This window comes from Tamandua tetradactyla, chromosome 2 (genome assembly GCF_023851605.1).
Source record: "Tamandua tetradactyla isolate mTamTet1 chromosome 2, mTamTet1.pri, whole genome shotgun sequence".
Lineage (NCBI taxonomy): Eukaryota > Metazoa > Chordata > Mammalia > Pilosa > Myrmecophagidae > Tamandua > Tamandua tetradactyla.
Window position 1 is genome coordinate 113,591,417 of NC_135328.1, and position 144,179 is coordinate 113,735,595.

Below are 144,179 nucleotides of genomic sequence, written 5' to 3' on the forward strand. Positions count from 1 at the left end.
CCTTATCCTGGCCTTTCACGCGGCATCCTGGAACTTCTACCCCAATTCAAGCCTAAACCACAGGGCCAATTTCAAAATAAAAAATAAGACAAAACCAAACAAAAGTATTCCATGTGGAAAACAGCTTTTGAATAAAGGCTCTGCCTTATTTATATGCATTGGTTTATAAAACGTCTGCATTTAGAATGCAATGTGCGAACTCTTCAGGTATTCATTTTTCCACCTAGCCAGCTTTAGTGCCATTGACTGTGGGTGAACGATGAGGTGGAAGGACACCATAAATGCAGCGACAGGTCTGGGTCCGCTGGCTTGGTGATAGCAAGGACAAGTGCTTTTGGTGCCAGCCCTGTTGAAATGTACCCAATTTTGGAAAGACAATTTAATATAAGCGGCCAAACATGGACTTAGTCCAACCTCAAATGTCCTACTAAAACTGTGTGATGGTTCATAAAGATAGCTCTGTCTTTAGGAAACTTATGGACTAAAGCAGCGTGTTGAAGTGATAGATAGCCGCCCCAGTGTCGACATTAACAGCTGTGTCTGTGTTGCTTTGGACCACCATGCGGCAAGGAGAAATGTTCCAGCAAAGTGAAATTAAGTAAGATGTTTACATTCTCCTTCTCCTTCTAATTCTATGCGTATGACTCCATTTTTCTTCAAAATGAGAAAAAAAAAGTGTTCTACAAATAACCAACTGAAAGACTATTTTGGAGCTCATGGTCTTGAGAAGTGGTCTTAATGTGCCATTAATGTCCCTTCTATAAAAATCCATGATCCCTGACATGTTTTCAGAATTTACTACTATGAACACATGCTTCCCCAAAACCAGGTATATATAATATTTTCCAATTTATATAATGAGAATTGTATGGCACATTGGGTTTCCTTTTGTGTTAGTTACCAGGGAGCTCAGAGCTATAGTCAGGGCTGATTTCCTTATTCCAAGCTTCAGGTAAAACGATCTCCTGCCTTCTCTATCTACCTTTGCCGCCTCTTTTAGAAACCTTTATTTTAAGTCCATTTTGGCAAGTTTTTAAGTCTCTCAGTATTTGGGGAGCAGTTAGATGAGGCATAAAATTAAATAAAAGCAAGAAATATGATCAGCTTTTTATTACCTATGCTTCATAGGTCCGTGATGACGTGAGCTGTGTGTCCCACCACAGTTTGGCTTCACTGACTAGGTAAAAGGAACGCACTACTGAGGTTATTACAGGATCATGCTCCCATTTATTACATGCAGAACTACCAGAGCGGGGGGTTCAATTTAAGAGAAGCGAATTGAGAAGGTGAAATGATGGAGGAGCAAGGAGAAGGGTACACAGTTCCATTAACAAGTGAGTTAGAACAATAATATGTTTGAATAACTTTTATCAAATATTTGAAATTCTTTTTCCCTTTGTAGTAATGGGACAGTGCTTTATGGGTTTACAAAAGGAAAGAGTGCATATAAAACTCTGAGCATATGGAAGAACCAATGAGGCAAAGGCCAAAATTATCCTGAAATGTATTTGTGGTTTTGGAGCCAATATAATATGTTTGGGGCTGTTTGACATTATCATCAACTTTGAAATTTAACTGCTAATGAAATCTTAGGATACCTCACAAATGAACTTCTGGACTTTGGGTTTTAACTGACGATCTAGGCTAGAAATTTCTCAGAGAAATTATGACTGAATTGATTCAATGAGAAAACAAATCACCAAGTGTGCTGATTGCTCCAGATGCCCCAGGACTAAAATCTTATTCATATCCTCAAATGGGTAGAAGTACTTGCATTCTTCATTTGCTGAATTGAAAAATAGAAGTTGTAGATATATTAAAATTGTTTAGTGAGTTCTCTTACATGGAAGGAAAGAAGTAATGATTAATAACGTAATTTTTCATTTTGAAATATTTGTATAGTAAGGAATAACAAGGCACCCAAATGTTCAACATAAGAACAATTTCCATTTTTATAAGAGTGAGAGGAGAAATCCAATAAGAAAGGGCTGATAGGACTTGACGTTTATATCAACAGTTGCATTTCTTCTTCATGAAAAGTTTCTTAATCTTTCCACTGTAATTCTCATGGAAACCTAACAGACTGAGTCTGCAGGGAACTGTAAGTTCTCTTCAATCTGATTGAATTAAACCATCACACTCACCAAATAAATAGGTCTAGTTTCTTTTAATTGGACATTTTATTGACTAAACTGACTGATTCAAAGCATTTGTTTCAGATTCGCTTAAAAATGCACATCTCGCAATGCCCATGATCTCAGTGGTTTCCACAGGCCTTCACTGAAATCTAAGGCTTAAGAACAAAAATGTCCACCTGTAGGGAGCACAGGAAACTGATACAAAGCCAATTCATTTCTTCATCTGTGATTTTAGTCATTCACGCTACAGCTGTTTTTTGAACACTCACTGAGCTCTGTTGGGAACAACAATGAAGCAGTTGGGCCTGTTGTCTCTTCTGTCCTAGTGTTTATGGTTAGGGGCACCCACCAGGTGCCTACCATATTACAGTGTTGTCTTAATTTTCCAGATCTGCTATAACAAATACCACACAATGGTATGGTTTAAAGAACAGGAATTTATTATCTCATGGTTTTAGTGGCCAGACGTCCCAAATGAAGGCATTGGCAAGGCGTCAGCAATCAACACTTTTCCTGGAGTGAGTAGTGTTCTGGTGCTAGCAATCCCCTGTCACATGCTAGAGGAGTTATGATTTGGGGAATTGAGTGAACACAAATTCCACCTCGCAGCTCCAATTTGGGAAAATGAGCAGCTTCTCCTAGAGAAGGTATCAGCATAGTCCTCAGAAGAGAGCCTCTGGGAAGAAATGTGAAAAGTAAGGATTACGACACAGAGAGATGCTATGACTTACTCAAAATCGCCAAACAAGACACTGTCAGGGCTCTGTCCATCTCCCCTTCCAGCACTTGCCAAAGGCTTCCTACTGCAAGTACCAGCAACTGTCTGCCAAGTGCTCTCTATGACTGCAGGAAGGTACCCCTCTCATATGAAGAATGAGCAGAGCGGGAGGAGTGTATGTTCTACATAGTTTCTCCATGCCCACAGTGGCAATCTGTTCATCAATGCACCCTTGTTGGTCTCCTTTCTTTTCCTATCTCATGGTTCCACTCCCTTAGCTTCCCAGGATTGGGATTGCCAGATAAAATGCAGGATGCCCAACTAAATTTGAATGTCAGATTAACAACAGATATTTTATTTTTAGTATCATATGTCCTGAATATTGCACAGGACATACTGATACTAAATATCTTAATGTATATCTGAAATTCAAATTTAGTTGGGCTCCTGCATTTTTATTTGCTAAATCTGACAGCCTTATGGGGGATTTCCTTCCAAATAGTCCACTTGTATTCCTATCCTTGCTTCAGGGTCTTCTTCTGATGGAGCCCAAACAGATAGTCCACAACTATCCTGGAGAGAGAAACACTGAGGAAGAAAAGGCCCTGAAAACTAGCTTTGGAAGCAACACCTGACTGCAACATACAAATCAGACTGAAATTAAAAAGGGCTGTTGCTCTATTACTAAATATAAACTAAAATTACCAGGAAGGGGCTACGAACCCAGCCTCAGCATATTCTGCCTGATTTGTGAAGCTATCACCTCATCAGGAAAGCACCTGTTATCCAGTCACCTTTATTAAACTCAATGCCAAGTACCATTTGCATAGCTATCCTGTGATAACGCTCTATTCTGTCCATCACCAATTTTCCTAAACATCTGTCACTGGAGCAAAGCCTTTGTTTTAATAAGGTAACATCATTGGATATGAAAGCAGGAGGCTGCACTCCCCAGAATTCTCTCTGACCTACTGTTTTCTAGCAATGAATTGGGCTTGATTGCATCAACTCTTGGGATCCCACATGTGTTATTATTGATGAACTTTCAAACTGAAGCTTGTTTGTTAATAATTAAATTAAAATCCCAAGTGTTTGCTTGTTGTTGTTCCTCTTGAGAGATTCCTGTGCAAATTCCAAACAGGAACTCTTCTCTCATCCACCCAACAACACTGCCAACACGTTCCCAGCTGACATTTGCTAAGCCTCTATTCCTTATTTCCACAAAAGCCTTCAAACCTTGATGGAGGTGTGGTTTCATTTCTCATCAATGTAAAAATAAGCTTTTCAGAGAATCTGTATCTCCCTAACATATCTGATGATTCTTTTGTCTTGAATTTCAATAACAGAAGTTCAGTTGGTTTTATTACTTTTGTTGGTGTGTGGTGAATACCAATTATAGGTACTAATGGGAGGTTGTATTCAATTCAGGTATAAAACTTATTGGAGGCTTGAACAAAACTTAGGGTTTATGAATGGGTGCTAAGTTCTCAGAATGTTTAAAAGGATGCCCCACCAGCGCTATCTAATTTGGGCCTCACACTATCACTATTTTAATGCAATATTGGGCTCTCTCATCTAAGCAATAGACAGTGCCAATCTGTGGAAGTGTTAGCAAGCCTGAGGACTGCCACCAGTGCTTGACTCATTGGTGAATCCTAGGGAAATTCATTTTAAAGAAAATGATTCTTACTTTACCATGCATTCCACAGGCTTCCTTTTGCTTTCCATAGTTAGCCAACTGACTTCAAAATGTCCTTTCAGAATCCCTTAAAGGCCATAGATTCATCTGTGTCCCATTTCCTTGACTTTGCTCCATATTCAAACTTGTTTGTAAACTGTGCAGGGCTGACTAGAAGCTCAATAGGGGACAGAGAACACCAAGTTTCTGGTAGAGACTGGGGAATTTAGCATCACCTTGCCAATGAGTCATCTTCCAAAAATGAGTGCCAGCATAGCCGGAGAATGGCTACAAAGGGAAATACTTTGTGCACAGTGCTTACGTCTTTCTCCCCTGCCAGTGCAAATTTCACCATTTTAAAGTCTCAGAAAATTGAATCTATACCAGAGTTTGAAGGAAAATAATCTCCCAAATTGCAATTTTTTAAATTGCTTGCATATAAATGAGGGATCAAAGCGGATGAGGCTATCTCTCTTCATTTGCTTTCATCTCACGTTGCCTGATGGCGATTCAGAATTTTCCCGATGGATTGATTGAATAGCAGAAACTCCACCCAGAAGAATGCTCAGTTTCCAGAAGGATGCACATAGTTATACTGGGATTTCTCCCATCTGCCTCAATCCAAAGCCATCATTGTTCCAATAATGAGGACAAGATGGTTTTGTTTACGCTGTATAACTCAGGCCATTTCTTTGTGAGGCCAATCTGAAGAACCATAGTCCTGCTGCCCCTTCTTTGGTCCATGTGATTCATGTTATGCTATATTTGCCCATGATACAATAACACAGGCTGATCACATGGGGGGCCTCAATGATGAGGATTCCCAGGCTTTGCCTCACACTCCCAGGAGAGTGCTCATTGCACAGTTGGCTGTCTCCAATGCAGTTTTGCAATTAATTTTACTCAACTATTAAACAAATTCCAAGCAATTTTTGCATCCTTTGAGTTTAGACTATGCTTAGATGGCATCAGATCATATGGTTGAAATGTGCAAAAATTCAGACAAAGCAAGAATTTATCATTCTGTAAGATGAGCGACTATGTTGTTTTATGGAATTCAATAGTCCAGGTTTTTAAATATTTTTTTATTTTCACAAATGGGCTGTATTGGGTTAACTTAGTTGGGTGTGCTAATGTTTGCCAAAGTGAAAGTTTTTTCACCAAGGCTGAGGTATTCACACCACACATTTATATTCTTCGTGCTGCCTCACCTTAGTAGGGCTTTGGAAGGACCTCATTTGAAAATAAGGATTCCTAGGCATCTACCCCAAAAGCTTTCTGGACTCCCATGCAAACCACCTGCCATGGTTTGTGGTGCCTTCCTCGGAGTATGCTGAGAGCCTCCTGTTGACGCACAGTGTTTCCAAAGACCCAGGGCAAAGGGCTACGTCATTTTAATCTGGGGAATGACTCTTTTGAGCAAGTCCCAGATAAAGTTAGTGATTTACAAAAGCTTTTATCAGCCTCCTGATGGCTTTTACAGAGTCTAACACTACATGACCCATGCGATTTGTTTTCATTTACAAAGGTACAGAGGCTTTGAATTTAAAAATGGAACGTTTTCTTCTTGTGCCAAATGTAAACAATTTAACATCCATTTCCCATCCAGCTATTTTACCAGTTCAAAAGAGTTTATATGAATCTTATCTGTATTATATTTCCTGCTGATTGGCAGTGCCTCCTTCTTCAGCTGGGAAGCCAAAAATGTGCTGGCTCGGATTTGAACAGGAAAGGAATAACAAAGAAAACTGGGAAATAAATGTAATGAATGGTTACGGGGTGCTGAAAACTATACTTACCATTTCTTATTCTCGTGGAGTTGGTGCTGCCATATTGATTTATGCCTGGGAAGTCTTTTATGGAAAAACTCAACAAAAGCTTCAGATTATTTTGTCAACAAGAAAGCACAGTTTTACCTACTCTTCAAAGCCCCCATCTATTTCTGATTTGAGTGGTTCCATATTCCTTGCTGTTGAGATGTTTCTGAGCCCTGGAGGAGGTTTGCATTGGATGCAGTATTTCACCATAAAAGATAAAAGCCCTTGGAATGTCACTGAGCTGGTTTTCAAGGCCAGTGGAATAATTCTGTAGGGACCACAAGGAGTCCAGAGAATGAAAAGCCTCTTCCAGCCAGACTTAGAGTCAGTTTACTGAGCCCCTGAGACCCATTTTTTTCCCCTTCCAGTATGTGAAAGGCATTTATTTGGCCTATTGTTTGAAGGTATTAAGTCTCGTTCTCACATTCAAGGCCTGGACTATTGGAAAGTAGAAGAGGAAAAGATCAAAAACAGCAGTCTAGTTATTTCCTCATGGAGTATCATGTTTATAAACTGTTTTCCTTGCCTTGTTCTAACAATACATTAGGAACTGAAGACAAAAGCTAGATCATAAACTCAAACTATGTTGTAAGGAGGACAGGTGAGACTTATGGTTTTCCTAAAAAAAAAAAATCACCCTTTAATTGAATTTCTGCTTCAAGGTCACATGACCACCAATTTCTATGAAAGGCACTCACTCCTCTAGCCACCCTTTCCAGAAATGTTCTCATTTGTCCTCAACTTCTTCACCCCCACACTCCCTTATGCAAATTCCACTCCACTTGTGAGCCTCAGTTTAATTGGACTTATCAAGTCTGTGGGGTGTATGTTATTTTTCAGTTAATAATCCTGACTTTCTTGCCAAGCACGATCATGACTATCACCGCCATTTAATTGTTGGATGCTGATATTAAAGAGGCGACGTAAGTTAGTTCATTTTGGTGACACTGAAATGGGACCGTATGTAGATGGCTGCTTGTTTCAGATGGCTGCGCTTTCTGAAGCTCTCTAGGCAAGATGTAATAGGAAGTGCATTATAGGAGGCTCAGGCCCAGTCCTTGGGTGAAGCATGTAATGTCTCTGAGCCTGTATTTAGTCATCAATAAAATGAGGGCATGGATCTGATAACCTGGAAAGTTCCTAATTATTTAAAGGCTTTTAAGCTTTTAAGCAGATCGTTGCATTTCCAGGAAACTGACCACTTCCCTGAAAGTTGTATAACTACTCCTGGCCTTAGATGCCCTGACTATAAGGAGCACAAACAGTTTTACTAAAACACACATCTACTGACCTTCGCACAAATATCTTCCATTTGTCTTGCGCTGTTGGTTCACCAAGCATTCGCCCACCAGCTAACTTCTCACCAACCAGCTAAATGTCTCTGATGGCTGTGTCTGTAGCATAGTGATGCTCTGATGAGCAAATGGGATGATGCATATGATGTGCAAATGTGTGGCACACTAAAGACCACCAACCAGAAGTTGCAATTTCCGTGTAACAAGAGATTCCTAGCTTCCTGCTCTTTTCTTTCTACCAACTTCTTGCTTTCTTTTTTTCCTTCTTACAAATAAACATACTGATTTCCTGTCCTTATATTTACACATGGTTTCCATTTGAAAGGTCCTCAATTATTTGGACAATGATAACAAGATATTTCATTGAAAAGTAATCTTCAAATATTGAGCAACTCCAGAGATAGAATACTCTCATTAAGTTCATTTGATAATATGCAGTGTATGAAATTAAAATCAAAGGAAGATGGCGGGCCATGGTGGCTCAGCAGGCAGAGTTCTCGCCTGCCATGCCGGAGACCTGGGTTCGATTCCCAGTGACTGCCCATGCAAAAAAAAAAAAAAAAGAAATTGAAGGAAGTGGCACACCCTTCCCAGGCTCAAAAATTCAGCCTCAAGTAGACAACTTGAGTTAAAATTATTTTTAGGAAGGCTCAAGTTTATTTAAATGTTATATCTAAATGTGTAAATTTTATTTTTTATCAAAATACTGGGCCTAAAGCAATAATGACTGTCTTAAATTATATGTTCAAATAGTATATGTTAAAGCAATGGATGGATGGATGAATAGTTGCCTTTGTATTAATGTATATTGCTCTGGGAGCTGACTAATGAATGGCTATGTAGGTTACTCTTGGGGATTGAATCATATCCCTCACAAAAGACATGTTCAAGTCCATCTGTATTCCTAAAGACATGTCCTCATTTGCAAACTGGATCCTCAAAGATCCTATTTACATTTGCTCAGACTGAATGAGAGAGTGGGTCTTAATCCATATGACTGGAGTCCATATAAGGCAGAAGACATTTAGACCAGGTCAGTTAGTAGAAGCCAAAAGTCAGCTGTAATCAGAGGAGCCGACACAAGAAGAGAGAGAGTGAGAGAACCATGTGACAGGATTCTAGGACAGACTCCTGTACAAAGCCAGCCTGGCAATACGTTAATGTCAGACCTTTAGCCTCTAAAACCACGAGAAAATAAATGCGTGCTGTCTAAGCCAACCCATTGTATGGTATTTATCATAGCAGCCCTGGCCAACTAAGACACCCAACTCCTCAATGATGGAGAAACAATATTAGCATGCCTCACCAATAAATTTCTTTGCCCATTTCTTTTCTTCCTCAAGAGCAAATCATCAGGCTTTTTAGATATATACACTATTTAGGTTTCTTTGAGATTTGAAACTATAGAGCTCTGTCCTAAAGTGTTATCCCTTTGGATAGATAATCTGAGGCCTCAATCACCAACTGATGAAGAGAGGAGTAGACACACCTATTAGGCTCATTTATGGCAGGGACCTTCCTATACGTGTGCCCTGGAGAGTTTATGACTCAGTTTCCCTCTATGTAAATGAGGGAGCGGGGTCTACTTGATCTTCAGGTCCCTCCTGGCTGTAATTCCATGAAAGTGGCAATCATGCTCAAGAATGGGTTTGTTCACTCTCACACACAATAGGTAAAAATTATAGCACTTATCAGTGGTTATCAGTGTTTTTCTTTAAACTTTTCCCTATCAGAACGTTTTTACAATGAACATATTTCATAACCATATAAAACAGTAAGTCCATTTCATTTTAAGAAAAAAAAATGCCTAACTCTAGAAAGAAAAATAAAAGTCAAAGACCACAAAGGTTAGTTTCTATTTCTATATCTACAGCAGTGTTTTCCAGACTTTAGCCCACAGACTATTGGCCCCCATCCCTAGAGATTCTGTTTCAGTGACTCAGGTTGGGGTCTGAATATGTGCATGTTTAACAAGCCCCAGGGCCCCACTTTAAAAGCGTGGGTCTAGCAGTGAAATTGGGGTTGGGGAGAAATGAGCAGCATTGTAAAGAAGCAGGACTTGCCCTTCTATTTGGAACTGAGTCAATCTTCCCCAAAGTATTCCCTGTCTGTGCCTATTAAAGTTATAGGGAAGCTTTCTGCATCAAAATCAATTTAACCCAAGAGTCTCACAATCACACTTGATGTGTTGTTTCTAGTTCCCTGAAAAGTGAAGTATCTGGGGTAAAGGATTGTCAAAAGTCTTAGCTCCACTGGAAAAGATGTGGTTCTACCCCAGAAGGGACTTGAGCCCAGGATGTACAGCTCAGGACCCCAGAGTTTCATCCGTTTGGGCCCTGGGTCCTCAGAACTTTGCTAAATCTGGGCCCTGAGAAAATATGGACTGACCCATAAGTCATGTATGAGTCAGTGGGGGTGGAGGCTCAGAGCAGTGTCTTTATCTGGAACTTTGGTATTAGCACATGTTCTGAGTAACAAAGTGATGGCACCATCCCTAGGCAATGAATTAACCCATCAGTGAACTGAACTGACTTTGTTCCATCACAAGGTTTGATATGAAATGTCAAGGAAGAAAATGTCACAGAATAAGAGAGAAAGAAAAAGAAAAATAACCCTGAGTGCTCCCATTATTAACGTATTAATGGTTAAATCCTATGTAAATGATCTGCAATACAATTAGAAGAACAACAACTGGAAATGAATGCTGAATCAATTAGTTTTTTATTTGACCACATCACTAAAGTCTAAATGACAGAAGAAAAGTGAAATGCATCGTCCAACTGCCTTCATTTGAGATCTCACTCCAGAAGCAGCAATAATATTAATATTTATTGAGTACTTACTAAGTGCCCCAACTGCAACACCTGATTTAGTTATCTCACATGCTTGCTTTAAAAGGATGACTCAAAAGCACCAATTCTTTGAATGTTTTTGAGGTCAGTGCCTTTTAGGCAAAAGTGTCCTTTAGGTTTTTGATGCAGGTTGACAGGGAAGCTTCCTTCATATTTTGTATGTGTGCATGTGTGCACACCTCTGCATGGTTATAGATGTTATGTAGGAATGTGTTTGTATATGCACGTACCTGGGGCAGTAGACCTAGTTTATTTAGGGAACTAATGCCCTTCCTTTTTCCTTTAAGGGGTTCTCTGTCTTCATCAAAAGAGAAAGAAGGAAGGATGAAAGAAGGAAATAAAGATGGCGAAAAATGTAAAGAGAGAGGTAAGAGGGGAGAAAATGATGTAAAAGAACAAATAAGGGTAAAGGATTTAGAAAAGAGGGAATGGAGGAGTGACTTGGAGAAGCCCCGCTTTCCCCTGCTCTTGTCTTTCCCTTCTTTCCCCAAACTCCCAGGCTGCTGCCAGACCTTTCCCTCATGCCTTTTCCATCCATCTCCAACCCTGCGCAGGCCAAAACCATCCCCTCATTCTCCAGCTAGAATCAGAAATTTAAAAAAAAAAAAAAAAAAAAATCCTGTTATCACCATTAGGGCTGTACCAAGAGATTAATTAAAGAAAACACAGAAATCCACAAGGAATTTCTGACACTTCCTTGTTGCCTGCAGCCGTGGGTGACGAGTGCGGGGCTCCTTCCAGCTCCTCATGAGGCAGCCCACCACTTCTTTGCCCCCAGCTCTGGAGACCTATTTCAATTTATGCCCAGTGGTATACCATCAAGCTGCCCTTCAAAATGCATTCAAAATTGCCCATTACATGTCACCACATTATGCATTACATTCTTTGCAGGGCTTTATTTTAAGGATGTACATTGCTGGGGAAAGAGAGGCCTTTAGGGTACAGTATATTTCAAAACACAATTAAAATAAACTCTCCAAGTGGAAATGTAAAATGCATTCGTGTTCCATTAAGGCCTTTGGCCTTATCAACTGCAGAGTGCCCCTTAACAAGGGCGTTAGTAACCATTCTCACACAATGGGCTACGGGCCTCAGCTGCACAAAAACAAACAGGGGCCCCAAACACCACAATAACTTCCTGTACCTGTTCTTGTTTGCTTGCTGAGCCCTCGAACATTGGGAGTTGCTGAAATACATAAAAGCATAGCAGCTTGAGTCAATATTTGCCAGCCTAAGCGAGTGATTTTATTTAGCAAGATGACAGAACCATTCTGAATGAATACATCTCCTCGTAGGCAGGAGAACAATCCCAGGCAGGCAGTGAGGGGAGGGTAAAGAGCAGAACTAGCTCTGCCCTTTTTGGAGGTGGGGGCTGGGTGCCTGAGACTTTAGAGGGCCCTGCTCTGACTGTGGTTCCTTTTTGACAATTCTCTGCATCCAAAGTCCGGTCTCTGTGGACTGTGGTTCAGTCCCGACCAAGGGAAAATACCCACAACCAGGTTGCACCTTCTTTCCTCTAGAAGAGTGGCTCTCCTCACATCACCTGGAGGGTTTGTTAAAACACTGATGGCTGGGCCCCACTTCCAGAGGGGCTGATGCAGTAGGTTTGGTATGGAGCCCGAGAATCAGCCTTTCTAACAAATTCCCAGGGGATTCTGACACTGCTGGTCCTGGGAACACACTTTGAGAAGTACTGGTCTAGACCAGCTCTGTCCAATAGAGATGTAACACAAGCTGCATGTGTCATTTTAAAGTTTCTAGTAGCCACATTATAAAAAGCAAAAAGAAACAGATGAAATTAAGCTCAGTAATATTCCAAAATACTATTTCAAAATATAAGCGATATTAAAATCATTGAGCTATTTTACATTCTTTGTTGTACCAAGTCTTCAAATTCCAGGGTATATCTTACATTTGCAGCACATCTCAATGCAGACTAGCCACCTTTCTAGGGCCTAATAGCCACACGTGGCTGGTGGCTACTGTTTTTCACAGCCCAGTTCTAGACCAAGAACTGGGTAACCAGAACCCAGGAATTCCCAGCCCCACAGCTGTGAGCCCGCATCTTGCTGATGGAGCACCCATCCCCAGAACTAAAGGGACTCTGGTGGCAGCACTTTATGCGGCATTAGCTGAGAAGCTAGAGGATATTGCAATGAACTTGGACTAACAGACTGGAGCATCCATACATATGAATGCAAGGCCCCTTGAAGTGTGGGACTGAGTCAGATGGGAAGAGAAGTGGGGCAGGCTGGCATATATGTGTGTGTGTGTGTAAGAGAGAGCATGAGTGAACTCAGTATACACCCAAGTGAGACATGCAAGGTGAATTTGTCCCAGATTCCCTTCATTTTACAGAACAATCCATTTTCTGTGGTACACCCTCAATGGATTTTCCAGCATGCTCTGCTTTGCTGTAGCATTTACCACTGTCTCACCTTGTCTTCAGGTTTTTAGCTTTTTGGGTTTAGAGCTGTCCTAGGGCAATCGCTCATAAAAGGAGATACTTCAATATGCCTTCCTGCTGCAGGTCTCTGCTTCCCAGCTTTTTTTTCCTCTCTCTCTATTTTACTAGTAGCTTGGGGTCTGACTTGAAGGACTGATCATAAAGAGAATGATTACTTTTATGCTGGCTGCAAGGAGGAGAGGATTCTGTGAAGAGGAATTTATACATGGAAATCAATACCAGCATTGAAAAGCATCCCCTTTTGCCCATATAAGTACTGCCCACAGGGTCAATAGCTGGAATTAATCTGGATCCTTTTTTTATTATTGTTATTTTTAATAAAGCTGCTTTACTATAGACTCTGATGTGAACTCCCACACTGCAGCCTCACCAAAATGAAGGGAAAGAACACATGGTTTCACTTGAGAATTATCTTTTGTCCTAGTCAGTACCAGCTCCCCTCTCCCATCTTCCTCATCCTGCCGGTTTCCAGAGGGTCAGAGAGGGGAAAGTGCAATTAAGCTTTATATGAACATAAACTGCTACCAACATAAAAGAGAATGAACTCATTGCTCTGATTTTATGGGTTGTTTAATTTGTGATGTGCAGTAGTAGAAATTAGCTTTGGTAGATGCAGCTGAACTGAGTGGTTACCATATGCCAGACTCTATGCTTGGTGCTTTACTTACCTCATTTAATTCCTACAGCAGTCCTATAAGATGAAGTAATGGAGACCCGGGACGGGTACACATCTTAAGCAAGGTAATAAGTAGTTGAGTAGTTGAGAACCTGCATCCTACCAAAGTCTTTTTGACTCCCAAACGTGCATCAGAAAGGTTGAACTCCATGCGCCTTACTTGCTGGAATATGTTTTGAATGTCGCAGGTGTTTGTGTATCTTACTCCAGCAAATTTCTACCATTCCTTCTGTTAATATACAAGAAGATCGGGCAGTAAGAAACTGTTTTCATGACAATCCAGAATCCTCTCTTTCTCACACCTCACATTCAATTCATAAGTAAATCCTCTCAGCTCTACCATTATAATATATCCAGATTTGGATCACCTTTGTTACCTCCACCAGTTGTCCCATTTCTACTCTCACTCCAGTACAAAGTCTTCTCCACACAGCCGCAAGAGTGAAACTTCTAATAAGTAAGTGACGTCATGCCATTTCTATGTTAAAGATATTCCAATGGGTTTCCATCTTGTGCGGAGTAAAAGCCAATTCTTGCCAATGGCTTATAAGGTCTCCTGTGTTCTTCCCTGACACACACACACGCACACACACACACACGCACACACGCACACACACAATACACCCTCTGATTTCATCTTCTTCCACTTTCCTCCTTGCTCACTCCTCTCCGGTTACACTGCCTCACTGAAGGTCTTCAAATTCGTCAAGGACCCTTCGGGACCCAGGCTTTTCTTCCCTCTGCTTGGAACACTTTTCCATCAGTTAGTAACGTGACTCATTTCCTTCTTCTGTTTACCCAGATGTTTTCTTAGCAAAGAGATGCCTTGCCTGCCTACCTTATAAAAAGTAGCAACCCCTACTCCTTATTATCCTCACTGCATTGCTTTTCTCTCCAGCAATTTCCATTTCTACCATATTAAATATTAATTCACCTGCTTGATGTTTTTCTTCTCTGTCCTCATCCCAATCCCTCATCCATATAAGTGTGTTTGATTCACTGCTAGAATATTTCCTGGAATTGTTTCTGACAAGTAGTAAGTGCTCTGTAAATATTTGTCGAATGAATGTATGATAATCATTCAACTATCACCAGATATAGGAAGAAAGTCAAAATAATTACTTTTACAACAACCTTGGATACCCAGACTTGGATATTCTTCCCATTTGGAGCCACTCCTGACAGAATCCCTCAAATTCAAACCCAGGAAAGCGTTTTGGCACCATTTCTGAACTGAAGGTTGACATGTACACAAACTGATATCACTTTGTCAGCCGCTTTGTCCCTGGTATCCATGGCCTTTGAATAAAATCAAGAGCAATGCAGCTAACCCAGCTTGTTTGCCATGCACCTTTACATTGCTCAGAATTTAGAGAAGGACAAGTTGGCATCAGTATGGGGCTTTGGACACGGGGAATTGTTGAGTTGTTTGTCAGCATCAATGGAGGGATTCTAAAGCCTTCACTTTTTCTGCTTGGTTGTGTTGCCTCACCTGTCTGACTACTTGAGGGTAAACATATAAAGAACAAATGGCAGTTTGTAGATCTAATCAAGTATTCATGCCACATGGATCCTTCAAGATGACTTTCCGTATCTTGAGGTGGGTGGGCTCACAGGTTGGGCATTGCAGCATAAAGCAAAGTTGGAGAAAGTTGATCTGCTACCCAGGGGATACCAGATCAAGAATTCAACTTAAAATTGAGTTCCCATCTGCAATTTTAGATGATCTGAACTCTGCAGCCCTAGGGATGATAATTTTGGGAAAAGCCCTTCAGAACAGAGCACTGGCCAATCCAAATTGATTGCCTGCCAGCTGGTGAATTAAACCGAATGCTTACCTGCACAGACCCAATCCCAGGCACTGTGGTAATTCCCATCTTTCCCTCTCACCTTCTGTGAGCTTGGGGATCTTGCCATACATGCTGCACTTTTACTGGTTCTATTAGGTGGTACATTTCTATATCTCCATGTTACTTTGTTTGGTGCAAACAGAGACCCAGTGTATATGTGTGCCTGAGAAACACGACACAGCAGCCTACATCAGAAAAGCCTGGGAGGAAAGCTCCAGCTCCTCTGCAGTATTTTAGAGTGTCTTTGGTTGCCATATCAGGAGAATAGTTCACCAGGGTAACATATTCTTGGAGTCTGCTGGAATGCTTAACCGACAAGAGCTTTGCTGAGATGCTGCTCCTTCCCCTGGGAGCCTTTCTGTTTATATGTGCCTTTACTCATCTTTCAGCTGAATCAAGATGCAGAATGGAAACTTCAGTGTTTGAGAACACAAAATAGATTTTGACACTCAAAAGGACTTCATACAGAGAAGCCCACAGTTAACAACCTTCGCATGTTGGCTAGTTCTACCACCCTAGAATTTGGGAGTTGGATGGGACCATAGAGATTGCTTCCTGTGCAGCCATGAGTGACCACCTAAATTAAAATTGTAAATAACTTAAATCAAGCAAAATTAAAAATTCAGTTCCTCATTAATACTTGCTGTATTTCCAGGGCTCATAGGCCACATGTGGCTTGTGGCTACCATATTGAAGAGTGTGCACACAGAATACATCCATCATCACAGAAAGTTCCACTGGATAACACTGTCTTGATTATTCCCCTCATTTTGTAGAAAAGAAAACAGAGGCCCATACAGGTCAAGTGCCCTGCCTTCTTATCTTATAGATAGAAGTTGGTTGTAATTAGAAAAGACCCAGTCTTTACATAATATCAGACCATCTCCCATCTCTGATGGTACTGTCAAATGTTACTCTAATAATACCCAGCACAAATAAAAATGGGGGAAAGTATGCTGGTGACACAAATTAGCCAAAAAAAGTACAAATATGAACAGTTATAAAATAAAATTAAAAGAGAGCCAGGAAAATGTGTCTTCTCCATGAAGCCACCCAGGAGAGGAGATGGTATTCCCTAAAAGCACTGTGTTCACTCCTGCTTACAGGAGTGTCTTAGTTACTAGGGGACTGCATTACTTAGAAACCTAATGAATGCCTTTTCAAATGTTTTCTTTGGTTTGTAGAATGAATGTCATAGGGATTTTAACTGTCTAAGCAGACCCAAGAAAGTTTCCCTCATACTGTTTATAAAAAGCATGGTTAGGAATATTTTGACCTAGCAACCAAGGCAATAGTGGCCAATATTAGCTTGCATATGGGAGAAACTATTTTCAATTCTGCAACTTGACACTTGCACTTTAGCCTAAATTATCAGTGTTGAGGAGTCGATGGCTTTATGGTTAACAGCTCTCCACACAAAGAAAGCTGAAAAAGCCAGGAAAATATTTTTATACAGAAATGTCTTTCCAGTCATTTTCTCAACTTTGTTGACACTACAAGAGTCTCAAGTTTAGGTCACACTACCTTTTTCAGGCTTGTTCAGGAAACTTCCGGAGTTCCTAAGAGTCAGGGACAGCATCCTTAGTCACCTGTATCCCTATTACTCAGCACTGTGCCTGGACAGTAGGTGCTCAACCAGTGTCTATGAAAGAAAAGAGGAGGGGAGTGAAGGAAAGAAGAAGGGGGAGAGGAGAAAAGGAAAGAATAGAGGGATGTCTTTAAAACTTCATCTAGCCTTTCAAGTGGAAGAGGATCAGTAGATCCTGGAGGACCCATTATCCTAATCTGGTCTCCTCTCTTCATATGGCCAAAGGATATCACACCTCTCATGTACATAACTCTTTTTTTTTTTTTTTACCTGCTTAGAAGTCTTCATACAAAGGGAGCCTACACCTTTTCCTTTGGGCCACTGAACTGAATTAAATATACATTTTGCTCCAAGGGTGGACATTAGACCTGGGCCTGGCCAAAGAGCTACACTGAAGTATAAACACACTGCTCCAGCACATCTAATTAGAATAGTCTCCAGAATATGTGTTGCAGAAGTCAAGAAGGAGGGATCTTTTTTTCTTCTGGTGTCTTTAAACTGGAGGAAAGTAATCCTGGAACTGTTAGTGACCATCTTTACCACCTTATTGGTCAACTTAGAGGGGAAAGCACAGCAGGAGGTGGAGAGGGACAGAGGCCTCACAGCATCATTTGGGTTGCTAGATCAAGCCTTGAACTTTTCAATTACCAGAACCAATACACTAGCCTTTCTTTTTTTGTTTTTTTTTTTGCATGGGTAGACACCAGAAATCGAACCCGGGTCTCCGGCATGGCAGGCGAGCACTCTGTCTGCTGAGCCACCATGGCCCGCCCTAGTCTTCCTTTTTTATTGTTTAATGCCTGTTTTAGTTTGGTTTCTCTTACTTGGAACAGAAGGCGTGATCATAAATATAAACACCAATCCCCAAAATCGCTTTTGAAAGATTACTTTCATCCAAATATAATGCTATATATATATATATATATAATATAATGCATGCTTGCTTTCTGCACTTGCCGTTTTGCAGCCTTTAGTTTTTCAAACCTATCTCACAAGTAGGCTCAGTCCAGAGGAGAGCAATGAAAACAAAGATTTATTTATATGGCATGGTATATGTTATACTTAATAACTATCTCTCCTGGTATTTATCTGCATAAAAAGTTGGAGAATTCACAAGTGGCGGGACAGCTGTGGCCTGTGGCCTACAGTGCATTATGTTCCCTGTTCTGCCTCTTGAAGATGGATCGTTTGATAGATACTGGCTCTCATTATTCAGAAATCTCACAATATATTCCTGTGTTTCTTCTGTGAAAAAGTGAAAAGTAGCCTTACCAGGAACCAGCCTTCTACAGATTCACTGTATGGCCAGAAGAGACATGGCTAGCAGGCACCTACAGCAGTTCAGTGAGCTTCACAGCTCTTTTCATACAATAGCTTTTGAAGTCTGCATGATTCTGTGAAGTACAATTTAGTTTTATTCCCCGTTTCAAAGGCTCAAAGATACACAGCTCCTAAGTACTGAAGCCAGAATTTGCCCAACTCCAAGGCCCCAGTTTTTTCCATTTTACTTTGCTTTTCTCCAGGTATTTTATAGCCACACACTTTGGAGGACCGAACAGGGGGAAACTAACACTTTGGTGGAATATGTATTGTGTAGTTCATCTGCCTGGTACCACCTTTGTAAGATAAAACGAGAGGCTTCTAGATAACAAAACAAACATAAGCTTGTTCATGTTCATGGACTCAGATTATTCTTATTCTGCCACTGAGCTATAAAGTGTGATGTAATATCTACCTGGTATAGTCGGTTCATCCTGTGTTTTATTCTTTTGAATTATTATTTGCATGTGGATTAGCATCAGAAATTTCTGAGCCCCAGTCCAGTTCTAGTGTAGATAAAGACTGTGATGGACCATGTCTGTCTTCTGGGGACAAAGCACAGCCATATATGCTGGAGCCATTTGTGTATGTTCCTCAAGCATCTGGGAGGACAATGAAAGGTCAGGACTGAGGCTGTCTTAGGTTCCAACAACTTACTCTTGGAGAAGTAAAGGTCTTAAAGAGCTAAGCTGTTGTTACATTTCTAACACCCTGCCCTTCTTTGCAATGCCCAATGTAACTGAATTTCCTTGACGTTTGTCAAGTATCCCGACAAACTGTATGTTTTCTGAGGGCTGGGAATGTGAAGGTCTGCTTCAGCATGGTGCCCCAGGCCCTCGCTAGCACACAGCGCTCCCCTAGTCCGTGGCAGGCACTTAAAAGTTGTTGGAACAAAGGGAGATATAAGAGCAGGCACCAAGTCCTTTGGACAGTGCTGGCATGTTCTCCTTCCCACAACGAAGGTCAGAGAACTAGAGTTGAGGGAAAAGGACAGCATAGAACTCTGAGCTAGATATATCTCCCCGAAATTGTAGTTCTTGCTCAGGAAATACACTCGGGCTACCTCCTGTCTTGAGTAGGGAAAAGTGGGAAGGAGTAGTTTGCCCTCGGAGTTTCCCTGACAGTGTAAGAATCAAGCTAAGTTTAGCTTTCACACAAGGTGATGCAGGCAGGGAAAGGTGGGGGGCGGGTGTGGGGAGGGCTCTGATGCAAGCCTTGAACTGGTGCCAAATACTTACTGGCCAGGGTCATTAAAATATAAAGGATAATGAAAGGGGGAACCTTCAGTGGGAAGTTCAAATTAGTTAGACTATCCCAATAGGCTGTAACCTCTGGAGTATCCAATCAACGGAGAAACAGGGAAGGGGGCTGTGAGCTAGGTGCAGGTGTAACCGTTGTGACATTCTACTATTTGACGCGCCAGCCGCCATATTTCGGCTAGTGCCCCTTCTTGCAAGATCGTGAATAAATTCTTTTGTTCTCCCCAATCAGGTGAGCGTTTATTTTCTTTCAGGTATGGTGTTCTTTCTAACAGCAAGACCAGTTCTTCAGAGATGACTGTCAGGTGAGGAGGAGGAGCTGGGAGACCCTGGTATTTTCTTCTACTCCCTTCCTGGGTGACCTAGAAATAACAAGGTAAAGGAGAAGGTTGACAGAAGAGTTTCAGTCCAATAACAGACAGTTTTCTGCAGTGGTGATAGAAGGGAGAGCACCCTCTGGAGACCCCAGCTAGACATCCAGCAACTAGTGGTGGCTGGCAGTTTTATTCTAGGCATTTCTCAGGAATGGACCTATCTGAAAGTGGCTTTGGGTAAAAGGTTCCTTGACAAAAGATATACCTGGGCATAGGAAGGCAGCTGCTATGGAAACAATTGGTTCATACATTTAGGCTCTGAATGGATTAGAAGAAATTGCCATGGAAGATCTGCACAGGAACTTCACCCTCTTATGAATGAGGAACAGGAAGCTGTAGACTTCCTGACTCCTTAGAAGCAGCTCTAGGTGTAGAACTTCTATAGTCCTGTGTTCCCTTGCTTAATAAAGGATTCTGATCCTTGATCCAGAAGGTCAGTTATCATAGTGTCAGAATATTTGCTGCACTTGCCTTGGATTCACCTTACAAGTAAGGTATTTGTCAGAATGTCTAAAGGACAAAGAGTGGGATTTCAACACGCATCTAAGAAATGGTTGCATGACTGCTCTCGTGCCCACTTGCTAGTGAGTTTTGTAAGAATGGCAGAATTCCTTCTCAGCACTTGCATTCACCAACAAATGTGGTCCGTGAGGAGACACATAGGCCTACCTATTTATAACTGTCAGAAGCTACTGATATATCCCAAGAGAACTCAAAATTTTTGAATGAGCAAACTCACTTAGACCAAGTCTGTAATCCTCTCCTCCTCCACAACTATATTTACCTAAATACCAACTCTTCAGCATATGCACTTATGAACTTGATTTTGCTGAGCCCTTTTGTAAGGTCATTTATTTAGCATTTCTTCATTCTTGCATGAAGAATTTATTGAGAACTTACTATGTACTAATAACTGCCCTAGGTGTAATAAAAGGGTCTAATATGTGTCACAGAGTGAAAATATTAAATAAAATAATTTAGACATGCTCTCAATACAGAGGGGGTAGTTAATACATTTCTTTTGTATATGAATTGGGAGGGTAGGGAAGAGAATGGTCACTTTAAGGTTTGGCCCAGATGAGTGCTTGAACGTTGTATATTATTGCTAAAGACTTTAGAAGTGTATATGTATATATATATATTTTTTTTTACTTAACAATAGAATTGAATAATTGCCCAAAGGCCAGGTAGATTAAGTTTAAGATTAGCATCCACTCCCTGGCATGTATTTCCCCACTTTTGTTTTGGAATCCAATCTGTGATACAAACCATATTCCATTAGTGTGCTCAGCCTGGTTGTGGCCTCAGGTTACCAGGAAGGCTTCCCTGGTAATCTCTGTGGTACAACCCTGAGAGGCCACGCATACCCAGCAACCTGTGGATGCCCTGTTTGAGAAAGGTGCCTGAACAGTGAGGCTAGTTTACCTGAAGAAATTCCTTATTTCCATATTCACTTTACTCAGAAATGTAGAATGTGAGTAGGTTGACAATTTTCAAAATACCAAAATATCCTGGGGCCACAATGAAAAGCCAAGGAATTCTTATTTGTGGCTTTGCTTGGTAAATCAGTGGGGACTGATGGAATATCCTACCGAGAATGGGCGCTACGGTGTGGATTAAGAGTCTGGATGATCCTTCAGCCAGGCCAAGTAAGTTTGTCACCTAGGAAGCTGCTGATTAATGTGAGGGGGGCAAACTCTTTGGAAGTGCTGTGAGCAAATGCAGCTGGTACACAAGGGTGGAGCCATTTATTAACTAGCATCCTGGGGGGCCCCCAGAGGGGAGAAAATTTTAGGGCAGCTGTGTATTTTTTCATAATCTGCCTCCCCAAAAATCTGACCAAGAAGCATTGGTGAAAATGGGAAGAAGTATCAGAGAATTCTGTACATATAATCAATTTCCAGCATAATCTTGCATAGCTCAGAGGTAGAGACAATATTCTTTAAGCCAAAAGAGGTGCTTTCTTCTTTGACCTCGCAGGAAACCTTCAGAAATCTATCCCTCATTCTGCTTTTTGTCTCACCTGGCCTGGTGGGGTGCCCTGTGAACACAAATAGCCTTAGATCTTCACCTTCTCTTCTTCAATGGAACTTGGCTTCCTAAGAAGATGAAGGGAAATGCTTCTAGGACCTGTGACTCCACTCATCATTTCTTTTTGTCTTTGAACAACAGCTTGAAAGACTTTATTAAATGCAAAGTGCAGGAAAATTTCTTGATCAAATCCCCCAGTTTTTTTTTTTTTTCTTTTTAAGTCTGAATATATGAAATTCTGTCAAAGGCCTTTGGAAGGGCATTTTTAAGGAGCGTGAGTTGTAATGTTTGACTTTATAATTCATTTTAGGAAGGCAATAAAGACTTTGGCCTGATCCAAACAGAGTTTAGTGGGGAACAGGATAAAGTCAAGTTCACTTATTGAATGAAATATAGCCAAATGTAATAGAAGGAAGGTCCAAAATTAACTGTTTTTAAAATTTAGCATTATTTTTAAAGACAGTTTCCATGATGCAAAGTAATTAGTAACTAGTTAAAAACAAAAATGCTGATAAAAATCATAATGCCAGTTAGCTACAGTGGCTCATGTGTGGCTTAGAAAAAAACAAAATTGTTAGCAAATCCAAATAAGATGTCATTCTTATACATTAATTTTTTTTTAATATTGTAGACCATTTTTGGCCCTGTTTTGACAGTCACATAATTGGGGGTTTATCTTTGGAAGTAAGAATTCACCTGTTCTACATGCAATGGGCAAATTTGACTTCAAAAGTGACTTCTTGAAAGTAGAGCCATTCTCTGTGATGTGTATTAGACATTTTCTGACTCCAACTAAGCCTGGGCTACTCTGACATTTCCTTGTACTTGTCCGGTCATATAATTTGTGACACTATATTTTAACAGTATGTTTTATTCTCCCTTTTATATTATAAGCTCTATGAGCCCCCTCCCTCTATATTAAAAGATGCTGTTCCTGACTTGCTTACTGATATATACAGCACTAGACACAGTGCTTGCTCGACAAATAGTAGTTGCTTAATAAATACATTTTGTAGCAAATTGAAGAAGGTCATTACTTCTAGTAGAATTCCAAATTACCTCTTCAAAAAGTCACTTTAATTTATGAAACAAACAGACTACAGTTGATACTACCCTATACTTTTAAAAGTCAAATACACATTTTCAAGGAAAGAAATTCAAATAGTTTTATTTACTGCACACTAGTTTTTATTAATTAATGCTAAAAAACACTTTATTTTAAAAAAAGAAAATTGAACCACATTGAAGTTAGTACTGCTTTTCACTACATCACTCTGAATCTTTTGCGATATCTGTGATCAGAACCCAGTCATAAATAGTATTTTTGCCTTATTAATTCATGCCTCCTACCTACTGAGAGATAGGAGAAAACTGCAGAACGAAAGAGGTCTGTGGTTTTTTTTTTGTTTGCTTCTTACCTTCTTCATTCTCTCCAGGAACATTTTGAGTAAAAGCACAGGGACAACATATATGCTATGTGATAAAAATATAAGTAAAATAATTATTGTAGCTAGTCTCCAAAGATGGCTCTTTGGTGAACCATACTACCCAGGATTCACGTTATTATGTAGTTCCCTCTCACAGTGGTCTGGTCTGGCTGTGTGCAACAATGAAATGTGACAGAGGTGACCCTGGTTGTCTTCTGAGGCTAGGTTGTAAGAAGTCAGGCAGCTCCATCTTTCCTGTGCCGGAGAAAGCCAGCCACCATGTAAGACGTCTGGCTAAGCTAAGACAGCCATGCTTGAGGAAGCCCGTGCATTGTGGACCAGCTCTCAGCTATATCAGTCATCTCAGCCTAGGTTTCGGACATGTGTGAGTGAAAGAAATATCTTAGACCTGGCAGCTTCAGCAGACACCCAGCATGTGACACACCCAGGCCAGTCCCAGACATGATGGCACAGAGGCATGCCGCCTCTTCTGTGACTTGTCTGAATTCCTGGCTGGCAGAATTGGAGCTTAAGAAAATGATGGCATTTTATACCACTAAAATCTCGGGAGACTTATTATATAATCAGAACATCACTTTTATTTATTTATTTTTTTACATGGGCAGGCACCAGGAATTGAACCCGGGTCTCCGGCATGACAGGTGAAAACTTGGCCTGCTGAGCCACCATGGCCTGCCTGGAACATCACTTTTAAATGCTCATTTTAAAACAGGTCCATGAAGACATGCATTCCTGGAATGCAAAAGATTTTGGTTTGCAGCTCTCTGCTACAAAGGAAAGTCCCTGATCCTTTTGATCTTCTATTTCCTCTTCTGTGAAATGGGATAATATACAATATCTACCTTAGAGGGCAATTGTGAATATAAAATCAAATATCATGTATGAAAAACCCTTAGTAAACTCTCAACTGCTCTCTGAAATTCCCAGTGGCAGTGGTGCTATGGGGTGGTGACCGTGGGTCGTGCACAGTGACAATGGTGGTGATGGTGGCTTAAAGGTTCTTTGGGTGGCAGCCGTGCTACCTGTTGACATGTGAGCAAACCACAAGCTGTAAGGACATTTCCAGGATGCAGGACTGAAGAGTATTCTGTGGGGTCTAGAGGCCTGAGATAGTCCTTGCCCTCAAAAACCTGGCAGGAGCATTTGAAAAATATTTGGATGCATGAAATATGAATACTTGTTTCGTACAAGAATGAAATAAAGAAATAGACCCTCCAGTGTGGATTGCAATTTGTTATAGAAATTTGAAGTTGAGAAAAATTCAGGTGGTTTTAAAGAAGAGGTAGGTTTCTCCTTGGGAGCAGCGTGGATAGGTTGTGAGTGGGTGCAGGGAAGGCTGAGCTTTCAGGAGAAAATGGGGGACAGGAACGAGGGAGGCACAGAGGTGAAGATGTTGGAGAAGATATGCCTCAAGGTCCTGTCCAGCTTACAGAAGGGATATTCCGAGGCACTCTGTGTGTTCCCAGGGTCAGTTGCTCTTTCCACACAGCATCGGAGTGGAGGCCTCTTTGATCTTTTTCCAAGGCCTTAGTTGTTTTTGTGCCCCAAGTCAAATAGAGCAGACATTGGCCGTCTTTCCCCACTCAGGTCAGGGAGTGCAGCATTAACCATCAACTTTCTAGGCACAGGTTGCGTTCCAGAAATTCATCTCTTCATCCCTGGGGAAATGAGAAAATGGGGAAGCCAGAAAACATTTTCCCCACAGAAACAGTTTTATAAATAGTAGTGAAATTCTCAGGCTAATGGAAAGGGTATTAAACATAGCCAATAGGTCTTACTCGTGATGATCTGGGCAGAAAGAATTCACAGATTTGATTTGGGGCTCTAATGTCATTTCTCTTCCCGGGGTAGGATGAGTGGTGATGACACTTAAGATCCCCTTAATTGCCTGCCCTCCCCAGTGCCCTTGGTTCTTCTCTGTATGACGACACTTGCCTCTAAGAATCTTGGGAGCCTCTAACCCATGTAATTCTCACCTGACCCTCCTCAGGCCAGAGCAGTTTCCTGCGACCCCCTGCCCTTTCCTTTTTCATTTGCTTCTCCAGGGGCTGTCTGGGGGGGCTTCTCTCTCACTCATGTTATTCATGGTTTCAAATCATGCCCACCTTTCTGAAGCCACAGGCGGGACCTGCTTTGCCCTCCCCTTACTTCCCTGAAGATGATACACAGCCTTTCTTTGGTTTCCCAAAAGCTTCCATTACGACCGTAAAAGAAAGTGGAAGGAGGGGAAGCAGGAAGCAAGAGGACACAACAGTTTCAGAAAGTCACTTAATAAGCATCGTCTTTTCCGAACGTGGGTTTGTAAATGGAGTCAGGTCTCATACATACCTTGGCTTTAGCCCTACTCATGCGAGGCACTGCCAGATAGATCCATGGTTTTCTCCCTTTTCCCTACAAAGAACTCTGGGCTCCAGTTGTGCTAGGATGTAATGTATCTGTTCCCTCAGTCTCATTCCATTTTGCATTTTCTCTGTCCTTTAAGTGCCACTGAGAAGGACACTACCTTAGAGCTACCTCCAAGGAAGAGTTGACAATAATCATAATTAGGTTTAACATCGACTGATTGGGTGTCTACTATGCTAAGAAATATACTAAGCTTTGACATATATTGGTCCAATTAATGAGTACGGGTGCCAGATATTAGGTGAAGTTAAATAATCACAGCAACCCCATGACATAGGAATCGTTAGTCCCACTCTGGATATGAGACACCTGAGGTTCCAAGAGTAAAGGGACTTGTCCAAAGTCTACAACACTCATTTTCTTAGAGTCCATAGCCTGTTCTCTTGCCCTCAGATATAGCACAGGCTCTAATTTCTCACTTTTAAGCCTGCCGCTCTTCACCCAGGAAATTAACCAAACAAAGGTGTGGCATCATAGCTCTGTCCCTATGGAAACAGCCAATTCTTTCTTCCTTTCTCCCTTCCCTGGCCCTTCCCCCGACCCAGTCCCACTGCAGAAACTGTTAATGACCCCACCCCCTAATTGAGCCATGTTGTCAGAGGAAGTCCCTAGCCACTGTCATGCCAAGCAGAAGAGATGATGGAAGTGGAGACAAGCCCTAAATTGAATGACAAGGCAAGGCGAGGAATGATTAGGACACCCCAACCCCTGACTTATGAGGCCTGGGGCAAAAGTGCAAATAGAAGCCTCTGTGGCCTGTCCCACTTCTCTTCTCACCAGGGACTCAGTTCTGTAAAAAAGTGCATGCCTGTGTACCCAAAGACACCTGCACATAACTGCGTCCACCTGACCTCAGTAGTCATTCCTCTGGTAGTCACCACTTAGAGGACTGGTCCACCTTAGACAGATCTAGGAAGGAGATCTGTGTAGGCTCAGGAAGCAGACTCAGGGCCCTTTGAACAGCAAATTCCAGAATCCCAATACTCTGAGCTTGATCTAGATTCTAGACTCTACTAGCGGGACTCCAGATGGGCTTATCCCTCTGACCTCCTGGGAACTAGGCTTGTCAGAAAAACTACAGGATACCCAATTAAATTTGAATTTTAGATAAATAATGAATAAGTTTTTAGTGTATGTGTGTCATAAATACTGCATGGGACCCTACATATACCAAAAAAAAAGTATTTGTTGTTTCATGAAATTAAAACTTAGAACTGAGTGTCCTGTATTTTAATTTGTCAATATGGGACAAAGGCTGGAGGAGGGCCTCTGAATCATGGACTCCTGGGTAGGGTTTGTCTGGGCTTATAGTCTGGAGTGGGCAACGTATCCTCATCTTTACTGCAAACCCCAAACAATTGAGGGTGGTTGGGGGTCAGTCCAGGAAACTCCAGTGGAGACATCTACACTGAGCAGAGAGAGTTTAAGAACACAAGTGTAGCCAAAACTAGCTTCTTGACAAGGAGGAAAATCTCAAAGAATGGGATTGGTATATATATATAGATATAGATATTGGTATATAGATATATAGATATATAGATATTGGTATATAGATATATAGATATATAGATATATAGATATTGGTATATAGATATAGCATAAAGCCAAACGAGGACAGCACCAACACCAAACCCTGTTATCATGAGTTGTTTTAAATATCCCAGGCTCCCTACCTCCCAGCCCTCCACCCCATGTCAACAAACTTCTGCTTCTGACTCCTTGGACTTAAGCATGACTAAGTTTACTTCTCAGTTGTAGTACTGACTAACCCGTGTTCTTGGGCAAGTTAATTTAATCCTCTGAAACCAGAGTTTCCTCTTCTCTAAATTGGGAATATAAAATGTCTCATCAATTGTTGGAGAAAAGCCAAGGTAACCTGAGCAGAGCACCTTGCGTGTAATAGTAGGCGCTTAAGTAAATTTACTTCCCTTCTCTCCATTATTTTTTTTTCTTTGAATGATCACTTTCTTTTCTTATGACGCTGTTCAATTTAAAGACAGTAGCAAGAGAGACTAAGTGGTGAAATGGACTGAAATTTTTTTTTGCTAAAGAAAATTATGGTTGGTCATATTCTCCATACCTTGTTCCACAATATCTGCTTTGGAGCCTTTATGAGCTTGAGAGGGAACACTCAACAGCATTAAAGAAAACCACATGCATCTGAAAAAGAAAAAGTCACAACCATCCCACACAAAGCTGTGTTTCTTAGAAACCACTCCCTGAAACACCAACCATTTAAAATTGTTATGCTGTGGCTTTTGTTCCCAAGCAAGAGATGGATTCTGAAAGTTCACATGTTCTTCATCAAGAATAATCTTCAACCCCAAAGGGAGAGCTCTCCAAAGCGTTTGTGCTAATACATTCCTCTTGCTAATGTAACCAAAATATTCCAATGTTTTCCCTTAATACTCTCAATTTACAACCAGCAGACAGATGCTTCTTCTCAAAGACCTTCATAAATCTTCCCATATGAGATGAAAAGGAAGGATTTATTCTTGCCCATCTTTTAATTTTACTCAACACTCAATGAGTTATTCTTACAGCTGGCATTTCAAATGTATTAGTAGAATTTATCACTCAAAGGCTTATGCAAGGACTAAATTACACTAATGAGTTGACTATGAATTTGAAACCTAACATGAGGCCAAATATTTTCTGGCTTCATTTCTGTATCTCAGCAAATGGCTTAATTTGCTCCCTACTTATCCATTACAGTTAAATTGTCTTGCTATTATTGTAGTAAATGGCTGCACACCCTGGCTTGCCCTAGGCTCCGACTGAACGGAGTAGAATGAGGACATTTACTTGTGGCCACACATTTTGCTGAGCTGGAGGAGGGAGGAGGGGAGGACTATCCAACCCACCTTTTCAGTACCGCCTACTGTCATGGGCTATTCTTCCCAGCTGATATTTCCAATGCATTAATGGAATTTATCATCCAAAGACTTATGAAAAGGTTAAATTATACTAATGAACTGACATTGCATTTGAAATTGAACATAAGGCCAAATGTGTTCTGGCTTAGGTTTTTTTGTATCTCAGCAAACTACTTAATTTTCTTCCTACTCACCCATTATCACTAAATTGTCTTGCTATTATAGCAATGCTTGCTAGTGGTGTTATAGTTAAGAATCTGTGCATGTTTTCATTATAAGCACTTATATTTTGAGAATCAAACTACACTGGGAACTATGGGAATCTTTCAGGGATCTCAAACTTTGCTGGAATTAGGCCAAACTTGGAAATTTCTTTTTATGCCATATTGAAAATTAGGCCTTTTTGAGGGGGAGGGAGTCAAGCGTTTTCTAGAAAGGTTGATTTTTTGCTCTCTTACAGATATGTATTCTAGCTTTAGTCATAGAAGGCAACTTTGCTGATATTTATTTAAGCATCTTCCCATTTTTCTTGCTTTTTTTTGTATTTTAACAGAGACACTTGCACCTCATATATGAGACACACAAAATCTGTGAAGATTTTGTTCCCTGATGATCAGTTACTGAAAAAGATTTAATTACTAAAAAGGGTAGGAGATTTGTTGTTAAGGTTCCATTTGTGACACATAAATGAGCAAGTGAAACTTGTAATATATAAAACATTCTGTACTTCTATGAATAGGGAAACTCAGCTCTTTCTGATGGATATTTAAAGGGACTAAATCAATTAATCACCAACACTCTCTTAAATTATATAATTTGTGTGGTGAAAAGATTAAAGACCTTGTCATTCAGGATTAATTTAAGGGGTGGGTCCAAAAATTAAAAACTGTTGCTTCTGCTCAAAGTTCTGGAAGCTCCCAGACTCTGTGAATCTCTGTTCCTGTATCACCCCCTTCCCTGCCATCATAGGCCTGATGCTGCAGTGGGTTCCATCCCCAGTGTTTGTTTTCCTTTTGGAAATAAAGCTTAGGTGCTCCTGTCCCCTTTCTCTACAGAGCAGGCTCAACCAGACATCTCCCAGACAGGTCTAATACCCAAATATTCCTCAGCTCCCACAGAACAAGCAGAAGGAAGTTGAAGATGCAGGATCATGGCTTTTTTCATTGGGAAGCTTGCAGGTTCGGATCCAACTTCTCACCCCCCTGACTCAACTTTGGTAGAATGCATATTTTGGTGGAAAGTTTTGACAGTCCTTCCTAACTTTTCTCAGTCAAACCCATATTTTTGAACTTTTCAAGAAAAGCTCAAGAATGCTAATTGCCCTGTTTCAACCATCTGTCCATTTGTCCCCCTCACCAAAACCTCCTGAGCAAGTCATCTGACTTTCTTGCAATTCTTCCACTACATTAAAAAATCGTAAAAGGGAAATCAGAAAACCAAATGTCCTATGACATGCAGAGGCTCTCTTCACACAATGCCATGCGCCCAGCAATGCTGGACAAGGATGCCACAACTTCTCCATGCCACTTGGACTATTCTTTGGCTGTGTGTGCACTTGGCTTCCCTCCATCTCTCTCTGAACATATCCCCAAGACACTGAAAATTATACCATTTAGGATTCACCAGCAAGAAGACACCTATGAATCTACACAACCAATTTATTTTCCTTGAGTTAATATTGACTCAGAATAACCTCTCAATTCCAATTACTCCAGGATATCCTGTGAGCCCCAACCAGCTGCAGAGCTGGAGGTGACTGCAGGATACCCAGCTTGTTCCTCTGGTGATGGGAACAATTGAAGGCACCAATAAGAATAGCAGCAGAGCGGACGGAAGCACTCCCTCTTGTGTGATCATAATATCATGGGACATTTTGCAGCTTTTGGACTCTCAGATATTAGGTGCTCCTTCAGATTCGCTTTTAGGTGAAAGACGTTTCCCGCATTCACCGCAGTCTCATTGGCCTATAAGGACAATGGAAGGTTCTACCCACCTATTCTGCTTTACATTTACATCTCTCGTACTGTCTTCTTTTTATTTTTTGACATAAGGGAAAGATAAATTTCTCCTATCAGGTGAAACTAAATAGGTGGCCTAGTGTGCCAATCACAGGTTCAAAATGATTTCTCATTTTCACATTTAAGGAACTCAAAGCAGGGAGGTGACTGTGTTTGTGAGTCCTCTGACATGGGGAGGAGACTCCCAAATTCAGCACTTCTGAGTTGCGGGCAGAGAAGCATTCAGAGGAGGAGTAGGCTAAGGAAGCCCTGAATAACAACCGTGTTAGGAGTCTAAGTGCATTTTCTTCACTGTACTTCCTCTCAAAAGTCTACCAATGACAGCCAAAGCTATAGGCTGAGCCCCCAGTCTTGGGGTTTGTTCCCATGAAACTTAACCCCACAAAGGATAGGTCAAGTCTACTTAAAATTTAGGCCTAAGAGTCACCCCCAAGAGAGCCTCTTTTGTTGCTCAGATGTGGCCCCTCTCTCCAGCCAACATGACGAGCAGTCTCACCACCCTCGTCCTCTCTGTGTGGGACATGACTCCCAGGGGTGTGGACCTTCCTGGCAACATGGGACACAGATCCTGGAATGAGCTGAGACTCAGCATCAAAGGACTGAGAAAAACTAGAATGAGCTGAGAATTAATATCAAGGGATTGAGAGAACCTTCTTGACCAAAAGGGGGAAGAGTAAAATGAGACAAAGTTGTCAATGGCTGAGAGATTTCAAACAGAGTCGAGAGGTTACCCTGGAGGTTATTCTTGTGCATTAAGTAGATATCACTTTGTTGTTCAAGATGTAGTGGAGAAGCTGGAGGGAATTGCCTGAAAATGTAGTGCTGTGTTCCAGTAGCCATGTTTCTTGATGATGATTGAACAATGATATAGCTTTCACAATGAGGCTCTGTGAATGTGAAAACCTTATGTCTGATGCTCCTTTTAGCTACTATATCAACAGAAGAGTAGAACATATGGAATAAAAATAAATAATAGGGGGAACAAATGTTAAAATAAATTCAGTTTGAAATAGTGGTAAATGAAAGCGAGGGGTAAGGGGTATGGTACGTATAGTTTTTTTTTTCCTCTATTATCATTTTATTTCTTTTCCTGTTGTCCTTTTATTTCTTTTTCTAAATCGATGCAAATATACTAAGAAATGATGAATATGTAACTATGTGATGATATTAAGAATTACTGATTGTATATGTAGAATGGAATGATATCTAAATGTTTTGTTTGTTAATTTTTTTTAATTAATAAAAAAAAGTTAAAAAAAAAAAAGTCTACCAATGCCCCAGATAACTCTTAAAGTGGAAGCCCAAGACCTTGTTCTGTAGATCTGTTTCATTCTCATCATTTGGCTCCTTTTTTGGGGGGGAACAGAATCTTCCCATCTCTGATTCTGATCTATGCTGCAATTGGAGAAAATGACGAAAGTATATGAAGCAGGCAAAGGCCAGAGGGTAAGAGACCATGAGCCATAACCAGTGAACTCTCCTTTAAAGTCGAACTGGGTTTTTTTCTTTCCAAGAGAAGAGCCTAATAAAGTTTACTTTGCATTTTGGAAATGTGTGGGATGGAAGGGTTTCCAGTTGTCCATTTATACATACGAAACAGCTGTTTTACACCCGCAGTCAGGTAGGAAACAGCCTGGCCTAATGCTGGTGGTGAGTTATGCCAAGGAACACAAGGTACTGGGCAACACTAATATAAAAATATCATGCCACAGCGGACCAAAGAGAAACATACATCTGATGTGTAAGTGGTTCCAAAGGTGAAGTTCAACCTTTATTTTGGGGGGTTTCCATTTCACTTCCCCCTTAGATGGTCCTGAGTCCATTTCCTGGAAAATTATGGCATATTGCATATTCAGTGATGATGGAATATTCTGGAGCACATGTCTAGTAACGTCCTACTGAACTTCTTCTCCAGGAAAACATTTGAACTATCCAAAGAGGAATACATATGTGTGTATGTGTGTGTGTCTGTGTGTATATACATATGTATACATATGTGTGTATGTGTGTGTGTGTGTGCCTGTGTGTATATACATATGTATATATGTGTGTGTGTGTATACATATGTATATATATATGTGTGTGTATACATATGTATATGTGTGTGTATATACATATGTATATATATGTGTGTGTGTGCATGTGTGTGTGTGTGTGTGTATTGTTCCCAGTATGCTGTTTCCAGTATGCTTGGGCAACCAAGCAACCAAGAAGTTCTGTGTGGTTGTCTAACAGATCAGGATGCTTCAATCACCTGATTTGGAAGATATAGAAGGAATTCCTTTGAGGATACCCTTATTCAGCTTTCCCATTCAAGATCCTAAATTTCCTGGCCTCAAATCATTCCTACTTTTGGATTACACTTCTTGCCAAAATCCCATGCCCCAGTCTCATGTAACCTAGGCCAAATACCACCTCTGAATCTCCTATCCTCTCTCAAGTCTGAAGGATTTGCTGCTTCACTGAATATTCATAGCATTTATACCTATACATAGACACTTGGAATAGAATAAAGTGTGCTGATTATAAGAAGAGACCTTTAAGACAAAGATATGGGCTGAGTGCTAGCTCTACCTCTCACTATTACAGCTGTGTGACACTTGGCACATTACCTAACCTGTTTAAGCTTTGGTTTCCTCCTCTATAAAATGAGGAACATAATATCATTCTCATGGTATAGTTGATATGATCTAATAAGATAATACATATATAGTATTTGGCCAAGTACCTGGTCTATAAAGAATATGCAATAAGTGCTGGCTGTTAGTATTGCCCCACTTTATTCCTTAACTCTCTATATAGCTTCATGCCCATCTAAGAACCCCACTAGACTTTACATTTATCTAGAAGAGGAATCATGTCTTCTGCATCTTTGTCCAGAGATGCTAGTGTTTTATCCTACATATGTTGGTTAAGTCGATGGATAGACTGGTTTTGAGTTAACAACTTATGTTTGCTATCAAGATGCATTCCTCTTGAAATGTATGATCTCTCCAGATTATCCTGGTGAAGCAGCTGGGAAACAGGTATCATGTTTCAAAATGCCAGTGAGGAGACTGAGAAGCATACAGGTTAAGTGATGGGACTGTAGCATATCCCAGAGGACAATGAACTGCAAATGTCTTTGTTGATCTGTGAACTCTCAAAAAACAAAAACAAAAACAAGATGGGTTCTCAACAGGAAAGGCTGTGCTGGGTCTGCGAAAACCAAACTTAACAGTCAATCTGGTTGACTCAGTGGAATAAAGTTTAAAAAAATAGGAACCCTTGTATGAAACATCTGGTTGTTGACAGAAATGGTCATTAAAAAGACTAGTTGTCAGTCAGCCTTTTGTGTACCCAGTTACTATGCTCTGTTATGAGTCTTTGCATTAGTTGCTGAGGCTAAATTCCCAGGGAAATATTTCTCATTATTTCAGATGCTGAGCATGGGCAAAAGTGCATGTAATTATTGAACAAAAAAATAACAAGTATATACTTATGCTATTGTATTCACAGATCAAATTAGGCAATGAAGATTTCATTGCCCTACACAAAATTCTTGTGATGTAATATGGTTTGAAGAAGTCTACCTTATTAGTTCTCTAGGCCACAGAGAATTTTCACCTCAGTGGAATGCAAAAAGTTATTTTTTCTCAGTATCTCACATTCACAGCACTTCTTAGAAACATACCATAATACCATGACTTTTCATTTCCTCATGGTTTATGTAAATATGAGACCATCCACAGCTGGGTATGTGTGAGGTTTTTTTTTCTTCCTTCTATCTCTCTCTGAGAGAATTGTTTTTGAAAAATCATCTTTAATTTAGAAGCACATACACTACCATCTGCTAAAAAGTGTCAGAAGGCTCCCCGTGGCGAAGCTCGCAGCATCCTGTGGTTTCCAACATCATTACTTGAGGGATTCGGCAAGGTTTCTCCTAAACACTTTCGAGACTTTGCTGAACATTTGGCAGCACTGAGATTACTTTAAGCAGCTCATTTTGGTTACTGTCTGAAAAGACTTCCTGTTTTTATGAGGTAGCCCCTTTTCTCTAGGGGAGGGAAGATAGCCACTTCAGAAAAGAGAATGATCCCTTGTCTCAGACACACTTGAATTCTGGAAGGTGGGACATCCTGTTTTAAAAGGCGTTCTCCAGGAGCGAGGCAGTTTCAGGGATTCACCTTGGTAAGGGATTATGCTCAAGAGAATGGTTCTGAGTTTTACCATCAACACCTGCTGTGATGGGACAATAGAGACTATGAGACTATGTTACCATCTGGATGTATGCATGCATGCAAACACACCTTCAGACACATGTGTCATGTGCAGCTAGAACAATCTTCCTTGACCATTATTCTTCTCGTCTCTTGTTTAAAAAGCCATCAGTGGTGGAAGTCTTCAAATCAAAACCTTTCAAGTCAGTCATTCAAGTTTTTTCTCTGTTGACTACTAGTCCAGCCCCTCTCACGATCTCATTATTTCTCAGCATGGAGCCTTACTCAGCATTGACGTAACCCATCTGGACATATGCCCTTTGACGTGCACCTGTGGGCTTCATAAGTGGTTTGTACATTTGTAAACCTGCAAATATTTTCAGAAAATAAAATTGTACATAGAAATTGATGACATAAAACCGTAAAAGCAGAGCTGTTCTGTTTAAATGGTCATGGGAGACTCGTGTCTCTGTCTCCTGAGGTCCTCCTTACCCACCTTGCCATTTTGCAATGGGACCTGAGTCACATCTGTGAAGGTTTAGGTTTTGCCAAACACAATTAGAAATGGCTGGGGCAATCTCCTTCTTTTCCGAACACCTCCAAACTCACCTCCTCCTACATTAATGACCTGCTTGTCCAAACCCACAGATTCAGTCCACCCCATTATTGCATTTTGGCATTTATTGCTCCCCTTTGTAGAACAGTCCATCATATGGAGAATGGCTGACTTGGCATCAAGCTCCCCAAAGACAAAATGGCTTCAACATATCCCTCCCCAACCAGCCCCAACCCCGGCCACATGCACAGAGGTTGGCATAACAATAAGTGTTCCATTGAGTAAACAAGTGTAGAAGCTTCTTTGTGTGTCCGGTTTAAGTCGACAGTTTTTCATAGTTGGGAACAATGCTTTGCACCAAAGGCATAAACCTTCCCATTACCATTAGAAGCCCACGCCAGTTGTATTTGGACATTTAAATCTTAGCTGCTGTCTGGATCCTGAAGACTTTTTCTTATTATGGATGAATATAAAACTGAGTGGCACTTTTTCATTTCACCTGCAATTGGCATTTGGAGTCCAAAGCTGAGGACAAAGAAGAGCAAACCCCACATTTAAAGACAGCCACCAATTGTTGGGTCCATTTATCTTCCAGGACTTCCTGAGAGTCACCTAAAAAAACACCAGCTGCAACAACCTCACCTTTCATCCCAGCTCCTGTTCTCCTGCCCACAAACAGAAGTAGAGGACTGAGGGGGTGGGGGCAGGCGGTGGTGGTGGTATTGAGAAAGAGAAAGTTGTAAGAACCAGTGATGACAACAGTCTTGTGGACACAATGTTCCTTCATTGAGAAGTTTCTCCCTTTAAGTAAAGCCAAGCAAGGCCCTTCAAGAGGATCACAACAAATGGAGTTGCTTGCACAAGATGAATCTTCATTTTTTTTTTTATCTCTAAAATGATTTATTGTTCAATATTGAAAGCTGACCTGAGTCATGAAGGTAGAGCAGGCCTGGCCTGGAACAGCACTTCCCGGCCTGTGTGTGTGGTGGTGGAGAGCACACCAGCACTTCCTTTTGTGGTAAGAAGCAGGAGATTCCCTGAGTAAAAGATGCTTCCATAATTAAGCCATGTCCAGGCTGCGGCAGCCCGGGGTGGAAGTGCAGCCCCAACTGGCCCCTCAGTCACCTTGCGTTTGACTTCAGAGCAGTCCCCCAGGTCTCCAGGCCCCAGCTGCTAGGGCTCTTAGAACCTGGGCTGGTCCCTCTGCCAGGCCACAGACTTCTCCGGTTTGATTTTTAAAAGGAATCATGACCTGGGCAGTCCACCGTCTCTCTGACAGCTCTCTTATTGCAGCAGCACCAGCCCAGGTTAAACATGCACAAGTTGCCCTTTGGGTTTCCACACTGCTCACACCTTGCATATTTTGGTTTCCACAAGGGATTGACCGTTTTCTAGGGGTTCTTCAGCTTCTTCTGCTTGGTCTTGGACAGGACATCTGTACTCCACTTTTCCTCCCCTTCCAAGGCCTCCTTACTCCCCTCCCTGGGCCCTGGGTGGACATAAGGCTAGCAGACCCTGTGGGAGAAAGGCAGGCTTTCTGAGAGGTTCTCTCCCTCCATCTGCCTGGACATGTCCTCCTGGCAGTGCACCCTCAGCAGCTGCTCACGGTGCCCCAGGCTCTTTGCTCTGGCCCAGCTCTCAGTGAAGCTGTGGGTGCACCTGCAGCTGGGGGTGCCACAGCCCGAAGAGGTGGGCCCAGACGTAGAATAGGGGGGAGAGGTACTGCTGCATGATCTCCAGGTTCTCCTCGGCCGGCTCCCATGCAGCCAGGCTGTGGCCCTCAAGAGGGCGGGGTTGCTCATGGTGCCCTCTGCACGCGTGACCCCCTACATCCCCGTGGCCTGGATGTACTGCTCCACGTCTCGCAGGCACTGGGTGTCCCCTTTGAACACAGAGCAGGCTGCGAACTTGCTACTCCCCTTTTTGTTGCTCTGAACTACAAAAATGTGAACGGAGAGATGGCGGGGTGAAGGGGGTACCCATGTTGAGCTTGGCAAGGAGGCCTGAATTTTCTCTGGGTTAGTGGGAGCCAAGGAAGGTACCTGGACTTGCACCATCTTGCTAAGCAAGAAGTCTACCTGTCATGCAAGGAAATGCGAGGAACAAGCAGCTGAGGGGTGTGCTGTCAAGAACAGTACTGGTTTGTAGGGGGAAATGTAGGGGAAGAGAGGGAGGAGGTGCTGGAGTTGGATCCCCCCCCCCCAACTGCAGTGGGACTATGTATAGGGGAGGTCCAAAGGGTCTTACCAAAACTCACATGCGCCCACATGCTCGGATGGCTGCCCACACAGGCTTTCAACAGCCAGCCAGCTTTGGGCAGAGAAGCACCAACAGCCCACAGAAAAGGGCCACAGCCAAGGATAGTTACGTCGAGTTGCTTTTCTGGTAAACCTAGTGTCCTTCTACCTTTCAACATCGTAGGAATAAAGTCTTGAAGAGGAAAGGGCAGGTTCTAATTCAAGTTAGGCTATATTTAGTGCTCGAGGTAGCACTAAGGTGAAAGGAGGAAATAAGAAGAAATCATATATAAAAAAGAGAATTATAAATAGGACTAAGCTATAACGGCCCGGGGAAGCTACCAGTCTCCTCAAGATGCTGTAAAGGGATGTTCTGGGGTGTTTGCACAGAACATGGCTAAGCAGTGGTTGGAAAGATGAAATTGTTTCAAGTTATTCTCCCCATTGAGTTGAAGCTGCTCAAGGAAAAGTCACTTATATCCATTCGTACTGAAAAGAAGGAAGCCAAAATGTAAATAGCTTTGTATAAAATTCTTTAGAGAATGCCAAAGAAACAAATATCTATGTTTAGAGCTCCTAAAGTTATCTACCTTGACACAGACGTCTACACATTGGTTACCCAAGTAATAGTTCTTTGGACTTAATGAACAAATGGACTTTTTGAAATTTGACTTGTGATTCCTATGATGTTGAAAAACAGGAAGGATACTGAACTCATTTGTAAATAAGGATGCTTACTTACTTCAGTATAGGAAGTTCTCAGACGCCCATTATTTTTTTATTGATTAACATTATTTTTTGAACTAGTTATCAGAATATAAATATAATTTTGTAAGTTACAAATTACAAGTCAAAAGTTCACAATAACATAGTATAAAAAAATTAAAGTTCTACTCCGATACAGGCACTCTCCACTTTTAAACATTGCTAACGTTTCTTATTTATCCTCCCAGGAATTTCCCAAGCCACTCTAAGCACGCAAGCATGCGGATGTGTGCATCTTCTTTTTAGCAAAAATAGCATTTACCATACACAGTCTTCGCAATTTACGTGTTTTTAATTAAAAATAGGTTAGGCATGCCTTTATGTCGGTACATACTGATCCATATTTTTCTTTATAAACATTACATAATATTCCACTTGATTTTTACCAGACACTTTTTGTCTATTAACATTTTTCTATTAATATTAGCTATTTCTCTATTAATGGACTTTTAGGTCAATTACAGCTTTCTTTTTCTATGTGCTGTCCTATACGATGAATCAATGATTATTCTAATACCCATGTCTGCTGCTAAACATGGAGTTTCTTTTAAAGTAAATCAACAAACCTGTTACAATGCTATTGTTTAGAATGCGGAATGTAAAGTGTCATATATTAAAATACTTGCTGTGTAATGAAAGAAGATTAAAATGTGCTTGGTAGAGTTGATAATATAGTTGGCAAGTGATCTTAAAACAATGCATTCAAACCCTCGAAGTTGGTGATTTATATTTGACCAAAGCAGCTAGACTTCTTGTTTAACCAGCACGTCCCATAGCACCACGCTGGATAACAGAGTTTACTGAGTGCATACACATACCTTCTTAAACAGAGATACAGTGAGAATTAATAGGGTAATATGTACAAGGCCTTTTGCGATGGATGACTGCAGAAGTCAGTATAAACAGTGCGACGATTTCCCCTTCTGGTTCACTCAAGCTCCACAGATGACAAAGCAAAGACCTGGCTGCAAAGTTTATCTTCTACTTGTTTGCCCTTCCTCAAAGTAATCTCAAACTTTCCAGGTTTATCTGAGGTCAAAATACCTTCTGTTTTAACAAATCAGAGTAAAGGGCAGCGAGCGCTCCCACCGACTCTCTATCTGTGCTGTCTTTACTGTCTGAGATCACGTATTTTTTCGCCCAAGACAAATGTTTCTGTCAGCATGAGACTCTTACCCTGGTTTTAGACCACTCACTGCGCCTGTTAGTGTCACCCCTGCCCACTCAGAAAGGCTACTCGCCCCAAACCTGGATCCGCCCCTGCCTGAAGTCCCAGCTCTCCCCGGACGATAACTGTGTTTGAAGATGGTGTTTATCTGAGGGCTGTTTATACTCAGTGGTATAAGTTGAGAAATCTCATAACAAAAGTCCCGCTTCTAAGAGGTATGTCTGTGTGAGTGTATGTGCATGTATAAAAAGACATTTCAGTTTTCAATAAACTGTTTACTGTTCAAACATTAAATAAATGTAGAACTGTTTTAATCAGCTGAACAAATATTTAAGGTACACTCCAGCATAAGAACTGTGTTTAAAAATATCCTCTATGCTGCAAAGACACAGGGAATTTATGGAAACCATTGACCTGAAAGGTAAAACAAACATTCAGGGGTAAAAATGAAGTACATAATTTTAAAAGTAAACTTCTCTCTCCTCTCTTTTATTAATATCCAACAGTATCTTACGTGTGTGTGTGTGAACTTCTGGAGAGTTCTTGTATTTTCTAGAACAACTAGTGGGTGGGGTACCTACCAAATTAATTCCCAGTAAATTATTATGAGAAGGCGAGCACCGCAGAGCTCATGTTCTCTCTGGGACTGTAGTGGACTGAGGGTTTGTTTGCTTTTCAGGTTCCGAACATGGGAAGTGGTTCATGACAGTGGTAGCTAGGCTACTGTTCACAGCCATTGGAAGGGCTTGTCTAAAACTCTGACAGGAAATGTTAAGTTCTTAGAAAACCTTTAAACCTCCGTAGGTTCTGTGTAAATATCATAGAAAGTTGGCAGGTATATATTTTTAGAAAAATCATCTCTCACAAAAATCCATGAGGAACAACTTTTAATAAAATGGATGCTGCCCTCTTTCCACTAATTGCATTTTAGTTGTATCAGCAAAGAAGAGTGAAAACGAAGTGCCTTAAGGTGCCATGATTCTCAGCTGTCACCATCCTGCTGGTTTGGTGAGCAGAGCTCTAACTGAGGGCATCATCTCTTCCTGAACTGAACATCGGAAAGGCGTCTGAAGTCCTTGATGGCTCGTGAGGTTTATTTCACTTAGTATTTGGTGGTAAAGTGTAAATATTGCAGTACCATGGGACCTTGTTATGACACGGCCACCAATTCATCTGCCTTTACAGTCAGCTGTCATGCAGTCCTCATGTCATCACAGCTGTCTTTCACAGCAGATTTCTACCCTGTCAACCATATCATCAGTGTGTTCAATTCAGTGTGACATTCAGGGATTTAAAATGCCAGATTTACTGGCTTTCAAATACATGTCTTCTTTCATGCAGATGTAGCTTTTCAGTTTCCTTCTGGTTTACAATAGATACTTGTTAAGTGAAAACTTAAAGTTTTCAAGTAATTTTATTTTCCCCATTTTTGGAACATGCCACCATCCACGTGTTTATTGAGAATGTTTCCTGCCATTGGTTCAATAAGAAGTGTTTCCATTTTAGTTGGAAGCCAAGCCATTTCTGGCTCCCTCTAGCTCAGTGATGATTCATCCTTCTGTCCATAATCACTAAGAAAGTCATCATGTTTCTGCGAAGACTAGGAAAATAACACTTCAGAACCTAAGTTCAGCTGTTCAGACTTTAATGAAGAGGAACTGGAAATGAGAATTAAAAAGAGAAGAAAGGAAAGGAAGTTACTATGCAATCAGAAGAAACACAGTGTTTATGAGATCCTTAGAAACCCATTTGAGTGGCTTTTCCTAACTAGATTTAGTACAAAACAAAGTTATCAACTTAAGTCAATGAATATAACTCTATATCCACATAGCTATGGAGCAATTAATGCATCTTAACACCATAATGAATGGTTGGAGATTATAAAATGCCTCTTTCAGATTTTGGGCTCCTTTTCCTTGAGGGGTTTTTGATGTCTGTGCTATCAGATGGAGCTGGGATGCCCACAGACAGACGGTGTACTTGGCAATGGGTCGACAGGCATAATGCAATAATGCCTGCTTTCTCGGAGCCCTCTGAAATAACTACTGTATTTGAGCTGAAAAAAAAAAAAAGAAATTAGAAATTTTTTTTAATTTAGCTTCACGTAGAGGCTTGGCTATAGCAATCTCTGAAGCACCATGAAAAATACATGACATTTTCCACTGCATCTTTAGACGTACAGTGCATAAATATAGAGATAGCAATAAAAGGGTCTCCACGCTGAGGTGGCTTACTTCAGGCTTATTTTCTTCTCACTCTCAGCTTGTTCTACCTGATCTGAGGGTATAGTGTTAGCATACCATCCACATAACAAGGGCCTGCCTAGACAGAATAAGAACTTTAAAGGGAGATCCCCTGTGCATTTTGCAGACCCTGGGCTTTTGTATACCAGCCTAGAGAGTGAAATCAGACTCCATTCAGTATTTACATTAGCAGTTTTCTGATTCTAAGACTCGTTGCAAAGCATCAACTTCTGGTTTTTCCCTCCACCCTGCTATTTTCTTTTGTACTATCATTTCACTTCCCCATCACACTGCTAGCCTTAGGAGTAAGCTAACCCATTCTTTATGCATGGCTATTATCATTATAAATATTCTTAAGCCCAGTTCCTTATTTTTTAATCAGGCTTGAATGCAAGGTCATCCGGGTCACCAAAGGGGCTAATGCGCGAGAGCTGCCTGGCGTTAGGATACTCACATTACCCAGCAGTCTGTCTTTGTTCCAGGCAGGTGGGCTGGCTTATTCCTGGAATTCAGGTGAATCACCTGAGCCTCCCAGAGGACACTCAGGAAACACGGAGGACTCAAAATCCTAACCCAAACACACTCAGAAAGCTGGGCAGTTGCTCTCTTTCAGAGACTGGGAGAGGGCAACCGGCTTAGATGCTGCAACCATTTCTTACTTTATAACCCAGCACATTACAGATAAAGACTTTCTTCCTGATCATAATTCCAGCCACTCCCGAGCCAAGCCTGGGAAATGGTGTCAACAGCAGCCGTTTCCCAGGACTGTCCCGGAAATTCCCCATTGACTCAGGAGGCCTCTTCAGCTGGCCCCTCACTGATCCTGGAGATTTGTACCTGCACACTCCGCTGCCTGTGGTCAGGTTTACTGAGTCAGGAGCCCTGCTTTCCAAACAGAGCGGGCATCTGGTCACAAACAAGCACTGCAGCCTGCTAGTAAACATAAACAAAGCACACCCACAGAGCCCCTCTCTTTTGAAGGGCAGAGCAAATCCAGGGGTCAGCGGTCAGGAGGAACATCACCAAACAAACGGGAGCTGTTTGCTCCACCATGAAACACAAGCAGGAGCACATGTTCCTGGGAGGATTTATTGTAGCGTGTTCAAAATAAACGGACATGGGGGGGGTTGGCGGTGGTGGGCAGGGGGATGAGAGTAGGGCTAAGGCTCCTACTTCAAAGTCTCATCCCAGCTGCTCCTGGAGAAAGAGGCTCCTTCAGGACTTCTCCCCACGACAGAGCTCTGTGAGCTTGCCAATTCTGGATTTACCTACTGGAAGAGACCACAGCACTTCTGTTTGTTTTCTGTCGATGTTAAACAGATGCACGGGTCTGTGACAGCTACGTGGGCTCAGCTCAAGACTAGACAGCATCAGAGGTGCAGTCGTGGGGCCAAGGAGAGAGGAATGGACTTGCCAATTATTTTGCGCATGTGTTCAGTACTTTCATTTGATTTAAAGAAGCCGGTCTTCCCAACTGAATAAGCTACACCTAGCCTTGGCTCCTTTCAGAAGCCAAGAGGTCTCCTTCTCATCAGAATAGGGCACAACCTATAGAAATTCACTACGATATCAAGATCAGCTGCTCTTTCATCAGTAGATAAGATCAAGTCTGCAAATAATGCTTATTTTCTCAAACCATGACTTGACTATGAAAGCTGGTGAAATAGAAGAAAACAGAGTTCAAGAAAGGGAAGGATGGAAGAATGCAGGTGCTGGGTTGATCCTTAATTAATTTTCTTCATTTTTATTTTGTAAGTTTGAGCTTCATTTGAGCTGGTTTGGATTCTTATGGGCATTCCAACAGCCTGGCATCTCAGCAAACAAACCTGCCACACGCCTTGGAAAATCCTAACGTGTTTCTAAGAAGGATCTGAATTTACATGTTTTACGGCTCTGCTTCAGAGTAAGATGCAATAAAAACTGAAGTGAGGATGTTTTCAGCCTCCAGAATTTTAACATTTTTTTTCCTTGTGTAAGATAAAAAAAATTTTCAGGCATTAGAGGTCGCAGATCACTTTTGGAAGTGGCGAGGGCACAAAATATAAACCAATCAAACAAGTATTATAGCGAAAATCTTGACTCAAATCTCTCTATGAAGTTTCTGTAGATAACATTAGTTCAGGATCCCTTCCTTTGGAGAATAGCAATTCGGAGAGGGAACACAGAACTGGTCCATCGGTGGAGGCAAGTGGTGACTGGCGGCTAAATATAGAAAGTCTTTTGGTAGTTCCAGTGCTTGAAATAAGTTGATTTCAGCCTCAAGACTTCAGGAACAGACATCAAAGCAGGACAGGCTTCTGGAGACAAGGAAACTCAGTGCACTTCAATTTCTGACCCCTTTAAGCCACTGCCCTACTGGTCTGAGAAGAATAGTTTATCTCAAAGAGCGTCAGGAGTTGTGATCTTCTGCAAGTTTATCTTCTGAAGTCTACTTCTTGCCAGACAATATTTTCATTTACTTGGAGTCTAAATGGTTTGATGAGTAAGATACCCAGAATTAAGGTCTTACTATAGAGGCCAATTCACAATTTGGGAACCACATAAGGTGACAGCTCTATGTGTCCCAAAAGGTGAAGTCAGCTTCTTACAGAACTAATAAAAACAACACTGTCACTGGTTATGAAAAGTTTTCCTTAACAGAATACTGCACATTTATGTTTGTTTGCTTTTGTAAATTTTTCAAGACCTGTGATTTCAATCATTTGGTTGTTTTCCACCAAAAAAAATGTAATGATGGATATACAATGGGAAACAATCATTTCCAGCTCAAACACACATATGCAATTGTTTTTTCCTATGTAACAGATCCTATGCTGAAATGGCTAAAGTTAAAAAAGTATATATCATTAGGTATGTGCTCACAGAGAAACATGTACTTATATACATACTTGTATATGTGTGCATATACACGTTTTATATACATATACACACGTTAGATTTGGAGCATATATATATTATACATATATAATTAGTTTGGGTATCTCTCTATATTTATATACATAAATTTTAAACTAAATGAAGACATAAACAATCATTGATTTTTTAAAAAGAGAAGTTAAATATCATTTGGATTAATTATCTTTATATCATCAAATAAAAATGCTCCATGACTTTAATGAGAGAGTAAACTAATATGTGAGTAAAATCATATATTTAAATTTTTGCTCTTTTAAGGCTTTACTGAGGGAATTCCACTGATAATTTGATCCATCCTCTTAATTTATAGCCACTGGGATTGTAGCAATGAAGGCTAAGATTCATTAATTCATTCAACACATATGAGAGCCTAATTATCACCTAGGTGCTATAAAGTCATTTGCAGTCTTATGGGGGAAGAAGGCATATAAACAATAATTATATGTGGAATGATTGTTCCATAAAAGAGGCCTGTTCAAGGTATTATGAGAACACAGAAAGTAAGAGAGAAATTAGGGAAGACTTCACAGAGGAGGTATTCTCTGAGATCAAATTTCGGGGACAAGTAAATCTTAAACAAAATGTACAAAATGCCAATCACACTGGCAGGTGCAGTGTAGGCGCTCAGTTAATGTAAATTCTCTCCTCCCTTCTTCTGATTTTCTTTCAAATTACGGATTTTTATTATTAAAATGTCTCTAAATGTCCAAAACTTCAACCTTGCCAGATGCATTCCATAATTACAATTTCCCCTGTAACCAAAACAAAGATTGAGACACCATCATATGAAACATTTAATATTAATTTAATTTGGTTGCACTAATAAAAGCACCTTGCCTAGAAAGATGAATGCAGTCACGTGTCCCTCCTCTGTATTCCTTAAATACACCTGATATATTGTATTTTGTGCTGGGTATCAAATTCCTAAAGGGATATCAATAAGCATAATTCCTTAAGGAGGATAATGACAAGACAGCAATGGAATTTCAAACTTTGTATATAAAGGTCATTTGAAAGAACTTTTGTATTTTTAGCCTAAAGAAAAGGAAAAGCATTTAGTCGCTTCTCATGTTTTAATATCTGTCCTGTGGAAGACAAATGTAACTCATTTTGAATGTTTCCAGATGATACACCAAGACTAGGTAATAGAAGTGGCAGGTTGATAAAATGTGGCTCAATTTGGGAAAGAGCTTTCTACTGTTCAAATACTCCACCAATAGGAGTTGACGGTGTGAAAGGAGGTAAATTCCCCATCGAGTATGGGACAGACAACAATCTGGTAGGGATTTGGCTAAATATATTCACATGTCAAATAATTGGTTGGACAGATGCCTAAAAAAGTTCATCTCAGTGCTGACATGCTGTGATCCTATGATGTCTGATTTAAACTAGATTCTGACTTGTGGGTTCAGTTTAGCTGAATTTTTTTCCAGCCCAATATATGATTCGTGGAAAATATCAGATGAGTTATTTTTTTGAAAATTTTCTACCTTAAATTATGTAACACTCCCTTTTCATGTACAAACAGAAACACTTTGGTGACTTGAGTAATATTCACATCTTAATATTTGCACTGTAAATGAAGGCAAAAAATCCTCTAGATATTGACAGCCTTTGAAAATACCCCCATAGATGTGGGACAGAGCAGAGCCCTTGCAAAGATGAGAAGGCAATGCCCTACAGCGAGAAAATTGATACCATGAAACAACAGTTCTCTTTGAAGCTCAGAGAAGAGGCCCACTGAGGAAAGTTAAACACACAAAAGTCAAGATTTGCTAACTATGGGAGAAACATGTCACATCTGAAACCATTTCCAGCAAGTCTAATTTCTAGCAGTGGCAAATTGTCAAGACTGGGCTAAAGAGAACTAATGAAGCTGTGTTTTCCTACCCACATCTCTTGTTTTAAACAGCTCTCATGGCAACTGGTTAGTAGGATCAGAAGACCCCAGAGGCCAGAGGGCATTTGTCTAAGCATCTCTGGTGTTCCCCGAACATTTTATCCTTGGAAACTTCCCACTGGCATGGCATGGACAGGATTTGCTCGGCTTAGTTTCATGGAGATAGTCAAACACAAACAGTAACTGAAAGTAAACAGTATAAATAGTCCTCATAAGGGAGCCTGTAAGTCTGATATTTCCTCGTTTTCATTTACAAAATCAAATGGACAAAGACTGGGCAAACAAAAAATGGGCACAACCTCTTCCCCACCCCTCACACCTCAGTCTCTTTTGTTGTTCTTGAGGTGAATTTAATGTGACATAAAAGTGAGCATTTTAAAGTGAACAGCTCAGTGACATTAACTACGCACACAATGTTGTGCAAACACCATCTCTATCTAGTTCCAAAACATTTTCCTCACACCAAAATAAAATCTTGTACCCATTAAGCAGTCATGCCCCATTCCCTCCTGCCTCCAACCCCTGGCAACCACCAATCTACTTTCTGACTCCATGGATTTTCCTATTCTGGATATTTCCCATAAATGGAATCATACAGTATAAGACCTTTTGCATGTGGCTTCTTTCACTTAGCCAAGTCTTTTAAAGATAAAAAGTAGTTTGCATTTTCTTTTTTTTTTTTTTTTACCATGCATGATTGTGTTCATGCAGCACATTTACTCTCCTTGTCTAATTTGATCCTCACGACAATCTTATAAAGTGGGCAGGGATGACCTCATTATTACCATTTTATGGGTGAGGACATTTAGACAAGGAGTGCACCCGTCTAGAGACCTACAATAAATTTGTCTGGTGCATTTTTACGACACTGGAAGAGCTCGTGGGTTCCTATTATAACAATGGCCATGACATCTAGCAAAGCCTTCTAGCACTCAGGAGATGCCCTAATAATCTAACATCTGCATTTTAAAATCTCCAAAGCATGTTTTAAATGAACAGAATAAATGAAAACAGCTTTTGGATACATTATTACTATTTGCACTCAACAGACAGCTGTTTTAGACACATAACAGTTACGTATGACTGGCAGAAAACTGTACAAACAAGATCAGTCCTGACCCAAGTCCAAATTCCCACTTAGAGTCGGGAGGTCTGAATACATTGGCCTTTTGGAAATCAGCTCAGCCGCCAAGTCTTTGGATCTTGGGTAGTGTCTTGGTATTAGTTTCATTGTCTTTATAACAAGAAAGTTCGACATACATGACTTCTAAGGTCATAAAAGATTCCTAAGGCCTTTTCCAGATCAAAATTCCATAATGCTCAGCTAAGTCCCAGCTCAAACTCACCACTGACCATGCCGGCTACATCTATGCAAAGCCAATGCAACTATTTGAAAGATGAATCAATCAAAAGAATCGTTCATTACCAATGCCAATGCCATTTTATTTTGCATTGAAATGAAAATGTTCACGAAATCATAATTTTCCTTATCAAACTGTCCCACTTGGATTTTAGTGACTAAATGATTTATGCCTTAAGAAAAAAATTAGTCAATGTGAAAATAGGCCTTAGTAATTTGGCCATGGCCAGGTTCTTGCCTTTCTGGTGTAAAACAATATTTCAGACATTTCTTCATATTTAAGCTGTTCATTCCATGGTAGAGCAGCCCACATTTATCACTTTTGGATTTTACAGTCAAATAAGGACCATCAAATAGCATTTTCAGGATGTTCATAGATATGTATTGCTTTCAGCCTGGCGCTCAAACACAACCATTCACCTGCCATCAATGAAAAATTAATATCTGTATCTTATTATGCCCCCACCATAGATTTTTCTTGGTCAGGTTTTATTTTTAGCTGTGGCTTTAGCAATTTACCCAGGATTGGGCAGTAGTCAAATTTAGCAGGGCTAGACTGCCATCTAGAGACCAGAATTTGAGTTCCAACCTTCTTGGTCCTCAGTGAGCTTGCTCTTTAACAAAAGTAGCAAGATGCCAAATAAAGACACTTGAGCTAGCACCCACTGGATCTAGGGAGGAGAGAGTCAAGGACAAGGAGGTTTTAATGGCATGGCTCTGAAAGCCCTCAGTTTCTGAAAATTAGGCAGTCATGGGGACATTAAAGACAAGCGTAAACAGAACCCTGCATTTCTGTGCAAGAATGAGTCTTCATTAACTTGCTATTTAACAGAGTCCCAACCATTCAGAATCTTCCAACTTGCAACATCAATCAGAAAAAGAATTCCTTTAAAGAACAATGAAGGCTGCAAAATTCTTTCATTTTATGTGATAATCCAGTCTCCATATTCTCATAAAACTCAACCCTGGCTTCCATTTTCAAATTTGAGCATAGCTCAGTACATATATCCTGGGTATATCTGACCATCTTCTGCTTATTGTGCCTGAAGCTCAGAAAGACCCATAGTTCCTAAGAGAATGGAATTCGGGTCTGAAGAGAGTAGTAGATAGTGTTTCCATGGGAGGTGCATAACTTGGAAACTCCCTCCCTTCTTTTTCCCCTAAAACTGTCCTTCAGGGCGCTGTGCTAAGTCCATCTGTTCCTTCAGACAATACTTTGATGAATGTGAAGAGGATGACTTACGAGGTACAGAACTAAGATTGAAATAACCGAGATTAATGAAATGCATATCCATTTGGTAAGTGTGCCCAGAAGTTCAGCTACAGGAATGTTTTATAAATCAAAAATAACAACTATTATCGTTAACCACAGAATCATAGGCCACAGGAGTTCCTATTTTTTTTTTTTTTTTTTTTAAAGGAAAGACAGAGAGAAGGAAGGAAGGAAGAAAGGGAAACATTTTTAAACATTTTCTTGTTTTATTGTATTGTTTCTCCGTTTTTGTTACATGGGCTGGGGCCGGGAATCGAACCGAGGTCCTCCGGCATAGCAGGCAAGCACTTTGCCCGCTGAGCCACCGCGGCCCGCCCAGGAGTTCCTATTTTGTTGATGTTAATTAAGTGGTCAAGTCTGTCCAAGAAGATGTCACTCAGGAATCTTTCAGCTAGATGGCGAGGGAAACCAAATAATGTGTATGATGTTGAAAAATTTTTTATAAATACATAGTGAAATGCACCATACTCACCCAAAGTTCCAATGATTTCATCTTTGGCTAACCCTCACGTATTTTAGGAATGCTTAAAGCCAAAAAATTGCTTTTGCTGCTGGCATTAAATGGGGTCTGGAAAACAGATGCTTTGATATGATATGATAGAAGGAACTTGGGTTTTAAAGTCTAAGTCACTTAGCTCTGGATCTCTATTCTCTCTCTTTATAGCTCAGAGACACTGGGCAAGATTTAGTTTCCTCACCTGTAGAAAATGAGAAAAAGGACATGAAGAGTCATTATGAGGATTAAACTGGAAACACACCAAGTTGGTGGTTAGTGAAGTCTCAGGTCGTTTCTTTCCTTTAAAGTCTTGCATCTACCTTCTTTACCTTAATTGTGCTCTGTAGCTGGAAACAAGGACGCCAATAACATTTGTTCCGACAATTTTGCTTCATCCCTAGAATGTTAAATTTCCTAAAGCAGTGCTTCTCATACTTTAATGGGCACACAAGTCACCTTGAAACTTTGTTGAATGCAGATTCTGATGAACAGGTCCTGGGTGGGGCCCAAGATGCTGGGTTTCTAACATGCTCCCAGAGGATGCTGAGGCTGCTGGCCTGGGAAGCACATTTTGAATAGCAAGGCACTAAACTATGGGTCAGCAAACCACACGCCAGGAACCAAAAGTCTGTTTTTATAAATAAAGTTTTATTGGAACACAGGCACGCCAATTCATTTACATATAGTCTGTGGCTACTTTGCAGCTACAGTGGCAGAGCTGAGTGAAAGCTTAAAGTATTTATTATCTGGCCCCTACAGGAAAAGTTCCCTGAACCCTGCTCTAAGCTATTCTCTAGACATAAAAACACATTCCAGACATGTAAACTAAGGTAATCATTTGTAGAAGCATATTGACTATTGCATAGGGATGGGTGGGGATAGAGGATACAGGTGATGAGAAGGGCAGAAGAGGCAGGGGTAGCTGTCTGTACTAGTTTTCTATTGCTGCGATTTCATTGCAGATACCACTAAATTATTCACTTAAAACAACACATTCATATTATCGTACAGTTCTGTAGGCTAGAAGTCTGACACACAGCTCACTGGGCTAGGATCAAAGTGTCAGCAGGACTGTGTTTTTTTCTGGAAGTTCTTGGGGAGAATCCATTTCCTGAGCTTCTCTAGATCAAAGAGGCCACCCACAATCTTTGGTTCATGGCCTCCTTCCTTCCTCTTCAAAGCTAGTAACATTGTATCTGTCTGATCCTTCTTGTGTCATCACATCTCTCTTTGACCAGGACTGGGAAAGGCTCTCTACTTTTAAGGACTCACATGGTTAATTTGACTTAAATAGATAATCCAGAATGAACTCCCCATCTCAAAGTCCTTAACTTAGTCATGTCTTCAAAAGTTCCTTTTGCCATGTAAGGTTTCCTGGTTCCAAGGATTAGGAGCTGTGCATCTTCGGGGGGCCACTATTCTGCATACCACACCACCTATTCTCCAAAGTCTATTCTTCAAAATGACACTTTCCCAGTCATTTCTTCAATGTAATATGTTGGCACAGTAGTTGTTTACACTATATTGAACAGCTGCTGCAGAAAGCCATATGATGGAAAGACCATAAAACACATAGAGAAGGTAGCAAAGAGTTTGCTCTTTTTTGGATTTCTTCCCCTATCAAACAAGGGTGCAGGCCCACTGCCCAAGGACACCATGTGCCTCTGTGCTGGTAGTGCACCCAACTCCAGACGATGCCTTGCAGTAGCTCAGTGGGCATACTTCACAGTCATATGTGGCAGCCTTCCCCTCCCTTTCCCAGCTGTCTGCCCCTGAAGTCAGAATTTGATTACCTTTGGTTATTGATCATGACTGAATTTAATTCTTTGGAAATATTTTCTTTTAGCTCCACCTGTACACCAAAGAAAGTTGCCCATATGACTGCATTGTGGCAAAATTTATCATTCTGATGGGTTAAAACCAACCGGAAAAAAAAAAAAACAGCTATGGAATAAGAGCACTTGGATAGCAAGAAGCTTCAAAATAAACACTAGTCACTCAACCATACACCCCCACACAATATCTTTACCACAATAATATCAAGCGACCCAGAATCTGGAACTTCAATAGAGAGGGAATATATTGACCTGTGATGTTTGAGATAGGAAGGTAGGAAAACAGGAAATAGAACAAAGAGAACAGAGGGCAGACCTCTCAGGAATATTTCGGTTGCACCTGTAGCTCAGTAAGGACAGCTTCAAACATGATTCACTGACAACCACCTGCTGGGCTGTTATGCTCAGTCCTTAACATTTTCAGTATGCCATGGTCCTCCTTTTTCTTAAAAAAAAAAAGCTTATTATATAAGCTATTGTCATTCTTCTAACTCATTCTCTTGGATAATGCCAGAAATATAATAACAAGGTAAAAGACTAAGAAACGATGTGACCCAATCCTGTTACAAAAAAAATTTCATTTTGCTAAAGGTCAAGAAAAATTTTCATGAAATCGTTAGAGATGATGTTGCATGGTTGCTGGGAACAAAGCTTCCCCTTCAGAAGAGCTCCTAAGCAGCAGTGTGTTTGTTACGTGTTTCAATCCTCAGCTAACTTTTAGTTAACGACTCTTGCCTTTTCTCCTACAAGCTCTGCTTATTAAAAAGAGAATGCAATCTGGAGTGTGTGCTGTCAAAATGAACAGCGGGGTCAGCCACTAATCCCAAATTATATGCCCCCAGGATGCCTGCTACAGAATGAGGAAATGCTTATGTTTGATTAACTTTCCAGGTAGAGAAAGGGGGGAGAAGCCAGGGATCCACAGCTACATGACATGGTATAATAGCAGTTTTAAAATATGGCATTCCTAGGGGGATGCAAGAAAAGTCACAGCACAGGGTGTTGACTTATTGTAATGAATGAAGATTGTGTCTACACAACAGCAAGAAAACCTTTGGGAGAAAACATTGCCAGCCCAGCATTCATTTTCTTCAAAACGTCTGTAACAATAACCACAAGCCTTAGGTCTATATGGTGCTTTACGGAGTGCACAAAGCTTCTAGAGTGCCACCCTATTTGCTCCTTCCCACCATCCTTTGTGAGAAAGGGTCACCATCAAGTAGCAGTTCCTCTATTTAAAAAAAAAAATACCCCGATTAGCTGTCATTAAACTTTTTTCTTGTCCTGGCCTTTTCTTTTAAAAACTTCCTTATGTACAAATGATGAAGAGGAAAGAAACATCACTGGGTAGAAAGGGAGAAGCACGGACAAAGCCAGGCAATTTGGAAACACATCTGCAAACATCTCTCTCAGGCAGCACTACTGATAAAATAAAGCACAAGGTCACTTCCCTGTCCGAGGCTCGTGGTACAATAAGAAAAAGTCAATCAGGATCGCAGAAATCATTCAGTCCGATCCTTAAATATAACATTATTTGGAGATCAAGTCAGAAATCCAAATTTAAAGTTTTGGTGAATATGATGCCCAGGCCACTGGCTCACCCTGACACATAGCAATAGATCTTGCATTCAGGATGCCACTGTGAGTGCGAGATGTCAGGGGATAGTAAGAGGCAACTCTCTCATCTCTCAAGACAAATGTGCTTTGACTGTTTATTGCCCCTTAGCGCTGACTCCTCATCCGTACATTAGACAAAACCCTAGCAGTCTTTGAAGACCCAGTTCAGATGCCACACTCCTCTTGGAGTGTACATGAACGGTCCTTGCTCTGTTCTAGGATGTGAGCTATATGAGTATCGTGCTATAATGTCATTCATCGATTTTACATGCTGTCTTTCCTTCAGGAGGGCAAGAGTGGAGCAAAATGTCTGGTACTTCGTAGGTACTTGAATAATGTTTGCTGAATAAATGGACAAATGCAATAAAGCAAGGAGAGTCACCATAAAATAAATAACTAAAAAGTCAGTGACTCTACTGCCACATTTTGTCAAATATATTTTAGGAAACGTGAAACATGCACTCACACTGAGCATTTTTTAATTGATTCTGAATCTTCAACCCAGGAGTTGTCATCATTAGCTTGATGCAATGATTCCACCACAGACTTGATGAGCACAACTTAGATAATGCATATTTTTATAATTATTTACACCAGCCAGCTGTGCCTGGCCTACATAACACAGCACCTTCATTCTGAGAAAAATCTGATGACAGAAGTAGCAGCTTACAAGTCTATAGTGTCCTCTTCTGCCTCATATTCCACAGGTAACACCAATAAGTAAGAGCATGAACAATGAAATAGTATTAACTATGAAATAATGGAGGGCACTTTTGCTTGAATTGAGGTTGTAATTTCAAATGGAAATACACATGACTTTTTTGGAAAAGAGAACTTGCTGGAACTTAGCTTTTCAGTCATCAAAGGTACCCTGAACACTAGTCTCTATCTCTAATTTGCTGGCCAGCTATTTGTTACCTTGATAACAGTGTGTTTAGGGTTGTTCTCCATTAGCCAAAGCTATCGTTTTATGAGCCATACCCAGAAAGCAGAAAAGGAGCTCAGCTCCCTTGGGGGCATCACTTCACTATTGTTGCTTTTCATAAGAATCCAGACAATCCCCTTTGTTCAGGGGACAGAGTATTTTATTGTTGACCAATCCCAAAATGTGGGAATTGGCTGGATTCAAACCAAGTCTTAAGTTTGAAAGAGATGCTAAAGAGCAGTCTTGGCTATCCAAATAACTATGAGAGCTTAATGACTTATTTCACAAAAGGAAGAAAAGAAAGGAAGAAAAAAAAAGAGCATGGAAGAATATTGCTCCTTTCCTTTTTTTTTTTTTTTTTAAAAAAAAGCCTTGAAATATGTTTAAAAATATTTTATGAGGTCACACTAAAAAAAGAGTAATTGGAAGAAAAATTCTGCTTGTCTAAGCGAAGAGCACATTTGTAGCGGTAGGGTAAATGTTTTATCGATTGAGAAGCTGGGAAACTCAAGTCATTACTCACCATGGGCTAAAGAATAATTGCTAATGCTCTGGCGGAAAGATTAAAAACAGTTTCTGGAAGTATTTCTTACAATGATCAATGGTGTATCATCCCAGGCCATTGGATCTTCAATAACATTTTTCCCTTTTGGGATACAATCAATTTTTATAATATGATTCATTTGCCAGTGGGCATGCTTTCTTCATACGATGAAAAGGCACTTAGGCATCTTATATTGTTGAAAAGTAATCGTATACAGCCAGAGATCAGGCTGAGGCATAGAAGGCTCATCTAAATCCATCTCTTTTTTGAAATGGTTTGGGAAATCATCTGGCATGGGGAAGGGGGCAGGGAGGGGGTCATTTGCTTGCTTCTTTGATATTGCTTTGTTAACCCTTCAAGATGCATTTAGCACTCTCTAACAACAGCCATGCTCATCATAAAATGAGGACAGTGACTGAGGTTTGAGATTTGAGCATATGCCATGGTGAGCTGGACTCATTTGCAATACTAATTAGCATGGCTGAGTTCTCAGGTCGAGGGTCACCCTACAGCTGTCTCCTGGCTGCACACATCTGACAAGGTCCTCAGCGTCCTGCTGGAGAGCTCAACTTTAGTCCACTGCTTCCGAAGCTGTCGATTCATCTCTGCCCTAATAAATAACCACTTCATTCAAGAAAGGATGTGCTCATTCCAAAATATCTCTTCCAGGAGAGAAAGCCCTGGAAGCTTGGGCACCGCGACCTCTTGGGCTCCAGCTTGCCTTGGACTCATGATGAGGGAAACGGATGGCGCCATTGTTGTCAGGGTCTGTCAAATGAATAGGAAAAAAAAAAAGCAAATGCATGAAATGTCATGATAAATCAGTGGTATTGTACTCACAATTGCCCCATCATAACTACAAAGAAAATATTAGCGAATATGCACCATGCTCATAGAGACAGATATTAGAGTACAGGTTGCCAGGGGAGGGGTGGGGGGAGAAGGGGGTAGTGTGGGGGGAGGCTGGTTGGGGGAATGAGACATTGTAAACATGGTTAATCCCATTGAACTGTTTGTTTGGAAGTGATTGAGATGAGAAAGCTTATGTTGTATATATGTTGCCGCAATATTTTTTTTTTAAAGAAAGAGTGATGAAAGTGACAATGACAATCAAATGCAATGCATGATTTTGGACAGGAGCTAACAAGATGGGCAAAGGCTCAAAAGGATATTGAGACATTTGAAAAAACTGGAATATAGACTGTAAACTTCAAATTCATATTAAATTTCTTGAACTTGGTAGCTACACTTAAGGTGACATAAGTGAATATCCTTGTTTTTAGGAAATGTACGTGGTAGTATTAGGTGTTCAAGGAGAAGGCTACATAAACATCCTATGCACAAATGTTCTGAAAATGGATCGATAGATATAGACAGACAGACAGACAGATGAATGGATAGATAGAATGATATGGCAAATGTCGGACATATTAAAGTTGGAGGATCTATGAACCTGGGGGACAAGGATGTGCTGGAGCTCTCTAGATGGGGTTTGTATTATTTTTGTAACTGTCCTATGAGTTTGAAAGTATCACACAATAAAACGTTTAAAAAAATAAAATGAAAAACCCAAGCTCGGCTCTTAGGTTGTATACATGTTACCAGAATAAAAAAAATAGAATTAAAAAATCCAAGGGATAACGCAACACAAGCAGTGAGCCCTAAGCTAAACCATAGTTCATCGTACAGTTATAGAAATGTGCTTTCGTGAATTATAACAATTGTACCATACCAATGGAAGGAATTAATAATAAAGTAGCACATGGGAGCCCTGTATATTATGTAGTTATGTGTGATTTTTCTGTAAACCCACAATGTCTCTTAAAAAATAAAAGCCAAGCTCAGGAAATGATAAAATGTTGTTTTTGAAGGGTGATATGCACCCCAAACCTAGAATTTTATTTGAAGCAAAAACAATGGCTTTAATGAGATTATGAAGTAGGGTTAACCCACTTTCGGATTCTTCTGAATTCTCCTCACTCAACACTCAGCTGGGAGGTCATGGATCTCAACATCTAATTTGAAATAAAAGAAAATGAGCAAACAAAAAGCTGAAAGAATGGCTTAAATCGCCCACATTAAAAAAAATCTCCCTGTTTGATGGTGAGATTATACCCAAACTAGGTTCTGGTACAAAAGCAACTAAAAATTTCATTTGAATGTTTAGAATTCTAGACACAATTGCTCAGTAGTTTTCATTTTTTGCACATACGTATTCTATTGTGGTAAACCACAATCATTAGGTTTCTTAGCTCTATTTCTTTCTTTTTCTTAATTTCAAAAGAAAAAAAAGCTTGGTCTTAAGGGAAAAAATGAACATTAAAAGAAAAAATTAGCATATCTAGAATGATTTAGAGATCTTACTGAATAAAAAAGGTCCTTGCATTCCTCAGTAATACCATTGCAAGATAAATCTTCCTGAAAGGAAAATTTAAATCATCCTCCTCGGTATTGCCAAAGTTAAATTTATAGACTGCTTACTTCATGCCAGGCACCAAGCAAAAGGTGTGCATTTTTACCCCCTTTTTGCATGGGCAGGCACTGGGAATCAAACCCGGGTCTCCAGCATGGCAGGCAAGAACTCTGACTAATGAGCCACTGTGCCCACCTAAAGGTAAGCATTTTATATATATATCATTTCAATACTTTCAACACCCCTAGGAGGTAGGCAAGTATTATTCCATTCCATCCTCCACCCCTTTAAAAACTTACTAAAGAGGAAAGTAAGACCTAGGGAGGTTTTGTAACTCCAGCCATGGCCACAGAACTAGGCACTCACTGGGAGGGTTTAGACTTGCCTGGCTCTGAAAGCAGGGTTCTTATCTACTTTTCTATGCTTCCGTGCTCATAAATCATATTGACTCCTAGTTTACTAAGAGTATGGGTAGAATTGTATTGGTTAATTTACATATCTAAGCCTGAAATGCAAACCTTTCCCAATCTCTTTCCAATGAACCCCCCTCCCGGTATTATCTTTGGTAAATGATCTGTGAATCTTGCATTCTTTGCCTTCTATCTTTCCTCCTTTTTAACTTCACTATTGCTGCTGCTCCCATCTAAAGCATCCCTCCCTCCACGTCTGACTTCCTGAATCACATGAATCCTTCAGAGTCCTGCTCAAATATCACATCCCAAATCGACACTCCTAGAAGTTCTTTTTCGCCACTCTGAGCTTCAATTATTTTGCATTACTCAAGGAGTGTTTTATGTGTTCTCATATTGGAGCCGTATAAATATTTTATGGCATATTTGTATCACTCTTAGAATCTAGCATCATGCAAAGTTCACATGAAGTTCTGAATTAATGTTTGCAAAATGAATGAATAAAAAGTATGCTTAGCAATATCAGTCCACAGAAATAACTAACGCAAGTTAGCTCTTTCTAGAAGCGCAAGCCATTCCTATAATAAGATTTTAGACTTTTTACCTAGTTGAGTTTTTATCACACCTTGATCTTTGGGTACTTTTGGGAAAAAAAAATAGAAAGGCCTGTATTAAGATGAAATGCGATTATTTCTTAAAATAGTTACTTTTCAAATTAGCTGATACCCTTAAACACAAATGCTCTAGAATCCTTAGTCCTAAAATGCAGCTCTAATTTTAAAGAGTGGACCTCTTTGACAGTGAATCTGTCAGCAAATTTGAAATTGTCTGACTTATACAAATGTCTAATGAAACAAAGTGAAAACCCTAGGTGATTTCAATTACAAGGCAATTCATCAAATAAAAGCCGGAACAGGAAGAGTCTCGGAACACAGATTAAGTCAGGGCGAGGGAGATAGTTTATGCAAAATGTGTCCTCCAACATAAATTTAAGGAAGTCTCTGCACAATGGTATAATAAAGCGTGGCTATTTCCATAGCTGCGTTTGTTCCAGCTCTTGGGTCAGCCTACTTTTGATGCTCCAATGAAGTAGAAAAGAGCTCATAGATTTTCAAGGCTGCAACTCAAGCCAGAGGTATCCTGTTAACTGTTCAGGACAGGGGAAAATTGTAATATATGGCCTTCAAATTTACACTCTTTCTGACTGAGGTAATGAAACATGAACCACACATCCAGCTTTTGATAAAGTAGCGCTCACTTGGGCAGTGAGGAACTACGGGCAAGTGTTTATTTCTCTGGCTGCCATTGAAACTTGTCCTTGACTGGCAAGGCTCCCACGTTAACCCTTTTCTCAGAGGATTCCGAGGGGGTTGATTTCTGGTGTGATGGAGTTCCTACACTGACCACCCCATCCTCTCGGTCCCCATTTGCTTGTCATTATTGCCGTTTTGTGTTCCTTTGTGCTACTGTCGCTGTTACACAATAGTATCTTGTTGAGTGATTACAAATTGCCCGATGAAGACAGGCAAACAGTTTTCAGAGCTGTACTGAGTCAGTCTCCAGTAAGCAAAAAGCAGGCCGTTAGAATTTCCAAGTTCAGGCATGCGCCTGAGTCTGTGAATGACCCTGGATTGGGCCACTGTCTCTCTCTGTGCATTCACATGATAACATGGGAAATTCACTGACGCTGTGCTTGAAAATTAAGAGAATGATGGTGGCAAAGTGATATAAAATTGAAAGCCTCATGAATACTAGATAATCATAACCGTTATGCATGGTGTTATAGCAATAAGATGGGCATATGCACTGCCAACTCAGGCACAAGCTAAGGACACTTACCAGAGGATAAACATGAGGCATTGTTCAACGAAGCTTATTAGCAGTAGTAGGAGGAATCCAGACTCAGTATCTTGTACACTGTAGGTCCTACAGTGACAAAACGACTCTCAGAAACCTCAGCCCACTGTGTTCCAATTCTCTCAACCTTTTCAGACTCACGTATTGTGGTTATTGGTTGATTGGCTTCCTAATATGGACAGCTGAGTTTGTTTCTAGTCTCCTCCAACTCACTTCTTTAAGTTCCCCACTCCCCTCTTATCAGTATTTGAAGGATCACCTGTCTCTATGACAGAAAGCACACCAGACTCGGGGATGAAATGGGGAATTTAGCTAAAATCCTGATATGCCTTTAATACTTTCCAAATTATATATTCAAGCAGTTCATCCTTTTAATGACTGACGAAGCTTCTAGTGTCCATAGCACTTAGAAGGTACCCAATACGTTTTGTATGAATGAATGGATCATTTGACGTTGGCAAGACTGAACACTGTTCTAGGGTTTTTATTATTTCTCAATTGGATAAATTTCATTTATTATTTGTAGGATTTCTTAAGGAATTGAATTCAAATAACTTTTTCAATTAATGGATATATAAAAATAGTAATATGTTATAGACATAGCAGGTGTAAAACCATAATTTAATTGTATGCATTTTATGGTTATGCATATTATAAGATTGTGAACAAACTCTGTTACATGTCACTCCTTGGGAAGATTTGCTGAGAGTCTCCTGAATATTTTGAGATGCCCAGAATTAATTTTGAGAATATCAGAATTAATGGTAACAACATACCTTTCCAACACCGCTAAATTCCTTTCTTCTCAAATTCGGGTGTCAAAGAGAACAGTAGAAAGACTACATCCGACCTATCAATGGCTTTAACCTGACATGCCATTCTCTTCTGATACCCACCTTTGCTGGGAATGCTTCTTCCCTCCCTCTTAGAGTCTAACACCGCAGTGTCTCCCTTTAGCAACCCAGAGCAGGTGATATTTGTTTATAGCAAGATAAACAGGGCCAAAACAGAATAGAGGTAAAATGTACAACCTCATGAATGGTCCAAATAGCTAGGGCCCCTTTCAAAACAGAAAATGAATTGAAATCAGAGTCACATGCGAATTAAAGAATGAAGATGTGTTGAATCAGAGGGGAGACGTCTACCAGAATAGCATGCGTGAATATGAGATGGGACTAGAGAGGTTGAATCAAAGTTGACAGGAAGAGAATGTGACAGTTCCTAGGAAAGAAAAACGAAAGGTTGCTTTTCCGTACTGGGCAAATTAGGGGGAGAATGAAATGAAGTCTGAATCACAGCTCCTTTACTTACAAGCTGTGTGGCATCACAGTCTCAATTTCTTCCACTACTAAATGGAGATAATAATAGTATCTAACTCATGAGATCTATTCATGCCCCAAATCTGATGTGTTGTAAATAACATAAAATGTATAAATCTTTTTGAATAGTACCTCACATATTATTATGGTTTATAAAATGATGCAGTACTTTGGAACTATTTTCCAAAGTGTACTAAGTGGAAAATTCATTTCATGGGATATTGCTAGGCATTATATGAAAATAGCTCTGTGGGCAAATTAATGATAATATACGGGACTAAATAATTTTGAATTGCTTTTATTAATACTGAACTTCTGAAGTCTTTAATGTGATGTTTATTGGAGAGAGCTATTGAATAGAGTCTTTCCCCCCTCCTAATTTATCAGACAGAAGACCATTTTTGTTATATTCTATGGAACACTCATTGGCGGGGGTGAATTCACTATTGGAACACAAAGTATTCACTTAGGATACAGAAAATGTGACAGTTTGGCTTCAGTGAATTTTTTCACATCTAGAAAGAAGCTAGCCTACAATTTTAGCTTATAATTTTGTATTTTCAAGTCTATTACCAAGTTTTATATGTAGTAATGCAAAAATTAAATTTTAGGTGTATCATGATCTTCCCAGTGTTTAAACTTCTAAAGATCCTGATCCAGTCCAATCCTTTGAATAAAACTGGTCTACTTTGGTGTGAACTTGGCCTCCACAGAATTAGTAAATTAAAGGACTTAGCAGAAAAGAGTACTTAGTATATATCGACTCATAGGAATTCGAGATGCAGAATAGTCAAGGCTTTGGAGAAATGAGCTGTCTGCTTTCACAAAAACATGGTTTTGGGGACTTCCTGAAAGATGGCCGAATAGAGTAGTTCGAGATTAGCCCTGCTCCAAGGAAAAGTTAGAGAAAGGACAGAAGGGCGACTGAGGTAGCGATTCGGAAGTGGGGTTGACCTGGGAGAGCCTTCTGCACCACATAGGGCAGCCCTACTTGCAAAGGCTGAGCAACTGAGACAAAGAGAGCTGGAACCTGGTGTGGAGGCACAGAGCCCCCAGGAATGCACGGACAGGAACCAGGGACTAGGAAATAAGCCAGGCCGCATTCCTTGGGGCACTACTCTCACCAGCACAGCCCCATGACGAATGACTCACCCCACACCCCATGCACCCAAACCCCATCACTCGCTCCCATTGCCTACACTCCAGGTGCCCCCACCCCACCAGCCACCAATGTACATACCTTCCTCACACCCTCACCCCAACTGTAGCCTAACCCACCTCTCCTACACCCCTCCCAAGCACTACCTCCCCCTCCCTGTTCCCTGCAGGCTGTTGCTAGTGCATAAAGGCTGTGGGAAGTAACCTCCATTCCCAGGCTACCCTTGCCCCACCCATAGTGTTGCACAACCTCACCCCACCCACCCTGAGCTCAGTGCATCCATTTACAGCACTCCTAGGCCCACATATGCGCACGGACCCCCAGTTACGTCATTCAGCTCTGAGAACCTCAGTTTACAGCAGTCCTAGAACCACACATGCACACAGCCCTCAGTCACACTTCCCAGCTCTGAGTAAGTAAGTGCTGACCTGCACAGCCAGTTCACATCTGCCCCCAATCCACAAAGGCATAACGCCGACCTGCTGCCACAGCTGTACACATGTGCACAAAGGACCCCATGCCTTAGACCAGCTCACACCAGGATTATGCCCCCCAGATTGGTGCGCCCACAGAGCTTCATCCTCCCTGGCTGCTGGGCACCCACGTTCAAAAGCATCAGCGTAACATCCCCAACCTATGCCTATACCTGCTCTGAAACAAATCGCCACACTGAATGCCTTACCCGTGCCCCGCTCTCTGCTGTACAACCATCCCACAAACACAAAATCTTAGACTACTGAAAGAAATCAACTCCCAAAGTAAATCAATTAAGATATTTACATGCCACAAAGATAGCAGAAGATCATTAAGTGTCTCACAATGCAAACAGATATAGCCCTGCCTAATGACCAAATGAAAACACCAGATGAGACACAGACGTTGGAACAACTAATCAAAGATATTCATACAACTCTACTTAATAAAATAAGTGGGATAGCAAATGACACAAAGGAGATCAAGAAGACGGTAGAAGAGCATAAAGAGGAATTTGAAAGAATAAATAGAAAAATAGCAGATATTGCAGAGATTAAAGACTCTGTTGACCAAATAAAAAACAAACTAGAGGCACACAATACCAGATTTGAAGAAACAGAAGAAAGAATAAATGATGTACAAGACAGGATAACTGACTTCGAAGAGTCAAAACAGTAAATGGCAAAAAAGATGGAAAAATTTGAATTGGATCTCAGGGAAATGATAGACAAAACAAAGCACGCAAACATAAGGATCTCCCAGAAGGAGAAGAGAGGAATAAAGGGTTAAGAAAAGTAGTTGAGGATATAAAGGGGAAACGTTTCCAGCCCTCATAAAGGACCATAAGTAACATAAATATACAAGTCAAAGAAGCCTAATGAACTCCAAACAGAATAAATCCAAATAGGCCTTCCCCAAGGCACACACTAATCAGTCTGTCAAATTTCAGAGAGAAACGGAAAATCTTGAAAGTGTCAAGAGAAAAACAATCTACTACATCCAAAGGAAGCCAAATAAGACTGAGTTCAGACTACTCAACTAGCACCCTGGAGGCAAGAAGGTAGAGGTAAGACATATTCAAGATTCTGAAAGAGAGAGAATTCCAGCCAAGAATTCTGTATCCAGCCAAATTGTCCTTCAAAACTGAAGGAGAGATTTAAGTTTTCACAGACAAAGAAGTCCTGAAAGAATTGTCAACAAGAGACCAGCCCTACAAGAAATTCTAAAAGGAAGGTGGGCCACGGTGGCTCAGCAGGGAAGAATGCTCACTTGCCATGCCAGAGGACCTGGGTTCATTTCCCAGTACCTGCCCATGTAAAAAAAAAAAAAAAAGAAATTCTAAAAGGAGTTCTGCCGGCTGAAAAAATAAGACAGGAGAGGGAGGTCTGGAGGAGGGCGCAGAATTGAAGAATACCACTAACAGTAATTTAAAGTATACGAAGAGAAAGAGGGGAAAGAATATATAGATCTGACAAAGACATGGTTTCTTCCTTTTACATAAAAGACAATGGAGGCAAAATCAATTCACCAAAGCTATACAATAATAAGTACCATAAAAGCAACTCAGACCAGGGTGTTCCATCCTGCAGTGCAGTGCTTTTCCCCCTACTCCAGATGGTTTGTAATTATCCACTAATTCCTAATATAAAGAAATCATTCAGCAAGATGAAATTTGAGCTATTTAAAGAGTACAGAAAAATAGTTTTTTTTGGCATGTGCAGTTTCCAGGAATTGAATCCATGTCTCTGGCATTTCAGGTGAGAATTCTAACACTGGACAATCCCTGCACGGCAGAAAAATACTTTTTTTTTTTTTAAACACTTTCAATACACTAAGTTCTTGACAATATACATCCAAATGATCAGCAAGTTACTTCCAGAGATAAATTTTCACTTGGCTGGGTCAGGAACAATGATTACAGTTTTATTGGGGGATAATTAGAAAGTCCTCTGTCCTTAAAGATATTTAAGAAAGATTGGCTCAAGAGGGCAATCCACATACTACCCTCCTCTTCTCATCACAAACTCCTTAAAATAACAGATGATACTTATATTTTTTAATTTTAAAAATCCATGAAAATAAAAAAGGGCACTTTCAGTGGATCAGAAATTGTGAAGACTCTCTGAAGAATGCAAAGAAGACTTAATATTTAAGAATGAACACACAGCCTAAAAACTAAGTGAGGTAGACTAACACAAGAAGATACAGTTTTTCATTTTTTTTTCGCATGGGCAGGCACTGGGAATTGAACCCAGGTTTCTGGCATGGCAGGCGAGAACTCTGCCACTGAGCCACCAGGATCTGCCCAAAAGATCTAGTTTTAATTCCGGTTCTGGGAAAAATGGAGAATGCACACTCCACCTGGTTCACCAATTAATGCAGCTATAAAACCAGGATAGAATGTAGGAAGGATCTATGTGAGGATTCTGATATGTAAGATAAAGCAGGAAAATTGGGAGGAAAGAATAGAATACAAAGAACCATTGCATTGGCTTTTTGGCCTCAGATACAAACAAAATCTCTGAAGTCTGCAACAAAGCTGTATAAGTGAATCCTCAGATTTCTAACCAGAGAACTAAAAAGGAGAGCCCTAGTCAAATCTAAAGTAGTAGGATGATGGTAGAGAGGGGGAAAGTCAGGGAGCAACTTCATGTGTACTCCTGGGCTCAACCCTAAGCTACTGTGGAAAGATGTGTATATATTACAATCCCTAGAGCAACCATTATAAAAACCTATAGAAAGGGATATAGTAAAGGACACAGTAGATACATTAAAATGAAATATAATAAAATGTTCAAATAACCCAAAAGAAAGCAGGGAGGGGTAATCAGGGAACAAAAAACCAGAGGAAACAAACAGAAAATGTGCACTAAAATGGTGAACATATATCTAAATATACCAACAATTAAATGTAAATTGTTTATTAACAACCTTTAAAAGAGAGAGATTGTCAAAATGGATTTTTAAAACTGACCCAAATATTCGATTCTCGGTGCGTACCCATGCAAAAAAAAAAAAAAAGATCCAAATATATACTGCCTAAAAGAAACTCACCTCAAATATAATGATATGGATAGGTTAAAAGTAAAAGCGTAGAAAACGAAATACCATACACATGGTAATCAAGAGAAAGTTGAGGTCACTATTTTAATATCAAAGTAGACTTGAAATTTTTAAAATTACCAGTTATTAAGCTGAAGATTTTTATAATGATTAAAGTACTAACTAACCAAGAAATCATAACTATTTTAAATGTGCATATACCCCCCAGAGCTTTAAAATATGTGAAACAAAACTGACAGAACTGAAAAAAGCAAATGACAAACCCACAGTTTTATTGCAGACTTCAACTCCTCTCCTTTAGAAATAGATAGAACTAGTAGAAAGATAATCAGCAAAGATAAAGAAGAATTGAAAAATATCTCCCAACTGGATATCAATCGACATTTATAGAACATTCATGGAACACTACAAAAGTAGAATTAGCATTCTTTTCAAGTGCAGATGGAATATTCACCTAGATAGACCCTATCTTAGATCACAATACAAACCTTAACCACATTTAAAAGAATTGAAATCATAGACAGTATGCTGTATAATCATAATGTAATTAAACTAGAAATCAATGAAAGGAAGATACCAGGTGGTTAAACAATATGTTTCTATATAATCCATGTATCAAAGAGGAAGTATCAAGGGAATTAGAAACTATTTTTAAAAGAATGAAAATGAAAATACAATATATCCTTGCCCTTGCCCTCATGTCTTCTGTGCAGATACCTAGCAATGGTATTTCCGGGTCATATGGACACAAATGGACATTTGCACACCAATGTTTATAGCAGCATTATTTACAATTGTCAAGAGATGGAAATAGCCAAAATGTCCATCAACAGACAAGTGGCTAAACAAGCTGTGGCATATACATATGATGGAATATTATGCAGCTGTAAAACAGAATAAAGTTATGAAGTATGTAACAACATGGATGGACTTTGAGGACGTTATGCTGAGTGAGATTAGCCAGGAACAAAAGGACAAATGGTCTCACTGATATGAACTGGCATTAGTCAATGAACTTGGAGAATTTCAGTTGAGAACAGAGACCATCAAGAGATAGAAATAGGGTAGGTATTGAGTAATTTGAGCTGAAATACAGATTGTGCAACAGGACTGATTGTAAAAGTTCAGAAATGGATAGCACAATACTACCTAACTGTAATACAGTAATGTTAGAACACTGAATGAAGCTGAATGTGAGAATGATAGAGGGAGGAGGCCTGTGGGCACAAATGAAATCAGAAGCAAAGATAGAGGATAAAAATAAAAGAAAATACAATATATCAAAATTTGTGGAAGGCACAATTAAAAGATAATTTATAGCATTAAATTATATTATCTTCTTAGAAAAGAAGAAAGACCCCAAATCAACAATCTAAGCTTTCATTGAAAGAAACTAGAGAAAGAGCAAATTAAACCCAAAACAAGTAGGAGAAAGAAACAATAAAGATAATAACAGAAATGAATGAAATTGAAAACATTAACAAAAATAGAGAAAATTAATAGAGCTAAAATCTGTTTTGTTAAGATGATAAAATTGATAAACTTCTAGCAATTCAGACAAAGAGAAGACAAATTACCAGCAACCGGAATGATTAAGAAGATATCATTGTAGAGCCTGTCAATTTTGAAAGGCTAGTAAGAAAGGAATACTATTATTAACTCTACACATATTTCAACAACTTAGATGTAATAGACCAATTCCTCAAAAAACACAAAGGAACAAAACACTTTGAAGATGAAAGACAAATTGAAGAGTTCTTCTCTATTAATGAATCTGAACTAGTGGTTGCAAACTTCTAAAGAGAAAGCTTTAGACCCAGATTAACTGATTAAATTATTTCTTTCAGAGACTAGAATAGGAAACAGTTCCAATAATCTTTCTTAGACCAGCATTACCCTGACAACAAAACCAGACAAAGACTAAAAGAAAATAACTCTGCAGACCAGACCAATATCCCTCATTAAATATAGATGCAAAAAAATCCTCGATAAAATATTATCAAATTGAATTAAGGAATACGTAAAGAATAATAATAATAGTGATAATAATAATAATCCATGACCAAGTAGAATTTATCCCAGGAATGCAATTCACATTCAATATTTGAAAATCATTCAAGGTAATCCACGAAATTAACATTCTAAAGGAGAAAAACCACAGGATCATATAAACAGATGCAGGAAAAAAAATTTCAATATTCATTCAGAATTTTAAAAATCTTACAAACTATGAATATAAAGGTAACATCTACATGAGAAAAGGCATCTACAAAAATCCTACAGGTAAGATTATACTTAACAGTGAAAGGATTGGGAACACAGCAAGGATGTCCACTCTCACTACCCCTATTTAAACATCATACTAGAAGGCCTTGCCCTTGCAGTAATAACAAAAGAAATAAGAATATAAAGCATATATCAGAAAAGAAAAAAAATAAAATTATCGCCAGTCATAGGTGAATCGTCTATGCAGAAAATCCCAATGAATCTACAAAAAAACCCCACCTCTTTTGGTTTGTTAATGCTGCCAGAATGCAATATACCAGAAATGGATTGGATTTTATAAAATAGATGTATTAAGTTACAGGTTTAAGGTTCTAAAACCTTAAGAATGTCCAAACTAAGGTATCCAGGAAGAGATACCTTGACTCTGAAGGATGTCTGTCTCATGGAAAGGCACATGGCTGGCATCTGCTGATTCTTATTCCTGGTTCCATTGCTTCCAGCTTCTGATTTTAGTGGTTTTCTCTCCAAGTGTCTGTGGGCCCTCACTTAGCTTCTCCAGGTCAAAACTCTGGGTTTCATCTCTTAGCTTAGCATCTCCCAGGTGGAGAAATTTCTTCTCTTCAGGTTCTGGCTATTTCTGTGAGTTCTTGCCTACTTCCTTGGCTATTTCAGTATCAATCTCCACACGTCTGTGTCCTCTATTGGTTCTGAAATCTTTCTCTCTCCGTGACCTCTGTTAAAGACTCCATAAACTATTTAAGACCCGAGTTGAATGGTTGGAGTCACAGCTCATCTAATCAAAACATCACACCCACAATTGGGTGTGTGTCACATCTCCATGGAAACAAATTAATCAAGAGGTCCCACCCTACAATGTTGGAGCAGGACTAAAAGAACATGGCAGCCCTCAAAAGATTGAATTACTATTATAAGGACATGGCTTGTATGAGGTACAATACAGTTTCAAACCACACACCCTCCTAAAACTAAAAAGTGAGTTTAATAAGGTTAAAATATCCTTTATATTCCTATATAGTAACTATATACAATTAGAAACTGAAATATAAAAAAAAGACATTTATAATGTCTCCAAAAATGATATCTATAGATATAAATACAAATGTACTGTGTCCATGGATTGAAACACTTAACATTAGAGAAGACCTCTGTGCCTGTTTGAATCTGTGGTGGACCCCAGAAAAGCCATGTCCTTTAATCCTCATTCAGTATTGCTAGCTGGGAGCATTTTGATGGCTCCCAAGGAGATGTGATCCACCAATTGTGGGTGGTAACTTTTGATCAGATAGCTTCCATGGAGTTGTGACTCCACTCATTAATCCTTTAAAAAAGGAAGCATTTTGCAGAGACCCTTTTTAGCGCCATGAGAGAGCCACAGCAGAGCCGAGCAGAGACACGAGGCTGAGAGAACCACAGAATCAACTAGTCAGTGACCTTTGGAGATGAAGAAGGAGAGCGCCCCTGCGGGAGCTTCATGAAACAAGAAGCTGGGAGAGAAAACTAGCAGACTATTGCCATGTTTGCCATGTGCCTTCCCAGTTGAATCCATCAGCCTTTCTTGAGTGAAGGTAACCTCTTCTTGGTGCCTTAATTTGGACAATTTTATAGCCTTGCTTTAATTGGGACATTTGCTCAGCCTTAGAACTGTGAACTAGCTACTTATTAAATTCCCCTTTTTAGAAGCCATTCCATTTCTGGTATATTGCATTCCGGCAGCTAGCAAACTAGAACAACTTCAATCTCATCAAATTGAACTATAGAGTTAACAAATATAATTCTGATTAAAATCTCAACAGGGTTTTTTTTTATATAGACAAACTGATTCAAAAAGGTACTATTCTAAAATGTATATGCAATGGCAAAGGAAGAAGAATAGCCACTCAGTTCTGAAAAGAAAATAAAGTTGGAGGAATCACACTATTTTACAATTTACTATGAAGCGGTAATATTTATGGTGATATTAGTCAAGAGATAAATACATGGATCATTTGAACAGAATAAAGAGCCCAAAATGACACCCACATATATATATACATTTGAATTTTGACAAAGGTGTAAAGGCAATCAACGGAGAAAGGGTAGTCTTTTCAACAAATTGTACTGGAAAAATTGAACATCATATATGCAAGAAAAATGGCCTTTCATCTAAACCTTACAACTTATTTAAAAATTAACCCAAAAGGGATCACAGGCATGAATTTAAAAACTAAATTATAACATTTCTAGATGAAAATATAAGATAAAATTTTCATGATCTGGAAGTCAGCAAAGAGTTCTTAGACATAGCACCAAAAGCATGATCTATAAAAGAAAAATGTGATAAATTGGACTTTACAGAAATTAAAAATTTTGCTTTTGGAAAAAACTGTTACGGGGATAAAAGTACAAGCTATAGACGAGGATAAAATATTTGCAAATAGCATATTTTGCAAAGTACTTATATCTAGACAATATACAGAACTCTCAGAATTCAACAGTAAGGAAACAACTATTAAGAGATATCCAAAAGACTTGGACATTTCAAAGAGGATATATGGAAGGTAAATAAGCACATGCAAAGAAGTTCAGCATCATAAGCCGTTAGTGAAATTAAAATAAAAACTAAGATAAAAGTCTTCAAATCTCTTAGAATGGTTAAAATGAGATTTATTGACAATACCAAATGCTAAGGAAGATGTGGAACAATTGAACTTTCATATATTGCTCTTGACAATGCAATATGCTGCACCGCAATGCAAAACAGTTTGGCATCTTTTCATAAAATTGAACATAAACGAATCAGATGACCCTAGGCATTCCATTCCAGGCTATTCATATTCCTTAGAAATATGAAGACTTATTTCTTCATATAAATGAATGCCTGTAAATGAATGTTTATAGGTGCTTTTTCTCCTATGGCCCAAAGTCGGAAATGACTCAGATGTCCTTTAACAAGTGACTGATATACAAGCTGTGGCATATCCACACAATAGAATACTACTCAGCAATAAAATGAACAAGCTATTGTTATATATAAGGGCTTTATACTGAGTGAAAGAAGCCAATCTCAATTGGTTACAAACTTTTTCATACTAAGTATGTAACAATCTGGAAAAGGCAAATCTAGAGTGGAGAACATTTGTGGGGGGGGCAGTGGAACTTGAGGGGCATAGCATGAGGGAAGTTTTAGTGGTGATGGAACTGTTTTGTATATTGATTCTGATAATGGTTATATGCATGTGCACATGTGTTAAAATTCATAAGACCATGCATTAAAAAATCAATTATACACAAGCAACAAAAGAAAGGTAAATTTGGTCTTTGTCAAAATTTAAAACATTTATGCATCAAAGAATATTATTAAGGAAGTGAAAAGACAACCAACAGAATGAGAGAAAATATTTAGACACTATGTATAAGATAAGGGTTTGATATCAAGAATATATAAAAGCTTCTACAATTTAATAACAAAAAGGTAAACTGATTAAAAAATGGGCAAAGGATTTATATAGACATCTCTCCAAAGAAGATATACAAATGCCCAATAAGCACATGGAAAGATGCTAAAACATCATTGGATATTAAGGAAATGCATATACAACCACAATGAGACACCACCTCACACAAAGTAGAAAAGCTACTATTAAAAAAAAACAAAACAGAAAATAACAAATGCAGACAAGGAAAAAGAGAAATAGGAACCTTAGAACACTATTGGTAAAATTTTAGTAAAATGATGCAGTTACTGTAGAAAACACTTTGGGAGTTCCTCTAGGAATATACCCAAAAGAATTAAAACGAGTGACTTGAACAGACATTTGAATGCCGATGCTCATAGCAGTATTATTCACAATTGCCAAAAGTTGGAGGCAATCCAAATGTCCATCAATGGATAAATGGATAAACAAAATGTGGTACATATGCCCTTCCTATCTTTCCTTTCTAATAAGACAACAAAAAGAAAGGGAAGAAGCCATGCTAAGTACGTGAATAATCAGTTTAAATTGGTGGAATATAGAAAGAGGAAGCACTGGATCACAGATGTTTATATTATTTTGATGTTTAGGACTTACTCCCTTTCAGATTATCTGTATGTAGAAGTGAGTGGTATCACGAGAATGCAACAAAACACAGAATATTCTCTCTGTTTTTGGGTTTGGGGAGCCAAAGGGTCTTTGCATGCCCCATAGACCTCCCACAAACGGTCCAAGGTGGGGATAAGTGAGAATTACATTAGAATTATCACATGGTGGGCAATGTCTTTGGCTCATACAATGGGCTTTGAGGATAACATGGAGCTTCCCAGACACCTGAGGGGTCCATCCCACAGCCTGGGAAAAAAGCGAGGCTTTGCATAATGGAAAAGACACAGGATTAGATTATTAAATATTTGAATTAAGACCTGACAAGGCTGCTTAAAGCAGGTGTGTCAGTTTGGTGGAATCACATACAACCACCAATCTCCATTTACTCATCGGTATATTATCTGTGGAAATAATGCTTGTAGCACTTATCATAATACTGATCACCGGCCTAACACTGCATTGAAGAGTAAATGGGATAATATATGAAGCTTGCTTTGCAGACTGTAAAGAGCTATGCAATATTTACTTCTTATTCTTAATTATTTTTGAAATTGAAAATAAAAAACTCAGACAATGATAATAAAACAGCTCACAAAAAAGGAGCAGCTTAGCATTAGCTTCGGAATTAGACATAAAAAAATCCCTTTTAAAGAATGTGCTCTTACTCTTTGGGGACGTTGACTTATCATAAATTATTCACTCCGTCTTTGAGGCGTGTTTAATCAGATAGAGGCAATCAGAAAATGTGTAGGTCTAAGTGACTTTAGATATGTGCTCACAGGTTCACAGCTTATCTTTGTTGTCTGAGACAAAATACCTTACACAGGGCTAGGAGTGACTGGACAAACAGGATTTCTTTTTCCTTTCCTCTTCCTTCCTCCACCTTCTTTCCTCTGGAGACCTATGAATACATTTTCTCATAGTATCCTTTTACCTTTTCTGGCCCTCAGTGGTTCTCCTGCAAGGCCCCCACGTAATTAAACTTCAAAGGTAGCAGTGACGTTTCATATAGCTTGCAAACGTCAGGGGAAAAAAAAACTTATAGCAGATACTGTCAAATTTGGAACCTGAATTTTTTTTGTAAGCAAAGCATACTCAAAACAGTATATGTACAATATCGATGTACAATATGGATTCCCTCAATATTATTTAAGTGAGGCCTTACAAGGGGCTCCAGTGAGTGTATTTATAAACTGAAAAACAAAAAAGGACTGTAGAGTAACCAAAACCATTGGAAACAGTTGAGGGAAGACAGCTCATTTTTTCTAAATTCTGATTATAAGGAAAAATGTTGAAGAAAATAAAAATGCATCATGACACCCCATTCTACCCTCTTGTTGACTAAAAGAGCCCCATGTGTAAAACAATTAATGACAAATTCAGAGAGGGGGTGCTTTCTGGTAAACTTTAAAGTCATGCAAGATGGCAAGACATCATGACTATGTGCTCTTTTGGAGGACTTAATAGGTTTATAATAGAAGGCAAAAAATAGATTTCCACTGGAGACTTTTCCATGTGACAATACATGATTGGTTTCCTTGCTCTGTTCGTTGGGAAGCATTGGGAAAGTTTGGCCAAGCATCATTATTTTAAGTTCCTTTCATACTGACAAAATTATGCTCACACATTTGACATTCTGTAAGTTGCTTTCAAAGCAACATTATCTCAATGAGCATTTCAGACTGATATTTTTCTTGTCTTCTTTCACATTTAGCTCATAGAGAATTTTTTTCCTTTCTTCACATCCTTTTAAATAATACATCAAATTAAGTTCTACAAGACTCTAACTGGTGAGCACATTGATCCTTGGGTGGATGTGGCAGCAATGTATCTGAGCTCCATTTTTTAGCATTCTCAAATTCCAGAAGTAAGCATGTAGCTTTGTATTTTTGCCAAATTGGAGCTTAAGGGAGTGATTTGGTTGCAACATGTGCTGGGGAAACAAGTCCTTTGGTTGCAAGGGGAAATGTAACTGAGTGTGTTACTTAATGAAGAAATAAGATGCAAAGCAAATAGCAGCAGTGACAGGATCTATTGTATGCCTAGTCCATCAAGAAAACAAAGATGTAATATAAATATACATATTCATATTTCTAAATTATAAATGCAAACTGACACTCCATGGCCCTGAAGGCCAAATTCATCCATTGATCCCAAGAGTGGACTCCACTGGCCACCTGGAGCAAAGGCAGGACTAGCCCTAGCTACTACTTCATCTGATTTGTTTTGGAGCTGCTGGTGATTTCCAACCCCCTCCCCAAGAAGTCCCCAGTATCCCCACTTGTGGGTCTATCATCTTGAGAAACTGGGACTTGTTCTATTTGCATGTGCATGTCAAGATATGACATTAGACATAACCTTTAATGGCAAGTCCCAACTGGGAATTCCTAACTTCCTTGACTAGATTAATCTCAAAAGGGGAGTGAAACCTGAAAGGGCACAAAGGCTGTCACATTCTCTGTGAGTGTTCCCAGCACACTAGCTGGAATGTAAATGCTCTAGAGACCAGTAAATATTAATTAGGGTTTTGTGTGCATCAGCACCTATATTATATAATATTTTTTGAAAATCTGCAGTCCAGTTTTACTTTTCTATTCATTCATGAGAATCCCTACTACAAAAGACTATAAATATTTCTTAGGAAAAATAAACTAAAAAGCTAACCTATTCATGCACCCTTCTGAATGTCTACATTTTGTGTTACTTAAATCTATTTATTAAAATTATTTACATGATAAGACAGTTTAGAATCAAATATAACGGACTTTCTATCTTTGCCTTAAAGAAGTTGGATGAGATTTAGACCATTTAACTTCCAGCTCCCACTTCTCAAACCCTACCAGTTTTCTTCATGCAAATTGGAGGGAGGTGAAGGGAAAAATTGCTAAGGCTGAGAAGGGAATTTCTGCAAGACCATGGAAATTAGGGAGCATACATTCTTAGAGTTTATTTATATCACATGTACAGGATCCATTTTAGGAAAAGGTTGACAATCTAAATGGATTGGTCCTTAGAACCCTTTGCCTCAACCTTGCCATGGCCCATCCCTTATTCATAGGTCATGACCACATGTAATGAATGGTGAATCATTTTTCTGTGGTTCTTTGGTTTTGTTTTGATTTTTCTCTGGACAGAAAATAAGAATGTTGGCCACCTCAAAGCCAAGGGTAAAGTTTTGAGAGCCAACAATAAGTTATTCCATCTCTGCAATATTGGAAAACCAGGGCAAAAGAAAGACATGAGAGGAAGCTTTCTCCCCCTTCAGGCTGAGGAGGGGACAGTGAGGTTCTCCCTAGTTCAAAAGAGAGCAGTTTGGAGTGGAGGGTATTCTCACATATGCCCCATCTCTCAATCTTTCACCTTACATTCTTAAGTAATGAATTTGTTGACAAAATGGATTCTTTGGCTAACGATTTCTTCTTTTTTTATTTATAATCATAGAATATTTAGTATGTTGTTGCCTTAGGGCCTAAGAGTATCACTTACCTGTTCAATGTGTCTCAGAAATTAATAAGAGTCCAGCTGGCAGTGGGGTGGAGGAAGAACAGAGAATGAAGGGAGAGCAGCTTGCTGAGGAGATGACCATTAACTTTCATTGAGGAGCCTATATGCAAGGCTTCTTCATTAGAAAAGTGGTGAATTCTTTTATGTACATTCAGGACACAACCAACAGAGTCGAAAGATGACTGATCCATATAAAAGCATGCATTTCTACTTTTAAATTTAGAATGTGCAAGCCTGCTGGTGAACATCTGAAAAAACAAAAATGATTTATTTGCCACAAACCCAAGTTACTTCCTCCACGCCCCTATCTTGTGAATTATTTGGCTAGTGAGAAATACGCTTTTCCTTCCTGATATTTGGAAGTCCCAGCTCTCAGAGCTGGGCAAAGAAGATCCAAAGTAATTTATGACAATCAGTCTAAAGAATACATAAATTTTTCTGGGATGTTATGGACAATGGTACAATCAAAGGCTATCTACTAGCTAGTAGTAAAGCAAGATTTGTTTCTTCTATGGATTAGGTGCAAGGGAATTTGAGATACACCCTTCTCCAAAGTTCAAAGTCTTTTGAGTCTTCCCCTTTTCAGTTAAATCTCAAGATTCTCTGGGGGAGTCAATGTAATTTGGGCAATCTTGGAGAACAAACGTTCTATCTGTGTTGGGAAGAAACACTATTTTCAATTCTGTGGACTGAATAACTGAGTGGGTATTTTTCAAACTGTATCAGTTCTTAGCATGTTCTCTATTACTTTATCCTGCCTCAATTCACAGAACTCCTTCCATTCCTTCTTTCAGAAGGAATCTCCAATAAATGTACTAAATGTACAATAAATGTACTAAAATATTTTGTGAGCAGCTTTTCCTGAACAGGCAAATTCCACTTTTATTTAGAAGCCTTTATTTCCTTCATGCCTATGCAAATGGTACTGAAGCGGTTACATTTTGTAGGGTAAGGATGGGTATATTAACTTGACCCCATAAAATAAGACATTAAAAGTAATCTTTCTATAAGAACTAGTGTGGTAATAATTAATAGGGATGAGTACAACCAACATATTTTCAGTGAGAGTCCACAAATTTTGGTGATGCTGTATGCATTTTGTATTGTTCCATAGTGGTATTTGTACTGGACTTTCAATTACAGTTGACTGAAAGTAATCAGCAGGCCTTTACACAACACACACACACATACCAGACATGCACACAGACATGCACTTAACACAAAATCAGATCTTCCTCCATCGTAATCTTACCAGAGACCCCTCACTATCTTTCTAAGGAATGTGAGGCCCACCCAACATGAACACTGTTTTGGAGCGGCTTGTCCCTCTTGGTGAGATTACCAGTGTATCTACCTTGTTTCAGCTGAACGATGCAACCATCAGAATAATTTAATGCTCTTCTGCTAATTACTCGGCTCATAGAGGATCTGCTATAACTCTTCAAATACTGTTCATTTACATGTTGATTTCTCACTTTCCACTTGGGAAAGGTGTGCTTAGCTCTAACTACTTTTGATCTAATGGTTCTGTAGTCTGACCTATTTTCCTTTTTCTTACTGCTGACATTTATTTGGTTTTCTTTATTTAAGGGCAGAAAATAACGGAACAGGTAATCAGCATGTATTTAGGTCATTGTAAGTGACCCAGTTACATTTGCATTTTTCCGTTAAAAATCTAATGCTGCTTTTGAATGATTTAAGGTATTTGGACAAGGGGAATAATAACCCTTCCCTTTCATAAATCCAGAGTGAAAACAAAGAGAATACATAATCCACCTGCCTTGATTCCGGACCATGTAAATCACATCAGCGGCAGTCGCAGATTTTGTCTGGCTCCCTGAAACCGTCCCCGTAAGACCGAAATGCAGGTAAGGCAGAGAGCTTCTCACTCACCCCGCGGCATTAGAAGCTTTGAAGAACCCAGCAGATGGAAGCCTTCCTCTTTGATGATTGGGTTTCAAGGCAGAGTGTGATCTTCATACCGTACAGGGAAGGAGACATCCAAAGGAGGAATCCCAGCACTCTGTCTCACTCTCTGATTGCCAGAAATATCACAGGAACTGTACTTTGTGATTTCAAGATTTCAATAGGACGAGATTCGGGCAGATGTGTACAATGATTAAGTAGCCATGAGAACACTGCATTCTGAAGGCAGGATTGTGCAAGACTGAAATGGTATGAGACATGGATGGGAACCACGGTGACAAGTCTAATAATTGAAGGACTCCAGAGAGTGGTATAGGAGCTCATCTGTGTCACCGGTTAGAGATCCTCACCATTGATTTCTCAGTTTTGGTTTTCTTTTACTCTTCAAGGGTTCAGGATGCAGTATTTCTGGAACTATTTTCCACCCTTGATAGTTGCTTGCAAAGGCTAATACCCATTTCCATGCTCAGATAAGTTGGGGGAATGCTGATTTATGGAAGGTTTGTTTTCTCATTTTGTTTGGTTTTATTTTGTTTGACTTCACGGTTTCTCAGAGTTTTAATATGGCAATGTGCATTGCAACACTCCAAAAGAGAGGAAAAGTATTAAATATATTCCAAACTGATTGGCTTTGGAACCCCCTTTACAGAACAGCACCATTCTGTAATTCTTACTGAAATAACGTTTGCTTATAACTACAAATCAAAATTATCAATGGAATGATAATGAAAATAACAATCTCTGGCCCCTATTTCTAGCCACTGCTGTTCCTATGAGAAACTTTTTTCAACCAGGTCTGTTTTAAGTCTTTCTGGGGGTTACCTGATTTTTTTAAAACCATACACATATATAGGTATTTTATTGATTATCAATGTTCAATGTCAACTATTGGTGATCTGCTTTGAACCATGCATCCACTGTTTTCCCCCCTTCTCAAGACAATTGTATATTTTTAGTTCCCTTAATCAGGACTTTTTATACAATTTCTCTATCAGATAAACTATTCACAAATATTCTCTGCTAGGTTTTGACTCTTCTTTCATTTTTTAATAGTGTCTCTTATAGAACAAGTATTTAATTTTGATGAAGTCCAATTGATCAATTTTTATAATGATCAAGAAGTCAGTTCTCCAAGAAACCATACAAATCCTAGATGTATTTGCGTCAACAACAGCATTTCAATGTACACAGGGCAAAAACTGATAGATTTTAAAGAAGACATAGCCAAATCCACAATTAAAATCAGAAATTTAAACATTCCTCTTTCAGTAAATGATAGAACAAATACATAGAAAATCAGTAAGGCTATAAAGGACTTGAACAATACTATCAAACAATGTGACCTAATTGGCATTTATGGAACTCTTCACCCAACAACAGAATACATGATCTTCCAAGTACACGTGGAGTATTTGCCAAGATGCACCATCCCTACAGCCTTAAAAGCAACCTTTACAAATTTAAATTTACAGGAAAAAAAAAACAAATTTAAAGGAATACAAATAATCCATGGCATTTTCTTGCAGTTCTTTTTTGTTTATGGGCTGTGTATATAAAATCAGAGCACTGCACTTAAAAATTACTTGAGTTAATTCTTCTGTTTTTCTCCGTTGGTATTCTGTTATTTATAGGGAACAAGTTAGTTTATATTTTTTTGTTTGTATTTCATTTTATATTTTTCTTTTCCTAGGTCATTTAGGGTTTTTTTGTTCAAGTATGTAAAGAATTAACATCATTCAAAAACTCAGTCTTAAACTAAAAGTTGTATATACAGAAGTCACTCCACATTCCTTTCACCCCATCCTCAACCATCCCTTCTAAAAATCATATTAGTTCTGTTTTTGCCTTGCTTCTTTTTGCAAAAATAAGCAGATGATGTATATTTACTTATTTACTATTCTTTCTTACACAAAAGGAAGCATAATATATATATTTTTTGCCCTTCAATTTTTTCACTTAAAAGTGTATCTTGGAAATCCCTCCATATCAGTCCAGATAGAACTAATTGTTTCTTTTTTTGTGTCTGCACATTACTTAACTTTGTGAATAAACCACAGTTTATTCAATCAGTCTCCAGTGTTGGATGTTAATTTGCAATCACAAATAATACTACATATATACTTTTTTATGTTGTTGGAGAGGTTTGTTCAGGGTAAATTCATGAGAATGGATTCTTGGGCCAAAAAGTAAACATATTACTTTCGTTACTGATTGTCAAATTTCCCTTCAAATTTCCACCAAAGTTGCATGAAAGTGTTTATTTTCCTACAGACTCACTAATAGAATATGTTGCTGCCATTCTGATAGGTGAGAAATGTTATCTCAGTAATAAGATAAACTTACATTTGTCTTACTATGAGTGAAGAAACTTCCTTTCTAAGGCTGTGATCCAAAAGTTACATGCTTTTGTTTTGCACATATCTCAGTGGTCTTAACCTACTCATGACCATCCCTCACTACAAAGGAGGCTGGCAAATATATTCTCTAGCTGGGTCACCATGAACCCCAACTAAATCTTGGTGGCCCATGAGATCCATCACCAACAGTAAGAACATTATTGGGAATTAATAAGGGATAATTAGTAGTCTCTGACATAAGTTTCACTAATTGGTAGCCAGAGGTCTATTAGATACATTATACTTCTAATGAGTTAGTTGTTTATCAAGGAATAACTTGGGTTATTCCTATTTAATATACAATCACTCATTAATCCTTTTAAAACACATAGGTAACACACGCCTCACCAGGAAAGGAAAAGTAAGTTATACTACAGCTTGGAAATGTTATGATAAGACTAAGTAGAAAATTCTAGGAACACATATGAATTATACAAAAACAAACTTGGAGCAGTTGAAGGACTCCTTGAATAAGTGGAGTTAAGCAGAAACACTAAGGTGGGTTTTTGGGAAGAGCAGTAGTGAGAAAAATAGGAATGAACTTCAGGGAGAAGGATTTGCATTTCAAAGGCATGGAATTGACAGGGAGCAAGTATAATTCAATAAATGTAGACCACTGTGTGCCACAAAGAGTGGGCAAGAGATGGCTTGAAGAGAGAAATTGAGGCAGAGTATGAATGACCTTTTGACCTTCTGGGCAATACCAAGAAGTTTGTATTCTATCGAGGACAAGTTTGAATTCTATTGGAGAATATACACAGAAAGAGAGACAGACCAGAGACACAGAGACAGAGAGAGAGAGCAGATGGCAATTAGAGTACAAAAACATAATTTTTAACAATTTCATTACTACCTAGCAAAGATTCTTAGGTGCGGAGATTTGTAAAATTGGTAGTGGGCTACTATCAATAAAATGCAAGGTTCTATATTAATGCCTTATATCTATGAAGGATACACTAGCAAAATAGAAAAAGAGAATACATTTTGAGTGAAATCTGGGGTTATTTTAAATATTTTATCACCACAGGACTGGGAATAATAAAATCCTATGGACAAAAGAAAATTTCAGAATCTAACTTAAGCTCATTAATGGAAACTTCCAAAGGACAACCATCTTATTGAATGTGGATTTAAGTCAACTGCCCTGTCATCTGATGTGAGTTTCTAATTAATGTCTACATTCATATGTCAAGTACAAGACTTCAGCAATCATTTATTTAAGGTAAGAATGGTCTTTTCTTTGAAACATTTACTTTATGATGGAAGAAACATTGGGATTAATATGAATTAACTCCATAATTGCCTCACTTTCCTTTTTCATTTAGTATCTGCAAGATAGGCTCAAAGTTCTTTGAAAACTTAAAAGTTGATAATATAAAAGATTGCAGTCAGAAATCCACTGCTGGGCAGGCCATGATGGCGCAGCAGGCAGAGTACTTGCCTGCCATGCCGGAGACCTGGTCCTATTCCCAGTGCCTACTCATGCAAAAAAAAAAAGAAAGAAAGAAAAAAGAAAAGAAATCTACTGCTGCTATTTTCATAAGCAATAAAAGTGGGTAGTTAATTGCCCTCAGAAGCTAACTGGTGCTTGTGGTGTCTCTGGGGGCTATTTAACAAAATGCCTCAGCTATCCTCATCCTGAGCATTGTAGATAATCAATAGTTTCTAATTTCCGATAGTCAACCATCCCTAACCTCTTTCTCCTCTAATCTGGTACTATGTGAAATCCATATCATTTGGATGAATGGCTCTTTAAACACACTTAGAAAGGAAGAATGATTGCAATACATAGTGTTAGGGTACCTGGCTTTCCCTTTTCTTAACTAAAGTTTAATATTTATAAAAACCAATAAAGGGATTACTTTTTATAATGACTACACTTCTTCCAGTAATGAGGTAACGAAGGCTAAGTAAGTCTTCAGTGTGCCAAGAAAGCTAAAAGCCAGACATTTTTCCTTTAGTTTTCTCTAAAGTTCAAACACGACATTTAAAGTGTTTAAGATCTAGTCTTATGGACTGTATATCATTTAGGCTAAAACTTTAAAATCACATCTCTAATTCCAAGAGTTATCAGTTGACATCAGTTTTGTGCACATAGCATTTTCACTGTTTCAGACATCTTTCTGCTTCAAGAAATTCCAAGAGTTTGGAGCTATTATGGAATGGGGGAAGGGAGTGGTCATGATTTCTGTGTATTCTAGAGTTCTTTATAGGTGATTTCTCTGATTTTATTATGCTGTAATAGTCAATGGTTTGAACTCTGTCTACAAAATGGAGGCTTTCAGATATTTTGTGCATTTGACAAGTGATGCACATTTTTCTAAATGTTTTGTTTTATTGACCAATTGATTGATACCATGGTGATTTGAATCAGCAGCAACTGACTAAGACCCATTAGTACTTCAGGTGCAATTAAAATAAGTGTTTATGCTCACCAAAGAATTGCCACCTAAATTCTTTAGGGCATCACATATGATGTAATCTTGATTTAGGGTTACAATTAGACTGACCAATCTCCACTAAACCTTTAACATCAAATGCAATATCTCATATCCATGTGCTGCATTAAATTTCCCAGCTTACCCTGCATTAGGTTGAGACAGGATGACTGTGCTGGTGCCAATGGATATGAATGGAAGTGATGGAAATCAATAGAAGTGATGGAAGTCACTTCCAGGTCTGAATTTTTAAAACATTTCACTTGATCTTCCAACTCTCTCTTCCTTTGCTATGGTATATTAAGCATATATTGTGCAAAAAATTGCTGCAAAGCTTAGTGACTTAAATGATCTTGCATTTTTTATGGATCAGGAATCTGAGTTGTCTTAGCTGGCTGCGTTTGAATCAGTCTCTCAGAAGGCTGTGTTCAAGGTGATAGCTAGGGTTACAGTCATCTGAAGACACCACTGGGGAGAAGCCACTTATGAGTTCACTCACATGGCTATTGACAGGACCAGGGACTCATTGACTCTTGGCTAGAGACATCAATTCTTTGTTACGTGGGGCATTCTGTAGGGCTACACACAACATGGCAGCTGGCTTCTCCCGGTGAAGCCTCCATGAGGAAGAGCCAACAGGATGAGCAAGATGAAACTTACAGTCATTTCATAACCTATCGTTAGGAGTAAGATCCTATCATCTTTTACCATTACTCTGCATCTTGAAAGTGAATCCTTATATCCAGTCCACACATAATGGGAGGGGATCATACAAAGTCAGGAGTACCACGAAGCAGGGATCACTGGTAGCTATTTTAAACCTGTCTACCACAGATGCTGATCTTCAGTGCTATGTCTTCCAGATGGGTCTCAGATCCCTGATTCTGGGTTAATTGGAAAGATGCCCAGGAAATCTCCCAGGTCCCATGTCAGAGAGTGATCTGAACAAGAAATAAACCCCTGTTGCATTAATCTCCCGGAATTTCAGAATTTAATTATTTATTTTTTTGTTTCCTTTGGCTACTCAAGAAAATACCATGCAATGGATGAGTTTAAACAATGGGGATTTAATGGTTCATGGTTTTGAAGTTAGGAAAAGGGCCACATCAAGGCATCATTAAGGTGATGCCTTCTCCCCGAAGATTGTAGTTTTCTGGGGTTGGCTGCTGGCAATCTTTGGTCTTTAGCTTGTCACGTGGCAAAGCACATGGACGCTTCTCTTCCAGGTTCCTTTGATGGTCAGCTTCTGGCTGCTCCATCTGTGGCTTTCTCTCTGTCTGTCTGAATTTGTTTCTGCTTATAAAGGACTCCAGTAATGGGATTAAGACCCATCCTGATTGAATTGGGCCACAACTTAACTGAAGCGACCTCATCAGAAGGTCCTACTTAAAACGGGTTCATGCCCACAGGAATGGATTAAGTTTAGGAACATATTTTTTCTGGGATAGAGGCAACTTCAAACTACCACAATTTCTTACAGCAGCATCTTCTAATGTTACCCTGATTAATACTTCAGCTTTCATCTACTGGCACCCTACCTCTACACATTTCTTCGTTCTTTCTGTAAAGTATTTTTTTCAAGAGTCAGCTTCCATTTTGGCTATTGTCATGGGCACTAACAAACTAATCTCATGTTCTTTGTGTAAGTCTTTTTGTAGAAGTGCTAAGGATAAGAAGAGGTGAATTATTCTATTTCTTCTTCTATAGTTGAAAATTTTCCATGGGCTGGGCTGGGTTTTATTTATTTATATAAATATTTACTTTATCTGCATTTTATATACTATATATGCATCTTTATATACCGTATAGTTTTTTATTCAGGATAATTGGGAAAATTAGTGTTATTAAAAGAATGTTGCCTGAATTCAAGGAAATATATGAATCATCTCCACCCCATTTCTTCTTATCTCTTTTACATAATTATCTTATACTCACTCTCAAGGCCTTGGCCTAATAACAATTTGTCAGGGAAGCCTCACAGGAATCCCCCAAACTGGGCATGATGCCCTGCAAGTACATCCAAAGTGCCCTGGGACATTATTGCCTATTGTGGCCTTTTGCTGGTATGAATTTCCGAAAGTATAAACCAGCGACGTGAAAGCATTTCTGTTTCCCCAGCACTTAGTACACAGTCCATAATAGAGGCCCAGCCATTTTTTGAATGGAAGGACAAATGGAATGATTAGTAGGCATTAAAGCTTTCCAGGAAAAACCTTTCTAAGCATCACAGAGATAGGGACATTGAAGCACCCTGAATTAGACCAGTTGATGATTATCTGACATAATTTTTGGAATAACTCAATGTGGGTGAAGACGGTTCATATTTCTAGAATCCAGGCAATGTAGGAGACAAAATGAGAGAAGAAATAGATATTAACTATTAAATAGCATGGATTCTAAAGATGAAAACTAATGCAATACAGCATGGACCCCTGGGCTCTGTGAGCAGAACAGATATGTGAGGTAGGGTTAAAATTAAGGTGGTAGCTGGCTAAGCAAAAGGCAAATATCCAGAAATGGTCAGGCTTCAAAGAGAAAATATCTCTGAGAAAAACAGCAGTAGTCCGATAGGAGCCAAATCAAGTCTCTCTCGCTCTCCCTCTCGCTCTCTCTCTTCCTCTCTCCTCGGCTCACTGAGACTCTCCACACACGCTCTCCTTTCATCCCTTATGGAGACCCAGACTCTTCCTCCTGATGAATCTGTGCCTCTTTTCACCTCTTCACCAGAGATCCTCTCCCCTGCCTCCAAGAGAATCTCCTTTCTGGCTTGCTCTGCCTTCTGAGACATTCCATCTTTTGTAACACAGGATTCTGGGATAAGGATTCTTGCACCAAAAAAGGTGTGTGTTGTCCTTGACATTCTTGGGAATCACCTCTGGGAATTAGTTATTTTCCAAAGGGAGTATCTCCCCTCCAGGCCTGGATCGTTCAGTCTTTATTGAGACCCATTGTAGCCAAATGTAACACTTCCCTTGCTTTTTGGCTTGCTTTTTAGCCTCAGGAAACTTAGAGGACAAAGGAATTTCAGGAAGCACAGGTTCAGATATCTCTAAGGAAAGGACAGGGTATGAGTTTCCAACTCTTCAGGAGCATTGTCTCGGAATTCTTCCAGGCAAGGGGGTGGGGGGGGGCGCGGTTAAAGTCCCTAACCTGTGTCTGTAAGCTCCCTCATTTCCTGTTCCAGAGAAAATGGGAAATGCCAAGTCAATATAAGCTAAAAGATGGGGAAGTATAGCTCTCCAATGGGACTTTCAATTATAATACCATCCCTCAGTCTGTAATAGATGGGGAAAGTAATCAGAGATTGCCTATGTCCAGATGTTTATAGCTCTCTATCAAGACAAGGACCTAAGAAAGACTCGTCCCTTGTATCGTGCCCATGTGTCAATTTCCATTAAAGGAGAAAATCTTCTTGATTATCCCCTTTTAAAATTTGCTTACTAAAAGGCATGATAAAATGTCCCACCAAGCCACTTAATTACAATAAGCTAAGGGAGATCACTCTGGAGAAAGAAGAAAACCCAACCCTGTTCCAGGGGTGGTTAGAAGAAGCTCTTCGCTTAACACTATAAACCCAGATAGAGTTTACCCTTTATTTGTCCTGAGGCCCCTACGAGATCAAAACCTCTTGGTATCCTCGAGATCTTGAAGCAGACCTTGTATACAATTTCTCACCTAGTTTGTTTCTTCCGAACTCTAAGGCTTTCACAGCACACTTCTCTTCACCAGAGGCAATGCCGCTGTTCCCCAGCCGCCCTCAGGGGGGCAGCCCAGAGACTTCTGCGCTCCACAAGTAGGGCCTGTGACTCCACGGATAGCACGAAGCAACTACAGAAGGCAGACCAAAGGCCCAAATTCCCTTCTGATGAAGGGAGCTAGAAATCTCTGATGGGGGAGTGAGGTAGGGTTAAAATTAGGGCAGTGACTGGCTAAGCAAAGGGCAAATCCCCAGAAACGGTCAGACTTCAAGGAGAAAGGTATCTCTGAGAAGTGCAGCAACAAACAACACTTGGGGGCCAAACAATTGCCACCTGAATGAGAGGAGAGTGGCGCCAACTGACCTCACCTGAGTGAATTATCTACTCTCAAGCATCCACAGATGAGGGAAAATGAAAGGGTAGTAATAAAAATTACAAAAGGAGGGGCCGTGCAATGGTGGTTCAGTGGCAGAATTCTCAACTGCCATGTCACAGACCCAAGCTCGATTCCCAGAGCCTGCCCATGCCCGAAAAGAAAATTACAAAATGAATAAAAATCTTTAAAAGCAGATGGCCCCACAGTGGCAGGTCCCCCTCACCTCTCATCCCTCTTTTCTTGTGAGAGTGTCTGCATGTCCTCTCACATGCATTCTTAATAAACTTTCTACCTGATTACTCTATGCTGTGCTATACCCTTGAATTCTTTCTTGGGCATGGCCAAGGACCTAGGAAGCCAAATTCAGCAACATATTCATGTAGAGATTTTTACCTGGGAAGAAATATTTCCCAATCTATGATGAAAAAAGGTTTCTCTGGAGATCTTTTTATGTTTAAGTCACAAGTATAGGGATTCACATGAAATGACCGAAATAGGCAAATACATAGATGCAAAAAGTAGTTTAGTGGTTGCCAGGCGATGGGGGAAGGAGGGGACTGGGAATGACACCTAAGGGTATGGTACTTCTTTTTGGAGTGATAAAAATGGCCTGGATTTGGTTAATAGTGATGATTAGAATATTCTAAAAACCAATGGATAACACACTTTAAAATGGAAAAGTTTATGGTATGTGAATTATGTCTAGGTTAGAAAAAGGTATTGAAGGAGAAGGTGGTAGATGATAAATAAACAAAGCCAGTTGTCAATTAAATATTTTATTGTTTTTATATTGTAAAAATGAATATTTGCTTTAATACCAGAAGCTAAAATGCTCCCTGTCATCTGCTCTATTAATTAAGCAAGTTTTAGCAGGCTTTGGAATATTTTCTATAATATTGTATTATTATAATTTTCTGGCCCTGAACTTCTAAACTATACCATCAAAACGGGATCTTTGAGAAACCATGCACAAAATGCCTTATTATAGCTGGTTATTTTTATCGATAGATTTTTATTGGTCCTCTTTCTTCCTAAACTTTTCTGCTATCTTGTCTTTCAACCATTGTGAATTCCTGCTCTAGAAAGAAAAAGTTCATGTCATTCCCCTTCATTTTCTTTTGTTTTGTGAAAATTAAGTTTTAACAAAAGAATTTTTACAAAACAATGTTAAACACAATCATTTCAGCTTAGTTTCAAGGGTGTATAAAATCTCCAGTCATGCACAAAGATGAGAAGCATCCAGCTGTGAATTTTTTATTAAGTGCCCCTACTATCACTAGGGGTAACTTAGTTTTCCTTTTCCTTTAAAGTAATACCTTTTGAAACTGGAGTCACAAACAGGAATTCTCTTAAAAATATGTTGTGAAAACATTTTATCTTTCATAACATAGCATCAAACTTAACGCACACTTCCAAAGGAAGATGGTATGGCAGTGTTCTAGTTTGCTAGCTGCCAGAATGCAACACATCAGAGAAAGATTGGCTTTTAATAAAAGGGGATTTATTTCATTAGTTCTTCAAAAGAAAGGCAGCTAACTTTCAACTGTGGTTCTTTTTAATGTGGGAAGGCACAGGGTGATCTCTGCTGGCCTTCTTTCCAGGCCTCTGGGTTCCAACAACTTTCCCCAGGGTGATTTCTTTCTGTATCTCCAAAGGCCTGGACTGAGCTGCGAGTGCTGAGATGAAGTATGCTGAGCTGCTTGGGCTATGCTATGTTGAACTCTCTCATTTAAGCACCAGCCAATTAAATCAAACATCATTCATTACAGCAGGCACGCCACCTAGCTGACTGCAGATGTAATGAGCAACAGATGAGGCTCATGTACCATAGGCTCATGTCCACAGCAACAGAAATAGGTACCTTCACCTGGCCAAGTTGACAACTGAATCTAACTACCACATGTCCACCCCTTGTCAACTTGGCAACTACACGCATTACCTTAAACAATATTAAGGTGCAAAAAATTCTCTTCTGGCTATGGACCTATGAATCTCAAGACAAGTTATCTAGTGCCAATATGCAAAGGAGGGACAGTCACAGGATCGATAGGGAGAAATTGGAAGTAAAACCTACAGAGCAAACACTATTAGATTTCAAAGTCTGAAAGTCATTTATTCTTCAGCTTTAGAAAGTGGCAGCCCCACCCTTTCCTAGGGCCTATGCAGTGACATGTCTCTTTCCAAATCAACCTGGGGAAATTGAGGAGACCACCTTTTTCTCAGTTCCACTCTCTCCAGGCATCGGGGCCACCCCTGGGCTTCCATTTCCAGGGCAGATGCTCAGCCCCTCCATGTGGTGGCAGCCAGGCTCTCCCCAGTCCCCAAGGAGCATGCTGTACCTTTTCCAAGGCCTGAGGCGGCACACATCTTCCACTGCAAAAAGATGGGAGACTCATCCTCTGCCCTCAGGGCAAGCTCATCCTCTCCATGGATATGGGTGGGTCCACTCTCCTGGCTGAGGTTTCTTGGCTTCAGACCTGAGCTTTCATGGTTCTCACTCTGAAAACTCCAATTTGTTCCTTTTGTGTCCCCCTTCTCCCAGATTGGCAGTGGTTCCATTTACACCAACAGTCTCTTCAAGCACTCCAGGACTTCTCCATCATTCTCTCCACAGTTCCTCCAGAACCTTCCTCTTAGCCATCCAAAAAACCGTTCCAACATATCTGATACTTATAAACTGCAGCAGCACCCCACTCTCCTGTACCAAATCTGTTCTAGTTTGCTAGCTGCCAGAATGCAACACATCAGAGACAGATTGGCTTTTAATAAAAGGGGATTTATTTTGTTAGTTCTTCAGAGGAAAGGCAGCTAACTTTCAACTGAGGTTCTTTTTCACATGGTAAGGCACAGGGTGATCTCTGCTGGTCTTCTTTCCAGACCTCTGGGTTCCAACAACTTTCCCCAGGGTGATTTCTTTCTGTATCTCCAAAGGCCTGGTCTGAGCTGCAAATGCTGAGATGAGGTATGCTGAGTTGCTTGGGCTATGCTATGTTGAACTCTCTCATTTAAGCACCAGCCAATTAAATCAAACATCATTCATTACAGCAGGTACGCCTCTTAGTCAACTGCAGATGTAATGAGCAACAGATGAGGCTCATGTACCATTGGCTCATGTCCACAGCAACAGAACTAGGTACCTTCACCTGGCCAAGTTGACAATTGACTCTAACTGCCACAGGCAGTTTTTTAATTTCATCGAATGCTCCCAACAAAACAGAAGAACTAGGACAGCAAGACAAAATCTCACTGATTACATCTAAAACAAAACTAGGTGTTTAGTATCTCTATGAACCCATAAATATGAGAAGATGAGGAGAAAACGCCAGCATCTACAAGACCAGCATGATAGCTGCATCTGTGTGGGAGGAAACCAAAGTAAGCACGCACTGTCAGACCTAAAAGGAGAATTGCAGTATCACCAGTACATATTCACTGGAATGTGCTTCTAGACAATTTGAGACTAGCAGTTGAAAGTGGGAGGAGTTTTTGGTAGAATTTACAGTAATCTAAGATCAAAGTAAAAAAAAATCAGCATAAACTAACTCATGATGTATTTTATCTTAATATAATATATTTCGTAGTACAGTTTCCTGAAAAAACCTAGAAATACTGACCAACTCAGTAGCAGTAGGAAGCTACAAGCACATAAGAGAAATGGCTGGTTCAAGTTCTGGGGCAGAGAATGTATAACATAAGCCAGGACATGTTCTCATACCAGATAACAAGGAAAATATCAAAGACTACTGGGATAGTGTCAAAGCATTCAGGAACTAACCTAAAGAAGCTTCCACCAAATACAGATGGGCCAATTTGAACATCAATAATGATATTAACTGCAGTGGATTGAAACAGGTCAAATATGCATCCACTGGTAAGTTCACACTAGGATACTATCAAAAAGAAGAAGAAGTAAAAGGGGAAGGAGAAGAGGAGGAGGAGGAAGAAGAAGAGGAGGGAAGAACAAAGCTAATTGCTAGTGTGCTTATTTTTTTGACAATTGATAAGTAAAGAGGAAAAAGCAATCATCTTTCCTGCCTTCTCTAAATGATTTGTGCCTCTAGGTAAACAAATAGTAGGTGAGGGGAAGAGTCTCTTTACAGAAATCTATAGCGGATTGAGGAAGAAGGAATTATAGAATAGGGTGTCACCATTTTGAAAACCCAAATTAACTAATGGATCTAGGCATCAATTATCAAACAGCTATTAATATCACAATATACATTATGATCCTTCTGATGGAAAAACGCAACACTACTGAAAAAGTAGCCTTTCCCCACAAAATCAAATCTGAATCTTATCAAACTTCTAGATCCAGCTACCTATTTACAGGAAATACAGAGGATAGAGGAACACAAAAAATAACACCAGAGACATGCAATCAACAAAATCCAGAAAGTGGGAAACTATAGGACAACCAAACCAATTTCTTTAATAACAATTACAAAAGGACAAAAAATAGACTTCATTAATTTATTGAAAGATACTTGAGAAGAAATATCAGTCAATAGCAATATATAGACCTTATATTGATTCAAATTAACTGAAAAAAAATTTTTTAAAGAATTGCAAGTTGGAGCACTGACTGAATATTTGATGACATTGCAAAATTGTTTTTCATGTTTTTACTCTGCTCATAGCTTTTTTTTTTTGGTAATACGTTGCTTTTGTTTTTAACAGAGTCCTTCTATTTTAAAGATACATATGGAACTACTTAAAAATGAAATGGTATCTGGTATTTGCTTCAAAATAATATGGAAGAAGAATTGGACTGTTGTAGAGATGAATATGATTGTTCATAAGTTGATAGAATAATAAAAACTGAGTAGTGGTATGTGGGAGTCCATTATAGTTTTTAGCCTAATTTGCATGTGTTTGAAAATTTCCATGATAAGAGTAAAAAATACATAGGTCAATTGATTTCTGAGAAGAATGTTAAAGCCATTCAATAGTGAAAGAATAATCTTTTCAAAACATGGTGCTGAAACAGCTGGATAGTCACATGAAAAAGAAAGGAGTTGGACTCCTACCTCACACCATATACATGAATTAACTCTAAGTGGCTCAAATACCAAAATGTTTAAACCGAAACTCTAACACTCGTAGAAGAAAACATAAAAGTAAGTCTTCATGACCTTGGATTTGGTATTAGAATCTTAGATTTATTACCAAATGCATGAGTTAAAAAAAAAGAAAAACAAGATAAATTGCACTTCATCAAAATTAAAACCTTTTGTGCTTCAAAAGATACTGTCTAGTAACTGAAAAGACAACCCAATATGGGAGAAAATATTACAAATTATATATTCTCTAAGAACCTTGTATGTAGAATATATAAAGACCTATTAGAACTCAATAGAGAGACAAATAAAATGATTAAAAAATGGGCAGAAGATCTGAACAGCCATTTCTCCAAAAAAGATATATAATTAGCCAATAAACATATGAAAAAATGCACTGTATTATTAGCCATTAGGGAAATCCAAATCAAAACCACAATGAAATATTGCATCACAGCCATTTGAATAGCTATAATAAAAATGTCAGGTGAAAAGTGTTTTTGAGGATATGAGAAAACTGGAACCCTCATACACTGCTTATGGGAAAATAAAAGGGTACAGTAACTTTGGAAAACAGTTTGGCAATCCTTCAAAAGTTAAACATGGAGTTACCATTTGACCCAGCAATTCTACTCTTTGGTATATATGCAAGAGAAATGAAAACATATCACTAAAAAACATACACAAATGTTCATAGCAGTATTATTCATAATAACCATTATTAATATGCAGGAAATACATTATTAAAAGGAATGAAGTACTGATACATGCTACAACATGGATGAAACTCGAAAATATGCCAAATGTGTTAGTTTGAAAACCGCCAGAATGCAATATACCAGAACTAGGGCAGCTTTTATAAAGGGGAATTTAAGAAGTTATGAGTCTACACTTCTAAGGCAATGAAAATGCCCAAATCAAGGCACCAACAAAAGGTTACCTTAACTCAAGGAAGGTCCATGGGTTAGGAACACCTTTGTCAGCTCGGTAGTCATGTGGCTGACATTTGCCTCTCCAGGTTCTGACTTGCTTAACATCTCATGGTGATATCTGATGGGCTCCAAGCAGCTCCAAACATCTATGTCTCTGTTATTCATGTGTCTGCATCTGTGTCAGCTCTGCGTGAAGCTTCTGTTGGCTCTGAGGCTTCTGTCATGCTATCAGCTCTGTTATTTCTGGCTCTGTCTCAAAAATGTTTCCCCTTTTAAAGGATTCCAGTAAGCTAACCAAGACCCACTTGGGATGGGTGGAGTTGCATCTCCATGTAATCAAAAGTTAATATCCCAAATTGTGTGTGTCACATTTCCATGGAGATAATCTAATCAAAAGATTCCAAGCTGTAGTCTTGAATTAGGATAAAAAGAAATGGCTACCTCCAAATTATTGGATCAGGATTAAAACATGGCTTTTCTTGGGTACATAATGTTTTCAAACCAGTGCACCAAGTGAAAGAAGCCAGGTACAAAAGACCATGTTTTATCATCCCACTTTTATGAAATATCTATAATAGGCAAATTTATAGGGACAGAAAACTTAGTGGTTGCTTAAAATGGGGTGTAGGAGCTATGGAAGGATGAGGGATTCAGGAGTGATAGCCAAAGGAGCTTCTTTTTGAGATCATAAGAATGTGTAAAATAGATTGTGGTAAAGCTTGCGCAGCCCTGGGAATATACTAAAAATCATTGAATTGTGTATCATAAATTGGTGAATTGTATGACATGCAGGTTAAATCTCAATGAAGCTGTTACAAATCCCACAAAATTATATAAAATAAACTAAAATGTGCTTTAAGAAAAATGGAATGAGAAAGAGAAACTCATAAATATCAGGGTATTTATCAATGCTGCTTTTGGAAAATGTCCAGTAGCTGAGGCAACTAATGTGAGCAGCTGGAACTTTCCATTACAGATAAGAGTAAGAAAGTTCCAATAGTCTTTTTCTCCCCATCAAACACTGATGGTGCTGGCTTGGAGTCTGGAAAATGGAGCTCCATTCTTTTTATCCCCCTTGTCATCTGTGCTAACCTGAACAAACCTCCTACTGCTCTGCCATAAAAACCATTGGTGAGCTCGCGAATACAATTAACAGAATTCTAGTTGAATACATAGCCTCATTTTTCCTCAATCCCATCAGAAAATTGGAAAATAATGAAAATCAACTTGCAGTCATCAAACTTCAGGGATTGTAACTATTTTATTCATTGCTACATTCTCAATTCTTATGCCAATGCCTGGTACCTAATAGTTATCCAAAATGGTGTGAATAAATGAGCGGATGGATGGATGGATGGATACATTTTATGTAAGTGGATTCCATGTAAGCGTAAGTAACCCCCAACATAGTCATCTTAGACTGAATATTTGTATTTAGATTTTAGTATTTTTAAGGTTACTATTGCACTTCTCTACTCTCTACACTAGTGGATCTCAAAGTTTAGCATATATAAGAATCACCTGGAGAGCTTGTTAAGAGACAAATTTCTGAGCTCCATCCCAAATTATTGGATTTGCCTTTCAAATAAATTCCCAGGTGAAATGGACATTGCTAGTCTGTGAACCACAGTTTGAATGGAATTAATTTAGGCCAGATTTTATCACCATCAGAATTATCAGGAGAGCTTTTTAAATATTCAGAATTCCATGATTCCCCTGAGATCTGCTGGATCAGAATTTTTGATGGTAGTTCTCAAAAATGTGGATTTTAAGAGACTTCTTGAATTTTAAGAGGCATATACTCGAGTTTGAAAATGACCTAGACCAGTGCTGTCAAAGAGAACTCTCTACAAAGATGGAAATATCCCATATCTACATGTCTTCATTAAGTCATATGTGGCCATGGAACACTTGAAATGTGGATGCTGTGGCTAAGGATTTGGACTTTTATTTTTATCCATTTAAATTTATTTAAATCACCACTTAGAGCTAGTGGCTACCATTGGACAGCACAGACTCAAACAAATGATTTTCTTTCCTCTTTGAGACTAGAGTTTCCTTCAGTGGTGGCAGAAGGGGAAACCAGAGAATGGGGGTTTGTAGGATCCTGGCCTATTTAACCAAAGCAAAGCCCCCCTTTGGTTACCTTGGGTATTTAATATTGTTGCTCCTCTGTGAATTGAAGTCCATGCTCATATGGAGACATCCCTAAAATTCCTGTGAAAAAGGAATCAAAAAACGCTCTCACAGATTTTCACATCAGCAGCATATTAACATGATGGAATCATTATTTATCTGCCAACAATTACACTCTGAATGTAATAGTTAACTGTGACTTCACAAGGGATTCACGATGCACTCACGAACTTATTATCTCATTAATCCTTACAATGACTTTATAAGCAGGATAAAGGACCCGAGTTATTATCCCCATTTCACATGCTGAAAAACTGACTCTTAAAGGAAGTAAGTGTCTTGCTGAAAGCTCCCCATGCAACTCACTTATGAGGTATTATTTTCCCTAGTACTTATCTGTCTCTGTGAGTAATTAAGGATTTATGGAAGTTCATTCACTCAAAGACCTCTCAACAGTACTTTAAAAAGCAATTTGCTTTTGGGTGGTGCAAGGATAGCTCTGTGGTAGAATTCTCACCTGCCATGTGGGAAACCCAAGTTTGATTCCCGGAGACTGCCCACGCCAAGAATAAAGCAATTCGCTTTCTTTGGCACCTGACTTCCCATCAGGGTGGAGCATGGGCCCCAGGTGAAAAAGGATGATCCCAAGCTGGACTCAGAATCCTACAATCGTAGGACAGCCTATATTCCTAGGCCACTCAGGATTTCATGGCCCAACTCATAGGCTGCAAAATAAACAAACCTGGAGAGATGTCCAATTAGACATAGCCACACACATGCTAATTAAATTTTTCCTTCTAAACCTCTCAGTAGGTGTGGGAGGAGTATCTTGGGTGGTGATAGGGGATGGGAGATTGGAGGTAGGATAATAAGAGTTCCTCTCCAAATGACAAATTTCATGTCCTCCCCAGGTGACGTGGCTTTATATCACGATTTAGGCCCAGGGTACCATTTTCAACCAGACAGATTAAGACAAGACCCCAGGCCATCACTGAATCAGAGGCATGGAATAGTAATTAGCTACAAGTAGCCCAAGGAGGCTCAAAAATGCTGTCAAAGTCCAAAATGTGCAAAGGCAGCTGTAGCTTCACTTTACTTTACACAATGTAATTGGAGTTACCTACACAAAGCCTAAAGGGATATAAAGGAAACATCTCATGGATGGGTTTACTTTGCTGGGAAGAGTGAAAACAACAAAAAACAAAACACAAAAGCAAAACCACTAGCCTCTTAGCTTTCTTTGCACCAGAGCTTTCTTTCAATAAGAGGTTGGGTAGGTGGACGATGGTGGATGTTGGGGGGTATAAAGAAGAGGGGGGGAGATGAACGCAGGAATTGGGATAGCATTCCCTGTATTTAAAGTGGAGAACTCCTCCAAGAAGGGAGGCCCCGGGTAGACTTTATTCACTTAATAGGCTTTAAGTGCTTGAGGACGCAGTACAAACTTGTATCACATTATCAGACAGGCCCCCTCACGGCATCAGTGTCTGCAGAGGCTCATGAATATGTAAATACTATATGTATCTTGGAAACATGCTTGACAAGAGAATAGCTAAAATGAACTGATTCTAGTTATAAGCCCATCAGCCTGCCATTCTTTATGTTTGAACAGGCAGGCTATTGCTAGGTGACAGATCATTAAGGCTATCTACTCAGTCAGCGGAAATGAAGAAATAATTTGTTCCTAATAACCTTCAGATGACCTCCCAGGCAAAAGGGAGTCTTTAAAGTGCTGTCTCTGCCGATACATGTCAGGCGGGTGTGTGGGGTGCTTCTGGCCCTGCAGTCAGAGCAGGGCGGCTGGTGAAACAGATTAATAAACACCTACTGACAGGGACATATCGGGAGAAGATCTCATCACCTGCCATTATCTGGCTGATGAATAATTCAGAGCTCTCCATCAAAGCTGGGAATTTCAGGCTGAGCTGTGCTCTACATTAGCAGGGAGGGCTGGGGGGAAGAATGTAGGAGCTGATTGTCAGGATTAAATAGAGGTCCAGGAGATGTGCTTCTAATCCAAAGTGTGCAGGCAACAAGGGTGGGTAGCATGCACGAAGGGAGGCCTGCCTCTCAAGGAGGGACCTGGCAGGGTCATAGCTGAGGAACCAGCAGGGGCCTTTGAGGAGACAGCCTTAAGAATCCAGGCTGATGGGAGAAGTTTGGGGCACAGGGTGGCCTTCGGCACATATTTGTCCATCATTGTGACTGTGGGTGTCAGAGGCCTCAGGTCGGTGCTTTCTCCCCGCTGGTGGGTTCCCGAGGAATAGATGAGCTAGTCTCACCTATGTGCCCCTCGCTCCTTGCGTTTGTTAATCTTGCCCTTAACTCTAATCCCTCCCCAACTGTGAGAAACTATTTGCACCACCTGTGTAGTCAATGTGGAAAGCATGTCTGTGACCCCATCCTGGGTGTTGGGGCCACAGGCAGACTTTTCTGGGGATCTCGGGGCAGTGACTACTTAGGAGCTGTGTGACCTTGGGTCAGTTATATTACCTCTCTGAGACTCCATTCCCTGATCTGTGAAATGGGGTCAATAATATCTGACTTAGACAGTCATCATGAGGATTAAGACAATTCATGCAGGCAAAAGTCTTAGCAGAAGGCCTGACACAACAAATGACTACCTAATGCTGGGGACAAATGCCTGCCTCCACCTACCCATGTGTTTTTGACCCAGGACCAGGCAGGAAACAGACTCCATGCCCAAATTTGATCATTCTGGGAGAGTTAAATAAAGGGAGTGTTTCCATAGGTGTTAGCAGGTTTAGTGAACAAACAAGAGGGAGCGAAGTACCCGGGACTACCAGCGGGACCCTCAAGGGGCAAGGAGAGGAAGTCAGTGACTTTTGAGAAGGAAAGTTTGCAGTCAGGGCTGCCTGGCAGAACCTTCCCCAGATATTGTCAGACATGGAGACCTGTCTGGGACAGGGCAGAGGACAAAGGTCTGCTGTACTCTCCACCTACCCTCCATTTTCCTGCCAGGAGCTGCCTTTGGCCAAACCCAACTGGACAGCAGATAAGAGGCTTGTTGATGTGTTCTATGAAGGTCCATCAGTGAGGTGGAGAAAGGTTGGAATTGAATCTGGAGGGACAAATGGAAAAGATCCAGCATGCCATCTGGCTGATCTGACTGCTGGCACTTGTCCCTCTGTGATGCTTTTGAATGTCTGTGGGGTGAACTAAAAACCATGCCAGAGAAAGGGCATGATCTATGAACTTTAGGAGGGTATATGACTAGTTGGAGGGCAGGGCAGAAAAAAGAGAGAGACAGAGAGAGAGAGAGAGAGAGAGAGACAGAGAGAGAGAGAGAGAGAGACAGAGAGAGAGAGAGAGAGAGAGATATGGGCTGGGGGAGAACTTGAACAGTATAATGGAGAGGGCACTGATTTGGAAGTCAAAAAATTTAGGTCATCATCTAAGTCACTTTCTCATAAAATGAAAACATTGGATTACTTGACATCATAGACCTTTCCTAGCTAGGAAATTATGATGTAAAGCACGATAATGATCAGCCCCAGAGAACTTAGTTATTTTTACTAACTTCAATTACTTTCAGTAATAAACACAAGGGGAAAATGGAACCGTCAGTGCCTCCCGCTCTGAGCCACCCAAAATAGGCAATGAGAATAGAAGACGAAGATTCATTCCCTTGGAACTCAGTCACACAACATCTCTTCCTAAAAATCAAACCTAATTTGGAGCTCCGTGTGCTCAAACACATTTGGTGAAATGGGCATGTCACTCAAAGCCCGGCCACCAGGCTTGAGCTTTCCTGGGCTGAAGTTTGTTTACTTTGGTCAAGAGGTGAGAGGAAAATGTCCTGTCCTGAAAAGCCTCTGGGCAAAAAGCTGGAAACACTGCAGGTCTTGCTGAAAGACAGTCTGCTCTTATGAAACACCATTTTAAAGACTTGTTAAGTGGTTTAGAGATGAATTGCCTTTTCCAAAACATTTGGTTTCAAGAAGGAGAGTGAAGGCCAAAGATGCGTTTGGCATTTGAGGGCTGAGGGAGGCCGAGAACACAGAATCATAGTGAAGTGAGCAGAGCTGGCAAGGAGGTAGAGCTCTGTAGGAGACAGAAAAGTCTAGCAGGAGATGGCCCTAAGCAGGAGGGAATGGAAAGTCTCAATCATCCCAATTTCCATTTCACTGGATCATTCTCTCTACTAAATATTTGGGATGCTTTTGATACCACTGTATATTTTACAGCACTCTTGGAAATGAGGAATTTAGCATGCTAGAGAAAGAAGACTCCAGCCGGTCTCAGATGGCTTTAAAGAATAAGCTCTTCCATCTCTTGGTTCTAGAACCACTATGTCATTCATTCATTCATTCATTCATTCATTAATTCATTCATATTTTCAAGAAGTTTATACTGAGCATCTATTACATGCCAGGAGCTCTTTTGGAAATATATTCGTGATCTACACACAAACTGTGGTCAAGAAAGGTCTCTCTGAGTCTCAAATTATACAGAAGTGCCAGCCACAAGATGATGTTATAAAAAGGAGGGCATCCCAGGCAGAGAGAAACATATACGAAGACCCTGAGACATGACCAAGCTTGGCCTGGGGGAGGCGTATAAAGAAGGGACCAGTGGCTCCAGGAAGCAAAGCCTAAAACTAGAGAGGAAGGAAGAGAGAAGACCTTAAAGCTTCTGAATACTGCATCTCCAGGCTCCAAAGAACAGGGACAAGCAATATCAAATTCACAAGTTCGACGTCTTGCTGCGTTCGGTCTTTGCGTGTTAACTTTGCACCATGATTAAATAGATGAAAAGGCCCGGCAAGCACATGCAGTAATCAAGGTGCCTCAGGGGTGCAAGGCAGCCCCATGAAACTTCCCAGGACGTATCACCACCTGCTATGGTCCTTCTTGCTTTACCTAATGTATTTGTGTTTCTTTTTATGCGTTTTTACATGGAAGAGTCTAAAAAAAAAACCATTTTATCAACACATCCTCCTGAGGCTCCAGTCTAGGATGGGCAGCGCTGATGTCAAAAAGGAGCACAAGAGGCTAATTGGCCAGCAACAGCCCATCTGCTCACACTGGGACTGGAGGTGGACCCCAATTCAGGAAGGGAGCAGGGCTGCAGGCACCCCAGCTGCACATGCAGCCTTTTGCTTTTACTTGGCCTACTTCTCTATTCAAGTAGGGACTTTGAAAGAACACCAGCATATGTTTTTTTGGTCCTCTAGTTTTTCTCATCAGTTAATTTCCACTAACTCTGAAAATAGGTTTTGGTTTTTGTTTTCTCTTTTGGACACAGAAAAAAAGGAGGGCCAGACTCTTTTAAAAACACGTCTGAATATGGAAAAGTGTACGTATTTCTGGAAAAGTGCCACTGAGCATATCTGTTCCCTTTTTTGGCTGTGCAATCTTTGTTGCTTTTTATCTGAAGGTACCTGTTTTTCAGTAAATCTTGCCTCTGAGCTCTGCCACACAGCAGCAACTTCTTTCCAAATCAGACTCATTAGCACAATCAGTACCCATGACTGCTTTAAGCAAGACAGTTATTGAGGTAAATAGTTAAAATTGCAAGTAATAAGCAAAGAAGCTATGTCAAAGGTAGCAGGGGGGGAAGAGAATAAAAATAAGGATGATTCAGAAAGATCGTCAAAAGGAAAAAAAAATATGGTGTCATTGTTGTTTCTTTCTTCGTTCTCTCTAGTGACAAGTCTACACCATTAGAGAGAATGACATTCACCAATAAGGTGGTGTATGCCAATAAGATTAACACTTATGGGGCAAAAGAGAGTGACACCAGGCATAGAATCGGGAAAAGCAGATACTAATTAGGATGAGCATATGTCTTGGTTTCCCTGGGACAGTCTGAGTTTCCACATTCATTGTTCTGGCAAAATTATGAATAGTGCTCCCCACCACCCTCATCCCCACCACTTCACTTTCAAAAGTGTCCTTTTTGAATGATAACTGGTCATCAGCTTAGCCCTGACCCTGGGCCTACTCCAACAAGTAAGTGTGTGTCTTCAGGTAAATCCCTTAACTCTTGGACCTCCATTTCTTCAAGCATTTGGATGACATTGTAACTAAGGTGCACTTTAGTCATCTATTCTCTGGTTCCATTAAGGAAAAGAGAAGAAAACACAGGGTTTGGGGGGCTTTATGGAATGGGTATGCTTTGAATTCAAGAACATAACTTTTCTGAGGAGCTTGTTTCCCTCCTTGTTTAGTATGACTGCCTTTGTCAGCTCACTATGCAGATACTACACTAAACATCTTAAATGCAGGATATCCTCACAAAATTATCATGATTTCTATCTTATTTGGACTCCCAGTCACTTCAAACCATCTTTCAGACCTACGTCTGATTCTTAAATATCATGCTATTAACTACCATGCCATATCTAGGAAGCTTTGAGCCCAAACAGCAAAGAAGCTACTCAGTATATGAGTCAGGATACTCTAAGGTTTGCTTCAGTAACAAACAGCCCCAGACCATTCTGGCTTGAAACAATAAGGTTTATTTCCCTTCGTGTTCCATGGCCATCAAGGGTCATTTAGGGCCACTTCTCTGTGTCGCCCTCTCTCTAGGATGCAGGCTGATGCAGTAGCTCCCATTTACTGTTGCCCCAGGGCAGTGGAAGATGAAAAGAGAAAACACGGCAGAAGGCATACTGGCTCTTAAAGCTCCATCCGGAAAGGAACACATTGCTGCTGTTTGCATTTCATTGTCCAATTCAAATCACATAACTACTTTGGCTCCAAGAGGAGAGGAAGTTACAAATGTACAATGAACCAGAAATGAGAATATGAGCACTTGGTGAGAAGCACAAGTGATGACCACACCAAGGTATTCTTAGGACAAAAGACCTAAAGCTCTTCTTGCAGCTTTAAAATTCTCTGCATTCCAATTACTTCAAGCAAAATTTTATAGAACTAGATGATTATGCTTTCTGATTACATTTCTTTAATGCTTCATTCAATCTTTTGGTAAATACCGACTTTACCAGCTTATCTCTGCTAAAAGCAATGTCTTTCTATCCAAATAAGCTGCTAGACAATATGGATATAAGATACTCCTAATCCAGTTATATCTCTACTGTATCTACTGTACAACTGAGAGATGACAGCTCAATGAAGGAAAAGGTGTGTTTACCTCAGGAAAGAGTGCCTTTATGACACCGAACTGCTCTGATGAATCCACTAATGTGAAATTTCTGACCCAATAGGCAGTGATTGCACAGCTCTGAGACTTCTCTCATTATTCATGAAATATGCACTGCACAGTGTCAGCACTCTCCCTGCAGACTCGCTGCCAAGCAATTACTCATTTCCATCACTTAGCTTTTTTATTATTATTATTTTTCAGTGGGTGTCTATATATTCAGCACACTTCAAGAAGCAAAGCACAGTCCCAGAATGAAAATGATGCTTGTCTTGTTTGATCTCAAATAGAAAAGCACTTTCAAGTCCTTAAAAATTGATGTTGTTTTAAACTTTACAACAAGCAATAGGGGAAACTGGTAGCTGCAGAAATAGATGGAGAGCAATCAGGAACAGTTCCACTGTTATACATATCTGCTACCCAAGAGCTTCTAGGAGGACTATCTTATATGTCCTGATTTATTTTTCTGACTCCCCCTAGGAGTCCTTAAGAGGAGCAATCAACCAGAAATGGCAGCTGAGCTCTGGTTATAGTCCTTTGCCAGAGGCAAGAGAACTCACTCATAGTGGTCCATGCTCGGAAAAGGAACGGGCTCCAGGAGCCATGCCTTCTTCTCATCACAGTCTTGGCTTGTTAAGGTGCTTACAGGTAAAATATCTAATTTAGGGGAACATCTGTCTTTCTCTGCTATGTTATATAATCTGTGCAGAGTGTTTGTGTCCCTATAACATTCCATCCCCTGAAGTTGCACTAAAAGAGTCTTTGAAACTGGTGAAAATTTATAGTAAAGAAATAATTCTCAACCCTAGGATTAAATCCACCAGTGTGGGTAAAATCTTCCCATATGCTATGCTCGATTACAATGATGACCTTTGTCTTATAAATTTGCAATGCATCTCATTAAAAAGTCAGTATCTATGTCTCCATCCCTTAAATGTGAGCTGGTCTTGTGGCTTGTCTGTCCAGTAGATTTCCAAGTTCTGGAGTGCCAGTTCTGAGCCTATGCCTGCAAAGCCCTTGTGAGTTCTCACTTGACCTCTCTCATACCTCTGCTGCTGCCGTGAGAACACACCAGAAGACAAGAAACATGCAGCAGCTTCAGGCTTCCCTGGCTGTGCCAACTGCAGCCAGATAGAATAACTGACAGCCAGCTGACACTCAGACACATGTGTGAGCCCAGCCAAGATCAGCAGGACCACCTTGTCTACTCCGAGCTCACCCCAGGCACACGAAAAAAATACATATCTATATATCTAGGCCCTACTCTGATCAAAATGGCAGAGTGTGATACTTCAAGTTTCCTTCTGTTCCCCAAGAGAAGCTTTGAACAACCAGCAAGAACTGGTAGACACATATTTTTCAAAGGTATCAGGGACACAGGGAAGTGCCACTTGAAATTTGGTGACAAGGAGATCTGGAATGATGGAAAGTAGATGAATCTCTCAAAATCGACAAACCATGCAAAGATATTTGTGTCTCACAAAAGAGAAACTTCAGCAGAAGAGGAACTTAATCAACAGGTGGGCAAAATGAACTCTTCTGCAGATTTTGGCCAACCTCTTTACCAAACCATCCTGCCCTTGCCCATTGGGCTCATAAACATAGTGTCAATGAGGTCAGAATTAATAAGAAGGCACTCTGGTAACTGTGCAAAGAGAAAAATCCCAGAGACAGGGAAAGCAACTAGGAAGCTATTGTGGCAACCCGGACAAGAAATCATTGTGACCTGACTTAAGAAACCAGCAAATAAAGAACTAAAAATTAAGTTGCAAATGCTAATGAGAGTGTTGTGTCACCATAGTCAGAAACATATTTGTTTACCTTTAACCAAAGGCTTCATGTTCATTGAAGAAGAATGAAGGTTAACCTTACCTTAAGCCAAGCGTAATATGGGATTTATTATCCTGTGGACTTGTGAATAACAAGACCATTTTTCCTATCTGTTGACAAAGTGATATATGATATATGATCCTATCACTGCTCCATGGAGTCAAGAGGAGAAAGCTTTGATTGGTCTGGCTGTACTAATCATCATAGACTAGATTGATCCCAAAACTCAGTGTCTTAAAATGACAAGGTTAACTTCTCACTGATGTTATAGGTCAAAGATTGTGGGTCCACTGGGGCTACTTTCCTCCAGCAGCCTCACTCCAGGAAAAAGATGAAGAAGCAGCCTCTACCCACCACCTGCTATCGTTTGCCTTCCTCTGTGGATGAAAAGAGAAGAAAAGAGAGAGTGGCAAATCTTGTACCCACTTTTAAAGCATCTGTCCTGGAACAGAAACATGCCACTGCTGCTCACCTTTCGTTGGCCAAAGACAATCCCATGGCCACAGCCAACTTCAAGGATGCAGAGAAGTTCAGTCCTGCTATAGACCAAGTAGGAGAACAGAAATCTCCGCGAACAGCTCTACTGTCTACCCCGGCAGTGTCATATAGAACACCTTGAGTCTTGTGAACTACCCTGAGATGAGGGAAAATATTTAAAAGCAACCCGCACCTCCACCCCTGCAGTAATTGGTGATGTTATTAACTCCCACGGGCTTATTTAGGAAGCTCTAAGGTCTTAGTTATTTATAGTTGCAAACACCCAAGATATTTCCTGAAATTATGGAGGCAGCGCACAGTAGAATTTACCTTCTGACTTCCCCCTGTCAAAAATATTCCCTGTGGTCTACCTGGGGTTTCCCACGCTGCATCCAGGGCTTGTTTTTTTACCTTCTGCCCTGCTGTGCATGGTGACTATTAGGCAGCTGCCATCTCCCACGGTGGAGAGGGCTGTATGTCCACTAGGCATTGTTAGTGCAGCACCATATGCTAGTGGAACACTCAGGAGCTGGCTAGGTGGAAAAAAGAGGGACTTAATTGAATTAGAAGCACACACTCTGGGTATTTTGCTCTGCAATCTTTATGGCCCTCTCTCTGTTTTCAAGAGAAATCTGCCTACTTTTACATGATCTCCTAGCATTTAGGATTCATCCCTGCTCTTTGTACTATAGCCAGCAGCCATCTCGCATCCCTTTAAACCCTCACATTCTGTAAATTGAAGGAAAGAAGCTCTTTAGCCATAGTTCCACACAGTCCTTGCCACAAATAGAACAAATTCATGCCGAGAGTGAATTAGGCCTCCGGGTCTGGCTCTACTCCACTTCCCTTTGCACCTGCCAGCCATCCTGGCAGAGAGTTCCCACATTTTCCTGATGGTAAGAAGCAGCTCAGGTGCTGGTGAAAACACAGATCTATAGGCCCATCCTGGGGAAAGCTCAACCAGTAGATGTGGGCGGGCCCTGAATCTACATTTACAAATTACTTGAGATGGCTCTTATAGTTAAGCAAGTTTGGGAAACAGGGGCCTATAGTTGTTTCTTTCTTGTTGCAATACTTGGTTGTCTCAAACATCCAGAATTTTGTATTTCCAACTTCACCAAAACTTCAAGGCTAGAGAAAGACACCACAAAACATGTCTCAAATGACCTCAACCCAATGTACTCTCTCCTATCATGAAAATGACCTTTACAAATATCATAGCTAGTGTACTTTTAAACACTTTTATGTAATAGTAGATGTTATTTGCAACTCACTATGTTTGATTGGCTTCCCCCCAAAGTGTACATTCCCCGAGGTCAAGACTGATGGTTCTGCTTTTTAATCTTTCTTGCGCTCCTCCCGCATCCAATGTCATGTGGGTATGTGTATGTATGTGTATATGCACATGTGCACGGATATGTATTCACACCTATGTGTGTATTTATTCATTCACATTAATTAGGATGTAAATTCCATGGGAGCGTAGAGTGTGCCCTCTCCTCCTCTGTATTAGGTACTTGAAAACGTGAGTCTTGAGTAGTGAATTGGATTAAAAACAAAGTTTTGAACAAGTTTAGCACTTGTTGCATCTCATATTGCATGGTATTAAACAAATGCCTAGTGAATTACTTTGTGTGCTGGTTTGAAAGGATGTATGTCCCCTAGAAAAGCCATGATTTAATCAAAATCCCATTTCATAAAGGCAGAATAATCCCTATTCAATACAGTACGTTTGAAACTGTAATCAGATCATCTCCCTGGAGATGTGACTTAATCAAGAGTGGTTGTTAAGATGGATTAAGTGTTGACATGTCTCCTCCCATTTGGGTGGGTCTTGATAAGTTTTTAGAGTCCTATAAAAGAGGAAACATTTTGGAGAATGAAGGAAATTTGGAGAGAGCAGAGAATGCTGCAGCACCATGAAGCAGAGAGTCCATGAGCTAGCAACCTTTGGAGACAAAGAAGGAAAACACCTCCCTGGGAGCTTCATGAAACAGGAAACCAGGAGAGGAAGCTAGCAGATGATACCGTGTTCACCATGTGCCCTTCCAGCTGAGAGAGAAACTGTGACTGCATTCACCATGTGCCTTCTCACTTGAGAGAGAAACCCTGAACTTCGTCGGCCTCCTTGAGCCAAGGTATCTTTACCTGGATGCCTTTAATTGGACATTTCTATAGACTTGCTTTAATAGGGACATTTTCTCAGCCTTAGAACTGTAAACTAGCAACTTATTAAATTCTCCTTTTAAAAGCAAATTCTGTTTCTGGTATATTGCATTCCAGCAGCTAACAAACTAGAACACTTTGTAACGTGTAAATGTTACTTTTTATTATCACGATGCTTTTGCAATATGATTATTCCGTCTTGCCTTCTTTTTTCTTCTCCTGTTTTTTAAGACCCTGCCATTCCCCCCTTTCTGGGTTCCCCTGAAAAGCATTTCCCTAGTAATGTGTAGCGAAACAGAAGCTCAGAGCTTAATACTGGTGTTCAGTTTTGATTTGGGCTGCCCACAATCATGTATTACTTTTGATTTTGGTAAGCAAAGCCTGCTTTTTTTAGTTTTTCTTTTTGCATGAGCAGGCACTGAGAATCGAACACAGTTCTCTGGCATGGCAGGCCAGAACTCTACCAGCTGAGCCACTTTGGCCCGCACTGAAGCCTGTTTTAAATAGCACCTTAGCTGCTTCTTAGCATCACTTTCTTTGGTGAATCGTTCTCAGGCTGTATGGAGGTGAGATTGATACAGACATGACCAAATAGCAAGATTTACTTCAAAGGCTCTTTGAGGAATGGGCACATGACTCTTAGGTTGAATCAGAGCTTGGAATTTTTGCTGGGACTTTGGAAAACCCTGGCTGAAGTTGTTAGCTGGGGAATGTTAGAGGAGTCTAGAGTGTCTGGGTCTGCAGCATGGAAGGGGCATGCTTGCGGATGAAATCAACACAGAGAGCAGGGTAAGGAGCTGGCCAGAGAAAGAGACACACATGGAGGGAGTCATGGCAACATGGTAGAACCACCGGCCCAGATAACGTGGCCCACTTTCTACTAAAACCCATGTCAATGTCCTGAACATGGTGTGTATGCTTCTGCCCTCAGGGCAGGCTGGGGAAAGAAATGGGGCTTTCTTTGTAGGGAATGTGCAGCCCGTGTGCTCTGCCCACAGGTGGCCAGGTTTACAAAAACTGTTCTTCCTTTATCGGTGCCATTCAGAGGCTTTCCTCTATGTCCCTTCAGAGTTCTTTTGTACACTGTGTACTCAGGGTACTGAGCCGTCTGCCAAGGACTTGTCTTCCCCTCCAGTTTGTGAGCAAACCAAGCACCATGACCCAGATTTCCTCACGTCACATCTCCCATTCCTAGCACATTGCCCAGAGATGCTCATCGCATCAGTTCATTGATTAAGGTTGTCCATGTGGTAGATTCCAGCAAACAACTCTGAGTTTCTTGACCTGAAAATCCCAGGGACATGCCCCCACCAAATTTAGAGTTGCTGAGGGAAAAATTCCTCTTTCTCTCTTGACCTTCTGGGGCAGGGAAGAGTCAAATTGGAACTGAAGTCATTGGCCCCACTCCCTCAGCACTCAGACAACAGCCTCTGGCCAATTTGCAAGGAGGCTTGCCGCTGAGAGGCAGACAGCGGCGTGCAGGCCTGCCAGCTGGGCCATTTCTCTGCAGGCACAGCAAAGGAAGGGAGAGATGGGCCACAACAGACAGCCAGGCCCACTGCTCAGCTCGGAGGCAGCTCGCATGCCCCACTGCACATGGGGAAGCAGAAGGAGAGACTCTTTAGTCCCCAAGAGAAGAACAAGACAGAAAGAGAGAGAAGTAGTGAAGAAGGTGATTGTTTCATTTTAGCTTGGTTTAGTTTTTGTTTTTAGCATCTACCCCACAAAAAAATGACAGTAGCCACCCTTCAATAAGGATGAAACTCATAGGTTGAAAATGGATCTTTTCTTTTTTTTCTTTCAGTCCTTAGTAACAGTTGCTAAAATGACTTTTTTCCTTTAGAAAACATTTTGAAGTAACCAATCTAAAGGCCAGTTCTTCCCAATAATGACTCCCAATTGCAAGTAAGATTTTTACAAGGTTTTTTTTCTTCCTAAAGGGAGAGACTGACTTTAGCACTGTTCACAGAAACCCCCCTGGCTCCCTCCAATCACCATGTTCCCTCATCCCCTTTATACCTTGGCTGCCTTTCCTTTTATGAACTCATGCTGAAATGCAGTCCAAAATATGGATAACTAGCAGAATTGTGGTCATCCAACAAATATTGCATCTAAAAATAAATGCCAATGTAGTCAAGGCAATTGGGTGAAGTTTTCCTTCCTCCCAGCAAGTGTTCCGATGAAAAAGGTCTCTGCTTGAGTCAACATCACTCTCACATTTCCTTTGCCATCTTCTCAGCTAGACTGGGCCCCCCTTCTTCTTTAAACCACTCGTCTTGAGGGCAAAGTCTAACCAAAGTCTATAAGCAATAAATCGAGATGGAAGAAAGTTCACAGGCTACGGACAAATTCCACGGCACTAGAGAAAGAGGTAATGCACGTGCAATCACAGCTTGTGAACAGCAACTCTGATCCACCCCCTGAGAAAGAGAAGATAAATGAAGATGAATACAATCATCGGGCGTGTCCAGCTGTTAAAGACCTATGATGCCACTCTGGTCTCTGGAATTGCACTTACAAAATACAAGGAAATCTCCAAGAGGGGCTTCCACGTACTTTAAGAATGTTAACAATTTCCTAATCAACATTATGATGTTCACATAATGACTTCCATGAGCACAAAAACGAGTTTGCAACAACGCCTGGCAGTTGTTTGAGGTCGCTTGGTATTTCTGTTTTATGACAGTGATGATAAAGAATTCTGCATATTCCTTGATATTTTGAGATTATTATTTTCCATAGCTATAATACAAACTGTGTTGACACCAGTGGAAATCCTATTAATAGTGACAAGCTGATGTCTCTATACCTGCTATCACTTGATCTCAGAAACAGGAGTACAGCTTTATACATCTACAGTAATGAATAGTTCCCAGAGTGGCACTGATGGTTAAGTTGTACATTCAAGAAACACATAGAACTGAGCTAGATGTGACCCAGAAACAAATGGAGAGTTTAGCTTGTCCATTCAAGCCATTCCACACTGAGTGGAAACAACAGAAGGTATTGCTACGGTTGTTATTCAGCATTGTTTATAGTTCCCTTTCCCTCTCCCGCAAAAAGTTTTCCTCAATATTTTCAAAAAATAGTTCTGCCCCAAATTTGTATTTCATAGTCTAACACATACAAATATCAGTGATTAAATGTAACGTTTTTTCCTATTTCAGATCATTTTCTATTCTTAGCTTCCCTTGAAATTGATGGTGAAAATAATAACCAGTTTTAGACATTTATATCATAATATGAATACTCATAAGACACTTGAAGTAGGTATAATTTTATCAATTTCATTGATGAGGAAATAGAAAAAAAAGAGGTTTTGAAAAAGGTTACAGGCAGAGATTGTTGGAGTTCACACACCAGCCTGAGAAGGTGAATTGTGTGTATCTTTCCTAACTTTTTGCTCAATGACATCACATTGGTAGCTGGAAATTGGCCATGGTGAGAGCATTTACACCATGGAAATTGGCAAATGCTACAAATCAGTCTGTTTCCCCCTCCCCACACAACAGCCTTTGATAAACACTGACCTGCAGGTTACAGACCTAAGTGGCTGGGTTGAACTCTGAACACCATGCTGTCTGACTCCAAGATGGATGGAAACCATTGACCAAAAAGGCAGGAAACCTTAGGTCTAGTTTGAGCTTTGCCACGAAATTTTATGTCCTTAGGTAAACCCTTTTGTGTGTCTGCACTGCGTTTCATCATCTTCAGCATGCAACTCTGTAAGTCTCTAAATGACAAATAAAAGCATAAAGAATTATATAAAGGTGCTATGAGTATATCCTTATTTGGTAAGAGCAAGAATTCTTTTGACCACCCATCCCACCCCACCCTATCCCATGTTCTCTAAGTAGAACTGAAAAGGACATCTCTTCTCTCACCAGTCACTCTCTAATCCCCCCACCTTAGCCAAGATTCTCCCAGAAGCAGACTTGGAGACAAGAGTTTCGAGTACAAGTAATTTATCATGGCAAGTATTCCCTGAGAAACCATGGGAAGCTGGATAGAGCTGGGGAAGTAACTAAGCAAGGTTGCAATTTCAGGAAAAATCCCATGGGAACTCAGGAGTCTACATCACAGCACAGAGCTTGCATGGCCTCAAATCAAGAGAGCTGGGCTTTTGTGCTCCCTCCTACTCAGCCATTGGCTATGGAGAGGGAGTTAACAAGCTTCCATGAGCTATGGGCTCTCTACCTAGAAAAGCTGGCTCCAATACCCACCTCTGTAAGTCACAGGTGACAGACCTTAGCAGCAAAGGCTGGAGAAGTGAAAAGATGGGTGCACAGAACTGGAAAAGGAGGTACACCAACAGTGCCCACTGTACTTCCATAAGTCATGCTTTACTAAGAATCCTGTTTCACTCAGGCTGGCCAAGGAGATACAACTTTTCTCATAAAAGCCTGAATGATTTGCTTATTCTCCTACTGGCTTAATGATAGAATTTTGGGGAACTGGAGTGCTCTGCAAAAGTCTCTCCAGATGGGGGCATCCAGCCCTATTTCAGAGAATGAGCAGGAGAAGGGAGGGAGAGAGGGAGAGAGGGATAGGGAGAATGAGACAGGGAGAAGAAAGACAGGTGAAAGAGAAAACTCCAGTGATGCACATGGTAACCTGTGCTGATCTGGCCTCTAAGGAAGGGAAAGGCTCACTCTGAAAGAACACACAATGAACCTACAAATATGGAGCATTTCATGTTATGGCATAAGTCACACTGACTGATATTTTTTTTTATGCACTTCCCAAACCCAAGTAGGAAAAAAAAGTAATGGACAGTATAACTGAACGTAAGGAAATTTACACCACTCTTTCAGTCTATTCAGAAAAGATGAATCAAGTTGCTGAAAGAGAGTTCAGGCTAGGCAAAATAGAAAACTATCTTTTTAATCACATAATTCATTCATGTCAATAGGAAAACATGAGGAATCTCTTTATAATGCTGCATTATTTTCATGAAATCTTATTATACTACAGAATACAAAGTGGTTCTCATTATTCCTCTTAATCAAAATGCCCACATATAATGTAGGAATCATTTATTGCCCCCATTGTATCCACTGGAAAAATGAGGGGCCAAATAAGTCCCATTTAGAGGAGATAGACCACCCCATGTTTTAAATAATATCTTATAGTATGGAGACTGGAGTTGAATATGAATAATTTGAGATATTTACTTTGGGTGACGTTTAAATAGTCACACCCTCACACAGTGCTCATTAGGTTTGGGATATTCTTTTTGTTTTTTATCTCCTCATCATACAAGCCTGTTCTTTTTTCTTAAAATGGTTTACCTACTTATTCTTTTATTAGTATAATCCTAGATATCACAGGGAACAGATAATCCTAGTGTGAAATAGTTAATAACAGTTTTTAATTATCATTACTCATAAAATCCCAAGTAGCTTTGGTGGGCATCTGGTTGTCATTAAGAAAACTGAATTCATCATACAAGTCATTTTGCTTAATTAGGTGGCTAACTGGCAGGGCTTTTCTTATGGAAAAATAGTATTAAGTTAAGTTTCAGGACCCTGTAAAATGCTCACATAACCAGCAATCCATCTTTTTAAAGTGAGGGCAACTTAACTAAAAATAATAAAGGAATCAATGTCCTAGGTACTATTTTACCTAGAGGAATCTCATGCTTTGGTATGATTCTTCCTTTAAGCATGTTCAATTCTTCACATCCGTTTAAGTCTAAATCTTAGAATAAGTGTGGCCTAATAACAAGAATTCCCAATTAGCAAGCTCCAAGTCATTCTTAGGCAGAGGAGGGGATATCAAAGATTACAGCAGATAGTTTAATTGGACAAACACCAACTGTGCTTTCATGCAGAAACTAATGAGCTACAACTCACTGGCATGATCTCGTTTTTTGCATAGAAAATTAAAAAAAAAAGATGGAACGCAACCTGCTAGTCTCAAAGTTAAAAAAAAAAAAAAGTCGTCTGAAGTATGTTTAAAGGGAACAGGCCTAAACTAAATGAGCAAAGTAAATGATTGGTTTAGGTGGAAAAAATGTAAGGCAACAGCCTAGCGTGCCATGTCTTACTCTACCAGTACTGGGGGTTCTGACATTACAATGGGCAGTTCAAGCTTTTCTCTTACGTTAATGTCCTTTTTCCTTAACCCTGGAGAGGTAGTTGAATTCTGGTCTTTGAATTTGAATATTTCCCAAGAATCCTGGGGAGGTTACCCAGAGCTCAGAGGTCTAACAACTCTATCAGGAAGGAAGAAACAGGAATAATTGGCTCCCATGGGCCTTTACCTGCAATAGTCAAGGAAAGGAAGCTAAACTGATTAAGCTGTGTGACCAAACAACCAGTTTAGGGCACACCATTAGGCAAGAAACAACCAGAAAAACAGAAAGAGTCTGCCCTGGGGACCTCCTAACATGCAGAAGTAGCTATGAGTATACACACACACACACACACACACACACACACACACACACACACACACACACACACACACACACACACACTATCCAGGAAGGAGAAATTCCAGACAGAGTTTTTTAACTTGCTTACAGTGAAAGAGGAGACTAGAGCATATACCTTAGGTAGATACCTTCTTAAAGTTTGTGACCTACTGGAGTCACAGACCACTTGGCCCATCCTTGCATTGAACAGTCTTATCCAAGCTACCTTGTTTTTACTGTAAGCTGGATGGTTTTTAATGTCAATATTTCATTCAATCTGCTTTTTTTCTTTCCCATAAGTAAACACAGTTGACTGGTAGCTTGCAACCAGCAAATTTTAATGCCTTCCTGTATAATTAATTTTTGTATAAAAGCAATATGATCTTGGCAAGCTGGGTGATTTTTAGGATTTTATCAAAACATATTAACCCAATTTATTTATTTATTTATTTATTTTTTATTATTATTTTTTGCATGGGCAGGCATCAGGAATCAAACCTGGTTCTCCGGCATGGCAGGCGAGAATGCCACTGCACCATCATTGCCCGCCCTAACCTGATTTATTTTTAAATAGCAGATAGATTAGATAACAGGATAGGCTTTGGCACATGATAATTTTATTAATGAAAAATTACATGACTTGGTCTGGTTCCAAAATACCCTTTTGTCATTTATCAGCAGACCCAAATAGGGTAGTGTAAGAGCCTTAGTCTCTCATTCAAACTGCCACTAACTTCATGTGTATGGGGGCAGATTGCAAATTTCTGGTCTTTAGGCTTTCTTATCTATAAAATGAGGGGGTTGGGGTCCAAAGTTCATTCTTGCTGCAGCATCTTTTGTTTATTGACCATCATCTGTAACAAACCAGAGCCCCCAATAACAGGATGTCTTTTTAAGAAACACATTTAAAAGGGAAATTTGATAGCACTGTTAAATACTAACCGCAGACGGGTGGATATGGAGTTGATAAAGAGAAATAACCACCTTAAGTACCACTGACTTACAGACCCACAGATCATAATGCTACCTCAGGCTTCCATGGGTCTTATTGGTTTAATGGAGCCAGCAGACCATTATTTAAAACCTAAGTTGATTTCTACCACTTTCACCTTCTCAGGTGGGTGAGTTAATTCACATTGTGGGAAGGCAAAAATCTGTCTACTGTTGCTTTTCTTTTTCAGGGACTAGTAGGGGAAGGGACGTGGGAAGATTGGCATTTCAAAGTTTCTCCCAGAACTGGAAAGGTGAGACAGTTTTTAAGGTATCAATCAATCATTAGGTAGGGTTGATAGTCCTCCAACCAACTGGAGGGAGAGCTAAAGAGCCAAGGGATGTGTGTTTCCAGAGGACCCAAGCTTGAGGGGCTAAGGAAAGTGGAGTGAGGGGTCAGTTGAAGAGGCATATAGAGTCCAAGAGTTTGACAAGCCATTTAGATACATAAAACTCCCTCACACTCCCAACTCTTTCATAAAGTTTATTACACATACATGCCTGTGTAAACAGAAAGGCACAAGGTCTTCAACAGGTCAGAACAGAGTCAGTATAGAGGAAAGTCAATAGGTAGGAGAAATTAGTGGGATTCAGCAGACACTGAACCTCAGAGAAAGAATTGCCATCAAGATAGCAGCACCCTGTGGAATTTACAGAAATCTTGAGGAAGGCATTGCATTTACATATAACAAAGGACAAAAAGGTGGGTCTTTTTTTTTTAACGTTAAAGTACAAGAATATCACAGACAATACCTAGATACTTCATTCTCAAACCTTACACCAATCCCATAAAGTACAGATTATCATCCAAGTAGGTGACCAACAGTACAATTTAAGAAGAAAAGCAAAGAAGGGTTGGAGCTTTTAATTGTTTTTTCATGATGTCAACTAAAAAACCCCAATCCTGGGTGTCTGGAATTCTTATTTTGGGAGGTAGGTGGCATTATGGTTGTGTCCACCATTCATTTCCCAAATTGAGGGGCGTCAGTAGATGCAAGATGAGATGCTCTGCCTTCATCCAGATAGCAGGGAAGGTGTAGAATGGCAGAGTGCTATTTTAATGATGTTTCTTACTCCTATAAATTCTGGCTTAAGTAGCACAATTCTATCTTGTGGTAATTAGTGCCAATCAGAGAATCCATGATGCACCTTTGGATCACGCCGGGGATCCCACAAACATCTGGAGAGAGGAGTTTTTTGGTTGATTGTAAAACAAAGGCAATGCTCATAAAAGGAACTCTCTTGCCAAATTTCTTTAGGATTCTTTTTCACTTATTCTGCTTTTTTTACAAAAGCAAGTGGACAAACAAATAAAACAAGTTAACCCTTTCAGAGGATTCATGATCCCACCAGAAGCATTTTCCCTCTTGCAGTACCAGTACTATAAATGTCATCCTGGTGCCTCTGAATTTATTATATTTCATAAGGGGGATCAAAGTAAAACTTAAAATTAATTCCTCTCAGTTGTTCCATATAGTAGCCATTCTAGCATTGAAGTGTTTGTGCTTATAAAACTCTCCATCATCTATAAGGATGAAACTGCTGACACAGAAGAGGAAAAGATGTGCATGGTCCCTCACATATTTTTACTTTTCTTCTTGTTTGGAATATCTGGTCAGAATTCAGAATGAATGCTGTGTGCCCTTGGAAGGGAATAAAAACTAATCAGTTGATTATGAACTCAAAGGTGGCACTTAGCATAAATGATTTTTACCTACTGAGCTATCACTTTCGAAAGCCTAAGAACATCTGATGAAGCAGAATTGACGATTAAAAATGACACACTCTTGCGAAAGGAAATATGCAAAATGAAACCAGTCTCATTTATGCTAGAATCCTAAGACTATGGATGAAAGTAAGCTTTGTTTTTCTAACCATAGAAGTATTAGACATGCCCTGCAAAAAAATTTGAGAAGTAAAGAAAAGTAAAAAAAAAATTTTAAATCATCTATTCTTGCACTATCATTTTGGTATATTTCCTTCCAGTCATTTTCTATACATTTTAACTATAGTTGAGATAATAATTTTTGTGTAATTGAGTACATTGTTTTCTTAACATAGTATTTAAAAGAGTCATATTGTAAGCTCTAGGTAAAGATAATTCTAAATGACAGAATAAATTCCTTATTGTGTGGGTAAATTATGGTTTATGTGGATGACCTAGGTTGGGTTATTTAAGCTACATTTTACTAAGCAAAACTGTGATAACATGGGGGTGATATTTAATACTGTCAAGTGTAAAATCTAAGGTTCCTTTGTAATGTGGTGTCAAAAATTACTTCATGTTGTTATATTGTATTTTCCACAAAACTATCAGGAAGAAAACCAACAGAAAAGGTACCACTTTCAAGGCATGGCTCCTATTCTTTTTGAATATGTATGTCTGTATTTTATATCGACCATTGGTCAGAATTGACAGAAAAAAAGTCATATTCCTTCTGCTGTCAATAACAGGTGATCCTGGAGTGAGAGGAGGAACCAACATTGCTATTCCTGTCCTCTGAGCTCACAAACAGTCTCTTTTTCGGTTGTGTCCATTCTATCTTTGACTATGTCCATCTGAATTCCAGTACCATTATCATGTTTATGGCCCAGGCATTCCTGTTTCTTCTGGCTTGCCCAGTTGTTATTGAAAGGCCACCCTTGCTTTCTTGATTTCTTTGAGAAGAGACTTCAACCATCCCCTCCATTCTAATGGTGGGTCTCATCACTGCTATACATCCGGAGCTGTGGATGTTGGTAGTCATGGTAGATTAAATTGTGTGCCCCAGTATGGACATGTTCTTGATCTTGGTTTACATTCTGGTGGCATGGACTCATTGTAAATAAGAACTCTTCAAAATGTTACTTTAGATAAGGTGTGGCCCACTGAATCTGGTTGGGTTTTGTTGTTGTTTTTTTTTCACATGGGCAGGGTCTGGGAATCAAACCCGGGTCTCAGCATGGCAGACAAGAATTCAGCCACTGAGCCACAGTTTTAATCTGGAATTTCACTTTGCTTTACAGGCAAAGGGAAAGTCGGACAGAGAGAGAAACCAGGAGAGGCAACCATGAACATCACCATGTGACAGAAAAACCAAGGACCAGATGTCACTGGTAGCCTGAGCCCCAGAAAGCCACAGTTGTTGGGAAGAAAGCATCACCATGCTGGTGCCTTGATCTTGGACTTCTCCTGACTTCTCCTTCAAAACCATGGACCAGCCTCCAGAGAGTAATGTAATGGACCCACAGGAGGCTAGATATAGTATCAACATATGACTAGGAAATCCCATTACCAGAAATATGCTTGGGGGAACTGAAAGCAGGAGCTCAAATAGACATTTGCACATTGATGTGGCTACAATGGCTACATTATTCTTGATAGCCAATGGATGAAGGTGGTCGAAGGATACATTGATTGATGAGCAGGAGGGTGAACTGTGGTATATACTTACAATGGAATATTGTGTAACTGCAGAATATAATGAAGTCATGAGACATGCAACAAGGTGAATGAACCCTGAAGACATTATGTTGAGCAAAATAAGCCAGAAACAAAAGGACAAACATCTATGGTCTCATTTAGAAAATACTTATAAGAAAATTAGGCCCTAGATTGTAAGCTCTTATAGCAGTCACATTTATTCCTGATTTTTAAGCGTTATTTCTAAATTCTGAGATACTGTGCTATATGTGTATAACCTGGTATTTCCCTCAAACTTTGGGTATCTGTGCGATACCCAAGACTCAGAGTTGGAATTCTGCTGCTTTGAGAGTCAGCATTATTCCATACAGCAAATGTTAAAGAAGCTGATAAAGAGATCAGACTTCATTTAGAGATACAAACACAGTTGATCTGGTTGGGACTAAGGTAAATCAAAATACAGGGAAAAGGATAATAGTGTCTATATTCTGCAAGGTCCCCTTCTGTGGGAGACCAAAGGAAGAGATATTTACTTTGTTAAAAATTTAAATTTTTTATAGCACTTCAGTCTAACTTAACCTGTCTGGCCAGTCCATGTAAACAACCCAAGCACATGAAGCCTACATTAGGTAATGAGATCTTGTAATTCTGTGTAGCTTAATGTAATACCCTGATATATTCCTGAGTATGTTGGACAGATAATTAAAAAGTATCTGCAAAGTCCCTTGAGGATTGGAGAAAAAAATGTGGAATTATTAAACTTCCCCACCTGGGAAGTTCCTGATACTCTCTCAAGCATTAGGGACTCCCAAGCTAATAGGCCAAATCCTCAATCTTGAAATTCATTTCAGTAATGGGGAAGCTAAGCCTTCCTATAATAATGCCTAGGAGTCCGTTCCAGAGAACCTCTTTTATTGCTCAGATGTGGCCTCTCTCTCATAAGCCCAACTCTGCAAATAAACTAATTACTCTACCCACTATGTGGAATGTGACTTCCAAGGATTTAAGTCTCCATGACAATGTGGGACATGACTCCCAGGAGTGAGCCTGGCCCTGGCATCATGGAATTGACAATGCCTTCTTGACCAAAAGGGGGAAAAGTAATGAAACAAAATAACATTTCAGGGGCTAAGAGATTTTAAATAGAGTTTAGAGGCTATTGTGGAGGTTATGCTTATGCAAGAATGAGCTAGATATTGCAAATTGCCATGGTATGCCAAGCCCCAACCTACAGTATTACTGAAAACCTTTAATGTATACCCAGGGCTCTATCTGAAATTCTAGAATAGTTTCACTCAGTTTATTTTTCAGAAATCTAAAACCTCCAGATTGTTCTTATGCCAGATAAGCCCTGAAACCCAGAGGTGCCAGTCTCTCTAAGAATATCAACCACTTGCACTCCCTACCCCATAATGTCAACACCCTTTCTCAATATGAGAAAATTAGAATGGTCATTGCCCAAATATCCCTAAAGATTGAGAGAAGAATCAAAGAAGATGGAGGAATTGTATCAGAGAAGACAGGATTTACCAAATGAGTATGACTACTGAATCATAACGTTGCTATTTCTTTTTAGTCTCCAGTGTATTAGAGCAGCTAAAAGGGAATACCTGAAATTATGGAACTGTAAACCATATCAAACTTTGAAGCTTCTTCTATAACTACTTGTTAAAATGTACTTTGAAATCTATCACTTAATTATATAGGCTATATTTTACAATAAAATGTTTAAAAAATTAAAAAATGACACTATTTGAAAAAACAAAAAACTTGGGCCAATAAGTTCCCATTGTACTCATTGTATAAGCCAACCCATTGCATGGTACTTATTCTAGCAGATGGGAAACTAAAATCTTTTTGCTACTAGAAAATCTTTTTCAGGTTTCATCTTTCCCTTTTTAATTGATTATTTTTACCATGTAATTTTCTGATTGATGGCTTATCTCCTAACCAATGCCTTCAACATTGTTTAATGTTCCATTTTTTTCCTTTCAGATGCCATTGTCAATATTTTAATGTATTAGCTATGAAGAAAGGTCTTTGCATTGCTACTGACTCTACCATAATCTCAGAAATCTCCTTGAAACACAGAAGGGGACCCAGACAGAACTTACAAGGCTGGCAAGTCAGAGGCATGAGACCGAAGCCCCACCTTAGTGCTGAAATGATGTTCTGCTAATGTGCATTTCATGCCTAGTATTTCTTATTAATAAGGCACTAAAGAAGGGGCAATCCAGTGTTTCCACTGCCAGAAGAAAAAGTTTCCCTTTTAATTAATCAATGCAAATAGGCTTTTACTGGAAAATAGAAGGGAAGTATTTCTAGAACTCAGGATAGAATGTTCCATCAGGGAATATCATGCCCTCTTTTTTTTATTTTAAAGTGAAAAATTTAAAAATGCAGAGACACTAGGTCTGGGCTGGCTGAGAGAGCATTCACAAATTATTGTAGAACAAGGGCTTTTTTTTTTTGTAAACTCAGGACTTTTATTTCCCAGTTTACTTCTGCTACAACTCATTTGCATCTGATCTGGTGGGAGGTCTGATCAAGAAAATTATCTTGATAGACCAATTTATGAAACAAGAAACAAGTTACAGTCAAACTCCACTTCTTCCTTATTTCCATTTATCTCTCCCTCAGGGACCAATGTAATTATCATTCAGCCAGGGACTAATATAAATATTGATCACAACAGAAACATCATGAGCTTGCTGCTTTACTTAACTACAACTTGCTTCAACTTAGTACCCTTTCTGATCCAAAGGTTAACTTTTCTCTTATTTCTCAGTTCCTTTTTGCTTCCATTTTTCTCTCAAGACAACCTAATTTAAAATTGATCCAGTAGGATTGATCCAAAACCACCTGATTTTTCTTCTACTGCCACATAATCTATTGTTTAATGTAGACATTTATATACTATGTAAACCAAAGAATCTGACTTAATGAAGGAACATTGGGAGGGCCTAATATTTCAAAAGGTGAACTGAGCACATGCATTTGTCTCCTCTCCCTTGGGTAAACTGGTAACTGAAACTTCTATCAATGATAGTAGCTGGAATGGAGATGTCTCAAAAGAGAGATTGAAGAAAATCTTGGAACCTAAAGAAAGATGAATCAGACTGGCATCAGATTTTTCATCAGAATCAATATATGCTAAAAGGCAGTGACTCTGTCCTTCAAAGTTTGGAGATAAAATGATTTGAAAACTGTAATCCTATGGCTGGCCAATTTCTAAATTGATGGCAAAGGCAAAATGGAATTGTTTTTAAGTCAGGCAAATGTCTTAAAATTTTACTTCTCAGGCAACATTTTGAAGAGGATACTTAGGGTTGTTGAACTTTAGGAAAAGGAGTATGTACACCAAATGGAAGAAATAGGATGGAGAAATGACAGAGATAAACAAGGACCTCCATAAAAAGAAAACTCAAGAGTGTGGGCTGGGAACAATCAGTCCAAAGGAAATTGCTGAACAACTAAAGAATTTTTTGAAGACTGTATTTTGCTAGCACTGACCTTTTATTTGAATGGGTGATATAAATGCCATAACTGTGTTCTTTATGCTGACTTGTGTTCTTTCCATACAGCCTCAGACCTCGGGTAGTTCACTATGGCAGTTTGGTGACAATGGGCCACAGAAGGATGTAAATTCACACAAATAGAAAAGCCAGTAGACAGCGTTAATGGGAAAGCCCACATACTTATTCCTATATAACATGATGAGAGTGAAAGCAGGGGTAGGATGGGGCAAAGAAAGAGAAAACATTAAACTTTTGTAAGAGGAACAAAAATTCCCTGAAAATTGACTATTCAATGATTTAAATAGTTGGCCATTGTGTGAGGTTATTGTATCATCAATAAGCTCCAACTAAAATATCTTCAAGAAGAAGACAAAGATGTTCATTTGGGAAAAACACAAAATGAGTAAGAAACTGAAGATATTAGGGGTAGGATGCAGAAAGTATGTGTTTCATCTCCTAAGAAAAAGCAAAACAATCATAAACTCCAGGAATGGGGGTTAGGGAGTAAGAATGCTATATGAGAAAACTGTCGACCTTATAGGAATCTGAAATTCAGCATGAGTTTGAACAGTGTTGTGACGATTAGTTTCACTAATCTTGGCTAGGTTCTGGTGACCAGTTGTTTGGTCAAGCAAGCTCTGGCCTGATTGCTACTGTGAGGATATTTCATGGATTTAAATCATTAGTCACTTTATTATAGCTAAGGCTGATTACACTCCACTCCACAAGAGATTGCCTTCAGCTATGAAAGAAGTCTCATCCATTCATCTGAAGGCCTTAAAGGGAGATCTGATGATTTCAGCAGTCAGAAAGAAGAATTCTACCTTAACTCCAGACAGTCAGTTTCTCTTGAGGAATTCCTCATCACCTTCATCAGAGTTCTGTACTTTCAGCTTCTTGTTGGGAATTCAGTGTCACCTTCATCCAGTTTCCAATTTGCAGCCAGCCCCACAGAATTCAGACTTGCTAATCTCAATGCTAGCATGAGCCAATTCATATAGTAAATATCTTAATATGTATAAATATGTATATATGCATATATGTGTGTGAGTATGTATGTATATATACATACTGATTCTCTAGAGAATGCCAACTAGCACAAACGTGTTAAGTAAAAAAAAAAAGAGAGAGAGAGAATCCATTTGGTTTTGACGTTAGGAACACTACTTCAAGGGACAAGAGATAAGGCCTGCATTGGCACTAGGACCGTGGAGAAAGAAATTTGCTCACAGCACAATGGTAGGAAAACACAAAAATCATGTGGAGTTTCAAGTATGATCAGGATACACCTCCTTTTTTTCTTTTTTTTTTAAGTTTTGCTGCTTTCTCTCTGTGATCTGAGCTTTACGGGCAACTTCCTCAATTGCAGGATGGCTGCCAACGTCAGTGGAGCCTCCTGTTTCTTGTTCCTAATTGTGGTGGGAAGAATTGATCTCCACAATGACCTTTGGGTTTATCAGACCATTCCTGGGCCAAGCCATGTGCTGATTTGTTTAGGCTGAATTATCAGAAGGGAAAAATTTACTCAATGAGAGCCATTCTATGCAAACCACAGGCTGCTCCCCAACGAGGGAGGGACAGAATGGATAGCTGGGGAAGGCAATCACAAGATGCAACATATCGCATTACTTTCATAGCTTTTAAAAATCTTCCTAAAGAGATTCACTTTTTCCTTCAATTAGCTTCAGGCTTTCAGAACTATGCACTGCAATACACAGCCAGAGTGATTTAACCTTCAGTTTCTCAGTTGCATTAGCCACATTTCAAATGCCAAATATGCATGTGTGGGTGGTGGTTATCATATAGGACCACACAGGTTATAGAAGTCTTGACCATCACAGAAAGTTCTATTGGGCAGTGGTAGTTGGGAGCATAAAATTCTCTGATTTGAGGACGCGTGCATGTCTTCTGGCCCTGACTGCAATGTCTGCCCCTCCCCCCAACGCCTTCTTACAGCTTTATAGTACAAATAGCAGGCAGCTCTGGTTATGTTTTTTCCATTTATACCTTCTCTTCCAAAGGAAAACTTACAGGCATGGCTAGACAGAGGTTATGAAGTAGACCACCTTTTTAGCCTTCAGCATCCTTTCATAGCTTTCCCTCCTCTGAGGCTTTCCTCACACATCCCTCTTCCTGGGCTGTGCTTCATTCCTTAATTTCCCCTTCAAGCAGCAGCTGATCTATGAGGCACTGTTATATAACTTTGTTTCTAAAGTGCATAGCCTCATTATATTGAAATTGATCTTAGTGTATGGGGGATGCTAACACAAGCATGGATCTAAAGCAAAGATATGATTCCATGGTGATCGACTTAAATTTAGTAACTGATTGCTAATTGTGTGTGTGTACGTAGAAGCAAATTATGTTGGGGTGTTAGAGGGATCTTATGCTTTCCTAATATACAAGATGGAGCACCAGATGGTGTAAAGAATATTAAATTCTTCATTGTTTTTATTCTACAGACATAAGGAAAAAGTTTTGGGAGAAGGATATAATGAGGGTGGGGTGATTTAAAGTTTTCCCAGGGTTAATAAATCAGCTAGGAATTATTGAGATAATAACAAAATGAGTACTTATCAATTGCTTAATTTCTACCAGGCAGTGCTTTAACTATGTTATCTACAGTTCATCATGCATCATTCCCCAAATTCTATTATGGCCTAGTGATTATTATATTCCCTATTTCACTGATCAGAAAACTGAAGTTCTGAGAGTTTCAGTAACTTTTTCAGGACAACAAGGCTATTAAGTGAGCCAGAGTTCTGATTTAAATCCAGAAAGCCAGTCTCTGTAGCTTCATTGCATCAAAACCCAAAACATCTCAGCACTGGCTGCTGGATTTCATCCCACTCTGTGCTTCGAATTGCCGCTATAGGAAAGAAATAGAGGCAGGAGGTCCCGAGGTCATTCTTTAGTTGGGTTTGTTGGTTGGTTTTAAAACTGCCAAAGAGCTGAAAAGATTCTAAATAGTGAAAGTTTCCTTGAGAGCTGCAAGCCAAAGTTAAATTAAGCAGCAATTGATAAAGCAGAATTTAGTGGCAAAGTTTACTCAAAATGTATTCAACTATCCTTAAATAAATTTAAATCTTGCCATATATTATCGTAAGATTGTTTTAAGTCAATAATAGAGATTATTCTTATTTTCAAATAAATTTCTATTTTTCTAAGAGATAACTGAGTGGATAATGTGTTTGTCCAGGTTCTGGAGAGACAGTTTTCAACCATGGCTGCCTAGTAGAATCACTTGAAAGTGAGGAAAAACTTCCAGTGCCTTCTTGGATTGTCTCCTAGAGTGGGACTCGGAATCTGTATTTCTGAAGTTGCTCAGGTGATTCCAATGCAAGGTGAAAGCTCTTAAAAAAAAACCCCACCTTTCCCTAGAACAATCATGTTTTCCAGAATGAAGTAGGGAAAATCTGTAGTTTGGTTTTTAACCCTATAAACTTATGGTACACACTTGAATCCTAAACAGTTTGGCTGCTCACTTCCAGGAAAGTGGAACAGAGAATCTGGTCTTGTTCATGTCTTTCTCCTTTCAATGCTGCCTCATGGTTTGAGTCCAGTGGTTTCCTACTCAATAATCTCATCTACATAAAAGGCAACATTTGCACATCTCCTTAGACCTGTCATTTAAACATATCATTTAAATCCATTGTCTGCTACATTATAACATTCCCAGAACTGGCTCAGCTTGACATTCTAGCTAACAAGGGTCTACATTCATGTGCACTGTTGGATGTGATTTGAAATGACTTCAACCAATCTGCTGTTGCACAATTGTTAGGTACTTTTGGCAAATAGTGTCTATCTACCAAATTTGCTTATTAAGACATAGGTAGAGAGAATTTAGAAACCATCCATCTCTCTCCTCATATCTTGGAAGTCTTGCTTCAAATTCTGCCAAACATCCTAACATTTATTAACAAAGGCTACACACAATAAAAGCCATACAATCGGGAAAGGTCTTCCTCTCAGTTTCTGCAGGATCCTTAACAGAAAGCTTCACTCCAAAGCAATGCAGGATCAGAGCCAGCACTCCACGCGCCAGGTGGCAGAGCCTCCACAAGTGGAAGAATCCACAAGCTGGTTGGGCTCCAGATCTAGAGGGCTGCTCTGATGATTCGAATGCCAGGTTTCTTGGAGTTTTGTCATACCTCATGCATCCACTATGTGAATTTCCTGTATGCTGATTACATGGTCCTTCTGGTGTCAATTTGGATAAAGATACTTGAGATGTAACATCAGACAGTTCTATGGTAGATTCCTGAATGGAATAGAGCTTCAGCTCCTAACCGTGGTAGGATATATACTAAGATTAACTTACACATGCAAACACATAGACAAATCATAGTAGGTGAGTTTGTATTATCATGAGCAGAAATAATAAATTTTGAAAATTGGTGGAATCTTGGAAATGCAGCTGGGAGGAGTTCTTGGCATACCAATTTCTCCTGGCACACTCGTTAAAAGCCATACAAAAGGGAATTATCCTTTTATTCTGAACCTGTTCACTCACAGCAAATATAATGTGTTTTCAAATGCAGCCCCCAACTTAATAAAATGTGAATTTTATTCTCTTATGCTCATATTTGAACATGTTTAAAGGCAGAGGGAGAATTCTGGGTACTTGGGTTTTCCTCCTGATTCTGCCCCTAATAACTCTTTGATCTTTGGCAAGTTATTTAATCTTTCTAGGCATCAGTTTTCTTACCTGTAAATTGAATTTGGGAATCGATCATCTCTAAGCTTCCTTTCAATGAAAATATTTAGTAATTCTTTGATAACTGGGATAATGCATAATAGCGACTTCAAAGTTTACCTGATATTAGAAAACTTACATTAGTTTTATCTATGTACAATATTCTAGTGAGGTTGATCCCATCTGTTTTGTGACAAAGGACAGAATCATTTGTGTTATTTAAAATAAATTGCAATTTGGCACTAAGATTAAAAGTGGTTATGCACAGGATATTAATAGACTCAACTAAGGCATCAAAATGCTGAGAGTACCTAAGAAGCCAGATTTCTTTCAAGGTTCTTCCACAGAAATTCTGACTCATTATGTCCTGGGGAGGGGTCAAGAAATCTGAAACCTTAATGAGCAGTTTCCTGATCCCAAAATCTTAAGAAAGGTTTGGAATTATGACTGAGCACCATAAATGGAAAGTTTGTGGGGTAATAGTTACCCTTCCAAAGTTTTACATAGTGCATCAGTCTGTGTTCAATCAGGAGGAAAAAAAAAAACACTGTAATTTGAGCAGGGGAATTGTAATATAAAGAATCATTATCTCTAACAGAGAAGTAACTGTAAATTGGTAAAGAGAACTCTAAAGAATAGCTTAGGAAAGAATGAACATGGAAAGGGGGCTCCTTCTCAAGGTGTGAAATTCAGACCTTGTTGAGAAGTTATGGTTGCAACCCCATGGGTACAGAGACGTTCCCTGAGTATCCTGAACAATGATATTCTGATGTCCTCTTCTGACAAAGTTTAATGTCATCCTTGTGGCACAGGAGTAATGCTTAAATGGTCAGGCTCCATTGTCACAGAGCAGATGATAAAGGGTAAATTTGGAAATGAGAGGCAACACATTAAAAACTGACACAGTCCATGCCTTAGCTACTCAGCATTCAAGTGTGCCCTTCTAAACACATTGGAACTTCCATGGGACAACAGAACAACTCTTTCCACCTAATAAGACACAGCTGTCTTTCCTACTAGTGAAGAAGTTCTTACCCTTTTATCAAATATGAACCCAAGAGTCAAAGTAGCTATAGCTAGCTATCTTAACTACTCCTCAAATGCAGCCACAGTCCCAATGAATATGCTGTTACCTACAGACTAAATTTTATAGTTAATCCCCAAGAGTGTGCATTAAAATAAAATGGGAAGAACAAGAAAAAAATTGTTAGCATATTTAAATTAACACACACATAGAACAAGGAGAAAGAAAATAAGCAAAGCCACTGCAGTCCTCGATTCTGTAACTGGCCACAAGGTCATAATTGATATCTTATGGCTTTGTCTTCCATCACTCATTCTACGTTTCCTCTGCCCTGAGACTGGACCTCTGGGTCAATGTTCTTTACTGGTCCAGACCTCCATTCCCAAAGTGTCTGGGTCCTCAATCATCCTGCCTCTTCGGGTTTTTATTTCTTTTCATTAGCAGTCACTTTGGATAGGCAAGACTAAGGTACCTCAGAGAATCCACTGGGTTGCATATATAGTTTTTTTTGGTCTTATTGTGTAGCAGCAACCCAGTTTCCCCTTATCAATCAAGATCAATTTCTCCAGCCATCAGAGTAACACTTTTTATTCCTGTTGGTTACGTGGCATCAAGAACCTGAAATAGCCAGGTAGCAGACTCATCTTCCTATTCAGTGGGAACGGTGATAGGCTGAATTATGTCCTCTGATTCAGACATCTTAATTCATGTCCCTGTGGGTGTGAGCACATTGTAAATAGAAAATTTGAAGATGTTATTTTTAGTTAAGATGTGGCCACCTGAACCAGAGTTAAATTAATATGGATTATAGGAGGCCTTATAAGAAGAAAATAGGGAGAAGCAGGAGGTTATCAGGAACCCTAGGGATTGTGACAAGAAGGTACCAGAATACTGTGGGCTATAGTGGCTCAGTGGCAGAGTTCTCACCAAGTTTGATTCCCGGTGCCTGTCCACGTGGAAAAAAAAAGTATGTATTGAAAAAGCATTTAATAAATAAATAAACACGAAAGTACCAGAATGCTACTGTGATAGTTAGGTTGTGTTGTCAACTTGGCCAAATGAGTTTGCCCAGCTGCCCGGTCAGGCAAGCACTGTCATGACCATTGCTGCAAGGTTATTTCATAGTTGGTTGATTAAATCATCAGTCAGTTGATTGCATCTGTGGCTGATTACACCTGCGATCAAGTAAGGCATGTCTCCTACAATGAGATGATTCAATCAGTTGATGGCTTTTAAGGGTGAGGAGAGACTCACTGCTTCTTCAGTTAGCAAGCCTCTCCTGTGGAATTCATCCATACCTTTCATCAGTGCTGCCAGCTTCACAGCCTGCCCAGTGGATTTTGGACTCTTCCATTCCCATGGTTACATGAGACACCTTTATAAATCTCATATTTACAGATCTCTCCTGTTTGTTCTGTTCCTCTAAAGAACTTGACTAACACAATCCCACTTCACACTTCATTACAGTCTAACACTGGTGACACTCATTTCATTATCATATCCCTGTTTGTCATGGATTACTGGATCCCAATTTCCTATTGGTATGGAGCTTAGCACTGTACTTAAGCCCAATGATACAAGCAAACCAATTTCCAAATTACACCTTTGCAAGTCTATATTCTAAAACTACTCTCCACATCAATTCTGTATCAGGTAGGTCCAAATAGAAGATAGATTTATCACACAGCATTTCAAACAGCAAAAATTTAATATAAAGGCATTACCTATAGCAGGGGAATAATTATAAAGGTATAAAGAGAACTAAAGTATAATTTAGGCTGAGGTAGAATACCCAAGAAAGCAACAAACTTGGAAGGGAGGTCCCCTCCCCAACTCTGGGGTTTAGATCTTGCTGGACAAGGTATAGTTTAGCCCATTAGCTGGCAAAGGATTTCACTGGGGTGCTTTGACCTGAGTCGATTCACGATCACTGGGCATCACCTCTAGGGTCCAGGTGGGCCAAGACTGGTGTGTGTGTGGGGGGATGGAATTAGGCATCAGGAGCTCCCTTACCTGCAGGATGTCATAGGACCCGGGGTATGCAATGTCTGCATCATGAAGGCCACGGGAAACATGGGTGCACTTGGCCCAAGTCTGGGAAGTGGCTCCAAGGGTGGATTGGTATTCCAGAAGCTTATTAGCAGAATGGCATGAAGCTTGGGGCACACAGTGTTGATATTGGGAAGCCCCCAGCAAGGAGGTCACCAGGCAGGGTTGGGGTTTCAAACTCACTTAGGGCCTGCACACCTCAGGTGCACAGCTGGGCAGTGCACTATTGGCTGTCTTCATCAACTGTGCCACTGGCTACCATGTAGCAGGAGTAAGAAGTGACACAAGTCCATCACTGTCCTCTATTGACAAAGCTTAACAGCGTTAAGTGTAGCAAAGGAGAAACAATTAACGGCTCAAGTTCCCTTGTTGCAAAGCAGATAATGAAGGGTGAATCAGGTGCTGAGAGGCAATAAATTAATAAATGATACAGCCAATTACATACTTTTTTTGCTGACAAGAAGAAAAATCATCATAATTTTTTAGTTCAAAAAATACCCAAAATCTAGCCCAGAGATTTTAAAGCTCAGAATTCCCCCCAAATTTGAAAGCAAGCTATTTGAAAAATTTTACTTGCAAAACTTCAGCCAACAAACTAGATAGCCAAATTCCCCTTTCTATTTGTTTTATAAGAGAAAATGTCTAAGTTTTAAAACATTTATAATAATTTCCTAATTCTTGTGCTACATGATGTTGTAAAGCCTGGAGATTTTTTTCTGACTATGCCAATCTGTACACTTCAAACGGAGAAGCAAGAGGGCCTGATCACAGACAATGAAGTCTTGGATTATAGGTTAATGATCAGTGTCATCTGGTCATTTCCAGACCCTCCTCACTCCAGGATGCCTGTACCATGTGTATTAGCTAAAGTTCTCTAGAGAAACAGAATCAGCAGGAGATATCCATTTACATAAAATTTATAAAAGTGCCTCATGTAACCACGGGAATGTAGAGTCCAAGGTCTGTAGGGCAGGTCGCAAGCTGGCAGCTCCACTGAAGGTTTTCAATGAACTCCCAGAAGAGGCTGGCTGGTCAACCGTGGGAATGGAAGAGTCCAAAATCCATAGGGCAGGCTGTGAAAATGGTGGCTCCAATGAAGGGTCTGGATGAATTCCACAGGAGAGACTTGCTGGCTGAAGCAGAAAGAGTGATTCTCTCTTTTGAATCCTCCTTAAAAGACTTCCAGTGATTAGATCAAGCATCACTCATTGCGGAAGACACTTCCCTTAGCTGATTACAAATGCAATCAACTGTGGATGCAGCCAACGTGGTCGTGATTTAAGTCCATGAAATGTCCTCATAGCAGCAGATGGGCCAGCACTTGCCCGAACAGACAAAGGGGTACCACCCCCTGGCTAAGTTGACACACAAACCTGACCATGACACAGTGTGCCATACAGCCTCTCAAATTCACAAAATGCATCTCACAGAATGATGGGAAATGAAAGTTCTGTGTCTGACTGGTGAAGGAGATACATAGGGGAAAGGAGGAATGTTTTTCCCTGGTGGACTGCTCCCCTACTTTACCAGTGGATTGATGGAGTTGAGAGTAGTAGAGAGCTGTCTGGTCCTGGCGTAGGCTGGGGAGCAGGGGGAGACCCAGATTGAATAGATAATGCTACTGTTCCAGGTGAGTGTTCAAGGTACACCCTTAGGGAATAAGCTGCTATTTAGACTTGGTCTTTATGGAATAACTTTTCAAACAGACTTTATATCACTAGAAATCTAAGAGGACTATATGAGAAATGATTTTATCAAAGATGCAAAAATCAGTATCAATGTATCCGTTACTAGGATTATCACACAATTTTGACCCTTCCCCATTAACTATGATATCATTCCAATCACCAAGATGAAAAACCTGGGACCCAGGCAGGTTAAATGGCTTCCCAGAATTAGTATGTGGCAGAACCTGATTGAAAATCTGGATTTCTATTCTTTGGGCCAATAGGTTTTCTACTTTGTTACTTCTTCATCACAATTGTTAAAATACCAACAGAAGGCACAGGTGGTTCAGTGGTAGAAGGCTTGCTTTCCACACAGGAGACCCGTTTCAATTCCTGGACCATGCACCCCTCAAAAAACAAATAAAAGAAAAAAAACAAAAATATTTACCACTTAAATAAAATGTCTCCCCAGCCTACTCAAGGCAATTGCATCCATTATTCAGGTACTTAGAACAAATAAAATTTATGGTAGGAGAGGAGTTTATGATTATTTATGTAACTAATTGATTACCTATTTTATCCAAAGTATTGCAACAGTTCTCTAATTCTTTATTTTTTTTTTCATTTTTCTTTTATTTTCTTTCTTTGTTCGGAAAATCTGAATGCTCAATGCATGAGAACAGTTTTTCTTAAAATGTTTATGGGCTCTTTCCTTCTGATAACTTCTCTAGCTATAACAAGGTCAGCTTCATTTTCCATATGGAAATTTAATTGAAAATGAGTAGATAATCCAGCCCACTGAAAGGTTAGCCCTGTTAGTGGAGAAAAATAAGTCAGGCTCATAATTCAGCATCATGTAAGATCACTGACATTTTTATTTCGTAAGCACGTATACTAACTTTTCAAGAGAACTGGCTTCGACTTTGAGAATTGTGCAAATCTTGCCTTTCAAGTGTTCTTTAAAATAAAATGCCAGGCGGGCAATGGTAGCTCTGTGGCAGAGTTCTCGCCTGCCATGCCAGAGGACCGGGTTCGGTTCCCAGTGCCTGGCCATGCAAAAAATAATAATAATAATAATAATAATAATAAAATAAAATGCTGAAGAAATTTGGGACTACTACTTTCCTTCTAGGAAAATGTTGATTAAATGTGGTGGCATGATTAAGAATGATATTAGTTGAAATGATGCATAGTGAAGCCCAACCCCAGCACTCACAAAAAAGCATGAATGAAGACAGATTTTTTGTTTTCTTTTTTGCATATCCCCTTTTTCGAGTTATATAATATTAGGGATGGAAAGAATCTTATACATTATCAAGTCTTGCTATTTACAAAGTTAAAAAAAAATCAACAAAACTTTGTTTTTCCAGAAGAGATGTATCCAGGGATCTCCTAGCCTCAGGCCATGCAGTTCTTTGCAGACAAAGGGTGCAGCTATCCTGATGCCTAACAGTTATTCCTTGGTACTGCAATGACTCTTTTATTAAGTTCTTCAAACACAGGAAGGGCTAATGTTTGTGGGCACAATTTATTTCTGCATTTTCAAAAGTCACTCACTTTCAGGAAAAGTTGCAGGATCACCTTCCCTGAAGAATGAAACATATCAGCTAGATGACCATCTCTTCAGGGTTAGAAAGCAGCAATATGCTCTTTTTTTTCCTTTTTCGTATGCCGTATGCCCAGGGTCACATTTCATTCTTTTTCCATGTGAGTATTCCGTTATTGCAACACCATTAATTGAATTTTTGTTTGTTGTTTTTTTCTTTCTTTGTTTGCTTGTTTGGGTTTTTTTTTTTTTTTTTGGAAGTACATGGTCTGGGAATCGAACCCAGGTCTCTCACATTGCAGGCAAGAATTCTACTACTGAACTACCCTCACATACCCACAGCTATATATCTTTACTACTTGTTCCCTTCCCTATTTCACCACCCTCCTCCATCGTACCTGCTATTTATATGGTAATAACATAATTGAAGCTTCAAACTAATTGCTTCACTAAAGAATTCTTTATTTAGGCTGGGAGACAGATCAAAAGGAATATAACTTAAAAATAAAGAACAGCTTAATTAAAAAATAATTTGCCTATAATGGACTGCATCCATTCAAACTATGATATTTGATAAACTTTGACAGTTACATAGCCACCAAAACCACCATCACCATCTTGGTACAGAAGACTTTCATTACCTCCAAAAGATTCCTCAGATGCATCTGAAATCTAGCCTTCCCTTCACTATAGGCCCAGTGAAGCAGGGCCACAGCTTTTTTTTTAATTGTAAAAACTTAACATACAAACATATATTCTTGACACAAAAACACTCCATACATGGTGAACAATCAGTGGTTCACAACACATCACAAGGTTGTGTATTCATCACCATGATCATTATTTTGAACATTTGCATCACTCCAGCAAAAGAAATAAAAAGAAAAAAGAAAAAACCTCATACATACCGTGGCCCTCACCTCTCCCTCTCATTGAGCACTAGTGTTTCCATATACCCAATTTATTTTACCCTTTGTCCCCTCATTATTTATTTATTTATTTATTTTTATCCATATTTTTTACTCATCTGTCCATACCCTGGATATAAGGAGCATCAGACACAAGGTTCTCACAATCACACAGTCACATTGTAAGCATTGTATCATTATACCGCTGTCTTCAAGAACCTAGGCTACTGAAAAGCAGGTCAACAGTTTCAGGTACTTCGCTCTAGTCACTCCAATACACCGCAAGGTAAACAAGGATATCTATATACTGCATAAAAATAACCTCCAGGACAACCTCTTGACTTTGTTTGAAATCTCTCAGCCACCGAAACTTTATTTTGTCACACTTCTCTCTTCCCCCTTTTGGTCAAGAAGCCTTTCTTGATCTCTTGATGCCAGGTCCTGGCTTATCCCAGGATTTCTGCCCCACATTGCCAGGGAGATTTACATCCCTGGTAGTCATGTCCTACAGGGTGGGGGTATGGCAGTGAGTTCACCTGCTGAGTTGGCGTAGAGAGAGAGGCAACATCTGAGTAACAAAGGAGGTTCCCTGGGGGTGATTTTTAGGCCTGATTTTTTGTAGGCTTCATCTGCCCTTTGCATGATTGAGTTTCATAGGGGCAAACTCCAAGACTGAGGCTCAGGTCCATTGCTTTTGCCACTAAAGATGTTTTTCTTTTTTTGTATGCTGTAGGGCCAGAATCACATTACATTCTATTTCCATGTGAGTATCCCATTATTGCAGCACCATTTGATGAATTTTTTGTTTATTTTTTGTGAAGTGCACGGGCCAGGAATTGAACCTACGTCTCCCACATGGCAGGTGAGAATTCTGCAACTGAACTACCCTTGCATGCCCTTGATGAGTTCTTGTTTCCCAGATTTTCATACACTCTGATGTCTTTTGTGCCTGGTTTCTTTTGTCCATGTTTAGAGTTGTTAGCTCTTGTTTTTCACTAGGCACCTTTTCATTGTGCAAATCGATGACATTTAGTCTATGCATTCAGTTGCTTATGGGCATTTGGTTTTATAGTTTCTGGCCATTATTAATAAAGCTACTCTAAACATTCATGCACAAGTATTTGCATGGATAAATGGTTCATTATTCTTCCGTAAATACCTAGGAGTGGAATGGCTGGGTTGTATGACAGATTTATGCTTACCATTTGCAAAACTACTAAGCTATTTTTCTAAGTGGTTGGGACATTTTCTCCTCCCACCTGTGATGTATGACGGTTCCTGCTACTCCACGATCCTTGTCGACATTTGGTATTTTCAGTCTTTTTAATTTTAGCTAGTCTAATGGGTAAGTATGGGTGTCTTATTATGGTTTTAATTTAAAACTTGATATTGTATAACTTTTTATGTGTTTTTGGCCATTTATTTGTACATCTTTTTATTTTAATGTCTGTTCAAATCTATCATTGGGTAGGTTGTCTTATTATTGAGTTGTATGAGTTCTTTATATAGTCAACATAAAGCTCTGTGCTAAATTTATTATTTTGTGAATATTTTCTCCTATTTAGAGCTCATAATACTGACCATTTACACCATGCAACCATTATAACCCAGGTTTGGGACACACTATGTAGTTAGCAAAGAACAAAAAGTTAACGTATTATTCCATAATTAAACATTTTAAATATATGTTATTCACTTATTTGTAGTGATCCCTTCTCCCCAGCCCAGACAGTAAGCTATGTATTTCAGTCTGATGATTCTTCTCTGAAAAATAATGTATTATAGTTTATGCACAGGTCTGACACTAATATCCCTGTTACATTAAGGCCTGGATTGAAAAACACACACACACTCACACACACACACACACACACACACACACACACACAGCAATTAAATGGCTGAAACCATAATTGCTTGTTAAGAATTTGCCTTTTTAAATAAATGGATCTCTTTTCAAATGTGGAATATCTTCTTAATAATAGTGTTGTTATTAGCCCACAAAACAGGCACAAACATTTATTAGAAAAGCAAAGTAGACCCAGCTCATCCCCAGTCTGAGATGCTGAGCATCAAGGTTGAACCCAGAAGAGCTTTTATAACCAACTAATACAGGCCTGAAAATGGAGTTTTCCACTGGTAATGCTGAGAGACCCTTGAGTACAGAACCAGGCGCTGCGGTGATAAACATCTGACATTTTCATTTGCAAGTGTTCATGTTTCATTTTAGATAATGTTCCCCCTATTTACTTCTTCAGCAGCAATGCATCAAATAATCCTACAGTGTAATCCTTCTCTCAGCATTTATCAATGAACTATGAAATAGTATTAAATGGAATTAATTAGAAGTTTTAATGAATCATGTCTGTCCTCATTTATTATACAATGTAATTTTCAAGGAGTGATTAATTACGAGCTACAGATGAGTGGATGGTTAATGTAGTTTGTTAACCTTACCAGGGAGTGACTGTACACAGCAAGCTGCTTCTCCTCTGTTTATTAGCACATGATTATATACCCACCAGCAGTTTAAGTGAATGGAAAGGTTTCAGTGACTTTGTGATTAATGTGCACTGTCAGCTAATAATTTACTGCCTGATTTTCTTTCCTGTGCATCATATAAACATTGTTGGGACTCACAGGTAGAATTCGGCCATGCTTATTTTTCATATGCTTCTACATAGCTATTAGCCTACACATAGCGTACCCACCTGAGCAGCATGATTATTTTTTTAAGTAGAACCCACTGCATAAATGGTGGCTTGTTTGAAATGGATCTCCATGTGTATTTCCTTGAAGAATATACCAATTTACCGCATCATCACTGTCATTATCTAAAAAGCGGTAGTTGGCTGCCCTTCATTTTCATTTTTCTCATGTGCACCTTTCAGAAGCTCAAGCTGATGAAAATCTAGTGGCTAAATGCAAAGCAATTTTGTGGGCAGAAAGTTATTGAGAATGGAGTGTGGGAATGCCAGAAGTGCTTTGCCTTTCCAACAAAAGACCTTGGTGTCCGTAGAATGAGTTGTCACCTTTCACCATCCTAGTCTCTGTTTCTTCCTTAAAAAGTCAGTTGCTGTGGTTCTATGGAGGTGAAAACTCCACCAGCACGCCTCCTATGACCTCCCCCTCCAATTTGCTGGCCAAAATGTTGCAAGCGAGCAGCTCATTTTTGCTGTGCAAAGCAGATGCTGGGTTTCTGCTCTGGAACTAGGAGAACTGGAAAGCTCTTTGGAGGCCAAGCTAAACTAAGTAGGACAAATACTTTTACATTTATATATACTTAACAATTTTCATTATTTTTCATAGATATCTTAAATTAAATGTAGGTAAGAGCCTTGTGACTAGAAACTGTTTAAAAGATGTTAACTGACTTATCCAGGACCCCACATGCAGTGAATGGACAAGCAAAACATCAATTAATTCAGCAAATACACTTTTGAGCATCTACTATAGATACCTACTACTCTTTTGGGCCCTGAGGATATAGTTTGGATAAGACAAAGTTCTTTCCATCATGGAGCTTAGATATCAATAAAATAGACAAAAAATAAATGAAGACAGTGGTAAATCTTGTGAAGAAAATAAGAAGGAACACGACTAAAAAGAATCAAAGAATCTGGAAAAGAGGAAGGTAATTTTAGTCAGGGTGGTACGAGAAAGCCTCCCTGGAGAAATGCTCTAATAGAAAAAAAAACTGACTGATGAACTGGAATAATTAATATGAAGAGAAAATTCCATGCTGAGAGAACAGCAGATGCAAAGGTCCTGAGGCCTTTGGTATGTTCAAGGAAGAGCAAGAGACCAGTGGAACTTGAGAAAGACACAGCCAGCGAGAGATGTAGGAGGAAAGGTGTACAGGGGCGAGATCATGTGGGTCTCCCTGGAGGGTCCTGGCATAGATTGAATTTAGACCCAAGAGATAATGGACACTGACTGGGTTTTTCTAATCCAATTCTTCCCAGAAATTTTAGGAGATAAGAAGTAGAAGATAATGTGCTAGAACGTCATGTAGCATTTTGTTCTTAATTCTCATTATAAGAAAAAGAAGTAGAAAAAAGAGCTTGTCCTAGAGTCAAGAATTTGAAGCTATTAATATAAAAGTATACTGGTAATAGCCAGTCTTCTTTAGGGGACTTTTAACTTCCAGATAGACCATGCTTTTAGAAGCCAAGGACCATGTCTTAAACATGTTTTTTATTCCATATTGCACTCAAACCAATTCCTTGTGCAGAGTAGGGGATTCTGGTCAGTGCTCCGTGAAGCGAGTGAACTAAGCAGTCTGATATTTATTGTTCCATCCAGTCTGTGGAACCTGATAGGAGAGGCCATGGCATCTAAAATCACTGCCAGAGAACAGAAGGATCCAGAAAGCAGCCCTCATTTAGCACTTGGCTTCACAATTCATGTGTTATCGATCCAGGCATCCAGTTTGTCTCTAGTGGAATGGGTATTGCTTATCCTTGAAGCAAGTGTGTAACAATGCATTTATTTTGAGATGCTTTTTTTTCTTTTGTTAGATCTAGATTGTTTACCAGTAACTCCCCCAACTAAAACTGTGAGTTACGGTGGATGCTAAGAATTCTCTAAGAAATGCTAAGGAAAATCCATTCATAGATCACTTTTACTCAGAGGTATTGAGCTCAGATGAGGAAGCAGCCTCAATTTATGTCAGAAGAGTAAGATTTCACCCAGGAATCTCAACACGCTGTGAGCCTAAGAGCCAAACTGTCCTGAAAAAGATATTTTTAAAAATGATCCATTTCAAAGGGCATGCTTTTGGAGATTGGTGTGATCTGAAATGCTAATGACTCTTAGCTGATTTTACTAGGGCCCAATTTTATAGGAGGTGAGAATCCTAGTGAATAGTTGACTGCAAATAGGTGTGCATGAGGTGATAGCAGTTAAACATAGATATGACTGGGCAGGCTAAAAATTCTGCAAATAATCGTTATATATATTTGCAAACCCTTGCACTGGGAAGAGAAAAAGTGAATGTTTCCAGAAGATGTTAGAGCTGGGAAAAATCTTTCTGTTTTTCAATTATTATGCAGTAAATCTATGCTGTCCAATATGGTAGCCTGCAGTCATAGGTTACTGAGCACCTGACTTGTGTCTGGTGTGATGGAGAAACGGAATTTTTAATTTTAATTAATTTAAATTTGAAAACTAGTATTCACTTCCACAACCGGAAAATTGTAGGAATACATGGATCAATTCAAGCATGGGAATCTACTTTTCCAACTGTAAATTTTATGAAACCTAAAAATCAGATCAAGTATTTCTGATGAGAATTTAGCATTCAAATTGAGATATGTTGTAAGTGTAAACTGCACATAAGATTTTGAAGACTTGGTATAAAATGCAAAACTTCTCTATAATTTTTTATACTGCTTACATGCTGCAATGGTAACATTTTGGCTATATTGAATTAAATAAAATATTCTTAAAATTATTTCCATCTACTTCTTCTCACTTTTTTTTAATGTGATACAAATAAGTTTAAAATTATATATACAGCTCACATTATATTTCCATTGGACAGTGTTGCTTTAAAGCTATTATAACTGAACTCCAGAAATAGCAAGCATTTTCCAGACATTATGAATAAATGGTCTTCCACTCAATTACTAAGATTAGATCAAAATTTGCCTGGATTATATCCGATAACTAATGACTAAGATTAAATCATCCAAGTGTGGGTTCAAGGCAGTATATACCATAAGCGTATACCACAAGCCCATATTTTTATAAGATATCCCGTGCACGTTATAATCATGACTTATGACTCGATTTCTCCCATACAACATCCCCTCTCGTATTCCCTGCAGCATTTTGGTTCATACAGGTCTGTGACCTGACCACAAATGCCAGAATTTCCCCCAAGAAATGGAAATAGTTATGAACTACTATATTCTTACCGTGAACTCGACTCTTACTTTCCTTCAACCTTGTCATCCATTTAATGTGAAATCAGAAGGAAGGAGGGAGGAGACACTGACCGAGGACTTCTGGACAGAGAGCAAGTGTGAAGGTGCACACCTGTGCTCTCCCCTGTCCTCTGCTCTCTGATTCACTGATGTTGAAGCGGGAGGTGGGGGTGGGGGGGAGGGTGGGCGGCAGCGCGTAAAAGTGCTGTATTAGTCCTCCGGCTCAATCCACAATTCTCTCCTTTGTGCCTCTGCAGTGCCAGGAGGTGAAGGGAGAGACAGCAAAGGAGTCTAACAGCGTTCTTTTGATGCTTGCTCTCCCATGTTTCTGCCAGATCTTTTTGGCACTCAGTTCCTGGATCCCACGTATGACACACAGCTCCTGCAGGAGAAGAAGCTTCAACTGAATTTTGAACTGCAAATTACTGTCTCTCCTGTTCTGACCTCCTTTCCCCAGGCTCCAGCATAGATTCTTACAGTAGCTTTGTTTTTGGCCTCTAAGTCAATGTTTTCCATAAATATTTGGATTAATACGATAAAGCAACAAATCTATTTGTAAGTGCGTGCAAGGGTTTGGCTGCCCATAAAAGGGAAGCTAGGGCAAGAATTTCTCAGTAGTAACAAGAGCTGAGAGGGGTGTCAGGCAAGCGTCATTTAATATCTATCGTACCCTTTCCTATCTGAGATGGAAAGATGGCATGGCTTTATCTTTAAGTTACAAGTTCTTAAGAAATTAAATAATTCATCACTTGAAGCATAAAGTAAAACGAATCTCTGATTTTTAAGTCCCATCAGGTTTGAAAGTCACTTCCTGTTCATCGAATGCACATGCCAGTTCTAACTTCACCGTGGTTTCTTCTGCCTGGAATAGTCTTCCCATCACATACCTGTGACTGCATTCTTAACTCCTCTTTATTCTTCAAGTCTCAGTTTAAAGGCCATTTTGTTGGTGGGGGGGGGTTGTCCATGACCTTCAGGGTAACCCCAGGATCCTTTTATTACATTTTCAAGTTGCCCTACACTTCTTCACAGGCACAGCACAATTATAATTATTTGTTTAATACCTCTCTTAGCGGCTAGACCTATCAGATCAGAACAAATTAAGCTCCATGAGGGAAAATACTGGCCTTGACTTTATTTCCAATGCCCAGGCAAAGTTTCCGGAATGTAGTAGATTCTCTAAAAAGGTTTATTGAGTGAATGAAAATAAATGTAGGAATGAAGATATGACATTTCATGGTCGTCAGTGATACTTTTCTAAGAAGGACACTTTGGGAAACAGTCCATAAACCCATACATAATGAGTGATAGAAATCAGTGAATAAGGTTTCTCATGCACTTTTCAATATACAGTGCTTCAATATAAAAAACTGGTACTTGTTTGAAAATCAACTGTTGAGATGGGGCATTGTAAGTGAGCTAGATTATCATCTATACAGCCAGAAGTAATTAAAAAGTTTAAAGTTAATAAAAAAATCATTTGTGTATTTTTGTGTATATGCATATAACATGATTTAAAGTGTACTTTTAACATTAAAGGAAGAAAAGAAGCAAAAGTTATTATTAAGTTAAAATCAATTGCCTCTGGTGAGAGATCTTAGGGTGATTCAATGACTATTGCCTTGTTAGTATTTTTTTATTCTTTGATTTTCTTTTTTACCATGTGACTATTTCTTAAATTAAAAAACAAAAGTCTCTCCTTAACCAGTTGCTAATCACTAAGCCTCAAGGCCAAAACCATACTCCTTGTTTTAGCTTCTTAGGTTACTCAAAGCAAATACGATAGAATGGGTTGGGTTAAAATGGGAATATATTGGTTCACGGTTTTGAAGCTGGGAAAATATCCAAATCAAGGCATCATCAAGGTGTTACTTCCTTCCTGAAGACTGGCTGCTGCTAATCCTGGGCTCCTCTGACACGTGACAAGGTACATGGCAGCATCTGCTGGTCTCTCCTTTCTTTTCTGGATTTCTTTGAGTTCTGCTTCTCACTTTCTGTGACTTTCTTTCCATTTGTCTGAATTCCATTCTCTTATAAAGGACCCCAGTATTAAGATTAAGACTCATCCTGATTGAGGTGGGTCACCCTTAAAGGTAGTAGCCTCATCAAAAGGGCCCACTTGCAATGGGTTCACACCTGCAGGAGTGGATCACTGTAAGAACATGTTTTCTGGGGTACATAGGGCTCTAAACCATTACGTTCTTTATCACACATTATGCAACATGTTCTATGAATTATGTATTAATTTTAAAATTTAAAACTATCATTTTTAATTCAAATTGGTGGTATGTCTAATGCAATCTTCAGTTTTCTTTCAAATTTCCTAAGACATCCTATTATTATAAACAACCTCACAAGCATTGTGTCTTGTCATATATATTTTCCAGTTAAATGAATAGCCATGAGAACATATCATGAAAATACAAGCGTTCATAGATGTCTTTCTGCATGGGAAGAATCCAATTGGTCAGCAATCCAGGCCGGAGTTATGCTGACAATTCTGGATGAGCTTCAAAGGAGCCTATATGAAAATCCAAAGCCTAAAAAAAAGTAATAGAACTTGTGGAAATATCCTCAGCAGTTATCCACAAAGCCATATAGTGTGAAATAATATAAAGTCACAGTTAAAATAATGATTGGAATTGTTCTCCTTTCTTAAATCTGGTAAAAGTAGTAAGATGCTGGGAGAAAGCAGTAAAGGTTTAATCATCTAGAAATAAACATGAAATGCCTGTGTGGCCATTAGATTCATAGTATCACATAACCAGATAATCCTAGGGTTGAAAAGAGCAACAATGGCCATCTTTCCAATTTCCCATCTAGTGTTTCTTAAATTTTTGTTAAAACATAGCAAATCAATAATTATCCTTCATGGGTTAAACATTCTCTCCCAAAAAGACCCATGGCAACTCTCAAATGCTCTAACTACTAGAAAATTCTCTCTTCTACTGAAGCAAAAATCTGGATGTATATCTTCAAACAATTGGTATAACCAGCTGAGCCTACCCTGAAGTTGCAATCTTCTGTACGGCCGTTTTGATGCAACATATGCAAATATAGGGTCTTACAGCTTTTATGAACGTAGAAAATTATAAGAAAAAATCCGTTATTCCTTGGACTTCCATTTCTCACTCTGTAGCATGCGTAGATATCCTCTCAGAACTAAAAGCACACAGGTCATCACAATGGGTAAGAAAATACGTGAGAGCATATAAAAACCTTGGGCTAAACCCAAGTGGGAGCCAAATCAAAAAGTGACATTGATGTCTTTCTTGCTATAACTAAATGAAGTTCTAAAATTTTATCATTCTCAACTCATCATCCATGTTCACGTCCATTTTATTACAGCCATATGCTAGGTAATTGTCAAATTCCAATTTGGTTTAATTTTTAAGCTAGAGGGGGTTATATCAAATTTCATCCTAACAGAAGGTACTAGGAAAAAACAAGTTCTCTTTGTTTGAGAGTACTGCTTGTTAATAAGGAGAAAAGCGTGATGTATTTAGAAACACTCCTATGTTGGACTCCTGCCTATAATATGTCAGCAGGCAACACTGACCTCATAAGTAAACTCATCACAACCTTAGACCCACATCTCTCAGGGTGGCCCAAAGCACCTGTCCCAATTTCACTGGGGGAACTTGTTAAAATTGCAGATTCTTAGGTTCACCTAAGATATGTTTGAGAAGGGTTCCATTAAACAAGAAAAGAAAGGAAAGAAAAGCCTTCAAACGTGTGAGGATGCAAAGTTTCATGATGAAATTCTAGTCTCACAACCTGATGCCTTTCATAGGCTTGTTCATCAATGAACTCTTTCCTGCTTTTTATTTTCTTCCCAATAGTTCAGGAAAGGATTTGCACCCCTTCTTCACACACATACACACACACACACACACACACACATATTTCAAAGGCTCCCCACAGGTTGCTGTATAGTTAATGACACAGATAACAGTGGCTTCCTTTAAATTATCTCAGAACATAATCTGTCAAAAGTCACATGCCTTGGTTGGTAGAGAGGGCATTTCATTTCATGCTGATGAAATCATGCACTGCAATTTTTTACCCAAATTAGCACCATAAAGACCATGATGAATTCCTTCCTGGGAATCATCTTCATGTTCAAGTGTTTCCACTTACCTTTCAATCTTCAGTCCACTCCCTTTCCATTGCATCTTATTATTGTTTGCTTCTTTCTGTTTCACGAAAATAAAAGAACAGCTCTTCATGGAGGTAATAAGGCTTCCACAAAATGGGGACTCTCTGACTGATTTTTACCATCAGCATTATGATTCTTGCTTCCGATTCAGCACAACTGCTTAAAAGTCAATTTAATAGGGTATGGTAATTTGGCATTGGAGCTCCGAGGAATTCATAAAATACCCAGAAGAACTTGACATCATGGAACTGTATGGTGTCTAAAACTGTGCTTTTGCAGATTGGTCAAAAAGAGTTAAACCCCACTGCCTCTCTAAGCCCTTGTCAGCCTACCCTGCAACTCAGAGTCTTGTCCTGCAAATACACAGCAAAGTTGGAATTTGAAGAAAATCCATTTGCTCAAAAATGTCTGCCCACAAGCCTGCCACTAATTTTTAAAGGCATTCTTTGGAATTAAGACTATCACAAATTTATTCAGTTTCCTAATCATGTTGCAAATAAATAAAGAGGGTAGATGGCACAGAAAGCCACCCATACATTAGCGCGTTAAGAGATTAGCTTGTTTTCACCTTGGAATACAGAGGAAATGGGACAGAAAGCTGGTCAATTTGAACAATGTACCATGGCACAGAAGATCAGTCGATAAACTCATTGAAGAGATGAATACTTATCTTTGTAATTCTTACCATATCTAGCACATCATTGGTGCTTAATAAATATTTGTTGAACACTAAATTGCAGAGAACACCAAGAAGCAAACTGAAATGACTGAATGTGCTTGCCTAAGGCTGGCTGACTGCTTACCCTGGTCTCTGCCATTAAAACTCAGTTTCCTCTGACCTTAGCTGATCTCCCATTTATGTGTTGGGTTACTGGCCTGATGTCTCTCCCTCTGTGCTCTGCATGTGTATATTTGTGGAATTTCCCAAAGTTTTGTTTCTGACAGTCCTATGCAGGCAAAGAAGAGCAGATGTCAGCCCATAAGTCTTAGAGGTGGGATTGGGAGTGGATTGTTCTAGAACTGTTCATGATCGTCTCACCTTTAAAAAGTTCTTCATGAAATTCTTAGGTTTAGATATCGAACATGTTTTGATTTAGCATGTCTGAATTTTAAGAGAGCCAGAAATAATTTGGTTCAGTTCACCATACACCTGGCTGGCATTTAAAAAAATTCTAATGTTATTTAATTTTTGCCTAATCAAGTTAAAGCAGATAGGACTTTTAGAGTTAATAAGCCAATAAAAATGAAGCCTCCATTTCTGATGTGCCAATGGGGAGTTGACTCTTTGATAGAGAGGAGCAGGGAATAGGTATAAGAGGAGAGAGGAAGGAATGTCATTGTTTAACATTATATAAGGACCACGCCCTGTAGGGAGGGAGAGATGAGAGGCAAGACGGTGCTGCAGGTATGTTCAAATGATATCCTGAGACTCTTCTAAATGAACAGAAGAGTAAGATTGGATCAAACCTAATCAAGAAATGGCACCAGTGGCATCCCCAAATTACACTCTATTCTTGTTCTAGTCTATATTCTCTAAAGTCACTGCAAACACTGAAGTAGCACACATTGCTCCTAGCGGAAATACAGGGTTAGGTTCCTGCAAGCCTCTGGTCACAATATTTTTGTCAACCTGTCAATAAAACATAATGCTGTTGTGTGTGGGTTTCCAGTTAAGGGGATTGTATTTAGCATATACATTGTTGACTCATTAACAGTGAACTCAGAGCTAACAGCTCTATAACTCATGCCTAAATGAGGTGCCTCTAATGAATATTTTTTCCATAAGGCACATCACAGCCTTCTTGCACTTAGATCACTAGACAGCACTTTGGAACTACACTGGGAGCGGAGGGGTGTGGCATTTAAACAGTGAAATCACCACCAACAACAAAAAAAACACAAAAATGTGAAAATGTGACACAAAATATACTACAAAAAGGACACTTATTTAAGGTATGA